The sequence below is a fragment of the Capricornis sumatraensis genome, chromosome 2 (genome assembly GCF_032405125.1).
Source record: "Capricornis sumatraensis isolate serow.1 chromosome 2, serow.2, whole genome shotgun sequence".
Classification (NCBI taxonomy): Eukaryota; Metazoa; Chordata; class Mammalia; order Artiodactyla; family Bovidae; genus Capricornis; species Capricornis sumatraensis.
Genome location: NC_091070.1, coordinates 149982610 through 150126788, shown reverse-complemented (window position 1 = coordinate 150126788; position 144179 = coordinate 149982610). Strand labels below are relative to the sequence as shown.

The 144179-nt window shown below is 39.1% G+C and overlaps 2 protein-coding genes across 5 annotated transcripts; one reads left to right on the top strand and one right to left on the bottom strand.

Moving 5' to 3' along the window:
* The first annotated feature begins 34382 nt into the window (after positions 1-34382).
* ABCD3 (ATP binding cassette subfamily D member 3) lies at positions 34383-113622 on the top strand. 3 transcript variants are annotated; one of them, XM_068963114.1, is made up of 23 exons: positions 34383-34507; positions 61349-61385; positions 68493-68591; positions 74049-74137; positions 81717-81786; positions 83140-83237; positions 83601-83724; positions 86175-86231; positions 88540-88682; positions 91601-91670; positions 93874-93943; positions 94034-94131; positions 94246-94337; positions 95949-96040; positions 96127-96190; positions 96319-96382; positions 101486-101563; positions 101668-101733; positions 101830-101919; positions 102400-102519; positions 107650-107754; positions 110133-110189; positions 112179-113622. In XM_068963114.1, the coding sequence occupies exons 1-23, from the start codon at positions 34398-34400 to the stop codon at positions 112254-112256; spliced, it is 1971 nt and encodes a 656-aa protein (XP_068819215.1). In that variant the 5' UTR covers positions 34383-34397; the 3' UTR covers positions 112257-113622. The 3 variants fall into 3 exon arrangements, with proteins under 3 accessions (XP_068819215.1, XP_068819220.1, XP_068819226.1); XM_068963119.1 differs by having other exon boundaries at positions 95949-96043; positions 96121-96190; XM_068963125.1 differs by having other exon boundaries at positions 95949-96043; positions 96121-96190; positions 107650-107758.
* An 18772-nt stretch (positions 113623-132394) lies between these two features.
* On the bottom strand, positions 132395-143385 carry F3 (coagulation factor III, tissue factor). 2 transcript variants are annotated; one of them, XM_068966137.1, is made up of 6 exons: positions 143152-143385; positions 141979-142090; positions 137844-138034; positions 135524-135702; positions 134605-134764; positions 132395-133283 (listed from the first exon to the last, which is right to left on the bottom strand). In XM_068966137.1, the coding sequence occupies exons 1-6, from the start codon at positions 143249-143251 to the stop codon at positions 133147-133149; spliced, it is 879 nt and encodes a 292-aa protein (XP_068822238.1). In that variant the 5' UTR covers positions 143252-143385; the 3' UTR covers positions 132395-133146. The 2 variants fall into 2 exon arrangements, with proteins under 2 accessions (XP_068822238.1, XP_068822239.1); XM_068966138.1 differs by lacking the exon at positions 134605-134764 and having other exon boundaries at positions 133257-133283.
* Positions 143386-144179: the final 794 nt, after the last annotated feature.

The window sequence follows — 144179 nt, the reverse complement described above, 5'->3', positions numbered from 1 at the left end:
CAGCTTTTCTTGATCACACACAATAAATTTATTCTAATATTTTTACCTCCTTGCATCACTGACATTTTCCCTCAATACTATGTCAAGGCAGTTTCAGCATCCCCATCTCGTTTATGTTAATAGTAAGCTCTTAGTGCACAAGCTTTAAAGAGTCATCTTAGCAGCACCATGTGAGATGGGCTCCTGGTGTCCTTGCCAGAACACTGAGCTCTAAGTATGGAGGAGTGCTCTCACGTCAACAAACTGTACTCCACCGAGCTTTATATCCCCACCAACCACCACCATCCCTGATCAAGTATCCTCAAGATCCTCATACCTGTGTCCTCCTGAAATACTCATATTCACCAGGTCCTGAAATTTCTTTGGCATGTAGGCTACTTCCTCCCAGAATAGGAACTGTATTTCTGCTCTGGGAGTATGCTGAGCACTTACCATAGTTACCAGTCTGAAGGCAATGAGGGAAATAGGTCAGATCTTGAGGAAAAAAAGTATAACCTTGGGAGGAATCTGCCTCAGTTGTGATTTTTTTTTCAAGTGTCTGCAGACAAGGGAATGTTAATTCCATCTACTAAGTTCAAGAACTAGTGAAGAGAGGGTTGGCCCCAGTTGCCACCAAGGAAAAAAGCAGTCTATCCCATTTACTATAGATCTGTGAGAAGTTGGTTCTGCTCCACAGTACACTGGGGCGTGGACATCTTATAATCCTGGTAAGATTTGTGCAATGTGGGAAGTTAAAAAAAAAAAAAAAGAATATAAGATTCCTTGATGGTCCAGTGGTTAAGAATTGTCCTGCCAACGCAGGAGACATGGGTTCAATCCCTGGTCCAGGAAGATTCCACCTGCCACAGGGGCAACTAGGCCCACGTGCCACAACCACTGAGCTCATGTGCCAGAGCCAGAGCTCTGCAGCAAGAGAAGCCGGCACACCTCAACTAGAGAGTAGCCCCTGATTGCCACAACTACAGAAAGCCCACACACGGCAACTGAGACCCTGCACAGCCAAAATAAGCAATAAAATAAATTTAAGAAAAGACTCCATTAAAAAAAAATAATATAAAATCTGAACATAACAGAGTCAATATATATAATCAAGCTTATTAAATACTGCACGAAAGAGAGGAAACTAAACTGGTAGGACTAAAAATATACCTTGCGGTGCGGTTGATGCTGGGCACACTATATTCAGACGTGGCATAGCCGGAAGTCAGGACACAGAGTCAGGGTAAGACCCTGGGTAAGCAGAAGAGTTTGACTGCATCTTCTACATTATGGTTAAAGACAGATTCTTGGAAGTGTACCTTCAGTGCTTTCCACTGAAATTATATTCAAAGTTTCTTTGTGTCCGACAGAGCACTGTTAGAAGCCATCCCTCTTAATACGCCCTCTAATCTATAGTAACTCCCAACCATGTGGGGAAGGCAATGTGATTGTGGATATCTATGTAAACAAGTGAGCAGCCATGAATAAAATTTAGTAAATTTAGAAATCTGTATATATGGTAATTTGCTTGAAGTCATTAAAAAATATCTAGCTTAAAGAAGAATTTGTATACACCATTTGTATTTTAACTGAAAGCATTCAGGCCCGAGGAATTTGCTGAATTTGCCTGAAAACATTCTTCTCAATATTTAGTTGTATTGCAAGCAGTTTAAGAAAAGCTTTTTGGACTTACTGTTTCAGGAACGTTTAATGCCCTCCACAGAAAAAAATTCAGTATTGTGATACTATTTTAAGCCTTTCCCCACTAGAAGGGAATCACTTCCCCACTGTGTGACACTGAGGTAGGGCTTACCCAGGTAATTCCATTTCTCACTTGGAGTAGGAATGGGGTGAAGTAAGCTTTAAGTTACTGAATTTGGAACAAAGAGGGGAGCCAAGACAGCACCTTGGACAAAGATAGGTTATGGTAAAGGTTTAGAACATTTATAGCCTAATAACTAACACGGACCTATCGGATAGCACGTGAAACTCTGCTCAACGTTGTATGCCAGCCTGGATGGGAGGGATGTTTGTGGGAGAGTGGATGCATGTGTGTGTATGACTGAGTCCCTTTGCTGTTCACCTGAAACCACTACAACATTGTCAATCGGCCATACCCCAAAAGAAAATAAAAAGTTTAAAATTTGTAAAGAAAAGAATCAAGGGAACATTTTGTGAGGCACCTCACGTCCCATAGCACAGAAATTTAGAACTCTTGTACCTCACATGATCTAAAGAATTTTGGAGCTCAGAGGGAATGAAAAGATCATCTTGATCAATATCTTCACCTGTCACACAAGTAAACAAGATCAGAGAGATTAAATGAACTGAACAAAATCACAAACAGGTTAACTGCAGGGTTAGGATTATAACCTTTGTCTACTTGTTTTTCTGGTCCTTTGTTCTGCTCTACTTTGTCAACTTTAATTATATAATATCCAGTTATTTTATCAGTACAAGGAAGTTTATTTGGGAACTGAAAGAGGAATTGCAATTTGGGATATGAAGACTATGGCAGATCATAGCAAATCCAGAGAGCAAGGAAGGGAAACTTGATTTTACAGGGAAAAGGGAGAAGCTGGGAAGGACTGTATAACCAGGGTCCACTAGAGGAAACTGAGAATAAAAAGTTAGATGCTTCTGATTCATTGGCCTGCTATAGTCTATGATTGACGGGCTGTTGTTGGGCAGAGAGACGTTTTCTTCTTCCTGCCGGGTAATAAAGTAGGCAACATTTTCCTGTCAGAGATGTAAATGTACATCTCTTCCTGATTGGAGTAATTTATGATGGCTGAGCATGACAGTTAAACCTGCAGGCCTGTTCCAACTCTAATTTTAACTGAAATTTCTTTAATTAATTCTATGTTCCCTCCTTTTGGTCAAGATCTTTCCTCTAAGGATTGCAGATCAAGTCAGGACCTCCACATGTACTGATTTGTCCCTCGGTGCCAGAAGGGACTTTGCCTGATTGCCATGCCCCGTATGAAAGAGAAAGTACACAAATCAGAAACCGCATGGAGCTGGAAAGTAGTAGGGAAAACTCTCATGCATTTTTTGGCTAAAAGTCCATTTAAAGTCAAGGTTGTAAGTGGTAGAAATAATCTCAAAGCGATGAGCTAGCACCTTCTTACATTAGGCAAGTCGTTTTTATAAAGGCCTGACAAGCAATAAATACAGAACTCAACAAGTATACAGAGCAGAATTTAAAACCACATAATAAACCCAGAGTGTAAGATGGGTCTATACCAGGAACCCAGACCTGAAGGTAGCCAGGTGAATAAACTAAAAGACAGTGGGTTGTCTGGTAAAAGTTGATGTGACCAGTGTGTTTGCTGGTCACAAGAGAGACTCAATTTTATGTAATTTAGTCTCTCCTATTTCAGAGGCTTTTATCCAAGTGAAGCAAGAGGTGTTTGCTATTGCACAGATCCCTCCTTGCTCAGCAGATAGGTAATCAAGGACGATGTGATTATCTAAAACCACTTTGGCCAGGGATTTAAGTGACTATTGCTGAGCTAAAACTCTGTCTACAGAATCAACTAACTTTCTAATGTCGGGAGAGTCTCCTGACCATTTGTTTATTTGCACTCCAAAGCTCTTCCTAGGGAGGCAAAACCAGAATTACATACACCTCCCAGAAGTTCTCGTTTAAGGTGGTTACAGAAGCTTGATTGGACAGATCAATGAGAGTCTTCTGTTCAGTTATGTAGGGAGAATAGGACAGTGAACACAACAAAGACACCCGGACCTTGTATTCTCTAGCTACCAAGGCAACGGATTGCTCAAGCATAGAGGCCATTTCTCAAACTTCCATATATGAAAATAAAACCAGCTGGTATACTTAAGGTGCCCACATAACGGATAGTATCTATGGATCTATTTGTTGGTGTAGAGACATTAGCATTATACTTAACAAAGCCTTAGACATTATATTGTTACACGCTGAGAGGTTACCTATGTGTATAGATATTCAACAAATTTATAAATAATCCAACTTGCATTTCTAACTCTGGAGAAACTTCCATAGAAATATTCAAAAGATCTTGTTTACCCATTCTAGGACTGGGTCCAGTTGAAGCAAGGAATAAATTTAGGCAGTCACTGACTCTATAAAATGGACCCACAGAAGAATCTAGGCAGACAACAGCCTCTGGAACCCCAGTGAAATTACTTCTAGGAAGAACCAAAAGGTCATTGCAGTCTTGGACAGACTCAGCCAAAGGCTCATTGCCATCTTGGATGAACCGAGGTTTTCAATGGCACATCCAGCAATTAGAGAGCTTTCCTTCTTTTGCAAGGAATTGGGGGATATGGACCAAGGCATTGTCCTTTCATGGAGGGATGAGAAAATAAGGTAAGAGACAGTACTGAAAGAAAAGTATACAGGCCTGGCACAGACATCTTGGGAAAGCTCCCAGCCTCAGATGTCTTCTGCATCAGATCATAGTGAGCTTTATCTTCAGGTTGCCATACAATATGCAGGTCCAGTTTGGGGTTTGGTGCCTCCTTAGGTACATCATGTGCAAATGCTAGGAGTCTACTCCCTGGCCTTTGGTGGCACAGGGGTTAGTCAATGGGACCTGATAGTTGCCCTTCAGGCTGGAGGAGTCCTGTTGGAGGTGCCTTTTCTAGTACACTAAATCTCCAGGTTGTAGCATGTGATGTCTGGAGTCTTTGTCTTCTAGGCGCATAATGAAAAAGAGTGCTGTACCAGAACAAGGCTGTTTTTAGTAGAAGTAGTTTAGGCCTTTACAGTGTAGACGTCTGTCTCCATTTATCAGCTGTGGATCAAAAGATGCAGTAACTGGGTGCGTTGGGCATTCCATTACAAGGAGAAGAGCCTGCCATCAAACCTACACAAATACTTCATTGTCATGAGAAAAAAGAATATTTAATAAGCATTTCAGAACACTTTGAGAGATCAAGTAGGGAGAAAAAAATAACTGTTTCAACCTTCGTTGTGAAGACATCATTTATTAAATTGCTGTAAGTTATAGGTAGCTTAGAGGAGCGGACGAAAGGTGATCCTTTACATCTGAAACATAAAACACTATGGCAATTAGTTTTCCACTGGAGTTTTAGAAATTCTTATCCAATTCAGTGCTATAATCTTAAACTTATTCAAAAAACCCTGTATTACGGAGTACCTATCAGAATCCTTTCCACAAAGTCTTTTGAAGATGAAACGCATTTTTCAAAAACACCAGAGTGAAGTAGTAACTTTCCATAAATGACAAAAAGACTTGAAGATGACCATTATTAAAGATCTGTTGAGATTTCATTATAATGAGATTGACAAGGGGATCTGCTTATTTCTGTGACATACATTTCAAAATATGGCCAGTAAAAGTGTATCAGGACAACTTAGAATTTTAGAGATTTCACACAACTTTGGAACACATATATTAATATGTACCTATACAAACAAAGGTAACATCCCCTGGAGAAGAAAATGGCAACCCACTGCAGTATTCTTGAATCCCATGGACAGAGGAGCCTGATGGGCTACGGTCCATGGGGTCAAAAAAGAGTCAGATACAACTTAGCAACTAAACAACAACCACCCTACATTATGTGAACTTGAAAAGCATTTGGGGTTAGTTTCTGTAACATTTCTTTACTTCATATAAGTGCTTGCTTGTTTTTAAGTCAACTAAATAGAGCTCTTTGCAAATAAATTTTAGAAATACCATCCAGAGATAAAGAATAGCACATATCAACAATACCTAGGTGTATATGAACGCATGTTCAGTTGTTTCAGTCGAGTCCAAATCTGCGAGTGTATGAACTGTATCAGAATCACATAACCTTATCAATGGATACAGCAGAAAAGCATTTGACAAAATCCAACACCATTCATGACTAAAAACTCAGTAAACGAAGAATAGAAGTGAATTTCCTCAACTTGTTTTTTTAAAAATATCTACCAAAACCTACAACTAATTAGTATAACTGTTAGTTCTCAGTCGTGCCCAACTCTGCGACCCCATGGACTGCAGCCTTCCAGTCCCCTTTGTCCATGAGATTTTCCAGGCAAGGATACTGGAGTGGGTTGCCATTTCCTTCTCCAGGGCATCTTTCCAACCCAGGGATAGAACCCGGGTCTCCTGCACTGCAGGCAGATTCTTTACCAACTGAGCTACAAGGGAAGCCCCTATATCTATAGCTAATATCACACCTAACAGGAAAAGTTTGAAGTTTTCCCATTAAGATCCCAAACAAGGCAAAATGTCTTTCCCAGCTCACCTCTGCTTCTCAGCATTATACTGGAAGTCTTAGCTAATACAAACAGGAAAGAAAAAATATATATGCAGATTGAAAAGGAAGAAGTAAATTTGTGTTAATTTGTAGACAATATGATTACGTATTAATAGAAAGTCCACTAGAATTTACAAAACCAAGCAAACAACTGGAACTAATGAAAGATACAGCAAAGTTGCAGAATACAAAGTTAATGCACAAAAGTCTATTGTCTTCCTATGTCAGCAGCAGCGAATAACTGCAATTTGAAATTAAAAGATGCTACCATTTACATTAGCACTAAATGAATGGACCTAAGATATGTATAAGACTTGAAGGAAAACAACAAAACAGGTGAAAGATAGTAAAGAAGGAATAAGTAAATGGAGCTGCACGTCCATGCTCGGGGACAGGGAGACTCGGTATCTAAGATGTCAGTTGATTATTACATTCAACTGGAGTCACAGATTCATAAGTTTAATTCATAAATTCAACACAATCCCAGTCAAAATCCCTGAAACTTATTTTATGGATACTGACAACTACTTCTCAAGTTTATATGAAGAGAAAGGCTCAGAACAGCCAACACAGTATGGAAGGAGAACAACAAAGTTGGAAGACTGACATGACCCCTGCCAGGCTCCTCTGTCCACTGCATTCTCCAGGCAAGAATACCGGAGTGGGTGGCCATGTCCTTCTCCAGGGGATCTTCCTGATCTGGGGATCGAACCTGCATCTGCCTGTGACTCTTGCATTGCAGTTGAATTCTTTACCCACTGAGCCACCTGGGAAGCCCATACATGTGTCTGTATACAGACAAACATAAGCATACAGACAGATGCAAACAGGAGCCTCATAGCTTTGTTTTAACTTTTAGTCATGTCTCAGATACAAACTCAAAAGAATAGTTGGATACAAGTTGTGTTTTTGGTAGATGGACTAAGTTTACTTGCCCAGGTGATCAAAGTTTTTGTTTGTTTTTGTATGCTGTAAGGATCCTTTTAGAGCTATTTTGGAATCAATTTGTCTGTCGGAAACTTGTGCATAAAAATTACAAAATGGATTTCATTGTCTCTTCTAAGTGTGCATCTTAAGTGGATTTATTTAAAACAAAGTTTCCCCCTTTGAAACAGAATGGGTAACTTATCAAAAGGCTTCAATAGACTGCCAGAACCAGAAAGCAAGTTCTCTCCCAGAAGTTCCGGAGTATATTTGTCTACTATGAAGAATCAAGGGCCATTGCAATTTTAATCTTTCCTTCTAGTTGTTTGCTTGCTCCAGTTAACTTAGAAACAGAATTGGGGGTTTTGGATTTGGATTCTTAGAGGGTCTGATTTGAAGGTGTCAAGTTTTCACAGAGACGGAGAGAGCAAGATGCTATCAGGCAGAGTTTGAGCACAAGATGCTTTCTGGAGAAGACACACAAGATGTCACCTGAAACAAAGAGGCTGGGGAAGAGGACCATGAGGAACATGAGGCTTTGAACATCATTTTGGTCTTCTTTAGCTTTTTAGTTGTTTTTCGCCAGTTTAGAAACTATCTCACCAGCAGGTATGAGAGCCCCAGACCACTTGCAGATAGCACTCTGTTGTGGTGAGAGTTCCCAGTCACTATCCAACCAGCCTCCACTCTGCCAAGTTCATGGCCCTTTCAGGATGGAACCAGATGGAAAGCTGGCCCTGGGAAGGGAGACAAGCTGCTTCAGAAGGTGTATGAGGTTACATGTGGTGATTCCAATTCCATTTCCTCTCTGAGTCTGAGATTTCTGTGTGTGTGTGTGTGTGTGTGCTTGTGTGTGTGTGTGTGTGTGTGTGTAAGGAGGTGGGGGAGAGCAGAAGTAAGTACTTTAATGTCTCTATGTCCATTGCCATTTCCTTATTTGTGCCAATGATAGGGCCTATACCTGGGAAACTCAGCAGCCTTTAGAAGTGAATCTCAGGTATTTGAGGCAAATACTAACCTCTCTCACATTATTCCTGCCTAGCCTTTCTTTGTTCTTGGTTCCTGTGTCTGCTCAGTTGCTACTCTTTTCATATTGTGGTTAAGAGCTCAAACTTTGAGGTCACATAAACTAAGTTCCAATTTGGCTTCCCCAGTTACCATGTGATATTTGGCAAATATTCTTAATGTCCCTAGGCTTTAGTTTCCTTAAAAGCAAATAAAATGAGCTATGTGCCTATAAGTGAAAGCTCCAATAATTGTTCAGTCTTTCTCTGATAGCTCATTTGGTAAAGAATCCACCTGCAATGCAGGAGTGGTTCGATTCCTGGGTAGGGAAGATCTGCTGGAAAAGGGATAGGCTATTGACCCCAGTATTCTTGGACTTTCCTTGTAGCTCAGTTGCTAAAGAATCCACATGCAATGTGGGAGACCTGGATTTGATTCCTGACTTGGGAAGATCCCCTGGAGAAGGGAAAGGCTGCCCACTTCAGTATTCTGGCCTAGAGAATTCCATGGACTGTATAGTTCATGGGGTCGCAAAGAGTCAGACACGACTGAGCGACTTTGACTTCACTCCCATTTTTAACTCTCAGACCTGACAACAGAATCTTGATGGTGGACTTTAACGGTCTTCCTTTACCAGGACATTGACTGCAGCTATTCTCAAGGGTTGCCTCCTCATGCAACCTCACTCTCTAGGGCACCACAAGAAGTTCAGCCATGAAGTCAGTGCCTGCCTTGGGGTAGCAGGCAGCTCCTCCTCCTCCCTCCTCCTCTCTCCTTTCCTTTTCTTTCTATATACTTCCTAGTGTGAACAGAAGTTTGTCTTTTTTTCTACCTTCTTCTACCTTTATAGTAGAACAGATTCATGTAAACTCTTCTTAATTTTATATGCACATAACGTTACACATTTCTATCTCTGAAAAAACAACAGCAACTGAAAATGGCATTAAATCACTTTGCACTAATGCTTATGTTTTTCTATGGGTCTATCGGTCTGGATAGGAATGAAATGATTCCCCAGCCTGGGACTTGATGGACTCCTGAGGTTCTTTTAGCGATATGAAAAGCAAGCAATGACAAAATAATGAATTCTATGATGTGTAAGGTATGTGCACAGGTTTTGTTGATGAGTCCGAGATGTAGTTGGCTGGTATTCCAAGGGGAAAAAAAGCTATAGTGGCCTTTATTTCTTTACATTTAATTTTTTTTTTCTAGGATTTTTAAAAATGCTAGTTTCTCTTTTGAGTTCTGGGTTCAACAATAGATACAGTACCTGATTAGATGTGCATATTTTTATATCAACACTGAATGCATTTTGTCATGGCATTTTTTTTAACTTTTAATTTTGAAACAATTTAGATTTAGAGATGTTACAAAGATAGTATAAAGATAAGGTACACAGTGCAGAGATAAGTTACAAAGACAGTACAGAGAATTCTTGCATGTTTTATCTATCTTCCCCTCCTGTTATTACATTTGTGTTGTATTTATCAAAGCCTGAGAAATCAACTTTTGCGCAGCATTATTAACAAAATCATAGATTGTGTTTGAGTCTCACCGCTTTCCTCACTTATGCTTTTTCTGCTCCTATGTTCAGTGGGATTCCACATTGCATTTAGTCACCATGTCTCCTTAGCCTCCTCCAACCTGCGATGAGTCTTTCCTTGTGTTTCATGAACTTGACACTTTTGAAGAGCACTGACCAGATGTTTTGTAGAAGGTTCCTCAATTTGAGTTTGTCTAATGTTTCCTCATGATTAGACTGAGGTTGTGGGTTAAGAATACCACACAATAAAGCACCCTTCTCATTGTATCATATCAAAGATTCATGATATCAACATGTACTAATCAACTTATTACTGGTGATCACTTGGTTACGTGGTATCTGCCGGGTTTCTGCACTGTCATTTTTCCTGTCTCCATGTTATATTCATCAGAAGTCAAAGTCCAGTTAACATTCAAGATCTGGGGAAATAAATGACATCTTCTGGAGGGAGGCATATTAAAGAATTTGTGGACATATTTTAAAACCATTAAATCATTTAATAAAATCTAGGGGGAAGATACATTGAGGCTTTGCAACTATTCTGTTTCTCCTTAAATCTTCGTTTACTAGTTTTTTAGCATACATCCTTGAATCTTGCCCACAGTAATTATTACTGTGGTGTTCAAATAGTGATTTTTCTATTGCCCTCATTCCTTCTACATGGATTTTTCTATAAGGAAGAGTTTTCTCTTCTCCATTTTTATCAATTATTTATATCAATATGGAACAGATATTTATTCTATTCTCTAAGTTATAGCCCAACAATATTCTTATTAATTTTATTGCTCAAATTCCTCCAAGTTTGGTCAATGAAGTTCTTTTTATTTCTGTATCATTTCTATCTACCTATCTATATGTATATAAGTTTATGCTGATATCTTTGACTCACCAAATTCCACAGGGTTCATTCTAGCCTTTCTTTCTTTGCTTATTTGTAACTTGCTTTCTCTGGCAATGATTTCCAGTTATCTGTAATTTACTTGGTTTTGTTTACCCCTAGTATACTTGAATCAGAATTGTATCAGAGCCAGTATCAGAATTGCTAAACTGTACTCCTGTGTGCCACACATTTACCAAGTAAAACACATCAGTGTTTTCATCAGTTCTTTTTGTCTTTAGTCTTACAGTTATCGGTAAAAACACTCTTTTCTCAAATCACTCAGGCCAGCTCTTCTCCTATCCCCATGCAGTTGTATAATGTATTTTTCATACATTCTTTCCCTCTGCCGTAACACCTTCTGGTAAAATGATGAACATTTTATACAATAAAGAATTTAGAAATCAAATTCTTTGATTTGATTTGGGACAAATTCTGGTCCAAAACTTCTCTATTTTATATATTTTTTTGTATTTTTATAATTTATAACACACACACATTTTTGTTTAATGGAAGAGAAAGTTGTAATGTGAAAAACAATTCTCCCCTAGTTGTTTGCATTTATGAACGTGTAAGATCCCGTTTACATCTGTAGTTCCTTTATCTCCATTGGTAGGTCCTTATTTGGCCCAGCAGGTTATGGTTCCAAGCCCCATCCTCAGAATTAACCTTTATTTCACATATGAGAAAGCTGAGAATCAGAGATTAAGGCCACACAAGTTTTGTTATGACATAACTTGAGATGGAACTCAGACTCAAAACTCCCAGATCATTTTTCTTCTTACTTCCTGGTGTTTTGTTCAAAGGCATGTGCTCAGATCAACCTGCAACCCAAATATGGGTGAGTATGAAATGGACAACAAGTAAAACAACGATGAGGTGTTAAGTAGAGCGTTTTGACCTCAGCTTCTGTAGCTGTAGATAAAGGGGCAGTCATGTGCTATAAGAGGGTGATTCTTATTTTCTGTTATATCATGGAGGGTTGTAAAAAATCTTTACATATGATTATAGCTGTGAGTGCTTGAAAAATGGTGTAGATATTTAACATTATGTCCATTTTGCAGTTTAGTTTTTGTGAACTAATCCCTTTAGTTATTTGAATAAAATGAACTCCTTCTTGTACAGCTTAAAGACAGATGCCTGGATTGGGTGGAACACAGCTAATGTGTAGTTGCAGCCTTGGTTGGTGCCAACCGTGGGCAAACCAAGAGAATATGCCCTAACAGGCCCCTATGAAGACATGCCACTCTTTATATGTACGAAAAAAAAAACCCAAGTGGCAAAATCAGGACATTCTCCCAAGTTTAGCAATATACACATTGTTTGAGGTTAACAAACTGGTTAGTTATGTTTTGAAATTAACCATAGATCCCACAGAGAATTCTTAAATATTCTTAAATATTCTAAAGGTTGTTTGAGGGAAGGTTAAGACAAATTATTTCCCTTCCATATTTTCAGATACCCTAGGTCTTCTTAAGATAATTATCTCCCTTTCCTATTTTTAGAAAAACCAGGTCTTTTTCAGTACATAATGCTCTTAATATTGGAACAAATTCCGGGGATATTTAACTTCTCTTTCAACCTGAAATTTACCTTAAGTTATCTTCCTTAAAAAAACAATAATTAATTTGTTTGCTTACTTATTCATATTTATTCACTTAATTGGAATTACAATTTACAGACCACAAAAGGCACAGATCTTAAGTGTTCAATTTGGTGAGTTTTGACATTTGTAAACACCCATGAAACCACCTCCCCAAACAAAATGAAGAATATGTTATCACCCCAGAAAGCCTCTTCATGCACCTTATTGTCGATTTTACTCCACTTCCAAACACAACCATGTTCTGACTTCTTTCATACATCTGTTTTTGTTATTGCTTTTGTTATTTTGCTTGTTATTGCACTCCACATTCACTGACTCAAGTAGCACGTGTGTGTGTGTGGATGTGTATGCGCGTGTATCTTCTTTCATCCAGCATTTTGGATATTCGTATCGCTGTGATTATCAGTAGTTCTTCCTTTTCCCTGCTGAGGTTCATGATTTGGCTATATTGCAGTCTATTTACTCATTCTCTTGTCGATGGGCACCGGGGGATTCCAGTTTTAGGATGTTATGAATAAGGTTTCTATGGATATTCTCAAATTATTCTTTGAATTTTCTCTTTTTAAAAACTTCTTTTAACAAACAATTTCAAACTTATCAATAGTGGCAAAAATTAAACTTGGTACTCAAATACTCAAAAAACAAAACACTCAAATACTCTTTATCCAGATTTGTCCATTGTAACTATATAAACGTTGCTTTTACATTTGTGTGTGTGTGTTTCCTGAGCCATTTGAAGGTCCTTTGCTTGAAAATTACTTTTACTCCTAAAAAGTTTAAGAATGTGGATATTCTCTAATATGGTCATAGTATAGTTACCAATTTCAGTGAACTTAACATCAATGTAATACTCTAATCTATCAACTGTATTCCAATTTTGTCAGTTATTGACTCAGTAATATCCTTAACTGAGCTGGACCATGGAGAAAGCTGAGTGCCAAAGAATTGATGCTTTTGAATTATGGTGTTGGAGAAGACTCTTCAGAGTCCCTTGGACTACAAGGAGATCCAACCAGTCCATCCTAAAGGAAATCAGTCCTGGATGTTCATTGGAAGGACTGATGCTGAAGCTGAAACTCCAATAATTTGGCCATCTGATGCGAAGAACTGACTCATTGGATAAGACCCTGATGCTGGGCAAGACTGAAGGAAGGAGGAGAAGGGGGTGGCTGAGGATGAGATGGTTGGATATCATCACCAATTCAATGGACATGAGTTGGAGCAGGCTCTGGGGGTTGGTGATGGACAGCGAAGCCTGGCGTGCTGCAGTCCATGGGGTTACAAAGAGTCAGACACGACTGAATGACTAAACTGAACTGAACTGAATGCCCTTAACAAAGTCCCCTATTTCCCCAATTTAAAAAAATCCCACTTAGGGTCAGCAATTGCTTTTCATTGTCACCTCTCATGAGGCTTCTTTAATCTGGAATATGTCTAAAGACTTTTTTTCCTAAAAGATTTTTCTGAAGTCTTTATGACACTATACATTTGACAAATTGGTACCTCTTCTCTTTTTAAAAACGTCTTCCTCATTTCAGGTTGTCCTGATATTTCCTGACAATTAGCTTCATGTTATGCAGACCAGAATACTGCATGGGAGATGCTATATCCTTCTCAGAGTAGCACAGCTAGAAGCATGAAGTGTCCATCTGTCCCGCATTGGCGATGTTAATTTGGATTTCCCAGTCAAGATGTTTCTAATTTATTTACTATAATACTACTGTTTTTCTCTGTTATAACTAATAGGTGGTCTATGGGGAGATAATTTAGAATCAAGAAAATATCCTGTTCCTTATGAAAGTCTCCTCCTAGATTTAGTATCATTGGTGATTCTTACCTGATACAATCTTTACTGTGATTACGGCAAAATGATCATTTTCCAACTTGCTAACTCCTCCACACTTACCAGTTGGTTCTCAATATTCAACTATAATCAAGAGCTCTTTCCTCTGCAATTTTATTTAGTTATTTATTTATTATAGGTACAAACTTATTAATTTCTATTTCCTCAATGGCTTACAATTCATTACTTACTTTGGCACACAAATTATTCCAGATTTGGCCAAGAGGAGTCTCTTCAAGATGGCTGTCGTTTTCTTGTGACATTCTTTCCTCCATGATTTTTGTAGTATCACTTCCTTATTTCTGGCATAACTAGATGTTTCAGGTTCATTTAATACCTACTTTGCTCCATCCCTGGTGTTAATCATTTCTTTGAGGAGCCCTGGTTCAGCTTAGCAAAGAATGATATTAAAGACCAAGATTTGGATATTAGGTATAATCATTGCTCCCAGTATCTTTGCTTCTTGGTCCGTGCAGTGGACAGAATTAAAAACATAAACTTACATACTTGAACACACACTTATGTATGCACACACCCCATATACATATTTTGTGTGTGTGCTCAGTCACTCAGTCATGTCTGACTCTTTGCAACCCCATGGACTGTAGCCCACCAGGCTCCTCTATTCATGGAGGTAACCACAGAGAAGGGATGCTTCTTCACATGCCTTCCACCCTATTTCCTCCCATTCTTGTGTGCTATCGCTTTCATTATTATCTGGTTTCTCCTTCAGTATTTCTTTTTGTAAAGATAAGCAAATATACGTATGTATCCTTAGTTTTCCTCTTTGGCACATAAAAGGTAATATCCTATATAAGCTGCTCTACATTTTAAAACTGTCATATCACCTAAAATTATGCTATTTCAATTCACAGAGATCTTTCCTATTATTATTTTTTACAGCTGCATAGAATTCATTGTGTGCCCATCCCAAAGATTCTTCAATCAACATCTGACATTTGAATCTTGGGTTCAGTTCAGTTCAGTCGCTCAGTCATGTCCGACTCTTTGCGACCCCATGAATCACAGCACGCCAGGCCTCCCTGTCCATCACCAACTCCCAGAGTTCACTCAGACTCACATCCATCGAGTGTCAGTGATGCCATCCAGCCATCTCATCCTCAGTCGTCCCCTTCTCCTCCTGCCCTCAATCCCGCCCAGCATCAGAGTCTTTACCAATGAGTCAACTCTTTGCATGAGGTGGCCAAAGTACTGGAGTTTCAGCTTTAGCATCGTTCCTTCCAAAGAACACCCAGGACTGATCTCCCTTAGAATGGACTGGTTGGATCTCCTTGCAGTCCAAGGGACTCTCAAGAAGTCTTCTTAGTTTCCATTATTTTGCAATTTCAAATAATGCTATAAGAAAGAATTTTGTGCGTATACAGTTTTGTATTTCTGGAAGTGGATCTATTTCCTCTGACATCTTAATCCCTAGAAGTAGGGCAAGAGGCAAATGCATGTATAATTATATGTGTGTATAATTATGCCAAACTTCTCTTATTTTTTTTCATTCCCATGGTGATGTATGAGGGACAAACATGTGAGAACATTTTCCTCATAGTATTGCCACAGGGTAACCTTGTTAAGCTTTTGAATTCTTGCCTCAGCATAACATTGCTGAGCTTTTGAATTCTTGCCAATGTTATGGGTAAGAAATGTACCCCAGCTAATTTCTTTTCAGTTCAGTCCAGTCACTCAGTCGTGTCTGATTCTTCATGACCCCGTGGACTGCAGCACGCCAGGCCTTCCTGTCCATCACCAACTCCCGGAGTTTACTCAAACTCATGCCCATTGAGTCGATGATGCCATCCAACCATCTCATCCTCTGTCTTCCCTTCTCCTCCTGCCTTCAATCTTTCCCAGCATCAGGGTCTTTTCAAACTAGTTAGCTCTTCACACCAGGTGGCCAAAGTACTGGAGTTTCAGCTTCAACATCAGTCCTTCCAATAAATATTCAAGACTGATTTCCTTTAGGATGGACTTGTTGGATCTCCTTGCAGTCCAAGGGACTCTCAAGAGTCTTCTCCAGAACCAAAGTTCAAGAGCATCCATTCTTTGGTGCTCAGCTTTCTTTATAGTCCAATTTCTCTTATTAAACATTTTTCAACATGTTCAAAGACCAGTTTTTATCTCTTTTTGTGAACTGTCTGGGTTTTGTCATTTGTTCATTTTTCCCTCAAGTTTTATACATACATTATTTATAAATTAGGAATATTATTAACTGGAATGTAGGTTGCAAATATTTTTATTTTTTTCTATCAATAGTTTATGACTGTCTTTTGACTTTACTTACGCTGTCTTTTGGACATATTGAAGTTTTAAACTTTTTATTACTTATATTTATCAATTGTTTTCCTTTCATTGCATTTGGATTTTTAGTCACAGTTAGAAACACTTTTCTGATACCTGGGTTAAAGAGAAATTAGTCTATGTTTTTTTGCAGTACTTGTGTAATTTATTTTTTACATTTGGAATATATTCTGGTGTATGATGTGGGAAATGGACTTAAGATGATGTTTTTTCAAATCATTATCCAGTTGTCTGAATATAATTTATTTTTAAAAAGTATATAATATTTGCCCAGTGATGAGAGATACTACTTGTATCAAATGCTAGATTGTTGTACACAGTTAGCTCCATTTCTGGATTTTCTATCTATTCCATTGGTCTATCTATTCATGTGTCAATGGCATCACTTTTAATTATAGATGCATTATAGTATGTTTTAATATTTGAAAAGGTTAAATCTTTTCTTCTCAGTTACTCTTGTGTGTTTATTTTCCCATATGAACTTTAGAATTAACTTATCCACTTTCATACAAAGCTCACTGGGCTTTTTCTTGAAATTGTACCATTTACTAAGGGAGAACTGACATACTGATGATGTTGAAACACCCTAACCAAGAAACAGGATGTCTTTCTATTTGTTCAAAGCTATGTTTGTGTCTTTTGGTGATGTTTTATAATTTTCTTCATATGGGTTTTGAATATTTTATTAATAAGTGTATTCTGAAAGAGTTTTTCTTTTTTATTGCTGTTGTTAATGGAATTTTCTCATCTATTATAGTTTCTAAACTGGTTGTTATTTGTATATATGAATGTTATTGATTTTTGCAAGACAAAGTTATATCTTGCTATTATAACTTTTTTATGGTTTGAGATAATTTTGTCATTGCTGCTTTAGCTCAGGGCAGGGCAAACATTTTATGCAAAGAACTGGAGAGTTAATATCTTCGACAGGAGGATCTCAAGGTCTCTAATGCAATGACTCAACCCTGTTGATGCAGTGCAAAAGCAGACATAGACAAGTCACAGATGAGTGGACATAGCTGTGTTTCATTCCATTGTTTTTCTCTATTGCTTGGCATTGCTCACTTAAAAAGGCTCTCTCGGCGGTTCTCTGAAACTGCATTCATTTGGGTGTATCTTTCCCTTTCTCCTTTGCCTTTCCAATAGAATGGGAAAGACTAGAGACCTATTCAAGAAAATTGGAGATACCAAGGGGACATTTCATGCAAAGATGGGCACAATGAACGATAGATACGGCAAGGAACTAACAAGAGCAGAAGATATTAAGAAGAAGTGGCAAGAATACAGAAGAACTATTTTAAAAAGATCTCAATGACCCAGATAATCAAGTTGGTGTGATCACTCACCTAGAGCTTCACATCCTGGAGTGTGAAGTCAAGTAGGCTTTAGGAAGCCTTACTACGAACAAAGCTAGCAGAGGTGATGGAATTACAGCTGAGCTATTTCAAATCCTAAAAGATGATGCTGTAAAAGTGCTGCACTCAATATGCAGGCAAATTTGGAAAACAGCAATGGCCACAGGACTAGAAAAGGTCAGTTTTCATTCCAATCCCCAAAAAAGGGAAATGCCAAAAAAGGTTCAAAAACTACCTTACAATTGCACTCATTTCACATGGCAGCAAGGTCATGCTCAAAATCATCCAATCTAGGCTTCAACAGTATGTGAACTGAAAACTCCCAGATGTACAAGTTGGATTTAGATAAGACAGAGGAACCAGAGATCAAATTGCCAACATCTGTTGGATCATAGAAAAAGCAAGAGAATTAAAAAAAAAATCGACTTCTCCTTCATTCACTACGCTAAAGCCTTTGACCGTGTGGATCAAAACAAACTGAGAAATTCTTAAAGAAATGGGAAAACCAGACCACCTCAACTGACTCTTGCAAAACCTGTATGCAGGTCAAGAAGCAACAGTTAGAACTGGACATGAAACAACAGACTGATTCCAGATTAGAAAAGGAGTACGTCAAGGCTGTATACTATCACCTGGTGCAGTCAGATAAATAAATATTTGTTAAAAAGAAAAACTATCCATCCATTATTGTAGCACAAATGAAACTGTGAACAAAGCTGCTATCAGGTATATTAGGAACAATTAAGACCAAGAGAATGAACAGACCAAAAGATGAACCTAGCCTTCCAAGCAGAAAATAAATAACAATTTTAAACAAAACAATCAAAACCTTCTTAATGATCAGTGATTGGTAGTCAAGTCAACTTTTTCTTATGTATAGTATTCTTTAAAATGATTTAATCAGCTATTTGTTGTTGTTTGTTTGCTAAGTTGTGTCCGACTCTGCGAACCCATGGACTGCAGCATACCATGCTCCTCTGTCCTCCACTGTCTCCTGGAGTTTATTCAAATTCATCTCCATTGAGTCAGTGATGCCATCCAACCGTCTAATCCTCGATTGCCTCCTTCTCCTCTTGTGCTCAATCTTAACCAGCATCAGAATCTTTTCCAGTGAGTCAGCTCTTCGTACCACATGGCCAAAGTTTTGGAGCTTCAGCATCATTAAAGAGTTACAGTTAATAGTTAATTAGCTATAACTGTTTAATTAACTATAACTATTTAATTAGCAATTTCTTAATTTGTTTAATGAATCTCATTATTAATTTTCTAATAATCCTGCTTTGATTATTAAAATCTCAAGTTAACAACTTTAAATAGAAATATCTGAATTCAAGTGTGTAGTAACATTAATACGCTACTTTGAAAGGGTCTGTCTTCTTAATACAACTGTATTAAAGAGGAAAGAAGTGAGAAAGGTATAGAAATTAAAAAAATGGAGCAGGGAAGATTATACCGATTCTGTCACTAATTAATCACAGAATATTGGCCAAGGTACTTCACTTCTCCTTAATTTAGTTCCTTCATCTATAAACAGGCCATGGGTCTAAATATAAAGGTCCATTCATCTGTTGCTGGACATTTAGGTTGCTTCAATGTCTTGCTATTGTAAATAGCAATGCAGTGAACATTGGGGTACTTTTGAATTATGGTGTTCTCCAGATATATGCCCAGGAGTGGGATTGCAAGATCATACGTAGCTCTATTTTCATTGTTTAAAAAACTTAATGTTGGGACTTGCCTGGTAGTTTAATGGTGAAGGCTCCATACTCCCCATGCATGGGAACTCAAGTTCACTCCTTGGTCAGGGAACTAGATTCTGCATGCTGCAGCTAAAGAGCCCACAGACTGCAGTGAAGATTGAAGATGCTGTATGCCACAACTAAGACCCTCACAGCTTAATGAAATATATACATTTTTTTAAAAATTAGATGTTTATTGACAGATGAATGGGTAAAGAAGATGTGTATATACATATATACACACATATATGTGTGTGCATGTGTTAAGTTGCTTCATTTGTGTCTGACTCTTTGTGACCCCATGGACTGTAGACTGCCTGCCTCCTCTGTCCATGGGATTCTCCAGGCAAGAATACTGGAGTAGGTTGTCATGCCCTTCTCCAGGGGATCTTCCCCATGCAGGGATCAAACATGAGTTTCCTGCAGTTTCTGCATTGCAGGCAGATTCTTTACTGCTGAGCCACTGTGGAATTATACAGATCCAATAGAATATTACTCTGCCATAAAAAGAATAAAATTATATCATTTGCAGCAACATAGCTGGACCTAGAGATTATCATACTAGATGAAATAAGCCAGACAGAGAAAGCCAAACATCATATGATATCACTTACATGTGGAATAAAAAAAAAAAAGATACAAATGAACTTATATACAAAACAAATAGGTCAATAGACATAGAAAACAAACTTAAGGTTACTAAAGGGGAAAGAGAAGGAAGGATAACTTAGAAGTGTGGGCTTAACATACTTCTATGTAGAAAGTATGGAGAAGGCAATGGCACCCCACTCCAGTACTCTTGCCTGGAGAATCCCAGGGACGGGGGAGGCTGGAAAGCTGCAGTCCATGGGGTAGCTGAGGGTCGGACACGACTGAGCGACTTCACTTTCACTTTTCAGTTTCATGCACTGGAGAAGGAAATGGCAACCCACTCCAGTGTTCTTGCCTGGAGAATCCCAGGGACGGGGGAGCCTGGCGGGCTGCTGTCTATGGAGTCGCACAGAGTCGGACACGACTGCTGCAGCATGTAGAAAATAAATAATCAACAAAGACCTACTATATAGCACAAGGAACTCTAGCCAATATTCTGTAATAGCTTATAAGGGAAAATAATCTAAAAAAAAATAGACATAGATATATGTGTCTTGCCATGACTTAGAACATAACATTGTATGTCAACTATACTTCAATTAGAAAAAAGCATCAGCATCAGCTTTAGAATCTGTTCGCGCTTACCTTTTTACAGCTTTCCCCCTCATAGCTATCATTATGATTTAAATAATCATCTTCTTGTAATTGTTTCACCAAGAAGGACCCAGATAAATATAAAATAAATACCAAGCATTAAAGTAAACAAAGTAAATCAGTCAGTTTGGATAGAATCAGGACTCACATTTTAGTTATGTTGATTACACATATTGTGATCCCTTATCAAACACTAATTTCCCCCATACTTGCTAATTTAAAGACCTATAAAATGAAGATATAGGTACTATATTTACTTTAAAAATTTGCATGAAAGTGGACCCATTCAGTTCAATCTCATGTTGTTCAAGGGTCAATTATATTCGTAAAACTGTACATTTTCAGCTGTTAAAAATTTATATAAATGAAAATAATAAAGAGTTCATTGGCCTTTTTATAGTTTTTTAATTTCAAAACTTTCTGGCTTTATTATTACACACCAAATTTTAGCAACTTCTTAAGTTTCCATTCTGGTGGGTAGCACACAGTGCTAGAGAATCCGGGAATCAGACAATCGTTGATCATCAAACAAAGAGGCTGTGGAGCAGGACCCTAGGCTGGGCAAGTAACTGCGCAAAGTTCTGTTTCTACACAGGAGGCCTGAGAAGACTCAGCACAGTGTCTAATCCGAGTTGGGGTCAGGGCAGCACGTCAGTCCTGAAAGAGGGGTAAACTGGTTTCTAGATAAGCAATGAGTCAAACAGCATTACGGAGGCCAGAACTGTGTCTCTTTGACTGGATCCCCTATACAGATGGATGACTGAGAATTTAGCCAGTCTGATAGGGCATCAAAACTTTAACTATGGACTTCCCGGGTGGTACAGTGGGGAAGAAACCACAGGCCAATGCAGGGGACATGAGTTCGATCCCTGGTTCAGGACTGTTTCACATGCTGCAGGGCAACTAAGTCTGTGCTCCACAACTACTGAAGCTCCAGTGCCTAGAGCCTATGCTCCACAGCAAGGGAAGCCGCTGCAATCAGAAGCCGCTGCACCACAACAAAGAGTAGTCCCTCCTGCTCACAGCTAGAGAAAGCCCTCATGCAGCAACAAAGACCCAGTGCAACCAAAAATAAATAAATTTTTAAAAAGACTAACTGCTATTTGAATCAAGGTTTGCTTAAAATGATCGGAACTGAGCATACGAGTGTGGGGCACAGAGTACCAGACGGAGAACTGAAGTGAGTGTAAATGCAAAATTAAAGTGTAGAAGTAAGTGTTATCAGAAACTTGGCTCCTTATAATTCCCTAGCCTGTATTTGTCCTTACGTTGTTCATTTCAAGAGGGTAGGGGCTATCTTACTTACTTTAGAATTTCTTGTAAGTAGGTTCCTAGTACATGTGTAGCAGGATAATTTCTTGAGGCATCAGTTTATGTTTCTCCCTATGATTTCCCCTTTCCCCTCCCCATTCACAGAAGAAACCCTCTGCTTCATTGCTTCATTTGGGCTTGGTAGGATGGCTTCATGACTTTTGATTGTCCAAGCTTACACTGAGATTGGAGTTTGAAGAAGAATAAAAAGATCATGCCCAAGACTGGAGGAGGAAGGGAGTTCTTAGCTGCATAGTGTATCAGGTCAGTTAAATACTAGGTCAGAAGACCCCAGCCTCATCCAAGAATTCCTAGCATGGAAGGAACTGTGCAGGCTGAGATGATGCTTCAATCACAGCTAGTACAGAGGACTGATACAGGAGGGTGCCTCTAAAACTCCTAAGTCATATAAGAGACCGCAAACCATTGACACTCCCCAAAGGAGGAACGCCTGAAAAGACTAAGTTTATCATTTGTTTCATACTTAAATTTCATTTCAAAAATATAATTGGTTCAAAAATAGTTCTAGGACAACTTAATGTTCACATGCAAAATAATAAAGAGCAAGATTAGACAGTTCCATACTAATGTGCAAAAATTAACTAAAGATTAATCAAAGGTCTAAATGTCAAAGCTAAAACTTATTCTATAAGATAAAACAGATAAATCTTCATGATCTTGGCAATGGATTCTTAGATATGTCACCAAAATCACAAGCAACAAAAGAAAAAATAGATAAACTGAACTTGATTAAAATTAAAAATGAATGTTTCTTAAGGGACATTATCAAGAAAGTGAAAAGACAACTTTAACAATGAGAGAAACTATTTGCAAAAAAAAATCTGATAAAGATTGAGTATCCATACCCATAATATGTAAAGAACTCTTACAACTCAATAAAAAGACAATTTTTGAAAGGACAGAGGACTTGAACAGACATTTCTTCAAAGAAGATACACAAATGGCCAACAAACACATGAAAAGATACTCACCACCATTAGTTCCTAGGAACATGCAAGTTATTACCACCATGAGTATTTGCACTCACTAGGGTGGCTATAATTAAAAAGCCAAAAAATAACAGGTGTTGGTGAAAATGTTGAGAAATTGGAACTTTCATTTACTGCTGGTGGAAACACAAAATGGTTCAGTTGCCGTGAAAATCAGTTTGGTGATTCCTCAAAAAATGTCAACAGAATTACCATACATGTGATTCATGGGGTTGCAAAGAGTCGGACACGACTGAGCGACTGGACTGAACTGAACTGAGCAATTCTACTCTGAGGTATACATCCAAGGAACTGAAAACAGGTACTCTAGCCAACACTTGTGCATGCGTGTTCATAACAGCACTATTCACGGTAGCCCAAAGGTAGAAACAATCCAAACTTCCGTTAGCTGATAAATAAAATGTGGCCTATCTATACAACGTAACATTATTCAGTCATAAAAAGGAATGCTACAAAGTGGATTAACCTGGAAAATAGTATGCTCTGCAGAAGAAGCCAGACACAAAATGTCACATATTGTATGATTTTGCTTATAGGAAATATCCAGGATAGATAAATCCATAGAGACAGAAGATTGGTGGTTGCCAGGAGCTGAGGGAGGGGAACAGTGAAGAGGAAACTGCTTAATGGGTACAAGGTTTTATTTTCAGGTAATGAAAATGATGATGATCTAGACAGAGGTTGTAGTTGTATAACATTGAAAACATACTAAATGCCACTGAATTGTTGATTTAAAAATAGGTAATATTATCTTATATGAATTTCATCTCATTGAATTTTTTTCTGAAATGTATTAGATGATATATTCACATGGTTAAAACATAAAAGGTACAAATTTATTCAGTGCAAATCTTTCTTCCTACTTCTCAATTCCATTCTACCCTTCCTGTAACTGACCAATATGATCAACTTTATGAGTATCCTTTTAAAGGTATTATATTTATCTATAAACACTTTTATGAATGGTAACATATTTTACAAATTATTCTACTCCTAGCTTTTTTCCCCCTGGTTACCATTATATTTTAATATCATTCCATCATAGTACATACAGAATTGCTTCTTTCTTTTAGTGCATGTATAATATTCCATTACATTATTAATAAGAATGACATTACAGGAATTATGTTACATTATAGAATTAAAGAATATTCCCATTCCTCGCTTTTGTAGAAAGATACATCCTATCTATGTGAGAGTAAATCTATGGAATCAATTATCTGAAATGAATTGCTCAGTCAGAAAGTATGTATATTTGGGACTATTTTAAAGCTTTCTGAGGTAGGAGATAGATGGGCCCTTGGACTGGACAGCTGGTATTTTTTAAGTGCAGTAAAATTGAAGCTCTGTTTTCAACCAGACACTCCGAGGACAAAGCTAGTGGCAAAAGCTAAGCTCTGCTAAAGTAAAGAGATAAGATGCCCACTTCTGATGTCAAGGTAAACTTCCCTGTCTGCACCTGCCCTGGAAGGCTTCTTGGAGGTCAAAAAGGGAAGAGGGTGCCACGCCCGTAATAAGTGTGGACATGCATCCATAGGCCTCTGCAGTGGGATCCATCTTAGCAAAGACTTGTACACACATATTTGGGGGGAGAGGTGGTCCTAGGACCAGGTGTGAAAAAAGAAACAAGCTAATTTGCCAAAGGTAAGCAAAATCTCAGAGGAACTGTCCTATATAAGTGATTTAAATTTCCTTTTTACTGTGCTCCTCATTCAGGACGCCCACACTCCTCTCTGGCTGTGTATTTCTGCCTTGCTTCTGACTTAAACTGTTTTTCTATGGGCTCTCCCACGTGTCATACTGTGTCTCTAATAATAAACTTTGAACCTGTTTTTACAGTTTTTGCCTCCTTGAAACAGCTTTGCTTTCAAGCAGGAGAAAGAGCCAAGGACACTTTCCTTCTGGCCTATAGCCTCTTGTGGTCTGGTGGGGAGGATTTCTGATTTTCATACAGGGTAGGTACCCAGGTTCAATCCCTGGACAGGCAGCTAAGATCTCTCTTCAGGACCGCTCATTGCTGTCTCTTTCAGATATTTTTGACCAGTTTTCTTACAGTTTGCTCTAATCTGCCTGGTCCTCAGAAATATTCATTAAAAAATGACATGAAGTGAAGTGGCTCAGTCGTGTCCAACTCTTTGTGACCCCATGGACTGTAGCCTACCAGGCTCCTCTGTTCATGGGATTTTTCCAGGCAATAGTACTGGAGTGGATTGCCATTTCCTTCTCCAGGGGATCTTCCTGACCTAGGGATCGAACCTGGGTCCCCCGCATTGTAGACAGATGCTTTACCGTCTGAGCCACCAGGGAAGTCCTGGAAAAAATGACATAGTATGTTTTAAAATTGGGGATCTTGGCCTATTTAGTGGGTGAAAATTGTGTTTTACTGTAGCTTTGTTTTGTGTCACATATCATGTGTGATAAAAGTTTTCAAATTTGACTTTTTTATTCTGTGAACTATTCATATTATTTACCCAGTTTTCCATTTAGCTGTGGCTTTTTTCTTACTGATTTGATGTACTTTTAGGAAAACGAACCTCTAGTGTAAGAAATAAAGTGAAGCTTTTTCCTACAGTTTTCTTTCTGCTTAGTTTATGGCGTGGGTTTTTTTTTTTTTTAATCAAGAAGACATTATTTTTAGTAGCCACTATCAATTATTTTCATCTACAGTTTCTGGATTTTAATACTTGTGGAGGTCTTCCTCATGTCAAGATTATAATTATTTCATGAGGAATTCTTTTTTCTTTCAGTGATTTTAATAGTTTCTTTTAATTTCTTTTTCTTTTTATTCACTCTTAGAGCAGTTTATAAATTATTCTGTTTCTTTTGTTTGCAGTATGAGGTATGGTTCCAATTTTTTTATTGAGGTGATGTGGGGTTACAGACAAATAAGGGGCTTCCCTGGTGGCTCAGTGGTAAAGAATCTGCCTGCAGTGTAGGAGACCAGGGTTCAATCCCTAGGTTGGGAAGATCTGGAGAAGGGCATGGCAACCCACCCCAATATTCTTGCCTGGAGAATCCCATGGACAGGGGAGCCTGGCGGGCTCCAGTCTGTGGGGTCACAGAGCATTAGACACGACTGAGCGACTGACACTTTCACTTTTTCCTGGTGGTCCAAGGGCTTCCCTAGTGGCTCAGACAGTAAACAACCCCCCTGCAATTTGGGAGACCTGGGTTTTAAAACTTCACTTTCAAAGCAGGGGGTACAGGTTTAATCCTTGATGGGAGAGCTAAGATCCCATATGCCTTGGGGCCAAAATATCAAAACATAAAACAGAGCAATATTGTGACAAATTCGATAAAGACTTAAAACTTGGTCCACATCAAAAAAGAATAAAAAGAAATGTAAGACTTGGTTCCTCCCCCTGCTACTTCCATTTACATGAATAAGCATTATAAAGGAGCTGTCACAAAAGTCAGAGCAGTGTGCTTTAGGGACACCAGAGAGAAGACAGGAGAGTCCAGGAAAAGCCAATAATCTGAATTAGCAATCCTATACCCTTCTGGAACTCTCTTTTATCTTGACTTTTCTGAGTATCATGCCTCTGTGTTCCTATACTAGCATATAAATTATTCTCACTGCTCTTTTTCCTTCCTTTATCCCTGAAATGTAGGTGTTTCATAAGATTATACTTCACTTCTCAACTGCCCCTTTTTCTTTTTAATTCTTATTCCGTTCCAAGAATTCATCTGTTTGTAAACAGAAGACTTCTAAATCCATGTCTGTGTGTGTGCTTAGTCGCTCAGTTATGTCCAATTCTTTGTGACCTTGTGGACCATATCCCACCAGGGGTTCTCCAGGCACGAATATTGGAGTGGGTTGCCATGCCCTCCTCCAGGGGATCTTCCTGACCCAGGAATCGAACCTATGTCTCTTTAAGTCTCCTGCATTGGCAGGCAGGTTCTTTACCACTAGCTCCACCGTGTATCTTTGCCAAACGTATACTTGAAACTCTTACTGTATTTGGATTTTATAATTATTTTATTTTTTGCTTACTATCTGTTCAGGGTGAGGACTATTCTGTTTTTCTCACCACTGGCCTCAGTTCCTGGCCCATGGTAAGTCATTAATAAATATTTTCCTATGAAAAAATGTTTGGCACTGATCTTTTCTCCTATGAACTAGATCTTAATTTTGTAATCACCTGCTGGGCATTTTCCACAGGACATTCCTGTTGACACTAGAAAATATTTGGTCAGTTTAACAAACATTTGCTATGTGTCCGTTATGTGCGAACAGTATACAGGGCTTAGGAATATACCTACTCTATAAAAAACAAAAAGCACAACTGTGCATGTAGGGGGGTGCTTCCCAGGTGGCACTAGTGGTAAAGAACCCATCTGCCAATTCAGGAGACATAAGAGATGCAGATTCGATCCCCGGATCAGGAAGATTCCCTGGAAGAGGACATGGCCACCCACTCCAGTATTCTTGCCTGGAGAATCCCGTGGACAGAGGAGTTTGGCAGGTTATGGTCCATGGGGTCATGGAGTCTGACACAACTGAGTATGCACACACATGTGTGTATGCTTTTAATCAGTTTGACCTGCTTCATCAGTTTGGGGTAATACTCACATATCACTTCACATCATTTATTTTTCCAGCTAATTGACCAATTGAGGTCCTTATTAGGAAACCCAGTACCTGATCTTTGAGACTGCCTTTCTCAGCCAATTCACCTCAGGTGCTAATTCAGCTCACAGAAGTTAGATCTCTGTCTCCACACAAGACAGGAAACTGTTACCAAAAATCTTTGGCTACTAGCTGGTGTCGCCATTGCGAGTTGGCTTTCCTCACCATCCTTGCTCCCCTGCCATGACATCCTGGGGGCACAGCTTGTAGAGCAGTTGAAGCATGGATCCCCAAGGTGTTTCTGTGTTTGGATACTGTTCCCAAAGAATGTGGGTATTCCTAGAGGACTGGATTTATTTAACATATATATATATATAATTATTATTTTAATTCAGATGGCTTTCATGGCTTAGCCGGGCGCCCCCAGGTGGCTCAGCGGTAGAGAATGTCTCCAATGCAGGAGATGTAGGTTCAATCCCTGAGTCAGGAAAGATCCCCTGGAGTAGGAAATGGAAAAATCTTGCTTGGAAAAATTCCATGGACAGAGGAGCCTGGCAGGCTACAGTCCATGGGGTTGCAAAGAGTTGGACACGATGGAGCGCATGGGCCATGCAAGGCTTTGCCAAGTACTGTGCTGGATACAGGTCTTGCGGCCATGAGACTCTGTTGTTGAATTGGTTCACCAGCCCAGGCTTCCTATTTCACCTGGGAGTTTGTCTTTAGGATCCTGAGCTGTGAGACAGGACTATCTCAGTCTATCAAAGTCTATCTCAGTCTTATTACAAAAGGTTGTAGTAATGTTGAACCTGGAAAGCAAAGAGGTTGACATCTCAATCTTTCTTCCCAAGAGGCAATCCCAGGCAAGCTTTCCCATTACCAACTTGGGCTAACTAGGATTATTCGGAGGAATGATCTTGTCCAGATATCCTGTTACATACTTTCCCCAGTGCAATGGGTGCAAAACACTCCTATAAATGTGTCAGTAAGAAGGGCCTTTCAAGTGTTTCTTTTCCAAACAAAGATGAACTGTTCCTGGTGACTTGAGGTTTACTTTGTCAGAGAAATGACTAGCAGTTTGTCTTAAAAGAAAGTTTTATGATCTGCTTCCCTGATAACTTACTATCAGTTCAGTTCAGTTCAGTCGCTCAGTTGTGTCCGTCTCTTTGCAACCCCACAGACTGCGGCAGCACGCCAGGCCTCCCTGTCCATTGCCAACTCCCAGAGTTTACTCAAACTCATGACCATTGAGTCGGTGATGCCATCCAACCATCTCATCCTCTGTCATCCCCTTCTCCTCCTGGCCTCAATCTTTCCCAGTATCAGGATCTTTTCAAGTGAGTCAGCTCTTCACATCAGGTGGCCAAAGTACTGGAGTTTCAGCTTTGGCATCAGTCCTTTCAGTGAATATTTAGGACCAATTTCCTTTAGGATGGACTGGTTGGATCTCCCTGCAGTCCAAGGGACTCTCAAGAGTCTTCTTCAACACCACAGTTCAAAAGCATCAATTCTTCGGCGCTAAGCTTTCTTTACAGTCCAACTCTCACATCCATACATGACTACCGGAAAAACCATAGCTCTGACTAGACCGGCCTTTGTTGGCAAAGTAATGTCTCTGGTTTTGAATGTGCTGTCTAGGTTGGTCGTGACTTTTCTTCCAAGGAGCGAGCGTCTTTTGATTTCATGGCCACTATACATTAGCCTGTCATACATTAATAGAATTACATATGAAACAGAAGTAGTACAAAGGAGGGAGTGGTTAACGTTGCTGGGAGTGGGGGTGGATCGTGGTGGGGAAGTGGTTTCAGAAAAGACAGTTTGGGGTAGGAGACCATCAAAGCTTCATTTTAAAGGATGTTAGGACAAAACTGGATTGGTATTTCAAGTAGAAGGAATAACATACTCAAGGGAAAACCACAGAGGGGAATAGGAATGTGCATTTGTCTCCTGGGTCAGGGGTAGACTATAGCTGCTGGGGGTGGGGCAGAGTGCAAAGTTAGGAATTCAGAGAGGTGGTGGTTTAGTTGCTAAGTTGTGTCCAACTCTTGCAAACTCGTGGACTGTAGCCTGCCAGGCTCCTCTGTCCATGGGATTTCCCAGGCAAGATTACTGGAGTGGGTTGCCATTTTCTTCTCCAGGGGATCTTCCCAATCCAGGGACTGAACTCCGGTCTCCTACACTGTAGACAGATTCTTTACCAACTGAGCTACCAGGGAATTCCCTTCAGAGAGGTAGACAGAGCTTATATAATTGCCTTTGAATAGGATGCTAAGAATCTTGGTGTTTATCTTGGTGATGAGGAACTAGTGAGGAATTCATTTATCTGCATCTCATTATCTTTCCTGACAAGCAGGTGCCATTTCTGTGCCTCTGCCTTCTGGTAAATATTATGGTCCTCTCAGGCACTCAACCTGGAAATATCAGAGTTAATCAAAAACTAACTAAATAATGATCCTACTAAACAACAATCTCACCCATCTCCATCCAATCTGAATCCACAAAGTGCTTTCCTTCCTGTTTGCTCTGTGCTGGTCTCACTCAGATGCCCACGACCTTTTATCTAGATTATTTCAAAAGTGTTCAAACTGGTCTCGCTACTTGATGTTTTCTCCTTCAATCCATCCTACACACTACCTTTCTTAAATGATAGCTGAGGCCCTGAAACCTGCAATACTCCCTTTTATACACAGAATAAAGTCCCAACTGGTTCCCTTGGTGTTTTAGACCTTCCATTAAACACTGCATCCTCGTCTGTCATTTCACACCCCTTCTTGAACCTCCGTCCACACCAGACTTAATCATCTTCCTGCTCTGTATCTTCTTGTCTTTTTCCTCCTAATATATCTTCTCCTAAAGTCCTTTTCCTCCATCCATTTTACAAGGGTTAGCCCTAATCACATCAGCTGCATAATACATTACTTCAAAATTCAGTAATTTAAAACACCGATCAGCATGTATTCTCTCTCATAGTTAGTGTCAGTTAGGAATTCCGGGGTATCTGGGTTTAGTGTTCCAGCTGGTGATGGCTGATGAGGCTGCAGTCATCTGAGACTTGACTGGAGATGAAAGATCTGCTTCCAGGGCTCAGTGACCTGGTGCTGGCTCTTGGCAGGAGTCCTCAATTCCTCTCCAGGGCTGTTTGTTCCTTGCAGCAGTTGGCTTCCCCAGCAGCAGCAATCTGAGGGACCAAGGCAGGAACGACACCACCTTTCATGATCTGATTTCAGAAGTCACATATCATCACCTTTGCCATAATCTTTTTTTTCACACATATCAGCCCTTGTATATGGGAGATTACACAAAGGTATGAATACCAGGAAGCAAGAATCATCTAGGAAAGTGTTGGAGGCTGTCTATCACTCTATCTCTTCAAGAAGTTTTCTAGATTCCTTAGCTCCATATACCCCTCTCTTCCCTATTCTCAATAGTTCAAATTCTTTAAAAATCAGAGCTCCTGGAGATTGCCCAATAAAGTCACATTAAAAAAATTACAAAGTATGAATCTGAAAACTTGCTTTGGTTAATTACTGAAGGATACAGTACCAAGGAAATGTCTCTAAAATCCTAGGTTGACAGAAACTTCATTGTTTGGAACTCCTATTAGTGAGGGGCTTCCCAGGTGGCACTAGTGGTAAAGAACCTGCCTGCCAATGCAGGAGACAAAAGAGACTCGGGTTTGATCCCTGGGTCAGGAAGATTCCCTGGAGGAGGAAAATGCAACCCACTCCAGTGTACTTGCCTGGGAAATCCCATAGACAGAGGAGCCTGGTGGGCTACTATCCATAGAGTGCAAAGAGTTGGACACGACTGAAGTGAACTTAGCACACACAAACCTATTCTACATTAATCTTACTTTTCAAGAAACAGATCAGGTCTGATATTAATTCCTTTACATATAGATCTGATTTTCTCTGAGGCTATTAAGTACTGTTTCATTTAGTCTACCTAAATTCTTTCTTTCCCCTAATATGATAACCATCCACTTTTCCTCCATTTTTTGGAGACATACCCATAATTCCTCTGTTTCCTCTGCTCTGTGGTTTCCTTTGCTGCTGCAAACTAGTAAACGTAACTTGATTGGGTTACAGATTTTTCCCTGGTGGTATTTATATGATGGGATAAAATTATTTGAGCTCATATTTAACTAATTTCATTTTTAAGAATCAGTTATGCTTCTTTTTAAAATTACTTATTTATTTTATTTTTTGGCTGTGTTGGATCATCTTTGCTTTCTCTAGTTGCAGTGTGGGGGCTACTCTTTTTTGATTAAAAAAAAATTATTATTTTTTTAACACCAAAAACATTTTCTGCTGGGGTATAACTGATTAACAATGTTGCTGTAGTTTCAAATATATAGGGAAGGGACTCAGCCATACATATACATGTATCCATTCTCCCCCAAACCCCTCTCCCATCCAGGCTGGCACATAACTTTGAGCAGAGTTCCATGTGCTATCAGTTCAGTTCAGTTCAGTCACTCAGTTGTGTCTGACTCTTTGTGACCCCATGAACCGCAGCACGCCAGGCCTCCCTATCCATCACCAACTCCCAGAGTTCACCCAAACTCATGTCCATTGAGTCGGTGATGCCATCCAACCATCTCATCCTCTGTCGTCCCCTTCTCCTCCTGCCCTCAATCTTTCCCAGCATCAGGGTCTTTTCAAATGAGCTAGCTCTTCACATCAGGTGGCCAAAGTATTGGAGTTTCAGCCTCAACATCAGTCCTTCCAATGAACATCCAGGACTGATCTCCTTTAGGATGGACTGGTTGGATCTCCCTGCAGTCCAAGGGACTCTCAAGAGTCTTCTCCAACACCACATTTCAAAAGAATCAATTCTTTGGTGGTCAGTTTTCTTTATAGTCCACCTCTCTCATCCATAGATGACTACTGGAAAAAGCATAGCCTTGACTAGACGGAACTTTGTTGACAAAGTAATGTCTTTACTTTTTAATATGCTGTCTAGGTTGGTCATAACTTTCCTTCCAAGGAGTAAGCGTCTTTTAACTTCATGGCTATACAGTAGGTCTTTGTTGGTTGTCCATTTTAAATACAGCAATGTGTACATGACCTTCCCAAAGTCCCTAACAATCCCTTCCGCCAGCGGGGGCTACTCTTGATGGCAGTGCATGGGCTTCTCATTGCCCTGGCTTCTCTTGTTGAGGAGCCCAGGATCTAGGCACGTGGGCTTCAGTAGTTGCAGCACCTGGGCTCAGAAGTTGTGGCTCATGGACTTAGTTGCTCCGAGGTATGTCTAATCTTCCCACACCAGGGATCTAACCTGTTTCCCCTGCGTTGGCAGGCAGACTCTCATCCACTGGGCCACCAGGGAAGTCCACTGATGCATCTTGAACAAGGGTATTTTTAGAATATCTTGCCCAATGAATCATTCATGTCTTTTCTCTGAACTATAGTCTACTTCCTAAATGTATCTTTTTTTTTTTTTAATAAAATCTATTTACTAACTAGACATATTTTGGATTAACCTTGAATGCCCTTTCTTCACTGCTAGGAGCTCCAAGATGATAATCACTTTCTCCCAAGTCCCTAACACTTTCACAATGCTATGCAATTTTTAAATGAACTAGTAATTTTCCCTTTTGCCTTCTTGAGTGATCCTTGTAATCTGTATCAAGAAATTGCCAATTTATATTGAGAAAACACCTTAGGAAATCACTGTTTTCTGGGCTACTTCAAATGGGCTACTTTAATATAGGAACTTGTTTTCTGATTGACACACTTGGTTTTTTCTCCTTTCCTCAGCTAAAGACAGGGACTCACTAGTCACTATACAAAGCTGTCTAAATGCTAAGGATTTCTGTATCACAGGCCCTAGATGAAGAATGCTGTAATCTCTAATGCCCTTCTGATTCCGGGAGTAAGGCCAACATGATCACAATGCACTCTTGTTATGGCTGAATGTCCCTCTGCAGAGAATAGTGTTTCTCAAATGTGTTTGATCAGAGCCACATTAAGAAATACATTTTGTTTCACTTCTCGGGGCACATAGATCCAAAAGACTGGTATAAACATTTCTTAGAACAACTCCATTACATGTAAAGCACCCTGAGATTGTTCTATTCTTCTATATTTCGTTTTTTTAAAAAAAAGTGATGGTCTCCATCTACCAAACCGATATATAATCCCCTAGAGGTGATAATTTATGGTTTAGAAAACACTGGCTTGGAAAAAGACTTTTGATTTGTAGTCAGTCTTTCCACATTTCCGTACACCTCTGAGAGTTTCCTACAGTTGTTTTCCTCTAAAGGATTACTGCGCCCTCTGTTTTGTGTAAAGGTTCTGTGATAGGGCCGGTCCCCTTCTTCCTGGCTCCTTTAAGAGGATGGTAACTGCCCAACAGTGGAGGCGGAGTGGTAAGTCTCGACAAGCCCCTGATGCAGCCCAGGCCCGCTTTTCCAGTTCTTGTTAAAGCCTTGTGTGTGTGCGCGCGCGGAGGTGGGGGTAAGGGTGAGACCGCGGGATACACAGAGGGATTGTTAAGAGCGAGCAGCGGCAAATAGAGCCTCAGGGGCGGCTCTGCGCTCGCGTGCCCGGCGAACCCAGGAGGGTAGGCGCGTGCGCAGAGCGAGTCTGTTCCGGCCCCTGTGGCGCCCGCGCGCGCTCCCGCCGAGCCAAAGTCTGAGGTGGGCTCCGGAGCGCGGCCGGCGCGGCGGCGCGCGCCAGGGGGCGGTCCTGAGCGGTCGGCACCGCCCTCCCTCCGCGCCCTCCTCTCCTCCCAGTCTCCCTCGCGCTTCCTGCACTACGGTAGTCGCTGCTGCGTCCGCCTCCCCGGTCCCTTCCCTGTCTCGCGCGTGCTGGCTGTGCCATGGCGGCCTTCAGCAAGTACCTGACCGTGCGAAACTCCTCGCTGGCGGGTGCCACGTTCCTGCTGCTTTGCCTGCTTCACAAGCGGCGCCGCGCCCTCGGCCTGCACAGGTAAGAAGGCCCGTGGCCGCGCCGCCTTCCCGGGCCCGAGCTGGAGCTCCCCGGGCGCTCTTCTTCGCCCGGCGGACGATCCCCTTTGCCCCGCGGGGTCAAGTGGAGCCGGGGCTGGCCGCGGGCGCTGCCAGGCTCCAATGTCAGGGTGTCCGGGTGTCCCGCGACGCGGGAGTTCTCCGTGCTCCCTGCGCTCCGCCTGCTTGTCCAGTTGCCTACTCTGTCCCCGGGGGTGTGAATCTTTTTCTTGCACCCGCTAGCAAACCTGTGCCTCTGACCCGAGGAGTCGCCCCCCATATCCTCCCCTTTTTACATCCACTCCACCACCTCCTTTTTTGCATCAACTTTCTGCGTGTGTTGCAGTTTTGCCATCTCATCTGATTGTCAGTGGGTTTGCTTTGTGGACGGTTATGTGTGATTTGAGGATGGGGATTGGACGCACAGGCTGGAGGCTGTTGTTTTAAGTCAGTGGGTGAGGTTTGGCATGAATCCTTAGTAGTTGCCATTGAAAGTCGCTAGGATGGTTCTTGTGAACTATCCCGGATCCACTTCAAAGTTGCTTTCTAAAGTGCTGTCTGTCCCCTTGGAGTTGGTCAGTGGACGCCCTGGCATTTCAGCCGAAAAGGCCGAAAGGGTTCCGAGGTATTTGGAGGGCAAGGTTCCCTTTCCTGATTCGCAGGTGGAAGGTGCAAGTGTGCTTTAGATAAGGGTTAGGAGCTCTTTTGATTATACGCCGTTGCTTCTCCTTCGAGAATTTTAATGTTTAAATTTAACTTTGGGAGATTATAAGATTAGAGAAGGAAGAGAGAATTGAGTTACTTGTTGTGGGGTTATAGATATAATTTATTTGCTTCAGCAAATGAATGAGAAAAGGCTATGTCAAGCATGCTTGCCTGGAAAGTATTGGATATTTCATATTGAATCTTGGCATAGTGTTTTCATACATTTTATCTCATTCATTTCTTTGGGCAGGTATTGTTGACTTCTCTTTTGATTTGCCTATTATGTCTGATTAGTAGTAGACGTTGGTTTAAAACATTGACAAGTGGGCTTCCTTCCCATGAAGTTCTTCCTAAACCTTCCCCTGTCCCTGATTTCTTTATCTTATTAAAGTCTGAAGTAGTGGCCTTTCTTTTCCTTTGTAAATCTGCTTAACAAAGTTGAAAATGATTGGCATCTTCGTCAGAACAGTACAGAGCTTTTTCTTCTATCCAGTTAGCTTTTAAAATGACTTATTCTGGAAAATATAAACAGAATTGTAGATGAGATTGTATGTTTTCTGAGCTCCCAGTTGCCAGTGGAAGTTATGCATTATCTGGGAATATGCCAGTAGAAAATATTGAATGTTGTAAAATAACTTTGAATTACACTCTTGTGGAGAAGTATTTCAGGGCATGAAACAGGTGTTTTATTATGGGAGAGGGGGATTTGAGGACTGCCCTAACAGCTCTGGCTTGCTTTTATGATTTTTTTAAAAAATAAAAACATTGTTTTATTGTAGAATTACATATTTGTAGAAAGTTACACGTTAGTGTAGGGCTCGAAGAATTTTCACAAATGAAACTCACTCATGTAATCATCACTCAGATCTGCACCCAGTTAAGAACATTGTTAGCATCCCAGAAACACTCTCCAGGTCTTTCAGGTCCCTTCCAGTCACAGCTAAAGTAGTTCCTGATTAATAAAGCCTTAGATAATTGAGTGAGGGAAAGTTTAAGCATAATCAGATGGGAAATAGTAGCAATAATAGCAAAACAGTACGGTATAGTCTGGCTTAGTAAATAATTTTGGATGTTTATTCATTATTAATGTAAAAGGCTGTATAGATCTCTTTTTGAGAAATTTTGTAAACTTTGGAGGGGATTAAACTATGCAGCAGTTAATTTACTAAACAAAAGATTCTTGTTAATTTTTTGTACTGGCGGTACAGTACTAAGGAATATCTGTATTTTACACATTAAATAGTTTGTGGGAGGGGAATGCAAATTATGAGCAGATAAGCTTGAATTTTAAATTACAGAAATAAAATGGTTGAATTATTTTAAAGTCATGAAGAATGGTGTCAAATCTATCTTTGTAGATAATATACTTCCAGAATCACTTGGATATCTTTCAGTTGCCGTCTTTGGCATCATAGTGTTGCAGCCACTCGTTCAGCAAACAAACTCACTCTTAAGGACAGTGCAAATAGTGGAGTGCAGTTGTTACACTGGTGGGCCCAAAGCAGAGTCTTCTCTTAGCCAAGGACTCCAACCAGTTTTTGTGAAAACCTTATATACTCTTCAGTGTACATGCCCAAACCCACCTCCCCAAATTCCCTGAAATTAGTCTGAACAAAGGAAAAGAAAGATACAGTCAAAGTTAATCCGGGATTCATTTGCCTTAAGCCTAGGTAATTAACAGTGGACAATTATCAATAGGCCTGTGGCCATACCCCAATAAGCATAATAAAATTTATGATTCTGTTTGGTTACACAGATAATTAGGATATTCTTTTAGGCTACGGAGAGTCTAGGTACGAGCCCTGGGCCTCTTACATCCCAGGGATCTGGTTTTCCAGTTGGTATGTCGTTTCCGTAGATACTGGGCATATAGCTCAGTCCACAGTCCAGCCCAAGATGGAGTCCTGCTTTCAAGATGGAGCTTGTTCTGTCTGTTTCCTCCTTCAATAGTTTGAAGATTAGAAAATTGTAACTTTATATTTTACTGGCTTTTTGGGTATCTTTGGTAACAGGGCTAATTAACTTTACTATCTAGTACCTAATTAAGGAAATTGTGATTGCTTGACCTTTATAGCTTATCTGTGCTATTGACAGATTTGTCTTAGAAGATATTCCTTAGAACCAGATAGGTAATAAAGATAGTAAAATCAAGATACAATGTTACATTATTCCAGACATTGGGAGAATGAGTAATTTAATCTTCTGAGTAGTTTTTTAGTTATATATGATTTGACTGGGAGAAATATACTTTTTATTACAGAAAATCTCACATGCATTCAAAGTAAGCAGAATAATTTTGTGGACCCCCATACACTCCACACAAAAAGTACTGTCAACATTCTACCATTCTTGTTTCATCTATAGCTCCTTGCTCCCTACCCTTATTTTTCTTAAAGATTTTTAGGTAAAATTTGTATATATTGAGCTATACACATCCTGTGTATTTTTAAAATAAATAGATGCAACAGTTTAACACATTCCTTTCGTAAAATTAGAATCTTTTCATCTCCCCAGAAAGTTCCCTTGTATTTGTTCTATATGACCACTGTACTAACTTTTTCACCCTAGTTTTGATTAGTCATACATCTTATTTATTATTTATATGGAGATTAGTGGAGTCATTTTATTCATGGATAAAGGAGACTTATGTATTCAGTTCAAAGGAATTATCTGTTTCATAATGTATTACCACACTAGGTGCTGTGGGATGGAGGTGTTTGCATGTATGTGTCACACATACATTCAAAAAATATATGACATCTTTAAGTGTGAATTAGTCAAAAAGGTAAGATGATGACAATGCAGTGTACAGATAGTCAGGCCTTAGAAATTTCTGAAAGAAGAGATTAATATGGTTGGGAAGAGTTAAGGAAGGCTTTATGAAGGATATGAGCTAAGCCTAGAATGAGGGTAGGAATGAACGACTGGAGATAATTGAATGTTAACAGAAGCCTTTATCAGATTTTTGTTGCATTTTATGAGGCATGGTCGTGCTCTTTCCGTCCATTGTCCACTGCCATGAGAGCTCTTTTTAAGAAACACAGATATGGTCGTGTTATTTCATCATTCAACTCTTTAAGTTCAGTTCAGTTCAGTCGCTCAGTCGTGTCCGACTCTGCGACCCCGTGAATCGCAGCATGCCAGGCCTCCCTGTCCATCACCATCTCCCGGAGTTTGCTCAGACTGACGTCCATCGAGTCAGTGATGCCATCCAGCCATCTCATCCTCGGTCGTGCCCTTCTGCTCCCGCCCCCAATCCCTCCCAGCATCAGAGTCTTTTCTAAAGAGTCTACTCTTCGCATGAGGTGGCCAAAGTACTGGAGCAACTCTTTCAGCTATTCTAAAATACAAAATTCTTAACATGAGAGAATGGTGTCGTGATCTGGTCCTCTGCTACTTACTCAGCCAGCCATATAAAATTAACAGTCTCTGAGTGGGATGGTCTCTGCCCAGCCGTTGCAGTCTAACTGTAATCATTCTCATCCCCACCACTTCTTCCCACCCTTTGATGTTTATTTGCCCTCATGACTCAGTTCAGTTAGCACTTTCTTTTAAATATTGTCTATCTTTTCCTGATCTCCAGACTGATGTTGTGCCCTCTCAGGCTGCACTAAGCATTCCTCTACTCTGTATTGTACCAGTTTATTTTCTTGGCTTCTGTCTGCATCAGGCTGTGAGTTTCTGGAGGCTCTGGACTGAGCTGTCTTTACATTCCTAGTTTGCATATGTCACAGGATAGACATTCAGAAGCATTTATAGGGTGGACAAGTGATACAGGATAGTTGAAGACTTTTTAAGGATAATTGACAGGCAGTTGGAGATGGGGTACTAGCACAAACATGAGTTAAAGGCATTATCTTCAGAGAGGTGATAGTTGTGTGCCTGAGATTATATAACAGGAGCTGGGGGTAGGGGAGGGTAGGAAATCAGTGGGCCAGTTTTAGAAGGCAAGGAAGGGACCAGTCAACATTGCTAAACTCTTTTATGATCTTAAAAAAAAAAAACAACAGAAGCAGAACAAAGCAGTTTTCTTTCTCTTCCCATGAATGCTTGTCAAAGTTCAGATTTCATCCTGGATTTCAGAATCTGCCTTTATCTGGTCTCACCTTACCTGGCTAATCTTTTATTCCATTACCTGTTCCAAATAGACCAGTCTCTGCACTGTTTTCTGAACAGGCCACACTGCTTCTTGGCTTTGGAGCCTTATTCATGATTTAGCTGTACCTGGAATATCTCTTCCTATATTCTCGGTTCTTCAACTCTTATCCTTTAAAGGTTAGGTCAGGGTCAACTTTTCCATGAAGTGTTTTTAAACAACTTTTAATCTGAATGATAAGCATCCCCCTTTAGTCTTATGAACTGTGTGTTTAGGTACTTTTTTTGTTTCATCTATTAATTGTTTGACTGAGTGTGATCTAGTTGTTGGCCATCAAAGTGTAGCCATGTTCACCAGCTTATGGGGTGGTCCTTCGTCTTTTTCAAAGCCCCAGTCTCTAGATGGTAGGAATAGCCAAATGTTTCTGAAGAGTTTCAGGAAGTTGTGTTTTTCTTAGTCATGCCTTGCTTCACTTCTGTGTTTCTGCTCTATTTTAGATTCCACTTATATCTTGTCTCTTGAGCCTGTCATTGAAGTAGTGGCAGGGATTATATCACAACATGTTGTTGTTTATTCACCCAGTTGTGTCCGACTCTTTTGTAGCCCCGTGCACGCTAGCCCACTAGGCTCCGCTGTCCATGGAATTTCCCAGGAAAGAATACTGGAGTGCTCTTCTCCAGGGGATCTTCCCAACCCAGGGATCGAACCCAGGTCACCTGCATTGCAGGAGGATTCTTTACTTCTGAGCCATCGGGGAAGCACCGTGTCACGACACAGAGAAGAGCTTAAAATGAAGTTCTTTTATTTACAGGTTTCTTGGACATTCCCATATGGGGGCAACCTCTATAACATCTACTCTCATGGTTCACCCTAAGGGTCTCATTCCCCCTGTTGGAAATTTGTTAGCTTCGTTGGATGCTATAGGGCTTGGCCCCATATGGATCCTCAGAATAAAAAGGAGATGCTTAAGTAGCTCTAGGTGAAGAAGCTCTCAAAGGATTTGCCAGGAAAAGCAGCTATGTGCAGAAACCAGCTGATGCAGTTCACTTTCTCAGAACTGTGTAGCTGCCTGTGGTATGCTTCAGGTAACTGGGTACAGACTGCTTAATAAATTACATGTCTCCATTTTTGGCACATTAGCATCACTGGCCAGGCAGTCTGTTCTAGGGCTTTTGCTATTGCCATTCCCCTGCCTGGAATTCTCTTTCCCCATTTATCACTACTGTTTTCTCTCCCATTTTTCAGTCTTTTAGCAGATGTCTTCTCAGTGAGACCCTTCACTGGCACTTAGTGTAAAATTGCGTCCTTCACATACATACTCACTGCCTGCTTTCTTGGCTCTATTTTTCTCCGTAGCACTTAGCAATATCAATTGCTTATTTAATTTACATATTAACTTACTTATTGTATCTCTGCTGCTGGAATGTAAGTTCCATGAGGGCAGGAAATTTTTGTTTGTTTTCTTCATTGTTGTAAGTACTGTTAGAGTACTGGAGTGGCAAGAGCTATGGCTGGCATATAGTAGGCACTCAAAAAAGTTTGTTAAATGACTACCTCTGAAATGCTCATTTTTTAGAGCTTTAGTTACTATTGTTTTAAATAACATTTTTTTTCTTGCTACAAATGTAAATGTAAATGTTGTCTCCTTAAGTATATTATGAACTCTTTAGGAGCTGGGTTGCTTTTATATGCATAAGTAGAGCATATCTTAGAAATTTATAAAAATAGTATCATTATTATCACATTTTATAACCTGCTTTTGATAGTTCGCAATAGAGTGTAAACATTAAAAACAGTTTAAAAAAATTGAAAATCATGTATAATGTCATCACCATAATATACATATTGTTTTATTTTTATTACCTTTATTATTTATATGCATAGATTTTTACATAGCTGTATGCATGTTTTGCTATTTTCGTTTTAAAGCATAGACATCGTTCTTGTGTTTTTGCATGAGCCTCTACTATATTTTAAAAGAAATATATAAATACTCCTTTGTGTGACTGTATCATAATTTATTTTACCCTTAAATATTGGATATCTAGATTGCTTCTGTAATTTTTATGGACAATACCATATATATTTGTGAGTGAACATTTCTCTCTCTGCTGAATTATTTCCTTGGAATAATTGTCAGAAATAGGATTAATGAAGGAAAGTTACAAGCTTTCCTTAGTGTAGTTTATACCTTAGTTTATACCTTTCCTTTTCCAGAAAAGGTGTAAACATTCTGGAGCTACACAAATTCTATATATTACTTTTTAAGAATTGTGCCATAGAATACTATGAATGAGTGCTAATTTCTCTAATCATCATTAAGGGATATTAGAAATTTTTTGGTAGGGAGACTATTTTAGAGGGGTAAAGTAATGTTGCAGACTTATTTTAATTGGCATGAATGCATATTTTTACTTGTGAACCTTACCTTTATTATGGAGACACTTGGTATAGTATAAACCATAGTCATTGGTGTTAGACAGAGGTTCAGGGTTTTATTCAACTGTCTGCTAGACCTGTGATCTTGGTCAATTACTCAACTTCTTTGAGCCTCAGTTTTCTTACCTGTAGAACACAAATAATAGTATTTACTTAACTCAGTAGTTTTGAGGATTAAATGAGAAAATGTCCTAACTCAGTAGCTGGAACAAAGCTCAGTAGATAAAGTGAAGTGGCCCAGTCGTGTCCGACTCTTTGCGACCCCGTGGACTGTCGCATCTGTTCATGGCTCCTCCGTCCATGGGATTTTCATGGCTAGAGTACTGGAGTGGGTTGCCATTTCCTTCTCCAGGGGATCTTCCCAACCCAGGGATCAAAGCCAGGTCTCCCGCATTGTAGGCAGGTGCTCTCACCGTCTGAGCCACCAGGGATAAAAGATAACTTTAACTTTCCCTTTGCTTGCTGACAGACAGCAAAAATCCCATTGTTAGGTTCTCAGTAATTATTGAGCCTTCCTAAGAATTTTCCTCACGAAAAAAATATACCCACAAAAATCTCCCTAAAGAAGCCTTTTGAATCAGAGTTGGAAAGTATTTAAGTTACTTTTATATGACATGGCTTCAGGCCTTTGTGTTTTTTCAGTTGTTGCTTCCTGAATATGATACTGTTTTTCTCAGCCTCTTAAAGAGGAGGTCTGAAACTGAATTAGTTATTCTAAGTGTGGTCTGATGGAGTGGAATAGGTTGTTACCTGCTTTGTAGATCCAAAGCTTTTGTTAAAATAGATGACGTTGCATTCATTATTGTGGCAGTAAGTATTCTTTACTCATATTTTAGCTTTCACAATCGTTTCCCTCCTTTCCCCTTCTCAACTTGCTGGTTTGATTGTTTTTTTTTTTTTTTAAACCTGAGTATGGGTATTTACAAGTTATCTTTGGGCATGTTACTTCCTCCAAAATTTTTTTTATCCTGCACATTTAATTAGTATTCCTTCTGTATATTTTGTCAGTAAATTAAGTTATTGGGTAGGACTAAGTATAGAACAATAGATTTGTAGCACTATAACCTTTCTTTTAATGATGGCCTTTGGGTGTTATATTGGTTCTCATCTTGGTTCCTTTTCACATGTGTTTGTCTGGTGATGATTTGGCCCTCTGACAACAGGGCTAGGCGTCGGGGCCAGTCAGAGTCCTTCCTACTCTGTGATGTTTCTGCTGGAGTCAGTGATGAAGGGTCTTTCTTTTTTTTGTCATGGATGATGAATATCACCACCTTCCACTCTGCTGCAATAAAATATAAACTGAAATTATAATTTTTGGCCACACCACATGGCCTGCGGGATCTTAGTCCCCTGACTGGGGATCAAACCTGTGCCCCCTGAAGTGGAAAGGCAGAATCCTAACCACTGGACCACCAGGGAATTCACTAAATTGGAATTGTGAAGAAGAGATAGGCACTCTTTGTAATTTTCTTTATAGAGTTATATATACCAAATTAAGTTTTATTCACAATGGGTGGTGTATTTCTCTATTGTTATTTTTTTGGAATGATTCTTTACAGAATGTTAGAGATGTTTAAAAATGACATTTGTAGTCATTTCTAGAAAAAATTAGGCATAAGGTCCTTGGTTAAGAATATGGCTATTATCATAACATTCTTTTAATGAGGAAATAACTTTTGTTTTAGGCATCTCTGTCAGGAATATAACCTTCCATAGCATTAGGATAAAATGCTCTGGATAATTGATTGGTTGTTCCCAATAGTTGTAGGGACTACTATGCATATTTAAGATAGTTTGAAGTCCTGCTAGGTGAAACTAGTAAGTGTGCTTAAAGGTGTTTTTGTTTTTTTTTTAAAAAAATTCATTTGTTGACCTTTGGATAATTAGCAGTCCTAAATGAATGCAGTTAAATTAATAAAGTATAAAATTGAAACTAAAGCTCATCAAAGCATTCGGCCATATTGATATCTGTGACTCATCACTATAATGATACTGTAATAATAGAAATAAACGTGGGTTATATGATTTATTCTCTGCTTAAGAAGTTAACTGTTGGCATTAAAAATAAATGAATTATGTGAAATGCATATACTATGCATATCTTCAACTTGTTTGTAAAAAGTGATTCATAATAATTTGCGTCAAACTCAGTCTTCTGACCCCAAACTCAGTGTCACTGTCATTGTCTCTTCATTGTATCCTAGAAGTGAACTTAGATTCTAGCAGAAGGAGGAACTGAGGTACAGGCAGATCTTTTCCTCATTTCAGAACAAGGACTGGAGGCCTAGGTTGGCGTGGGAATCAGTGAACCACTCAAAGGAACCCAAAGATCATGCACTAACTCATAAAACGTTGCATGCCTGCTACGTGTTAGATGCTGGGTTTATCAGTCCAGTCGCTCAGTTGTGTTCGACTCTCTGTGACCGCCTGGAGTGCAGCACACCAGGCCTCCCCGTCCATGACCAGCTCCTGGAGCTTACTCACACTCATGCCCATCAAGTCGGTGATGTCATCCAACCATCTCATCCTCTGTCAGCCTGGGTTAATAGAGATGAATAAAAGCTCCTGTTCTCAAGAGCTGGGGGTATGATACAAGTCTGTATCTTCGTTCAACACCTAGTGGTAGCTACTGAGGACACACAGTAGTAAATGAGGTAGGTCTGTTTCCTAGATGTATCCCATAGTGGGAGAAGACATTTCATTTTAGTTTTGTATTGGGCACTTGGGAAGATTAAAAATTGAATTAGAATTTTTGCTGTTAAGGAAACTCACAAACTATTCAAAGAATCCTGTGTCTTAACATTTCACACTGAATTTCTAGTTTAAAACATCTGGTATATTTTATTTAAAATATTATTTTTCCATTTACCTGTGAATACAGTTTTGTTGTATCAGGAAATGAGATTTAATTCAACATTTTAAACATTTGCTTTCCCCTTCAGTAATGCCCAAGATGTGTTGTTTAGGAAGCAAGTGTCAGAGAATCAATGAAATGATCCCCATTTTTAATAGATCAGATAATTTCCAGTTTAACTATTGATGGGTGAAAACATTTCTCTATGTATTTTATCATTGGCTCAACAAAATAGCTACTTCCCCATCACTGAAGAAAGTTTCAGTATTGGAGGAAATAAAACATTGATCCAGTACATTCTACTGAATGCTTGTTATATGTCACTAGGCTAGGTAAGTACTGAGATACCAAATTGATGAACATTATTTCTAACCTCAGTCTTATGGAAATGCAAATACATAGAAAAGTTTTATTGTACAAATCAATATCGTTAGATGTTTGGTCTAATAATAAATTCTGTGGAAGGGGGCTCTGAGCTGAGAATGTTTGATTGTTTTGGTTGTTACCTGGGGAGGTTTCACTCTTGTACGTGATCTTAATAGCCAGGACATGGAAGCAACCTAGATGTCCATCAGCAGATGAATGGATAAGAAAGCTGTCGTACATATACACAATGGAATATTACTCAGCCATTAAAAAGAATACATTTGAATCAGTTCTAACGAGGTGGATGAAACTGGAGCCGATTATTCAGAGTGAAGTAAGCCAGAAAGAAAAACACCAATACAGTATACTAACGCATATATACAGAGTTTAGAAAGATGGTAATGATAATCCTATATGCGAGACAGCAAAAGAGACACAGATGTATAGAACAGTCTTTTGGACTCTGTGGGAGAGGGAGAGGGTGGGATGATGTGGGAGAATGGCATTGAAACATGTATAATATCATATAAGAAACGAAGCGTCAGTCTAGGTTCGATGCAGGGTGCAGGATGCTTGGGGCTGGTGCACTGGGATGACCCGGAGGGATGGTGTGGGGGGGCGGGTAGGAGGGAGGTTTGGGATTGGGAACACCTGTGGTGGATTCATGTTTATGGGTGGCAAAACCAATACAATATTGTAAAGTAAAAAAATAATAGTAATAATTTTAAAAAAAAGTAGTAAAAGGCATTCCAGGTGGGGAAGGTAGCATGAGCAAAGGCATGGTGTTGGTGGAATTATAACTTGAGAAGAAGGAATTGCAAGACGTGAAACTGATAACGTTACTATTAACTGTTTATCGAGTACTTGTCATATTATAGGTTTAAATATTTTGCATTTATTTCTTCGACCCCGTGGGCTGTAACCTACTAGGCTTCTCGTCCATGGGATTCTCCAGGTAAGAATACTGGAGTGGATTGCCATTTCCTTCTCCAGGGGATCTTCCCGACCCAGGGATCGAACCCGGGTCTCCCGCATTGGAGGCAGACGCTTTAACCTCTGAGCCACCAGGGAAGCCCATTTATTCCTTACAACAGTCTTTTGAGATAGTTGTTTTTATTTTATTGGAGAGTAATCAGAAAGGTAAAAATGACCCCTGATGATAAGAGTTCTTATGGTTGAATTAGCCACGTAGAGGGTAAAGGATAGAGTAAAAATTGACTTAGATTTGTAACCAAGCAAGGCCTCAATGTGCCCATTGACACACAAAGCCAGACTCTTGACGGCAGGTGTTTTCAGCCAAGTAAGGGTGTATTGCAAGGGGCCAGGCTGGAGAGCGAGAGACTGTCCTCAGATCCGTCTTGTTTTTTGAGTTGGAGATTGTTTTAAAGGGGAAGAACAAAGAGGATGGGCCTAATCATCATCCGTGACATTTCTTAATCAGACCAGGTGGTCCATGGCGTGGGGGTCTGTTAGCTCATCTTGTCCTGGAGAAACAACCTGGGTTAGTATGTTAATGATGATACACAGACTAGTGATTTTAGTACATTAACGATGTTATCGACACCAGCAGTTTTAGTCATCTGACTGTGGTTGGTTAGTGTTCAGTTAGCACAGGATTGAGGTCAGAGGGGACAAAAAAAGGAGTAAAGAATTGTATAGAGAGATTAATTATAAACTCAGTAAGGGAGCTTAGATTCAAAAGAACAGCCAAGAATCATTGGGGGTGGGGTGGGGAGGGGAAAGAATTATTTAGGGGCTAAAAAGAAGTCTTATGTTGAATTCAAAGTGAAGTTAATTGTTACATTAACAGTTTTGTCTTAGTACTTTAGTATTGAAGTATTATAATCATTGGAGGAGGTGGTGGTAACCCACTCCAGTATTTTGCCAGGAAAATCCCATGGACAGAGAAGCCTGGTGAGCTACAGTCCATGGGGCTGCAAAAGAGTGGGACACAACTGAGCAACTGGGCACTGAACACATTGCAGTCATGGTGAAATACTGTTTAAGATCTTGAAAGCTTTTTTATTGTACATTATACAACAAAATGTTGGAGAAGGCAATGGCACCCCACTCCAGTACTCTTGCCTGGAAAATCCCACGGATGAAGGAGCCTGGTAGGCTGCAGTCCATGGGGTCGATAAGAGTCAGACATGACTGAGCGACTTCCCTTTCACTCTTCACTTTCATGCATTGGAGAAAGAAATGGCAACCCACTCCAGTGTTCTTGCCTGGAGAATCCCAGGGACGGGGGAGCCTGGTGGGCTGCCGTCAGGGTCTCACAGAGTCAGACATGACTGAAGCAACTTAGCAGCAGCAGCAGCAGCATACAACAAAATGTGGAAAAGTGTGTGAAATACATATATGAATTAATGTCTTTTTTTTTTGTAACTAGCACCCAAGTCAAGAAATACCTCTGCCATCCACCCAGAAGCCTTCCACTTGGCCCTTCCTAATCACAGCCCCTTCGCTCTATAGTCCTGACTTCTCTGGTAATAGCATCTTTGTATTTCTTGATAATTTTTATCATCCAAAGCTACACTCCTGAGCACTGTAATTTAATTGTGTTTGTGGGGTTTTTTTTTTGTTTGAATGTCTCTTAATCTGTGTGTCCCCATGCCCTTTCTCTTTCCCTTTTCTTTATTATAGTTTATTTGTTGAAGCCACCAGGTATTTTCACCTGTACAGGCTTGCTAATCTGGATCATGCCAGTTGTGTCATTTTCCCTCATTCTCTGTATTTCCTCTAAATTGGTAGTTGAATCGAAGGGCTTGATCGAGTTTAGATTTTGGTTTTTGGACAAGAATGCTTCCTAGGTGTTGATGTGGTATACTCCGTTGCAAGGTATATAATGTCTGGTTCTTTCTCTTCTGTAATTTGAGCAGCCATTGATATTTGATGCCTAGAACAATGAGCTTATTAGGACTTACAAAATGGTGCTATTTGAATTCTGTTATGACTTCATTTGTAAGGTGTAATGCTTCCATAAAAGGAAACTTCTTCGTCTGTTTGGTTATCCAGTGACACAGTTCAGTTAGGAAAGGCAGGATAGATATTTTCTTCTTTATTAGTTCCTTAAAATAATACAGTTGTATGGCAGAAACCAACACAACATGGTAAAGCAATTTTCCTCCAATTAAAAAAAATAATGTATTAGTTTCTTATTATTCTCCAAAGGTGATCAGTGAGTTTTTCCCAAGTATCATTATGAACTTATTGATTTACTCCTTGAAAAGAAGAATTTAATACTCTCTTTTAGATGCTTTGGAGGAACCTTTATGAATGCAGTGAATCTTACACATATATGAAGTGGGCCTCAGTTATCAACTCTTGCATTGGTATCATTTCTATTTAAATTTTAGAATCAGCATGTTGGGATATTGATGAGACTTTCGTCTCATTTATAGATTAATTTCTAATACTGTTATATTGCCCTTGCCTTTTTTTGATCAATCTTGCTATGATTGTAAAATGTGTCAGTTTTTTTTTTTAAATTGACTCTTAGTTTTGCTTTACCTTTTTTGTCTTTTGTTTCATTATTTGCTTTCATCTAAATCCTTTTATTTATATTTTCTTCCGTTAATTTTGTTCTTTGTTCTGAAATGCTCAGATAGATCATGAATTTTCAGACTTCTTTTCTCATGTATGCCTTTTAGGTTATTAAGTTCTCTAAGCACTGTTTTGTTACATCCCCCAGGTTTTTTGATATGTAAAGTCTTATTTTGTAAACATGTAGTTTGATGTATATGTCATTCATTTCAAATATTTAGAAAAATTTCTTAGACCCATGGCTTTTCACAAGAAAAAGTGAATCTCTTTATGTCAATTGTAACACACCATGCCAACAGTTACTTGTGAGTGGCTGCGTAGTTCCTTTGCTAGGTTTATCTAGCTTCCCGTATGCGCTGTATTCAGTAGAGGACTGGCTGTGCTTTGTGGTTCATATCTGGTAGTTGGTGCTGGCTGGTGACTGGGATGGCCCGGTTTTCATTTTAGTGACTTTGTATCTTTCAGTAGGCTCTACAGTTGCTCAAATGGTCGTCTCAGCTCAGCATTCCAAGAAGTCAAGGTGAGAGCAGAAAGGCTTCCACACATTCTCTTGACTGGAGCAAGTCACAAGCCTGGTCCAGATTCAAGGATGGGAGAAGATTCCTCCATTTTAGGAATTTGTCTCAGTATTTAATCTACCACAATTTCCCAGCATTTAGGGGTTTTTCTTGTATTTTTCTTTTGGCTGTTAATTACCAGCAAAATTGCTTTGTGGTTATAGAGTATTGATTTGTTTTTTCATCATTTTGTTTTTACCTCTTTTAGTTGTTTGGAAGTTATTCTCTATTTAAATTAAAAAAATTCTTTTACTGATTACCCTAGAAATTTTGACATTTGCTTACCTTTTCAAGTCTAAACATTAATCAATAAGAAATACTTCATCATCCTCCCAGGCAGTAAAAGGATTTCAGAGCAGTGACCCCATTAACTTTATCCCTGATTTAGATGCCATTTGTTGTTGTTGTTGTTTTTTAAGTACTATAAGACATTATGCTGTTGTTTTATATAATATTCACTTAGAGGAAATTATATATTTGCCATATTTGCTTTCCATTCCACCTTGCAGTCTGTGCCTTCCAGCGGTAATCAACCCTCCTCTTCCCCATAATATGTCCTTTAGAAATTTCTTTAGTACAAGTCTGCTCCTGATGAACCCTCTCCATGTTGTCAGGTAATGTCTTTATTTGCCTTCGTTCTTATAAGTGTCTTTTTTCCATAAATGTTTAAGTGTAGATTGGCAGTAATTTTCTTTCTGTACATGGAAGATTTGATTCCATCATCTTCTGGTTTCCTTTATTAATGTTGAGAAGTCACCTGTCAGTTTGTAACTATTGCTCCTTTGAAAGTAATTATTCTTTTTTTCTCCTGTAGCAGTTTTTAAGAATTTATATTTGTCTTTGGTTTTCTGAAGCTCACTATAATTTGGTTAAGTGTGGATTTATTTTTTATCTATCTTGCTTAGGATTCCCAGGCCTTTTAACTTTTGTGGATTGATGTCTTTCTTCCATTTTGGAATATTCTCAGCCTTTATCTGAGATCTATTGAACCAATTGATTAGATATTTAATTTTAATTGTTGTATTTTTTATTTTTAAGAATTCCATTTGGTTTTAAGTCTGTGTAGCTTTTTATTATTTTCTTGTCTTGGTAGATATCTTTATTTTATTTTATTTCCTTAAATACAGTCTGCATTGTCTTATAGGATATGTTTGGAAATTCAAGTATCCAAAATCTTTTTAGGTCTGCTTCTGTTTCCTCTGATTTCTGCTAGTTCTTGGTTATGGAGTTTAGTTTCCTGTGTGCTTGGTTATTTTTGATTATGATCTGGACATGTTATTTAAAATTATTTGTAGGAATAATTTTGAGGCTTATAGTAAACATACTCTCATTTTAAGAGGAATGTTTGCTTCTTAAAGTGCCTAGGAGCAGTTTTAGTTAGGGAACAACTTAAACCAAATTTCTTAAGAGAACATACTAAAATTTTTAATACAGTACATACTGAAATTTTTAATAAGCAGATGCAAGACTCACATTTCAGGTTTCATAGTTTTGTTTCGCAGAGGAGTTATATCATTATATATTCACATTATTGTCATGTTGTTGTTTAGTGGCTAAGTGGAGTCCATTGTCAGATTAATTCCTTTAAAATTAACATCTCTACTTTTGAACTTCAAATCTCAATTTAAAAATAATTATATTCTGGACAATTCCATATACTTATCTTATTGAAACTTGAAAATTAGCACATTGACATTATTATTTCCCTGAATGCTTCCTTGATTATCCTTTATTATGGTAAATAGAATCACTGTTCTCAGGTCACTCAAGGTGTAAACTATTTGTGAGGCAGGAGTTAAAATGATCTTTACCTTTCAGGGCAAAAGTTTGGGGCTAATACCTCCAGTATCTTTACATGGTTCTTTAAATCTTTGTTCTTCTTTCATTTCCATATTTAGTTAGGCCTTTATGGCACCCCACTCGAGTACTCTTGCCTGGAAAATGCCATGGACAGAGGAGCCTGGTGGGCTGCAGTCCACGGGGTCGCTAAGAGTCAGACACGACTGAGCGACTTCACTTTCACTTTTCACTTTTCATGCATTGGAGAAGGAAATGGCAACCCACTCCAGTGTTCTTGCCTGGAGAATCCCAGGGACAGGGGAGCCTGGTGGGCTGCCATCTATGGGGTTGCACAGAGTTGGACATGAGTGAAGCGACTTAGCAGCAGCAGTAGCAGTAGCTCTTATCTGTTCCCTCATCCTGTTATTTCTAGCAAATTTTTTTTTGCGTCTTTCTTTCCATTTTCTTAGCCACCACCTTTGTTCAGCTTGTCAGTATTTCTGGTCCCTGATTGACCTTGGTTGTGTGTGTGCATGTGTGCTTCCCCCACCCCCACCTTCCCCCGCCTTAAGTACACTGAGTGTTTGATATTCCTATGGAAGTGAAGTGGGAGAGAATAGAAATGACAAGAAAAATCCTTCTTAGAAAGCAGGTGGGAAAATTGTTAGTACATGAGAAATTTTGATAGCCTGATTGAAGTCAGGGCAATAGAGGAAGAGGAGAGCATGGAGAGAGATTGGATAAAAAGAGTATGCGAAAGGGAGATTATCTGAGAATAATTCTCAAGTTTGTGGCTGGGGCTGGGTAGAAAAAGGTACATTCACTGAGTTAGGATCCATTTCAGTCTGAGGAAATGGAAGAGTAGATATGGGGTGGAACAGTAAGTTCAGACATAAAAGTACATGGAAAGTTTAAAGTAGTTTCAGTAGATGCAAGTACAATTACCTTATTTAAAAAAATGGATATTCAAGTCGGGAGCTCAGGAAAGATGAGGGAACTAGAGGTTTGGGGAGTCTTTGGAGTACAGGTGATAGCTGATATCATGGTTTTGACTGAGGTGTTCTAGAGCAGTATCTCTAGGCTCTAATGGACCGAATGATTCTGATAATTTTTTAACTTTGTGTTTTCATTTTAGTGATGTTATAAATAAAAGAATATATACACCTTCTTGGTCATCTGAATCACTACTGTTGCAGATTTTTGTGTCTCTGTTTGTGTTTGAATGGCTGTTTAATTGTCTCCAAAGAGACCACATGTAAACAGTAAACAGACCTGCTGCATTAGAACCTGTATTAGGTTGACATGTCGTAATGTAAAACTAAGAAAATCATTTTCAACTTTTACATTCATGTTGTTCAGTTGCTAAGTTGTGTCCGACTCTTTGCCAGCCCATGCCCTGTAGCACATTAGACTCCCGTGTCCTCACTCTCTCCTGGACTTTGCTCAAATTCATGTCCATTGAGTCAGTGATACTATCTAACCACCTCATCGTCTGTTGGCTCCTTCTCCTGCCCTCAGGAGGTTCAGCATCAGGGTTTTTCCAATGAGTTGGCTCTTTGCATCAGGTGGCCCAAGTGTTGGAGCTTCAGTGTCAGCCCTTCCATTGAGTATTCAGGATTGATCTCCTTGCAGTCCAAGGGACTCTCACAAATCTTCTCTAGCACCACATTTTGAAACCATCAAGTCTATATTTGTACTGAATTTTTTTTGCTGTTAAACGTTTCTTTTGTAGTGATAATTACAGGTGAAACTTGTCTTCATAGAATTTCTAAGTAACTGAACTCTTATTATAATGAAGCTTTGGATTTAAATAATGAAAAAGACATAGAGCAACTGAGCAGTGTACTACTGTAATTGTCACAAACTGATAAAAGAACATAGGGCTTTCATGTAGATGATGTGTTGAGGGCAAGTGAAGGCTTCATGAGATGTTATGGTACACACTGAATAAGATATTCTATGAAAGCTTGGAGGGAGAAAAGTGATGGCAGAGCCGACTGAGCATGTGACCTGTGGTGGGTGTGTGTATGTATATGCTTGTGTGGGTGGATATATATATGTGTGTGTGCATATGTTTTATTTATGCAGAATTCTCTTTTTGTGAGCAGTTATATTACACGAATCCCTGTTTATCTCTATAAATACCAATTTGTAATATTTATTTGCAATAAGGCTTATGATATTTTCTCTTGAGTATTTTGATTTTTAGAATTTTGTTTGGGGATATACTAATAAATTGATTATCTCATCAGCATTAATAAAGCAGTGATTAAAACCAGTTTGTTGTTTACAAAGGAAAAATAATGAATATTATTTAAAACTCTCAGCTATTAACTAGCATATGGAACACATAAATAATTGCTTCTACTTTTTTATCCCAGCACTGGCTCACCTATCACTTTAAATAAACATTGATTCCATTTTTATTGTGGCTTTAAAGTTTTTGCTTGTTTTTAAGTGATACATTTTATTTTGTGAATGTAGAGGAGCTGTAAAGGAAAATAATATATTCAGCTGACTCTTGAACAGCATGGTTTTGAACTGCGAGAGTTTGCATACATGTGGATTTTTTTCACTAAATACTCACTTCAGTACTACACAATCCTTGGTTGAATCCAAGGATCTGGAACCTCAGATATGGAGGGCCTACTGTAGAGTTATAAGTGAATTTTCAACTTCATGGAGGATCAGTGCCCCTAAACCTCATGTCAAGGGTCAGTTGTACTTAATTTTATGCTTATACATATTTAAGGAAGAACCAATTTAAGGCAATGCTGGAGTCTGTAAGAATTTCTTTTCCTTCAGGAGAGGTTAATCCATTACCCCAAGTCTAGAAAACACTGGTCTAGGAGAAAAACTTAAGTGAGAAATTCTGTCAGAATTATTGTTCTGGATAACTAAACTGTGATTAAAGTTTTCAGAATTGTGTTCTTTTTTTGCTTAGTCTAGAAATCGTCTGAAAGCTTCTCTTCAATTTTTGTCAGTTTCTTTTTCGTAGTCTTATAGTTTGTTTTGGGGAAGTTTCTGCTTATTAATTTTACATATTTTGTTGACTTTATTAAAGAACAATTAACTCCTTCTCCTTCTCCCTCACCTTTTCAATAAAGAACAAACAAAATTTACTTTTATATTGTATTCTTAGGAAAATGTCTCTCCTAAATTTTGATCTTTTTCCTTTGCTGCTGCTGCTGAGTTGCTGCAGTCGTGTCCGACTCTGCGCGACCACATAGACGGCAGCCCACCAGGCTCCCCCGTCCCTGGGATTCTCCAGACAAGAACACTGGAGTGGGTTGCCATTTCCTTCTCCAATGCATCAAAGTGAAAAGTGAAAGTGAAGTCTCTCAGTAGTGTCCGACTCAGCGACCCTCTGGACTGCAGCCTACCAGGCTCCTCTGTCCATGGGATTTTCCAGGCAAGAGTACTCGAGCAGGTCATCTTTTCTTTTAGAGTTTTATTAAAGCTTTATTGATGCATAATAAACTGCTTATATTTAAAACACAACTTGGTAAGTTTTCACATGTAAGCATCAGTGAAACCAGTACTCCAATGAAGATAACAAACGTCTCCATCACTCCAAAGGCCCCCTTTCCCCCTCTGTGGTCAGTCTTCTCCCCTCCACCAGCCTAAAGGCACCACTGACCTGCTGTATAAAACTGTAGATGAGATTTGGCTGCTCTGGAATTGCATATAAGTGGAATCTAACTATGTACATTTTTGTCTAGCTGCTTTCAGTCAGCATCATGATTTCGAGATATATTCACATTTCATGCATCAATTTTTTTTGAATTGTTGAATACATTTTATGGAAATACTTTGATTTTTAAAATCCACTTGCTTGTTGTTGAACATTTGGGTGTTTCAAGGTTTTGACTATTAAAACTAGAGCTACTGTGAACCTTTGTGTAAGGTCTGTGTGTGGAAATACACTTTCATTTTCCTTGAGCAAATACTTAGTAGTGGAATGGCTGGGTTATATGGTAGGTATATGCTTAACTTTTTAAGAAACTTTTCCAAAGTGAGTGTTCCTTTTCATACTCCCATCAGCAGTATAAAAAAATTCCAGTTGCTCCACATATTGATAACCCTTGATATGATCGGTCTTTTTAATCTTAGTCATTCTAGTGGATGTATGTAGTGGTTTCTCATTGTGGTTTTAATTTGAATTTCCCTTAGAACCAATGATATGGAGCATGTTTCCTGTTTATTTTTCATCCATACATTTTCTTTGGCAACATATCTGTTTAAATCTTTAAATGAATTGCCTTCTTACTTGATTGTGAGAGTCTGTCATTTATTCTGAATACAGTTTTTTTCTTGGGTGTGTATTTTGCATATATTTTCTCCCACTTGGTGGCTTGCCTTTTACTTTTCTTAGCAGTATCTTTTGAGAAACAAACATTTAGGATTTTGATGAATTCTAATTTATTGATTTTTTTTTTTTCATGTGCAGTTTATTCTATTTAACGAATCTTTATCTTTATTTAACTCTCTGGAGAAGGAAACAGCAACCCCATCCAGTACTCTTGCCTGGAAAATCCCATGGATGGAGGAGCCTGGCAGGCTACAGTCCATAGGGTCACGAAGAGTAGGACACGACTGAGCGACTTCACTTTACTTATTTAGCTCAAGATTACTGAGATCTTCTGTTCTCTTCTAGAAACCTTGTAGTTTTAGCTCTTACATTTAGGTCTCTGTTTCACTGCAGGTTAATTTTTGTATGTGGTATGCAATGATGTTTGAGATTCCTTTTTTATCCCCCCGCATATGTCTGTCCAGTTGATCTAGTGCATGCGTGCGTGCTAAGTCCCTTGAGTTGTGTCCGACTCTTCTCAACCCCATGAACTGTACTCGCCAGGCTCCTCTGTCCGTGGGATCCTCTAGGCAAGAATGCTGGATTGGGTTGCCATTCTCTTCTCCAGGGCATCTTCCCAACCCAGGGATCAAACCTGAGTCTCCAGTGTCTCCTGCGTTGGCAGTAGGGTTCTTTACCACTAGGGCCACCTGGGAAGCCCAGTTGATCCAGTACCATTGGTTAAAAGATTATCCTTTCCTTAATGAGTTGCCTTTGCACCATATATGTATAGGTCTACTTTGGACTTTTTTATTTCTTTGACTTCTATTTATACCCAATATCAAACTCTCTTAATTAGTATAGCTTTATGATAAGCCTTGAAGTCAGGTGCAGTTCCTCTAACTTTGTTCTTTGTCAGAATTTATTGGTTATTCTAAGTCCTCTGCGTTTACAAATGGAGTTTAGATTCAATTTGTTACTCTTTACAGAAAAGTCTGGTAGGATTTTGATTGGGATTTCATTGAATTTCTAAATCAATTAGGGAAGAATTGACATTTTAATAATATTGACTCTTCTTGTCCTTGAGCATGATAGATCTCTCTAGTTGTCTTTGCAGGGTGTTGTATTTTTCAGCATGCAGGTCTTGTGCATCTTTTTTTGTTTTCTTTTTAATACTAAATATTTAATATTTTGATGCTTTTGAAAATGATATGTTTAAAATTTCAATTTCCAGTTGTTCTACACTCATATGTAGAATGCAGTTGATGTTTATGTATAGATGTTATATCCTAAAAACTAGTTGAACTTCCTTAGCTTTTTTGTAGATTCTTTAGGATTTTCTATATAGATATTAATAAGAGTCTGCAATAAAGATAGTTTTACTAATCCATTTTCATTCTATGTGCCTTTTGTTTCTTCTCCTTGCCTTATTGTAGTGTGTACTTCAGTAATGATATTGAATAAAAGTGCTGAGAGTTGGCACCTTTGGTGTATTCCAGATCTTACAGAGAGATTTAAGTCTTTTGTTATTTGGTACGGTGATAGTTGTAGGTGTTTGTTGATGTCCTTTGTTATATTGAGGAAGTTTCTTTTATTTCTAGTCTGAGAGTTTTTTAGGATGAGCAGGTGTTGGGTATTGTCATAAGGCCTTTTCTGTATCTGATACAGAACATATGATCATATGTTTATTCTTTTCTAAACTGTTAATAGGATGAATTGCATTGATTTTTCAAATGTTAACATGATCTTGGAAAGTTATGACCAACCTAGACAGCATATTGAAAAGCAGAGACATACTTTGTCAACAAAGGTCTGTCTAGTCAAGGTTATGGTTTTTCCAGTGGTCAAGTATGGATGTGAGAGTTGGACTCTAAAGAAAGCTGAGTGCCAAAGAGTTGATTCTTTTGAACTGTGGTGTTGGGAGAAGACTCTTGAGAGTCCCTTGGACTGCAAAGAGATCCAACCAGTCCATCCTAAAGGAAATCGGCCCTGAATATTCATTGGAAGGACTGATGTTGAGGCTGAAACTCCAATACTTTGGCCACCTGATGTGAAGAGCTAGCTCATTTGAAAAGACCCTGATGCTGGGAAAGATTGAGGGCAGGAGGAGAAGGGGATGACAGAGGATGAGATGGTTGGATGGCATCACCGACTCAATGGACATGGGTTTGGGTGAACTCTGGGAGTTGGTGATGGACAGGGAGGCCTGGCATGCTGCGGTCCATGGGGTCGCAAAGAGTCGGATACGACTGAGTGACTGAACTGAACTGAACCTGATCTTTCATTTCTTGGATAAAACCCTCATAAACTTTTTTATAAATAGTTGGTTACTATTGTCTTTCTTTTTTGTAATGTCTTTGGTAGAGAAAAAGGAGAAATATGCAAAAGTACTTCTTACAGTGTACTAAGTACAGAGGTTGTCTTCAGAGAAAGCACTGTTCAGTTATTTGAGTTGTGAACTGAACTAGCTACTTGGTGTGTGTGTGTGTGACATCATTTTTACTTGGAAGAAAGACTGAATAACTGTGTTTATTCAGCCTTGAATATTGCAGACATTTTCTTGTATTGCCTTCAAGGAGAAACAACTGGCAGTATTTGTTGCTAATGTTATAATTTAAGCTTTCAAGTGAAAAATCAGAATTTGAAAAAGTTGTTTGCTACCATGAGCTTGATAGCTTCCCAGTGTTTAAGGCCTTTCTGGTAAGATTGGCGGCAATATTAACAAGTGTAATTTTGAAAAATATTGTATAATAAAATGTATTGTATTTGGAAGGCCTGCAGTTGAACTCAGTGAAGCATTATTGTCCAAATGACTAATACATGATCTTAGAAAATCTAGAATGGGTAAAAATAGCCATTGAAAGTGGAATATAATGTAGATTAGTGAATTTTATTGTATCAAAGTAGAAGTTTATTGATACAATTTTCAGACTGCATTGCCACATTATAGTATCACGGAAGAATATCCACACTTACTAGAATACTCCTGTTTTGCAGCTACCTAGTATTCTTGCCTGGGAAATCCCATGGACAGAGGAACCCGGTGGGCTACAGTCCATGGAGTTGCAAGGAGTCAGACACGACTTTATCAACTAAACAGCAACAACAGATCTGTATTGCCGTAGATAGAATGGATACAGACTCAGATATGAGAATCCTCTTGTCCTCTGTTAAGCCAGACGTTAAGGACATTTATCAAAATATGAAACAATGGCACTTTTCTTACTAAATTGTTTTTTTTTTTTGGAAAATACAGCTCTTTTTAAATAAAAATTTTACTTGATGTGTAATGTGTTTATTATCTTTAAATGAGTAAATAAGTATTTTTTTAAAATTTCTGAGGTTGAAATTCTGTGTGATAAGTATTCATGTAACCCAAATAAATAGAAGTTCTTGAGGACCCTGAGACTGGAAGTTTTGAGAAGTGCTGATCTAGAACAGTCCTTAGCATGCAGTAAGCAGTTAGTAAAGGTCTCAATGATTCTTGACCATGTTACTTTATAATTTACCTGTCTTTTCAGTAACACATGCATTTGATAATGTATCTATTCTGTATGCCTCTGTTTCTTACTCTAGCAATCAGATTGTTTTTATACCTCTTATCCTGGTACCGTGATCCTCTTTTCCTTCCCTCTGCCCAGGCTGAGCTATTGGGAAGGCAAAGAAAAGGATTGATGCAGGACTGCCATCCCGTGTGCTGATTTATTGAGCAAGAAGAAAATAGATGAGCAGCTCCTGTCTGAACATAACATCGATTTTGATATAATAGACTGGTTTAAGGTCATGATTCACATAGTCACAAAATTAGATTTAAAAATAATTTCAGTCGGTTATTCCCTGAGATGTAACAAAACACCTGATATTTAGTGACTGCTCCAAATCAGATTACGGATACCTCACCCGGTGGCTCAGCTGGTAAAGAATCCGCCCGCAATGCAGGAGACCTGAGTTTGATCCCTGGGTTTGGAAGATCCCCTGAAGAAGGGAATGGCTACCCACTCCAGTATTCTGCCCTGGAGAATTCCATGGACTGTATTATCCATGGGGTCGCAAAGAGTCGGACATGACTGAGTGACTTTCACCATTTTGTGTTCATACTGGTAATATATTTTGAACATGTTGAATGCTTTTATTTCCATGAATTTAATTTAGCTGCTATATTTATTTTTTTTGGTAGTCAAAAGAAACATAGAAGAGTAGAAGACATGTCTGTTGTAGAGCCTTTCTAGTTTCATAGGATAAAAATCAAAAAAAGGAAAATACTGAATTTTTGTTAAACTTGAATCTGCCTACTAGTAGATCTTGTTTTTGGAAGTACATTAACTTCTCTCCACCCTTCAGACATATGAAGTAAAAAAAAAAATAATCTTTTTGACATATGAAGTTAAAAAAAATGTAATCCAATAAACAGGATTCTAATATACTGCTCTCATATATCCTAAGCAATTTATATGTATTTATATAGCTGGTAAGGACTTCCCTGGTAGCTCAGTCTAAAGAATCTGCCTGCAATGTGGGAGACCCAGGTTCGATTAGTGCATCAGGAAGATCCTTTGGAGAAGGAAATGGCAACCCACTCCAGTATTCTTGCCTGGAGAATCCCATGGACAGAGGAGCCTGGCAGGCTATAGTCCATGAGGTCGCAAGAGTTGGACACGACTTAGTGACTAAATCACATACAGCTGGTATCTTCAAAACTGAGGAAACTTTAAAGAATTCTTTAAAAAGAGGAATTTAGAAAGCCTTATAAAAGGGGCTCATAATTAACTGTGCACACTTGAACATGTATATATGTATAAAAGGCATCTTCTGAAATGGTTTTGTAGTCTCATGAAAATTTAAAAACAAATGAGCAATCCTGTAGTATAGTTGAAATTAGAAACAGTAATATGCCTAAGCATTTTGAAAATGATAGCATTTACCACGCTGTAGTTGTGTGTCTTTCTTGCCTTACTTAGTGACATGGTGTCCTGTAATGAAAATGTTCAATCTGCAGATCGCTGGGGCTCAACTAGGTATTGAGCATAGAGGATTGGGTAATATATGACCCTTGCAGTAGAAAAGGAGATGTGCTATCCAGATTCCCCTTCAAAGAAGGGCTTATTGTCCAGCTATGAGCAGTGCGAATCACCAGGTAACCCCTTCTGCACACGTCTTATGGTCTGCCTCAGCTGCAGAGCTACCTTCTCCAAGGTCATGATCTCGCTGGAGCGGGATAGATTTGCTTATTGAGTTAGGAAGAGGTTTAAAAAACCCTACCATTTCATCCCATCTCAGAGCACTGGGATGAACTTTTCTTGCTTCAGGGCTTCTCACCTGGTTGGCTGAAATTTTGTTGGTGTGTATCACAGTTTTGAGCTCTGCCTAGCTTTCCTTCTTTGCCTTTCTTTCACGGATGCTGATCTCTAGTAGACACTTTGTACTCTACTTTGGAGAGACCAACCTGCAGTAGCTCCTGATTTCATGCAACTAATTTACTGGGAGGAAATGTACATTAAACAAGAGATTTTAACTGTGATCAATATTATTTAGAATCATAGGGTGAGGTGGTAGTGTATATAAACAGAAGCCAAGTTTGGTTATTATACTGTTTAGGGGAGGAAGCCTGGGTTAGTAGTCAGATCTGGGTTCAAATGGTAGATAAACTACTTTGAGATGCTTGAACCTTGGTCATGCTACTGACTCTTCTAAGCCGGTTTTTTCATTTGTAACATGGAAATGACACATAGTCTCCCATCCTTTAGGCTACTGACTGGGATCGCTCACATGGCTGGGAAAGGATACCCACCAGCAAGAGAGTGAGCCTAGTACATGAATGTTTTCAGCCCCTTGTTTGTATCAGTTTGCTAATGTCATGGCCAAGCCTTGATTCAAGGATGGAAAGATAGATTCCATATCTTCATGGGAGAAATCACAGAATAAGTATATTTGTGTGTGTATGAAAAAATTACAATGTAATGCCTGACACATGATAGTGGTAGTTAACATTTATTGAGCATTTTCTGTGAATTATACTTAGTAAGAGGCAGTTGGACTATTGTATTTAATATATTCTGTCTCAGTATGACATGTAAAAAAAGAAACTCATTTGGAGAATTTGGTATATTCTTTTTATTTCTTAAAATAATTCTTTTATGATGGAGACAATTTGCAAATAAAGCTCTCTTGCTCTTTTTTCTTTTTCTCTGCAGTAAGAAAAATGGAAAACCACCATTACAGAACAATGAGGTAAAATTTATATCATTTACTCTTTGGGATTTCATGCATTTACTTCATTTGTTTCATTATGTATTTTTGAACTAGGATAAAGTCAGGGAATTTTAGGATTGGAAGGGAACTTAAGTATCATCCCAAACCCACTACATATTATAGAGATTATTCCTAAGATAGAAAGCCTTGATAGGTGACTTCTAGTATTTACTTGAATCTGTTCATTTGGTGGAAAGTACTACCTAGGAGATAGCTGTAACTTTGGTGCAATTAATCTTCTTTCTCTAAGATTCTATTTTGTCTTCTGTAGAGACACAGAACAAGTTTACTCTGCTTTCTCTAACAGACTCTGATGTTGTTTGAAGGTAGTTGTATTTTCTGAATCCTTTTTCTCCCCCCATGCTAAGCAGTTATTTCCTTCAAGTGTTTCTCAGGTAACATGGTTTCTGATTGTTCTTCAGTTATGTATACGCTCCTCTGGATCTGTACGAGTTAGTTCCTCCAGACACTATGTTTAGGATAAAATGTAGTTGTCCAGAAATGGTCTGACTAGCATGGAATGCGTCTGCACTATTACATCTCTTGGTATGAATACCATATTGCTAAAATTCAGCCTCAAGTTGCTTGTACTTTTTTAGCCGTTACTTCTGTTTACATTAAGTGGAGTTTGTGGTAAATTGTAAGCTTGAGGTATCTTTCTGATGAACAGCTCTTTTAACAGACACCTGTATTCATCAGTTATTTCTTTTTTTGGGTGACAGTTTTATTGAGATGTAATTCATATACCATAAAATCCATCCATTTAAGTATACAGTTTAGTGGTTTTAGTATGTTTACAGAGCTTTACAGCCATCACCACTATCTAATTTAAAAAAAACTTTCAATTCCTCATGAAGAAGTTCTGTGCCCATTAGTAATCATTCCTCTTTACCCTCTCCTCCTGTCCCTTGGTAACCACTGAGCCACTGGTCTCTGCTGATTTGCCTATTTTGGACATTTCATATAAATAGAATCATGTGGTAATATTTGGCATTTTGTGACTGGCTTCTTTTATTTAACATGATGTTTTTAGGGTTCTTATGTGTTGTTGAATGCATCTGTACTTCATTTTTTTTTTTTATTAATTGCTGAATTGTAATCCTCTGGAGAAGGAAATGGCAACCCATTCCAGTATTCTTCCCTGGAAAATCCCATGGACAGAGGAGCGTGGCAGGCTATAGTCCCTGGGGTCACAAAGAGTTGGACACAACTGAACGACTTCACTTCATTTCATTGTTTAGATATACCACATTTGCTTAACCATTAGTTGTGGGAAATTTAAGTGGTTTCCTCCTTTTTGATCATTTTGAATTATGCTGCTATGAACTTTCATGCATTCATGTACAGGTTTTCATATGGACATGTGGACATATGTTTTCATTTCTCTTGGGTATATACCTAGGAGTAAAATTTCTAGGTCATATGGGAACTCCGGTTGTTGGTTTTAGATAAACATTAAGTCAACCTGTAGGGTCTATGCCGCTGCTGCCGCTGCTGAGTTGCTTCAGTTGTGTCCGACTCTGTGCAACCCCATCCCTGAGATTCTCCAGGCAAGAACACTGGCGTGGGTTGCCATTTCCTTCTCCAATGCATGAAAGTGAAAAGTGAAAGTGAAGTCGCTCAGTCATGTCCGACTCTTAGCGACCCCATGGACTGCAGCGCACCAGGCTCCTCCATCCATGGGATTTTCCAGGCAAGACTACTGGAGCGGGTAGGGTCTGTACTACTAGACTATTCTATAATATATGTATTCTAGTACTGTAATTTTTTTTTCTTTTTGGCCACACTACGCGGCCTTCAGGATCTCAGTTCCCTGACCAGGATATAAACCAGGGCCATGGCAATGAAAGCCCAGAATCCTAACCACGAGGCCACCAGGGAACTCCTAGTATAATTTTGAATATAATTCTAACACCTAATGTGTTAGGTGGAAGGTATTATGTACGAATTTAATTTGTCTCCTCTTTCTCACAATTGCTGATAGTATTGTCTAGGTTAGGACAAGAAAATTTCTCTGTGGCGTCTCTTAATCTTTTGTTTTTTTTTTGTGATGGTTTATTTAGCTGTGACTATATCCAACTGTCACAAAATCTGGTCTTTATTTCTCCATTAAGGCCACGATAGTTTTATAAGAAATATCAAATTCTGTGATTAATTTATTAATTCATTTATTAAGTCAGTCTGTCACCATGTACTGTTTGAGCGCCTCATGTATGCCTGGCATTGTTCTGGTTTTGTGTGTATAGCAGTTACAAAAGTTCCTACCATCATGGAGCTTCTGTGACCTATGTCAGCTAATATACTAGTACGATCTTCTTGACAAGAACAAAATTAGAAGGGTTAGATATGCCTCATTCCTAGCAAACTTCTGCCGGCTCTTTGTGATTAGAGTCTCGTAGGTCTTCCTGAGCCCTCATATTAATGTCTATTCTCCGAATATCCTGGATATTGACATCAAATTGTTACTCTTTAGTTTCCATAGTCTAAAAAATGGGACATTTTATGCTTATCTTATTATTTCCATCTTCATAATCTCTCATATGTAAGTTATACCTGAGTCTTCAAAGCTCAGTTATCTTAGTTATATCACTATCTGTATACCACCATACCTGCAAGTTTTAGGACATGACTGAAACTAATTAGTACATCAGTATTCACACATTTTAAAATTCTGCTATTTTTTGTATATTCCAAAAACATCTACTTGTTTGCTACTCATATAGTATAAGCAAGATAAATTTAGTTTTTGAACAAATGGTTGGCAGAAAAAGGTTTAAGACAGTGTACATATTGGTACCACATTTGTAAAATTTAAAAGAAGTGCACACACAGACATATTGGTAAGATACGTGCCAAATGTTAATAGTTGACATCTCTAAATGGTAGGTATAGGCTCTCTCTTTGCTTGTCAGAATTTTCTAGTTTTTCTACAGTGAATGTGTCTCTTATGAGGGGACGCAATTAGAATTTTTTTTCATTGAAATTTTTAGTCTTTGGTAGGATGGGTTGGTAGGCTGCGGTCCATGGGGTCGCTGAGGGTTGGACACGACTGAGCGACTTCACTTTCACTTTTCACTTTCATGCATTGGAGAAGGAAATGGCAACCCACTCCAGTGTTCTTCCCTGGAGAATCCCAGGAACGGGGGAGCCTGCTGGGCTGCCGTCTATGGGGTCGCGCAGAGTCGGACACGACTGAAGTGACTTAGCAGCAGCAGCAGCAGGATGGGTTGAGGTGAGATAATTTTCATAAGACATGAGATTTAAGGAGAAAAAATTTTAGAGAAGAGTATAAAAAGAGTGTTGACTTTAAAATGTTAATTCTTTTAATTTTGATGTAATACATAGGATATAAAATTCAAAATATGTAAAGATTGTGCTGGGTTTAGCATTTAGCATTCCCATGCATATTTTTATCCTTTTGAAGTATGTGGATAGCTCCATAAACACTATGCGTAGAATTATTTTGCTTATTGGAAAATTTTATAAATCAAATCATTGTATTTATTGTTCTACTTTATTTCAGCATATTTTTTTTAAGATCCACCTATAGCTATAGGTTGATAGCTATAGACCTAGTTAATTTAACCACTCTGTAGTATTCTCTTGTATAAATATGAGCTGCTTCCTTTTCTGCAATTGTGTAGAATCTTCACTGCATAAATTTGCCATGATTTATATAGTATCTCATAATTGATGCACATTTAGGTTAATTTTATAATATTATAAAACAGTATATGAGTTTTTTCATTTATGTATTTAAGCACATGTGCAGGAATACCTCTAGGATAAGTTTCTGAAAGTAAATTTGCTGGATTGTTTTACCTATAACAGTGAGTATGCTTTGTACATTTTGATGTATACAACATAATAGTTATGTTGATTTACAGTTTCTCTAACAATATACAGAGGTGCTTACACTTTGTCAGCACCCGATGGATGACCTTTTATTTGCTGTTTCAAGCATCTGTCTTTTTTGGTCAACTCTAGTTCATGTCACCTTTCTAACTTGGCTGACACATCAATAGAATCTCATTTCCCTTTGGCATTGTTGCCTCCTGAATGTTAGGGACATATATATATATATATATTTTTTTTTTTTTTCTGAATGCTTTATTACTTTAGCTTCTTAAATGGTCTCTATCTAATGTTTTTTTTCCCCTATGATTTGCATGTCAGATTTATATCATCAAAGTGTTTTTAATATTTTAAAAAATCACTGGGAAGTTTATAGGTGGGGGAAGTCAACTGTGAATTTAAAATGGATTCTTAGAAGAGACTTGTAGTGTTTATGAGATGTGCTGTCTCTGTAGTTATTTGTGTTTAGATTGGTGTCAGGCATGAATTTTATGATGTGTCAGGAATGGTAGAGCACCTTGATACTTCTTCAGCCTTTCTGAGTAAGCCCTCCAGTCCAGGTGTCTGGTGTTTCCTCATTTTAGGAAGTATATAATTCCCTTCATGGATTCAAATTTAACAAAAATAATAAAGTCAGCTTTCAGACAGCGTAAGAAACAGGAACAGTGACAATAGGAACAGGAGGAAAAGAGGAGGGGAAGTTATATACCAGGTAAAGTGCTAATTATATACCAGGTGCTTCATTGTTACTTTCTTATAACTTTTTTTTTTAAACCTTCCTCATGGTTTGCCCTGCTGCTGCTACTGCTAAGCCGCTTCAGTCGTGTCCGACTCTGTGTGACCCCATAGACGGCAGCCCACCAGGCTCCCCCATCCCTGGGATTCTCCAGGCAAGAACACTGGAGTAGGTTGCCATTTCCTTCTCCAATGCATGAAAGTGAAAAGTCGAAGTGAAGTCGCTCAGTCGTGTCCAACTCTTAGCGACCCATGGACTGCAGCCTACCAGGCTCCTCCGTCCATGGGAGTTTCCGGGCAAGAGTACTGGAGTGGGGTGCCGTTGCCTTCTCCGCCCTAGATCCTTTCTTTAGAGCAGCTAGAAATAGTAGTTCTTTGTTTAAATCAGAGGTGGTCATTTTATCTTAAAATTATCCTAAGGCTCAAGCTAGAAATGGAGAAGGTATTGCCTACAGGTGGGATGAAGTGAGGTCAGGAGGCAGTTTAACTTTTTCTTGATAAGGTAGTTGATGTTATATTGCTTTCTCTTTATTCTTCCTATACTTAGTTTGGGTGGGGGTCAGTGAAAGGAGAGATTTAGGTTGAAGTTGTTAAGTTTGGCTTGAGGAGAATAGACTAGCTAGAGTGAATTGACTGTGAATAGGGCGTTTTAAGTTTTGTTCACTAGTGTATCCCTGTGATTTAGAACAATGCCTGGGACCAAGTAAATATTGAATGAATGAATGCATATACATGTGAATAGAGTAGACTTTCGCCTGTGACTCAGTAGGATGAGGTTTATAACCTTTATAAGTTTTGAAAGACCTGAACTTTGTTCCAGCAGGAATCAAAGGTACATGGTAAGTTGATTCTTATCCAGTTTTTTCTGTCTTAGTCTTTCTGACCTAACTCCGCACATTCAGTGCCTTCGTGTTTTAGACTACAATTCTGTAATCTATGCAGTGACTGTTTATTAGGATTACATATATAAAGCACTTAGTACAGTGTCTAACATGTGGATGGTAGCTTATTATTCTAATTCAGTTTACAGACTACTCACAAGGTTTAATAAGATATTAGTTTAATTAAAGCACATTTACAACAAAGTTTGTCTAATAGAATTTACTATACCATGGGCATAGTATCAAGAGCATAGTAGTTAGTAAATAAGTGAGCAGCGATTATGGGAGTTGGGGAAAGGAGCTAAATTGAGGATGAGGTCCTTCTGGAGAGGCTTGCCTGTTCTGAAAAGTTTCTTCTGCCCGTTCTTGCAGACAGCCCAGAAATAATAAGGTAAATAACGTCCACTATATCCAGTGCACATCACTTTTTTCTTATCCTTGCAAGTGGTTTGTATCTAGGTTTTCATGGACTAGCAGCAATGAAGAAATGTCTGAGAGTAGTCTCTGTTGCTCAGATGGTTAAGAATCTGCTTGCAATGCAGGAGACCTGGGTTCGATCCCTAGTTTGGGAGGATCCTCTGGAGAAGGGAATGGCAATCCACTCCAGTATTCTTGCCTGGAGAATCCCACGGACAGAGGAGCCTGGCAGCTACAGTCCGTGGGGTCGCAAAGAGTTGGACACGGCTGAGTGACTAACACTGCTAGTAGGGCGCCTTCCTGCTCTTGATTGTCTTCAGTGGTTTCCCTCTGCACTGACAGTGAACTCTGAATCCTGTCTGTGGCTTCAGGGCTCTGTTCTTCGGGGCCCTGCCCGCCCCTTCTCCCTCCTGTCTCCTCTGCTCGGTCATCTTGCGCTTCAGTGCGCACACCAGTTTTATTCCTGAACTGGGTTTTGTGCCTGGTGTTCCCCGTGCCTTACTACCCTCACCCAAAGAGATCTTTCTTCTCATACTTTTCTGAAGTCATTCTTTTCCTCTTGACCCTGCCTGGTCTATCTATAATAACTTGGTTATTGGTTTCTTTTTAATTTGTGTTTCCCCTGCTAGAATGTGCACTGAATGAGTGAGGGAACCTTGTCTGTCTTTGAATTCTTAAGGAAGAGAGTGCACATTAGAAATGCTAAATGATAAATCTAGGAATCCGAACATTTCCTATAATTGATAGAAGGAAACTTCCTGTTCAAGATTTTTTAAAAATTCTGTTGTTGATCAGGAAGTGGATAATGAACAGACAGTAAGTACTTGACCATTGCTTAGTTGTCCTCTGACCTCATCTTCTGCTGCTGTCTCTTGCTCACAGCTCCGGCCAGATTGGCCATTTTGTTGGTAAATGGGCTTTCACCTTGGCATTTGACACTTACTGTTCCTTCTGTTTGCAGTGTTCTTTTTCCATATATTTTCTGCAATTTCAGAACTTATCACCTCCTTTTTCAGTTTTTGGTAAAGTCTTATTTTCTTGAAAGCATGTTTGAATATGAAGAACACTATAGGACTGTGTTCTTCAAATACTGTATCCATCTTGATAGTTGTTTATATTGACTTAGATGAGACATGGTTTTAAAATCTTATTTGTTATAGCTATTTAAAAAGCTTTCTTTCTTTTTTTTTTAATGTAGAAAGAAGGGAAAAAAGAGCGAGCTGTGGTGGACAGGGTGTTTTTTTCAAGGCTCATGCGAATTCTGAAAATCATGGTACCTAAAACATTTTGTAAAGAGGTAAGTCTTAATGAAATTATTGCTTTATGAAACTGTTCACTGTTCACTGTTCACCTTTAATGGTTACATGAGGTCAAAACGACAGAATTATAAAGCCTTTGTTCTGCTACAAGTCAAATATCACTGTTGTTCAGTGACAGTTTTTAAATGATTTGCTATTGCTTGTGAAATATTTTATTATATTTTATGTGAAATACTGGAGTACTGAGATACAGCTATCCTAAATGATGTTGCTTTATTATACTGAAGACAAGATTAAATTTAGAAAGATCTTTTTATTACATTAAGATGTTAACAAGTAACATTGATACGAAGTATGTTTGAAGGTTGCTTTTTCATATTTGATTTAATGTTTTTAAGATACCTGAATTCTTTATTTTTAGGAAGTGAACTGGTTGTTGGAATAAAGTTTTATTATTCTTTCCTTTGCCCTTCTATCAAGATTATCTTTGTCACTATTTATTATTTTTAATGATTAAAAAATAAAATAATACTGTGTCCTCCATCTTTAATTACCTTAGTGGTCTCCTTTTGTACAACTGGAAATATTGTCACCTTTGACTCTTTCTCCTCCCCATACATACCTGTCATCCTTTTAGTCACTGGTATCTGCTAATTTTTCTTTCTGAATATTCTTACCTAGATACTGCAGTGTTTTTCAATTAGCCTCCTTTCAAAGAATCTCTCCTTTTAAAATCTTTTCTGCCAAATTCGTCTTCTTCAAACATAATTGTTTCCTACTCTTCACATTTTAAAAATCATCAGCCTTATAATCTAGTGACATCAAGAAAAAAGTAAGACACTGAAGCACTGATTCTCAGAGAAAAGACACATTCCTCCATATACTGGGCTTGCTCTCCTTCCCCTCACTTTAGCATCGTGTCTTGTTGACTCTACCCATAAGAAACTCTAAAAAGTAATTTAATAACATTTGTTTTTTCCTAACTAGATAGAGATAATGTGTGTTTAGATAGTATCACCAACTCAGTGGACATGCATTTGAGCAAATTCCAGAAGATAATGAAGGACAGGGAAGTTGGTGTGCTGCAATCCATGGGTCACAAAGAGATAGACACGACTTAGCGACTGAACAACACTATGTGTTTCGTGGAGGAAAGTTGGATATGCGCTTTTTAAATCTGCTTCATCCCTTATATTTTAAATGTTTTTTTTTCCCCCAAGTATCCTTGAGTTTCTCGTTGATTAGTCCCTTGCTTTCCTTTTATACTGTTATCCATTACTTGGATTATTATAATCTCTTAATTGGTCTTCTTTTTCGAACTAGTCTTTCTTTCTGAAACACTTACAAGGCCATTTGGCTTCTTTTACCTTGTAAATCACCACCTGACTTTGCTTTTCTTTTCAATATCATCTTCTTGTAAGATTCTTTGCTGTTTTATAGCCAGGCCCTGTGTTCTCATTTTTTAATGACACCATGTTTATGACAACACTCACAACAAAAAATATGTTTTGAAAACAGCTTAATGCTCATTATCTTCTTTGTGAAGGCGCCCCATGTATCTTCTGGGGACAGTTAATTGTTTGCTCCTTCTGCAACCTACCTGACTTTGAAGAATCTTTATTTAAAATATAAGCTTTGCTGGAAGGATTTGTGTTACACATCCCCCTCCCCCTCCATCACTTTATAGCTTAGTGTTCATTTAACCTTTTAGCAGGGGTTTGAAGGCAATGGCACCCCACTCCAGTACTCTTGCCTGGAAAATCCCATGGACGGAGGAGCCTGGTGGGCTGCAGTCCATGGGGTCGTGAAGAGTTGGACACGACTGAGCGACTTCACTTTGACTTTTCACTTTCATGCATTGGAGAAGGAAATGGCAGCCCACTCCAGTGTTCTTGCCTGGAGAATCCCAGGGATGGTGAGCCTGGTGGGCTGCTGTCTCTGGGGTCGTACAGAGTCGGACATGACTGAAGCGACTTAGCAGTAGCAGCAGCAGCTGAATATAAAATTAATATGATACTTTGGATAGATCTCTGGGAGTTAGTAAGTAGCCTGACAAGCCTAACTTGGCCAACCTTCCAGTTCTGTAAAGGTGTATCCATGCCACAGAGCCATTTTATGAATCATCTTTGAGAGACAGAAAAATCCAAGCTTAACCCCAGTTCAAGAAAGTAAAATAAACTCCAGTAGAAATCACAGATAATTAGACATAGAGATTATGGAATAAATAGAAATACTGCATATGAATATATGGAAGTTCATCTATATCATGAGGTGAGGGACTGCCTAAATCAGGGTGATCTTTAGTTTCTGACATATTCTGCAAACCCAGGAATGGAATTATGGTGATTCTAAGGACATCTTTTGCACAAAAATGCATTTCGGATGGTCAGTAGTCAAAAGTTTAGTAGATTTTGCTAAAGTGAGCCAAATAAACTTGGTAGTTATTTTAAGAATAAATTAAGCCAAGTACATAAAATAAAGGAAAATATAAGCTGTCTTTGTCTAATGTTACCTTTATTCCTCAAATGATTAATTTAGGATTGAGACTGTATATAAGGTCTGAACTAACAGTTAGCATTATAGTTAGAGTGTCATCTACAGATAGCATTTATTAAAAATCAATGGGTTCTTCTGTTGTCATTTTAATACCTAACTTTGAGATGGTGGGACAAGGTAGGAAGATGGTACCCTTCTAGCCAGCCAACTCTGGGAAACTTTGGGGGAGCAGCTGTCACAACTCAGTCCCATAGACTCTTTTTTGACGTTGTTTTCTTTCTTATGGATTCATTTATTACTTCTGTGTTTTTGACTCCCTGCCTTGTCTTTCACATTGTTAGTTATCTTCACCTGTTTTGAAAACAAGATTTGTTTGCAAAAGTTGCAGAAGTCATAGATGCATTTGCCCCTCAATTCTGTAAATTCAAAATCAAACACTTTATCCAGCAAACATTTCCCCTGCCATACCCCGCCTCTCTGACGTTAGCTTCTGTGTTGCTGTATATATTCTTCCAATTTAGAAAGATTAAGGTCAGCTTTGAGTGGGTGTGTGTGGGAGTTAGAGACTGGAATGTAGATTCTCGTCCCGCACACAAGACAGTTGACTCCTCACCAGCGATTCAGTCTCTCATCTCTCCTCAGTAATCTCTCTCTCCCAGCATTGCTTAAGTAATGTTCTTTAAACAACAGTTTTTAATATTTTGTTCTAGCCTAAAGTTTGCAGTAGCTTTTTAAGCTCTGATGGATATGATAATTCATGTGGTTTAAATCTATTTTTTATTCTCCATTAAATCTTTTTTTTTTTTTAACTCATAATCCTCATTCTCTTTTTGGTTTACTTGGTTTATCTGATGTATTTCTAATGTCATAACCCTCTTCTGTTACTTCACACCTTCCAATTTATCACTTATTACATGAAGTGATGCAAATATACTTTCTTATATTGGTCTATTTTCTTACTTGTTATGTGTAAATCTTGCCTTAATAACTAAATTGAAAGCCCTGCTAGGGCAGGGGCACTGCCTATTAAAGGTTTTTCTAACAAACTGAACCAAATTTATTCTACTTAAGCAAAATTTTAGGCTTCAGTATTTATTGATAACTGTATATTGGTAGTTGTCATTTTTCTTTATTAGAGTTGCATATTCAAAACATAGGACAATCACAATACATTGTAATTCAGGTAGTCTAGGTTATACTGCTGGTTTCTGTCATTGACAAGGCAAACCGTTGACCTGCCTAGGATTCACTTTTTAATGTGATTCTTGTTAATGGTGGCCTTCAAGAGGGTCTACACCGAAGGGACCATCCCATCCTAGTGCCCACATCCCTGTAGGGACCCCTCTGACCCATGCCTCCACAGGAAGCCCGCCCAGCACTAGCAGGGACTTGTGTTTCAATCTCCTGTGGGATCGCTGCTCCTTTCCTCTGAGTCTTCAGTTCAGTTCAGTTCAGTCGCTCAGTCGTGTCTGACTCTTTGCGACCCCATGGACTGCAGCACACCAGGCCTCCCTGTCCACCACCAACTCCCAGAGTTTACTCAAAGTGCTGTCCGTTGAGTCGGTGATGCCATCCAACCATCTCATCCTCTGTTGTCCGCTTTTATCACCTTCAACCTTTCCTAGCATCAGGGTCTTTTCAAATGAGCTAGCTCTTCACATCAGGTGGCCAAAGTATTGGAGTTTCAGCTTCAGCATCAGTCCTTCCAATGACCATTCAGGATTGATTTCCTTTAGGATGAACTGGTTGGATCTCCTTCCAGTCCAAGGGACTCTCAAGAGTCTTCTTCAACACCATAGTTCAAAAGCATCAATTCTTCGGTGCTCAGCTTTCTTTATAGTCCAACTCTCACATCCATAAGTGACTACTGGAAAAACCATAGCCTTGACTAGATGGACCTTTGTTGGCAAAGTAATGTCTCTTCTTTTTAATATGCTGTCTAGGTTGGTCATAACTTTTCTTTCAAGGAGTAAGTGTCTTTTAATTTCATGGCTGCAGTCACCATCCGCAGTGATTTTGGAGCCCAAGAAAGTAAAGTCTGAGACTGTTTCCACTGTTTCCCCATCTATTTGCCATGAAATGATGGGACCGGATGCCATGATCTTTGTTTTCTGAATGTTGAGCTTTAAGCCAACTTTTTCACTCTCCCCTTTCACTTTCATCAAGAGGCTCTGTAGTTCTTCGCTTTCTGCCATAAGGGTGGTGTCATCTGCATATCTGAGGTTATTGATATTTCTCCTGGCAATCTTGGTTCCAGCTTGTGCTGCATCCAGCCCAGCGTTTCTCATGATGGTCTCTGCACATAAGTCTTGGTGTGTGCAAAGTTTTGTTTGTGCCCTCCCAAGACTGGAATCTCTGTTTGCCCTAGTCCTATGGAAGTCTTATAATCAAATCCCACTGGCCATCAAGGTCTGATACCCTGGGGATTCCTAGTCCCTTTATCAGATCTGCAGGCTGGGAAGCCTGACGTGGGGTTCAGAACCTTTGCAACAGTGGGAGAACTTCTTTTGGTATTATTTTTCTCCAGTTTATGGGTCACCACTTGGCGGGTATGGGCTTTGATTTTATCATGATTGTGGTGCCCCTCCTACCATCTTGCTACAGTTTCTTCTTTGTCTTTGGATGTGGGGTGTCTCTTTTTGGTAGGTTCTAGCATCCTTCTGTCGATAGTTGTTCAACAGCTGCTTGTGACTTTGGTGTTCTCGCATGAGGGAGATGAGGGCACGTCCTTCTACTCCACCATCTTGAGCTGGAAGCGCTTTTTAATTCTGGATGAAAAAGTTAGATTAGCTGATCTACAAGGCCTTTTCCATTTGTAATATATATTTAAACTTCTTTCAAAATTATTTTTAAAACTTACCTATCAGTAAAATGTCAGCCAACTACAGTAAGCTAGAGCAAAGCTTTGAATTTAGAAACAAAAAATCTTTATCAGAGTAATGTTTCTTTTAACTTTCTGAAATGCATTTAATTAATTTACTATACCTGGTTTATTTTAGACAGGTTACTTGATACTTATTGCTGTTATGCTGGTGTCTCGAACATACTGTGATGTTTGGATGATTCAAAATGGGACACTCATTGAAAGGTACTTTTCATCTTCCTCCCTTTTGTATGAAATTAACCATTATATTAAGCAAGAAATAGATTCTAATTAGGCATAAATAACCTAAGTCAAATTATGTCTTTGTTCATTTATTTAGTAGATATTAATTGATTGTCTCCCTTGTGCCATAGGCAGAGATGAGGATGTACCTGTTAGTGAACAGGAGAGACCCTAGCAGAGCTGGCAGTTTATAGAGGGTCAGAGACAAGTAAATGGAAAATTATGGGACACCCTGGTGGTCCAGTGGTTAAGACTCTGTGCTTCCACTGCAGGGCCACTGATCTGATTCCTGGTTTGGAACCAAGATCCTATGTGCTGTGTGACGTGGCCAAAAAGAAAAAAAAAAAAAAGGAATGTGCTATATGGGAACTTAAGTCACCAAATTGGATGTCTGATATTAATGAGATAATTTGAGGAAAATATCAAAGCATTTTAGGGAATAATATTGAGAATGTTTATTAAACAAAAATTATAAGGCATTTTCTTCAATTTCTGAAGTTAGTGCTTTGTGTATATTTTTATAGTCTTTGTACATTTATTTTATTATTAATTGCTGTAATAGATGACTTTGAATTTAAAAACAAAAATAACAGTTGTGATATTAACTTTTATCTGTAAGTAAAGGATTTATTCCTTGTGATAATGCCAATTTAATGTCAGTAAAAATATTTTTCTTGAAATTTTCTTGGTATGTAGTATTTTATCAGAAAATTTCTTAAAAACATTTAAGATAACTTTTTAAATGACAGTACTTAAAATTTTTAAATGCTCAGAAATTTTGAAGGTTTTTTTTTTTTCTTTGACATCCTTGATTTCTGACAAGAGGGTTTGTAGGAGAGGAAGAATGTTTTATGCAGATATTTTCTGACTCTTGTCTCTAGGAAAACTAAGAAGGTTGTCTGCATGGGAGTAAGGCCTCAACCACAGATGTCTGAATATGTAAATTCCACATGCCTTAGAATACGTGAATGGGTGTCCCGGGGCTTTCCTAGTGGCTCAGATGGTAAAGAATCCACCAGCAGTGAGGGAGACTTCAGTTTGGAAGATCTCCTGGAAAAGAGAATGGGCTACCCACTCGAGTATTTTTGCCTGGAGAATTCCATGAACAGAGGAGCCTGGCAGGCTAGTCAATGGGGTATAGATCCAGTATTCAACTCAGGACTCCCTGAATCCTTTGGTTAGCCCCATGGCTTTTTATTTTAATCAAGATACTATATGGATAGCTTAAGAAGTAAAACATGAATGTAGTTTAATGTCAAATAACCTTACAGAACTTCATCACAAAACCATCAATCCTCTGTGATTCCTGGAGCCAACTGCCTTCTGTTTTTACTGTTTCATCTCTTACTTTGTCTGCATTTCATTGTAACATACTTACGTTGCTGTCTCTAGGTTTTTATTTTTAGCCACTATGTGTGTATCTCTTAGAAGATGAGAGTTGGCTCTTTTACAGTCCTATGCGTGTCCATACTCATTCTCTCAATGTTGTATCACAGTTTTTTGTTAAATCAAAATTTATTGTTTACATAATTTTGATTATTATTTATAGGTGAGCCGCATGCTCTTCTTTGGTAGTTTCTTTTACATACAACTTTTTGTTTTTCCTGGCATTTATAAACTACAGGTTTTTGTGTACATTAATGTTTTGCCTACTTACTAATTCAGCTCAAGTTTATTGTCAACACTTTAAAATCTCAATTTTGTAAACACAGCAGATAACTTATTGATTTTTATTTCTATTACCATCCCTCCCCATACCTCTTGTTAGTTTTCTGTCTTCCTGCTCTCATCAGGATTGATTGTGCTTTAGCTCCATTAAATACCAGTCATGTTTGGATTTACTTTTATCATGATCTTAGGAATTTTTTTCATCTTCCTCCCCTGCACTGAATAACTCGTGTCTTCTGGATCTTTGATTCTCCTCTTCCTCACTTTCCTTTGTCTTTTTGGCAGATGCAGTCTTCTGAAAAAAGGTTTCAAGGGAAGTAAAATTGTGAGGCCTTGTAGGTCTGATAGAGTCTTCTGTTCTCACACGTGATTGATAATTTAGCTTTATTTATGCGTTCTAAATTGGAAATCACTTTTTGTCAGAATGTGGAAAGCATCACCGTATTGTCTTCTATAGGGCTCTGTGGTTCTCAACCCTGGCTGCAGAATAATTAGACTCACCTGGGGAATTTTGAGAACTACTAATGCCTGGGCCTACCCCTCGGGATTCTGATTCAATTAGTTATTCCTTTTTTGAAGCATCCAGATGATCCTACTGTGTAGCCAGGGTTAGAAACTACTGATCCAGTTTCCACATTGGGTGTTAGGCCCATTCCTGTGCTGGTTGCCCACCCTTAGGAGCAGAGCTGCTTTTACCTCCTTTGGAAGCTTTATTATTTCTTTATTATCGATTCTGTATTGCTAGTGCTTAGGCATTTCACTGAATGTTAGTGTGAATTTTTTTTTGCATTCCTTGTCATTGTACTAGGCTCTTTCAGTCTCATTCCAAAGTAATTTCTTGTGTTTTTAAAAAAGTTCTTCCTCTCCATTGTTTTTCTTTACTTTTTCTGGAATTCTTACTAGTTGAGTGTTAGACTTCCTGGACTGATCATCTGCCTGTAATTTCTCTTCTGTTTACATCTCTGACATTTTATTGTATATTCTAGGAGCTCTCTTTTATCATGCAGTGAATTTTTGTCTTATTTCCAAGTACTGTCTTTTTGTGCAAATGTTCATTTTTGGTAGTAGTCATTCTTTCAAGTCTTTGACTGTCACTCTCCTTTGTTATTCTGATCTTTGTCATTCATGTTAGAGCTTTCCTCAAGCAGTCACTCTTGGCTATGTATTCATATTTAACTTGTCAGAAGCCAAGTTGTGGGATTGTTGATTGTCTGGTTTCCCTGAAGGGAATTTGTAGGGAGAGTCTGGCCGGTTTGTGTGTGTGTGTGTGTGTGTGTGTGTGTGTGTGTCCCAGTGAGAAATCTTCTAAAGAATCCTGAGAAGTAAAGCGTTACTATAATTGAAGTGTTTGTTTATTGCTGCTAGCACATCAACTTTAGCAAGGTCAGTTTCATTGCTAATTTCTCTTTCTGTGAGCTTTGTGCACAAGTAATTTGAGTCCTTTGTATAATTAACATAGAGAAGACTTTTATGTCCTTTTACAAACTATAGAATTTTATATATTTTTCCTTTGGCTTTACTTATTATTTAACTGCCATATCTGTTAATAAAAATAGGCTTCCTAAGTATAGCATTATTAATTACCTGTGGCAAAAATAACAGGTTACATCCACTGTGAACATTATATTAGATATGTATGTAGAATATGTCACATGATACCTATAAAGAACCCTGCACAATCATGGTATAGTATAGAAGATTATTTTTAAAAGGTTTTTCCCTTTTACTCAGATTTTGTGATTTCATGTTTTTGTAACCTAAAAGAATAATTTTTAATTTTCTAAACTAGGGATTTCCAACTTTAATTAAATAGATGTTTATTTTAATTTTCTCAAAGATTGAATGCTCTGGAGAAAATGCATTACTAAGAGTAGTTCAGTTCAGTCACTCAGTCGTCTCTGACTCTTTGTGACCCCATGAACTGCAGCACACCAGGCCTCCCTGTCCATCACCAACTCCCAGAGTTTACTCAAACTCATGTCCATTGAATCGGTGATGCCATCCAACCATCTCATCGTCTGTTGTCCCCTTCTCCTGCCCTCAATCTTTCCCAGCATCAGGGTCTTTTCCAGTGAGTCAGCTCTTTGCATCAGGTGGCCAAAGTATTGGAGTTTCAGCTTCAACATCAGTTCTTCCATTGAACACCCAGGACTGATCTTTAGGATGGACTGGTTGGATCTCCTTGCAGTCCAAGGGACTCTCAAGAGTCTTCTCCAACACCACAGTTCAGAAGCATCAATTCTTCGGCACTCAGCTTTCTTTATAGTCAAACTCTCACATCCATACATGACTACTGGAAAAATCATAGCCTTGACTAGACTAAGAGTAGGTGGTGGATGAATTGGTGATGATAGATAAGAGGAAATTATTGCGTAGCATGAGCCAGCTTATAATTCTGCCAGAGTAATCAACTTGTTGGGTACTCAGTTTTAAAATTTAGTTATAAGATGTAGAGAAAGTAAGAAAACAAAAAATTTTAAGAGTTTTAAGAAGCATATTATTTTGCTGTAATTTAAACTTGCTGAGATATTGCAAGAATAGTACGAGGATCTCCTTATCATGGACATAAAAAATTACTCACAACCTAAAAGTTGAGAGTTATGTTTTATTCGGTGGGAATTTTTAGGACTTCAGACCTGGGAGACAGCATCTCCAGTGACCCAGAGAGAACTAACTACTCCAAGGAGGCGAGGCGAGGAGCCAGGTTATATAGAAGTTTTGCAGCAAAGGGCAGGTAGTCTGAACATCAAGAGGTTATTGTTAGTTAAAGAAAACCAAATATCCCAAGTTAAGGAATTTAGTGCTTTTCTATGTATGGGAAAATGCAAGAGTATGGGCTCACAGAAATTCATCATTCCTTTAATATGCACCTCATCTATCTGGGGCCAGCGTTCTGTTTTTCACATCCTGAGCCTGCTTTCATCAGAGCTCGTTGTAGGAGCAGCTGCAGCCTGATGGCTGCTAGATGGCAGGTATTCTTTCCTTCCTGAGAACTGTCAGCTTAACCTTCTGTGGTGGCTTCAGTTGCTGATGACTGTGACATCCTTTGTTTACTGATATGACAGGAAATATTCCATTTCTCATTATATTCTTAACATACACTCATGGGTTCTAAAGCAGTTGTTTTAAAGTTAATTGTTGAGGTCAGGGGGTTTTGAGCACGAGCCACCCGTTCTTCTTGCTTGACCTTGCAATAAACTTTTCTCTGCTCTAAAAATTTAAAAAGTTAATTGTTAACTTTCTCCTGAATGTTTTTGAGCTTCTGCTGTGCATGAGATATTTGATATTTGGTCATACTTCAAGTTCTAAGATACTGTGAATTCGTAATATAAAACAATTTGATTTGAAAAAGTAACACTTTGTTTAACCTGCTACTAAAGCTACATAGTAAATTTGTTTTGACTCTTCCAAAGTGTGTTTAGATTCATATACACGTCTGCTAAAATAGAGTCTCAAAGAGACTTGTTATGATCCTTGATGTGCTTAATTTTAGTATGCTTTACATTTTTTAGGCTTACTTGTTAGCAGTGACTGATGTCTTTGGAATGGGGCAAATTTTAATAGGATAGGTAGAGGTTGACAGTTCTATGATATGGAAGGTAATCCTTCATATCTTGTTGCTGTTGCTAGAGAGGAAGAAATTTTCCTGTACTCTCCTGGATTCTTTTGGCTGATCTAAGAATTAAATTGACATGAGACAGATTAACAGGAGAAAATGAAACAAAATTTTAATAACATATATACATGGGAGAGACCCTGGAGAACTTAATAACTCTCCAAAATGGCCAAAGCCCTCATCTTAAAGACCATCTTCAGCTAAAAACAGATGAGGGTGTTAGGGGTAGTGGTTTGGAACTTTACAGGGGAGACAGGCAATTTATATGAAGATGGAAAAATAAATGTTTGGTAAACAAATGTTAGCTGGGCCTTGGGGCCCAGACTTAGAGTGGACTCAGAGTGGACTCTGATATCTGATTCCCTCAGCACATTTGGCCCATGTGCTTTGCAGATAAATGTGGTCATAGCTCTGTCCTAGGAGCAGGCCCTTTTTTCTAAATTCTTTAGGCAGCTAAAGGGAAGTCAAAAAAGAAAGGCTTCCTGACACTTCTGTTTCTTAAAAATAATCAGCCTAAAACTAGCCTGAGGCCAAAGAGATGTATTTTGGCAAATTGTGTTCCTCTATACTGCCATATGTAATCATAAATGTATATTTTATTTCCACCCACTTGGCTGTAAGTAGCATTTTAAAATTACCAAACTATCTTAATTCCTATATGTTTTAGAAGTAATTATGATTGGGACTACTATAAAGTTACTCTTTATTGATGATTATTTTTCTTTTGCAGCGGAATAATAAGCAGAAATAAAGCTTTATTCAAGAAACCATTTTTTAAATTTATAGCTGCTACTCCAATGGTAAACCATTGCTGAATGATGGCATGTGCTTTACCAATGTTTGATAATCTTGTGTGTTTCACAGCTTGGGCAGCACTAAAGCACTTTGATTTTATGTGAAGTTTGGTTCAGTTTTGATTTAAACCTCTAAACTTTTGTACTGTCTTAATTGCTTCTCATCTCTAATATTCTTATTGCTGTAGACAACGTTTTTGTGTGGTTCTATTTTAACTTTTTTCTAGTTCAGCTTAAATTTTTCTTCTTTTTAAATTTTTAGCAGCTATGTCAAGATTGGATCATTAATTTTTCTATTGGTCTAGAGTAACATTTCCCAAAATATGTTCTTTGGAATCTTAGCTATGGTGAAGGAAATGCTACAGTGCTACAAAACTATCTCAGAGAGTTTTACAATGTATAATATACTTGAGAGCTTTGGGAGGCTCTTTGGTAAAGAAATTTGTTAGCTTTAACTGAGGTTGTCCCAAATTTCTTTGACCGTGGAATTTTTTTGCCCTAAAAGATCAGTTCATGTTACTTGGCATTATTCACCTACTCCCTCATAAAAAGCAAATTATTTCTCTGTCAGTGTGTATCCCAGTCAATTGTGTGTGTGTGTGTGTGTGTGTGTGTGTGTGTGTAGCTAGGTTTGAATCATTTAGCACAATTGTTTTTAAAAATATATTTAATTTGCTTTGGGGAATATTAGTATTATTTGGAAAAAGAGTACATGATCAAATAAATTATATTTTTTTCACTAGTGCATTTGATAGTCAGAGATCCTTTACTTATAATGATATCATGGCTTTCTAGGTTAAAAGTAGCAGAATCCTTTAAATAAATTCTTAGTGGATTTTTAAAAACAGTAAATATTTTAAATAGATTAAAAACAGATAAAAGATCTTGTTTCATTGAAATCTCACTATCATCACAGTTAATTGCTTTCTTAGTTGTTTTTGCTCTCCAGTAGCAGAATTGAGTAGTTGCAGCAGAGACCTTATGGCCTGCAAAGCTTAAGACGGTTGCTCTTGGCCCTTTATAATAAGAAGGGTTTACTGATCTCTCATTAGTCTGTCTCCCTGCCATTAGTTCATACAAATGGCAATCAGTATGTTAAAATATTTAAAACAAACAAATACTAGTTTGTTTTATCCACAGTAATCCACTCCTGGGTCTGTAAAGTTTATTGTTTCACCATATAAAACCCCTTTTGTGACTGCTTAATTAAGCATGCTGTTTAATGATCATTTTTATGAGGGAAAGAACTAGCTGTCATTCTTATTTAATTTTGGCATTTATAGAGTGATTTCCAGGCAAGCTGTTTAAATGGTAAAATTTCAAAAGTTTAAGCTTTTGTTAGAAAATGATTTTAGCATCTTTTTTTTATTGATTCGATTCAATAAAATTTTCCAAAAATAATTTTAGAAATTTACAGAGGAATTTTTTTTGTGACAAATATTGCTTCTTTTGCAACTAATGCATTGCATGTGGTGGTTTGCAGTGGTATCATTGGTCGTAGCAGAAAAGATTTCAAGAAATACTTATTCAACTTCATCGCTGCTATGCCTCTCGTAAGTGTTATTTCTTGAAAAATTTTTACATAGAAAAAAATTGCATCTTACTAAAATCTTTTAAGGATTTTTACTTATTAAGTTCTTTAAAGATTTATATGCTAAATTTTTTCAAGTTTAGTTTTGTAACTTATAGGAAATGTATCAATGCAAACCTTTATACTAGATGGAAAAACTTAAAGGAATTATGCTTGGATCAGTTTTTTTGCATCATTTGTGGGTATGTACAACTGAAGATGTTTTCTGACCCTTAGGCCAGGGTTTCTCATAGTAACATCTCACTAGATGGAAGTAGTATCCCTCCCCAAGCTGTGACGACAAAAAATGTCTTCATTGTCTCCAAACATTGCCAGATGTCCTGTGAGGGCTAAGGTGAGGTTGTGGAGGCAGTGAGCTGAGGGCAGAAATCCTGGTTGAGAGTCATTGATGTGGGCTATAAACTGTTACTTGAACCACTAACGTGATTTAAGTTGAATTGGAATTTATTGCCTGGATTTACTAAAAATAAAGATAAGTGGTCCAAATCATAAGTAATTTTCTTAGCTTGAGTGTTTATTTTATTGGCACAATAAGAATTTTAGTATTGTTTGTGTAAGAGTAATAGGGAGGAGCTTGATTGTAAAATTTACTTGATTGTAAAATCTAATTATTAGAAAATATGTCAGATTTAATAAAGCTTGAAGATAGTCATACATGGAAAACCTTCTAAAAGAGAAAATTAAGCAGCATTGGTGTCAAAGACTAAGATTCAGCAGACCAGTGTTTTCTTGACAAAATTTTTATGCAAATGTGACTTTAGAACTATGGAAGAATTAATTTTAATACAGTGGTAGAAAAGAGTAAAGGTGACTCCAGAAATAATCTAGAAAATGGCATTAATTGGTGTAAAACTTGTAGTTTTTTTTTAACAGATGCAAATGTGGTGTGTATAGAATTCCATTAGCTTGGATTGTAGTGCTGGTAGTAGCAAAGAAGAGATATACTAAGCATAAATGTCAGTACTCCTGAAGCAAGTTGTTTACATTGAATAAAAAGGTGACAAATTTGGCCTTTTGTTTGTTTATACACAGCTTCCCCACCGCAAAAATTTGCAAGATTCTTTTCATAATTAATACTAATTTATTTCAAAATTAATTTTCAAGTAAAGGGTAATAGCAAATTGCATTTGATGTAGCATATTCTCTTTGTGTGTTTGGGAATGTTAAGTAAAACAGAACTGAAATATATCAATTCAGACTATCAGTTATTAAAAAATTATAGGATTTGGGGACAAAGCCAATGATAGGGAAATAAATTATGATTTCATAAGTAGAAATGAAGCAAAACTAAATAATTTGTGTTTGTTTGTTTTAGATTTCTCTGGTTAATAACTTCTTGAAGTTTGGGTTAAATGAGCTCAAACTGTGCTTCCGAGTAAGATTAACCAAGTACCTCTATGAGGAGTATCTCCAGTAAGTGATAACCTAATTTTATATTAAAAATACTTAAAAAATAACACTTACAATAATGAGATATAGAAGTGTTTCTTTTTTATTAGATATGTTTTTCAAGTGAATTGCTCTTGAACCAGAAGCATATATGGAAAGATCAACTATTTGGAATCTAATCCTTACTCTTCCATTAACTGCCAAACCATCCTTCTCTAGACTGGCATCTTCATCTCTAAAAGAAATTAGGACAATCTTTAAGTCCTCCTCTAGCTCCAAATTTTTTTGTTTCTACAAATTTGCACTGCATAGTATAACGTGATTTTGTTGTTGTTGTTGTTGTTTAGAATCATTTGTTTTAAAGTCGTCTTCTTCTTGTTATTTTAGAGCTTTCACATATTATAAAATGGGAAATCTGGACAACAGAATAGCTAATCCAGACCAGCTACTTACGCAAGATGTAGAAAAGTTCTGCAATAGTGTAGTTGATCTGTATTCAAATCTTAGTAAGGTAAGTTTGTCTGTTTTTGTTGTTAATTCGCTGAATTTTGAATCTAAGCAAATGTATATGATGAACATGACAGCAGCCTATAAGTATTTAATGCTTTTATAAAAATATTATAAAGTTCTTAATAATGATTTTAATTACAACTACTTAATTTTTTAAGTTACTATTGTGAGGTGCCTTGGCCAAGAACTGAGAATTTAGTGTCTCATAAAGATTTTATGAGAATTTTGCGGGCTGATTTCAGTAAAATAGCAGAAACTTGGATTTTTTGACTTTTGATCTGTGTACTTCTGGCAGTTGTTAAAGTTTAATGGTCAATTTATTTTTAATGCACAACCATAACCCTAGGCTTGGACATCTTCCTACTCATTTCTGTGCTTCAGTATTTCTAATTCTAATAGCTCATGTAAGTAATAGTCAAAAAAGTTTCATAAGATATTAGTATATTTCAGTTTTTCTAATTACTGTTTTTTCCCCTTTCCAGAATATTGCCAGAGCTTTTGACTCTGACCTTAACCAGTTTTCTTCATGCTGGTTGTATCAGCTCTTACTATTCTTATCTCACATCCTTACAGTTTTTGCTGTGATTTTCTCATTAAGCCATTTTCTTTGCCTTTACTTCCTGCATTAGCTGGGAGGTGCAGTGGTCATCTCGAAGACTGTCTGCCTAGCATTCCCCGCCCCCTTCCTCTCAGATGCCCCATCCCCCATCTGATCCACATGACTGCTCTTGGTCTGTGGTCGGAGCTTGTCTCAAAGTGGACCACTTATAGTATCTTGCCTTGGGCCACAGTTGGTCTGAGTATCCAGTCTTGAGACAGAAAACTGTATACAAGGGGCTGGGTCACAATGGAAGACTAGGAATACTCCCTCTTCAACCATGTGGATGAAGAAGGATAGGCAGGTCTTAGAAAAGTAATGTGTATTCACAAGAACTTTACCCCTCTTGACAGGCCTACTACTAAGATGCCTTTTCACTTCATACCAAACTTTGTCCTTTATTTAGCTCTCTTTAAGTCTTTACTGATCCAAACTCTAGAAACTGAGGTAGCAACAAATTGCTCGGTAATCCAGCTGCCTTTTTCCTCTGCCTTTTACCACATTTTAAAGTTTATTCTCCGTGTGTGTATGTGGTGGTTGGGAAGGAGAGGTGCTGTATATATTATTCTTGTAATTTTGTAGACCTTGTTGTGCATTCTTTATTACATCTTGGCACTTGAGTTAGTCCATAGCTCAGGACTTATCACATCTGCAATAAAGAAAAATGTTAACAAACTAATTGTAGTGGTGCTATATACTACAGCAGATTTACTTTATAAAATATGTAATTGTTTGAACTCTGTCTTAAATTGAATCATTATTTTTGTCAGTAATTTAAGTGCAGTTGAACTTTATATGTACAGGTAAGTATGCCTAACTTCTTGATAGTTCATAAGATAGGAAAGAAGAGGTTCATCTTAGTACAAGCCAGTTATGAACCAACCCACCTACCCTAGTAATGATGTAGATATTAGAAAAGGTGGCTGTGGACTTAAATGAACACAGCTTAGGTTTCTTGAAAAACACTTCAAAATATGTACAACTTTTACATCAATTAAATTGTCTCTATGTGAAGAGCAGTAAGTTAATGTTGTTTTAGTTTTAGGAGCTTCAGTTTTAGATCATAAAATTAGATTTATAAACTTACTCAACATATTTCAACATATAGATGTGATAAAGTCCAACATCAAGAGCAGAAAGAGTCCAACATCAAGAGCAGAAAGAGTCTCTCATTTTTCAGATGAAGATATATAGAAACCAGAAAAACAGGTAGTAGATTTGGGGTTATAACTCAGATCATTTTCTTGCATCTTTATACTACACTGAGAAATTGCTAAGTAAGAAATGATTAGTTGTCACAGTAGAGCAATCTTAGTTGATGGAAAGTGGTAAATATTTTCCCTAATTGATGGTCAGTATGGCAACCCACTCCAGCACTCTTGCCTGGCAAATCCCATGGATGGAGGAGCCTGGTAGGCTGCAGTCCATGGGGTCGCTAAGAGTCGAACATGACTGAGCGACTTCACTTTCACTTTTCACTTGCATGCATTGGAGAAGGAAATGGCAACCCACTCCAGTGTTCTTGCCTGGAGAATCCCAGGGACGGGTGAGCCTAGTGGGCTGCCATCTATGGGGTCGCACAGAGTCGGACACGACTGAAGTAACTTGGCAGCAGCAGCGGCAGACATTGGTCAGGCTGTCTCCATTTTGAGCTTCTTGAGAATGAGAATTGTGTCTTTTATGTATTCATCAAGCTACATACTGTACAGTACCTTATACATAGTGAGAACTCTACATGTTGACAATTATGTGTTGAATGTTGACTAGCATTGTGTATTTAACATGTTTATTAGCTATCAGTGTAGGCAGTTTTGTTCTTTTTAATTCTGTGCCTTCTGATTTTTATTTTACAGCCATTTTTAGACATAGTTTTGTATATCTTCAGGTTAACCAGTGCAATAGGAGCTCAGGTGAGTTTACTTTTTCTATCTTTTAAATTGCTATAATAGTGTGCTGTGAATAGCTGGATGGTTTGTTGGAATTTTTATGTATCTCAAAGAGTATAATTTTACAAGTGTAGCTAATAAAGTCTGGTTATAAAATAATACTCTACTAGAGATTTTTAAAGTTTTCTGATTCAGCTTTTCAGTTTTTCTTAAGCCAGACACTTGGCAAATTTTTGTGGTTTTAATAACCAGAAATGCTTAAACATTGAACACACCTGTATTTATTGTTGCAAGGTAATGCCTAAAAGGGGCTTCACTGGTAGCTCAGCTGGTAAAGAATCCATCTGTAATGTAGTAGATCCCGGTTTGATTACTGAGTTGGGAAGATACGCTAGAGAAGGGATAGGCTACCCACTCCAGTATTCCTGGGCTTACCTGGTGGCTCAGCTGATAAAGGATCTGCCTGCAATGTGGGAGACCTGGGTTCGATTGCTGGGTTGGGAAGATCCCCTGGAGAAGGTAAAGGCTACCCTCTCCAGTATTCTGGCCTGGAGAATTGCATGGACTGTATAGTCAATGGGGTCGCAAAGAGTCAGACACGACTGAGCGACTTTCACTTTCTTTTTTATTTCATGGCCTAAAAAGAGATTTGGAGACAGCTATTTTAATATGAAATATGTATGTTTAATTACATTTAGAATGACTATAACAGTTTCAATAGTATTTTATAATAATATAAATTGTTGACTGTCCCATGAGGTCATCTTATTAGGTCTCTCTGACATTTGTGTTGGTAAGATCTTTAAATGTTCTGAGTATTCTTATTGAAGTCTAACTTTAGTCATTTAATATGTAAGATTATTGTTATATATTTATAACAATCATGTAATAATGTGGTTGTTTTATGTATATATGAGCATATGTATGTATGTATTTTTATATATTTTTGTGGTTATTAATAAATAATTTATATAGTGATCTTTGTTCCATTTCAAAACATTGGGGAAAGTAGTGTTTTATTTTAATTTTCTTGTCTATCTTCCTAACCTTTTGATACCTCATAAGCTGGGTTAAATCATTTTTATAACTTGTTTTTACTATAAATAAGTAAATAGTCTTAAATGCCTCTTATTGGTATAATTTTTTATGATTTTTTTATATGTTTGTAACATTTAAGTATTATATTTATATTTTAAAATGTGTCCATATATTCTTATTTTCTGATTTTGTATTTCTTAGAGTTAGAAATCTCTTAGTTATCTCTTTTGTTATCTCTCTCTCTTTAGTTATCTCTTTTGTCCATACTTCTAGTAATTATTGAAATGCATTGAATCAGTCACATTGAATTTAAAACTAATACACACCATATTTCAATATAACACACGCTATATTCCATATACACTGTATGAATAAAAAGATGAGTAAGACACAGTTCCTACCGAAGAGGAGTTATGATCTGGTGGAAGGATAGATAGTCAAACAGTTGTAATGGACAGTGATAAGCCCAGTAGTGGAAGTGTGAATAATGTCTTTAGTGTCCAGAAGAATTGGAGGTGATATTGGAGCTGCTTTGAGGATGAGTCGGCCTTTTTTAGATATGTCAGGCTTGCTAGACAGAAGAACAACTTCATTGAGTAGCATGTTCAGGAAACAATGATTTCAGTATGGCAGAACATAAGGATATGTATGGGAATGCAGAGTGTGAAAAGGCAAGCTTGAAGCTTCTCTCTTGGAAGGGTCGATGCACATGGAGGTACTTTACCACATTAGAAAGTATGGCAGCTAGAAGCAAGACGCCGGAGAAGGGAAAGACAAATTGAGCTCATTTGAGGGAATTGAGCTTGAGGTTCTTCAGAGAAGTAAACTGAAGATGTACAGTAAATATTTGGAAACAGTATCTAGGAGTGATGGGATTAGAGATATAAATTTCGGAGACAAAGGGAGCAAGAAAAGGAAACCTCAGGCAATACTAACGATCAGTGAGGAGGTGAATGAAAAAGAGTTCTGCAGGTTATTGTGGGATCAAGAATATCAAGAAGAGCTCCGTCAGAAGAGTTTTTAGATGCTCCGTCAGAAGAGTGAGGACTGCAATTAGGAGTTTTTAAATGAGCAAATTTGGGAGAGCTGGGGGAGAGATGTATGGTGGGAGGAGAAGTAGATGAGTAGTAAAAACAAAGAGGCCCAGTGGGCATCTTCTTAGAAAAGAAACAAGGGGAAAAGTCAAAAGAGTGATTTCCTTCAGAGTCACTGGAGGTAATTATAAACTGTGCATGTTGCATTCAGTGACTTTATTATATCCTTGATCTTTGTATATCTTTCTCTCCTATATCAGGGCCCAGCAAGCATGATGGCCTACTTGCTTGTTTCTGGGCTATTCCTAACTCGAATTAGAAGACCCATTGGTAAGATGACAATAACTGAGCAAAAACTTGAAGGAGAGTATAGATACGTTAATTCTCGGCTCATCACAAACAGGTAAGGACAAATGTATTAAATGTATTTAACTGTACTAAAAATCCCTTTGTGTGGATATTGAAGTCATGTAAGCCAACTCCAAAAAATCTAGTAACACTGTTACTGAAATTATGTCCCTGCGTATTTACTTCTTTTGAAAATATACATTATGAAGGATATTGCTTTTATTAAGTAGTTATCTTAATAACTACATTTCTAACCCTTTTTCTTATTAACTATTTAGTATCCCTGATTGACCTCTTTGTGTCTTCTGTTGGCTAATTTTCTGTTAATTTCACATAAAGCAAAGTCAGAAATTTAAATTCAAATTTACTTCTTCAAAGAAAATTTTATCTCAGTTTATCCACAAGTGTTTTTTGTTTGAGTCTGTATTTGGAGCACTCAAAGTTAATGCAGTCTCTTTGCATGTGTCTCTGTCTATTTTCAGATAGTTTGAAAATCCAAAGTAGGGAGAAGTATTGGGCTTTAGAGCCAGCATCTACCTTCTCCACCTATCAATTATATAATATATGACTTTTGGAAAGTTATTTATAGTTTCACTTTTCTTATTTACACTAGGTAGCTAATTCAGGGTTGTCATGAGGATTAATATGATATATATAAAACTTCGAGCACTGTTTTTAATGTGTAGCAGGTACTCAATACATTTTCTCATGTATTGATGATCTGTCAACCTTAAGTCATTTTGAGGGTCCTAATATTTATTTACTACCCTGTTGGCATTACAAAATTATTTAGGAAATGGTCTTTTAAAAGTTCCCTCTTCCTTCATTTCCTTGGATTGATAAAACAGTACATACTGGTTTTAAAGAGGCTTTTTGTGTTGTAGGGAGGCAGAAGAATAGAAGGTTGTGTACAGAGGTGATTTGCCAAGTGAATGAAAGCGGTATTAGCTAGGATGTTTTCCAGTGCACGAAATGGAAAACCCTGACTCGGGTGGCTCCAACAACAAGGACATTTACTACTTCACATAAAAACTCTTAAGATGGGCCAGCTCCAGGCACAGCATGATCAGGGTGTCTGACTCTTCTCCTGACTCTGTCCTCTCTATATGTTCCCCTTTTCCTCTGGCTAATTCTTTTTCTGATGACAGGATGGCAAAAGCAGTTCTAACTCTAGATCCACCAGCCGTCGTCCCCTGCAAAAAGCCCAGAAACAAAAGCAGCCGCTTTTGCTGTCTCTTTAATAGTGGGAAGCCCCCACAACAGCTTTCTTTTCACATCTCATTGGCCAGAATTATCACTAAAGCAGTTACAGCAAAGTCACTGGCTTAGATCAGTTGGAACTCTTTCCGCTTTGGATTGGGGCTTGAGGCTTTTCCTCAACTATTTGGGTGCCTAGAAAAGGATACAAAACTTTAAGAAAATTGGGGTTCCCTTAGGAGGAGGGATATGAAAGAGAAAAGATGCTGAATAGGCAGCTGTTAGTATTTTGGAAGTTCTGAGCTTTCAGGTTTGAAATTTAGGGTAAAATGTTCAGGAATAGTAGAGTTTTCACCTTGTTTGAAAACAAGAGTTTTCTCCTTTCTCAGTGGACGTAATGTGCGGAGGAGGCAGAAGGAATTAAGAAATTTTAGGTACAGAATTGTGTTAAACTAGGATTCTGATACCCTGGGGCTCTCTGGTGCTGCTGCTGAGTCGCGTCAGTGGTGTCTGACTCTGTGCGACCACATAGATAGCAGCCCACCAGGCTCCCCTGTCCGTGGGATTCTCCAGGCAAGAACACTGGAGTGGGTTGCCATTTCCTTCTCCAATGCATGAAAGTGGAAAGTGAAAGTGAAGTTGCTCAGTCATGTCGGACTCTTAGCGACCCCATGGACTGGCAGCCTACCAGGCTCCTCCATCCATGGGATTTTCCAGGCAAGAGAACTGGAGTGGGGTGCCATTGCCTTCTCCCTGGGGCTATTATTGTATAAAGGAAACTGGGAAAGGCTGGTCAAACATGATGCAACTATATGGAAAGTTAATTTACTTAAAGGTGTTGAGGTAAGGGCTACCTTGTTTTTATGATGCAAAAAAAATACAGGTACATTTTAGACTAGAATATAATGTTCACATAAATTTTTGAGGTGGGGGAAGAGACTTTTAAGAAATATTGTGGTTTAACTCTGCCTTCTAGACTCGTACGTAAATCTTTCCTTTCCTCTGCTGTAAGAGGTACTTTGCTGGGACAGTTTGCATCAGTCTGGGTAGAGCAGAAAACTAGATGTTAGGGTCAGATACAAGTTATAGTCTCAGCTGTTTAACTTGTCAGCTGCATGACCTCTGCAAATTAACTACGCTGAACCTTTCTTCGCTCATAAAATGCCCTTTTTTTTCCTAGTTAAGATCATTGTGGCCCCTGTGTACCCATTCAGATCAGCTCAAGGAAAGAGGAATTGTTGTGAGGATATGGTGGGGTTCCAAGAGTAAGGGCAGCTGTGCAGCTAGGCCTCCTGGGAGCTGGCAACTGTCAGGCGGGCAGGAATTAGTCTTTCTGTCCTTTAAAGGCTATGTGTCATGCATCACTGCCTGTTTTTTCCCTAACTCTTGTTGTCTCCTTTCCCTTCTGGCTGGATCGTTACCCAATTTGTAGCCTCAGATGGCTGTCCCAGTCCTGCCTTCCTATATCATGGCATCTTCCTTCTTGTTTCTTCATTCACTTTCTGAGAACTAGCTGAGCACATCTTTTCCAGCCAGGCTGCAGGTGGGATATGCAACTTGTGTCACTAGTGCCGCCGGTGTTGCCGTCAGGTGTATATTCCTGTGCTCTGATCAGTTGAGCTATGTACAGATCATGGCTTGAGAAGTACCCAGTAAACTATTAGTCACAGAGTGTCCATTTATATACAAATACTTAGTCAGTAAATATGGTAATTTAAAATATTTTCTAGGCTTAAGTAGCATTAAAACTAATTGCTAAATTATTTTCCTTAATAGTGAAGAAGTTGCCTTTTACAATGGGAATAAAAGAGAAAAGCAGACAATCCACTCAGTCTTCCAAAAACTGGTAAGATAACATGTTGGAGGCTCATGTATGTATGGAAAAAAAAAATGTTGACCTGTGCCAGGATACGTATATACCTTTAATCTTTCAAACATTTATTTTTAAATACCTATAAAGAATTTTTATGCTGTGTTTTCCTAAAAACTATCAAACCAATATGTTAAGCTGCTCAGTTATAAAAATGGGTAGATTTGTTAAAATAATTATCAGTGTATTTTTGAAGTGGTTACTTAGGAGTCTTATTTAATGATAAATTTAGTGATAATTACAGAAAGAATTCGTTCCTGGGAATACTGTGAGCACAGTTCAGCAAACGTTTTCTGTAGTGGGCAAGGTAAGTACCACGTATGGCTTAGGCTTTTCAGGCCCTGTGGTCTCTCTTGCAACTATTCAACCCTCTCCTTCAAAGTAGCCGTATGTAAATGAATGGATGTGGTGTGTTCTAATAAAACTTTATTTACTAAAGTAAGTGGCAGGCTGCCTATGAACTGTGGATCATAGTTTGCTGACCCTTTACTTAGAATATAAACATTGTTTCTTATGTAAACTGTATGCAAACTATGCTTCGGTTTTTATCTACTTGCCACGTGGAAGATTTGAATTTAGTTAATTTTGTTGATTATTCATTCAGAAGATACGGAGCACCATCTAAAGGTGTCTTGCTTGTCCAGGTGACAGTGGTGTGTAATGGACCAAATCCTGCCTTTAAGGAGCTTACATTTTAGTGGAAAGTTTTGAAATCAAATACATATTTGAGGTGATTTTTAAAGGTTAAAGAAGTTGTTATTTTAAATTATTTAAATTAAGGTTAAAGAAATTGAATTTTTGTCTTTTTTATGTTTAACATGACTGAAATTTGATAGCATTCACTGATAAAATGCATTTACGGTAATTGTCTAAGGGACTGCTGTTAACTAGGTCACTCTTCACGTAGCTTGCCCATGATTTTGCATTAGAGTTCAGCCCCAAAGTTAACACCTTTGGGGGCCATGTCTTCTTTGATTAATCCGTCTAAAAATGACCTTTACCAGTTACTTCCCATTTTAATGATCTGTTTTTCTTAAAAGCATTCATTACAATTTCTAATTATCTTGTTTTTTTTTTACTGGTTGTCTTCTTCATTAGAATGTAAATTCCATGAGCTCAGGAACCTTGTCTTATTATTCATTGTTGCATCTTCATCACTGAGCTCAATATATAACATCTGACATTCACTGAATAATTGTTCCAGCCATTGTTCTTTTGCAGAAGATATTAAGAGCAAGCTGCCTTGTACTCAGGAAGCCCACATTTTAGTGGGGGAGATATAAACAAGTAAACAAATATTTTATATGCTTTCAGGTCATAGTGAGTTCTGTGACCAAAAATAAAATGGGATAAAGTGGTAGAGGGTGATAGGGGCTATTGCCAAGCAATTTAGGATGACAAGAAAGTCTCTCTCGAAGGTGGCAATTATATCTAGGAAATCAGTAATCCTGACAGAGGAAACAAGGCAGGCAAAGGCCTGAGGCAAAAGCATGTTTGAGGAACCAGAATTTCTGGAGCTCAGTGAGAAAGAGCAAAGTAGAAGCAGATGAGGTTGAAGATAGAGCCCAGTGGCAGATCATGCAGGGCCTGAGTAATCTGATAGATGAAAAAGTCAAGAACATTAAAAATGCAGAATAAAATACATTTTTGGATTTGCAAATTTGGGATAATGCGTGCTGAGATTAAAACTACAGACTCAAGCTATGCGGCGTTACATTAGCACTTGGGTCAAATTGAATGTAATACAAGTCTTAGAGAAAGACCAGGTGCTTCCAACTAAAGCAAAGCATTGAATGCTATTTCCAGACAGCTAGTTTCACCTAAATTATCTTTCTGTTTCTGTTTTTGTTTGTTTTATCAATTTTTGCATAAATGTATCTGACAGTATTATGAATACAGTATCATTGTACTATTTCATGCAAGGGACACCACACACATATTCTTTATGTTTTCCACTCTGTTTGCATAAAAATGGATTCATGAAGGCTTTGTTTGGCACCTGTTCTGTGATCAGCATTGTGCTCAATGAAATGTGATGTATACTATAATCAGAAATTATAGGTACTCAGTAAATATTTGTTGAATACATAAATTATACAGTTTCTTTCATCCTCATGGTAGATTAATTTTCCTTAATACATGGGAAGTGTATATATATTTTGTGTTTGCTTTCTGTCAGGTGGAGCACCTGCATAATTTCATTTTGTTTCGGTTCTCTATGGGCTTCATTGACAGCATAATTGCCAAATGTAAGTATGCTTTAAAAGAGATGGTAGAATGGGATTTGTGGGGAAAGTGAGGTGTTGTTATGGTTTTCAACCTTAACTGTTTGGTTTCAGATCTTGCCACTGTGGTTGGATACCTAGTCGTCAGTCGTCCTTTCTTAGACTTGTCTCATCCTCGACATCTTAAGAGCTCACATTCGGAACTTCTGGAGGTAAAGTGGTAATGGTAGTCAGACTCAATTGAAATCTTAAAAATAAAAAATGTGAAAAAAGCTAGTTTTAATCTTCGAAATACAACTGAAAACTAATATTTCTTTCTATTTCAGGATTACTACCAGAGTGGAAGAATGCTTTTGCGAATGTCTCAGGCTCTGGGTCGAATAGTTTTGGCTGGCCGTGAAATGACTCGATTGGCTGGGTAAGTTAAGATTTGTAATACTGAGCAACTGCAGAGAATCTTTTTTTTTTTTTTTTAGATGTTATCCTTAATGATTGTGACCAGTTGAGGTTGAGATAAGGAGCAGCTGAATCCTCATATTTCCTACTCTTGGAAGTTGGTTTTGATAGAAAATGAGGAAGAGTTTTTTCTGATAGTGTACTTTTCATGTTTCCTTAAGATAGCTGTTTTAGGTAGCTAGGTTAGTTGTTCTCAAGCTGTCTGCTCTGTGAATACTGGTATTCAATAAGATGGGAAATGTTGAATCATGGCAGACTTTCCTTAATTTACAGAAAATTAAGTTAGTGAATAAAATTTTTTCATTTGGACTTTTTTGTCCTCTACCAGACTTTTCTTCCCCTTTGCTCTTTGGTACTGGTAATGCATAAGCAAGGATGAAGTTTATTTTAATGGAAAAAAAAAAAAAGAAAAAGTTACCTTGTGGTAGCTCTAAGTCCAGTTGTAAACCTGTCAGGGTGTCTGGTAAAATTATTCTTAGACCATCAAATGGAATTAAATATTTCAAAATTTCAAAGTCTAGTATAAAGGGCTTGGTATGGTGTTTAAGACAACACATAATGTAAAAAAACCCCTTAAGTTTCAGGTTATCTGAAGAAGTTGAATGACTTTGGCTCTTTTCCAGGCCTGTGATTAATTTGCATATCCCTTCTTCTCTACTCCTTTAGCAGTTAAGGTCTTTATGACAAGATAAAAGAAGCTGTAACTCCTGTGAGGAGTCTTTCTTGAGAATGCTGACTTTCTTCCAACTTGTTAATAACTTCCTCATGCCTTTACATTTCCTGGCATAGAGGATGCTTCCATTCCTTTAGGAAGTTTCTGCTTGTTATTCACAGAACAATTCTGTTTGCTTCTCTGGTTAGAATGCTTTCTCCTCAACCATCATGCCATTCATACTTTTCAACTTCTTGTCAGTAGTTTTGATTTCTCTCATCACCACAGTGATTTCTCTCTAATATTAAGAACACTTCATCTTTCCCCCTCTTCAGAGGAAGGAGGAGAAGGATCTCCCCAATTCTTCCCTGTTTGCAGGAAAGTAGTGTGCATATGGCATACTTAGAATAAATGATGTCCTCAGAGAAAAGGCCAGCTTTATCCAAGGATGTGTAGCTCACCCCAGCAGGGACCCAGGGTTCGTGCTTCATCGACCTAAGAAATGCCACTAGTGTGTGTCCTTTTTTAGTATTTACTGGAAAATTCCTTAAAGTTCTGGTGGCAGACAACCTTCTTGACTTGCCTATTAATAAAGTCAGTATCTATTGCGGTGGGATCCTATGAGACCTCTTTTCTTAGCCCCATCTTCCTGCTCTCCTACTAAACCATAATAGTAAAATGTGTATAGTATCACTAATACTTGTATAATATCATTAATGTTGGTGAGAATTCTTTTAAGTGATTTCATTGAAACTACATAATAAGTTTAGAAACTTAAGTCAGGTTTGTATAAAATAAAGTAAAAGAACTTGATGTTACATGTCAATTATATTCAAGTAAATAATAAACAATAAAAGGTATGATAGCCTTTGGAGTTTTGCTTATGGCTTTCTTCGTTTCTTTTTCTTTTTTTAATTCCAGCTTTACTGCTCGGATTACAGAATTAATGCAAGTACTAAAGGATTTAAATCAGGGCAAATATGAACGCACTATGGTCTCACAACAGGAAAAGGGTAAATATGAAGGCACTCAGTCACATACGTTTTTGCTGACATGACTTGATGCTTTAATGCTTATTTTTCCATTTAATGTGTTGAAGGAGCACAAGACATTCCCTTGATACCTGGAATTGGAGAAATCATCAATACAGATAACATTATAAAGTATGTACAGAAAAGGGTTCTTTAGCACCATAAACATTTGTTAAACTACACAGTAGCCTTTCTCTTTCAGCTACATCTACTTAGTGTTTAATGTCAAACTATTCTCTTTTTATTAATTTCCTCTATAGATTTGATCATGTTCCTTTAGCAACGCCAAATGGAGATATCTTGATTCGAGACCTTAATTTTGAAGTAAGTTTTTACATGGTTATATAAAAGCTTAAATCATCTTCAAAATGTGAACTGAGAAACTGTTGTCTGAATGTTTAAAAGAATTTTAAGGCTTCACTTAGTCTCTGAATCCACAAAATTGCTTTGAAAAGTAAGCCTTTGTAAAGGAGGACTGCCTTGGAGTAAGGTATTTTAAATTTCCAGTTACAGGATAAATCAGTACTAGGGATGTAATATATAACATGATAAATATAAAAACAATACTGGATGTTGTATGTGAAAGTTGTTAAGAGTGGAAAACCCAAGAGTTCTCATCACACACATACTTTTTTTTTCTGTTTCTTTAATCTGGCATCTGTATGAGATGGTCACTGAACTTACTATGATAATCATTTCATGGTGAATGGGCATCAAATCACTGTGCTGTATACCTTAAACAGTACTGCACGTCAGTGAGATCTCAGTATAATTGGAATAAAAAGTAAAAAGTCTTTGAAACAGAAATCTATTTTTATTTGACAGGACTTTAAAGTTTCAAATACTGCTATCAAAAAACCTTTTTGCAAATAAAGTCCCTTTCAAAAAAGCCATAGAAGGTATAGATAATTGGAATCTTCACTGTAAGATGAATATTTAACCTTGCATATATAACATTAGTCTCTTTAAATTAAAATAATTTATGAGTTGGTATTTTTGTTTTGATGGTACAGGAAGATCTATACCTATAAAAACAAAATATAGTTTTCTATATTACTGATGAAAACCATGCGAGACCAGCACAGTAGCACTGCAGATTGCCCTTCACCCGAGATACAAGGCAGCTCGAGCCAAGTGAACTGTGATGCTGATTCAGAAGTCTGTTAACCAAAAGAGCAGGCCAAATTAAAAAGCAAAAGCAAAACATGAGAATTATTGTATGATTTTATACGATTCTCACAGACACAGGGGTTATTATTTTGTTTTATCTATTGTGACTTTATGAATAGTTCACATCTGAAAATCTTGAAGATAGTAGTCAATGTCTATTGCATGTGCTGTCTCTCGAGTTCCAGATGGCATGACTCTGGAATAACACTATCCAATAGAACTTTCTGAGATGCGGAAATGGTCTGTATCTGCATTGTCCAGTATAGTAGCCACATGTGGCTATTGCACTCTTGAAATGTGGCTAGTACAGTTGAGGAACTGAATTTTAAATTTTTCTTAATTTTAATAAATTTGCCCTTAAATAGCCACATGTGACTAGTGGCTATTGTATTGGAAAGCACAACTCCAGAATTCTTCTCCACATTCTCTATGTTCATGGCCCTCTGTAATTTGTGTTGTATATAGAGATTATTTCCAGTTGCTTACATTGAAGAATGTTGTCTGATAGCTTGTAAGATAAAAGTAGAGTTATTATTTTCAAAGTGTTATTAGGTAAGTCTTCAGTTTCTCTACTTTTAGCGTGTATATTTATTACATACATCTCCACTTTTTAAAAAACTATAAAACTGTAAAGTGTTAGTTTTGTAAAGTACTTGAGACTTACTCCGTATTGAATATTATATATTGTCATGTTTGTTTTAAAGCCAGGAAACACAAAGGGAAGTACCAAAAATGTGAATATGGTTGATAAATGTTTAATGGCACAAGTATTACAGAAGTGTGTTTTTCATTTAGCCCTGGGTGCTACAGTCAAGTAGGCTCCGTTGACAGAGTACGTGGCCACCGACAGGGCTTGGTAGCAGGAATAAACAGAGCTCAAAACCCCATCTTTGATAGATTTCCAGTAGCCCCTTTATTGTTATCACCCAGGCATAGAAAGAGCCATGAGATTTTCTCCATTGAAGAATGCTCTGGGCCCTTTCTCCTACTTTGCCTTACTTCTGTCTTTATGCAGCAGAGAGTACACCAGCAGCACAGATGCAGACATGTCTTGTGCCTGGTGAGGAGAGATTTGGGTCTGTGTGTACAGATACAGGAGAAAGTAGATCATGGTTTTGGTCTGCTCACTTTGTCATAAGGCGACCACTCTACTGCTGTCCTTTTCATTCTAGTCCAAAGCCCTTCCCTTTAAAACCCTTATACTTGAATTTTAGTATACTTCTGGCCAGTCCTGGTAACTTCACTTTTTTAGCCTCAGAGAGGCCCTTACTTTTTTGCTTTTATTTTGGTTTCATTTTGGAAAGTCTTATTTTACAGTCCTGCTTGTGTAAGTTTTTTTAACTCTGTGATCGTATTCTATACCACTCTGACCTGTTCTATGATTCTCGTATTGTGTTTCTCCACTGGGAGCTTTCTTTGGCATCTGTCCTTTTGGTCCACTGTTAAAAGCTTTTCTTCTGTCTGTTTCTGACTTAAGATATTTTGTTAGATTTGCCTTTTTCTCATTTATTTTGTCTTTCCCAACATTTGTTTAACGTAATTTTTAAAAAATTCAACAAACATCTTTTTTTTTTTTTTTAGCATCTGATTGTTTTCTCCCCATCTGGCTTGCTGGAAAATAAAGAAAAATATGTAGTTCAAAGCATTTGTTGCCCTAGTAAAGCAATCCAGGATCCTCAGTAATAGAGTGTTCTTAAGAACTTGGTTTTCAGTGAAAGTTTATCCTTGGCTTTTAGTCGTAATTCATTCCGGGGCGGGGGCGGGGAAATACGGTCCTATAACTCTTTAATTTGGAAAAATTATCACTGGCTTACCATGGCTGATGGCATAATTGGAAGTTTTGTCCAACATTATTATTACCGTAGAGTAAAGAAAAGTTAATGCTGAGTCTTAAGACATATGTGCATAAGAGTATCTAAGGATTTCAGTAACTCTAGCTATTATTTATACACATCATTACAAACTTGGTTTCTAGGTTTCCTGGCATGTTGCGCCAGATAATGTGGAGAGCTATAGGATGGCAGTGAAAACCACAACAAGTAGTTAGGTGCAGGAAAAAATATTTACGGCTAACATTATCTAGATAAATCAGGGTGATAGGGATCCATTTAATTAATAGTTCTCTGAACTTCAGGCACTCCTCAAGGCACCCCTATTATAATAGAGTACAGTTATTATATATAATGTATTATTAGGAATATTCACTATTTTCAGTTGTATAGAAGTAAGAAGTATGTATTTAGAAGTCCATCAAAATGACTCTCTAGTTTCTCAGAAAAAGAGACCGCTCCTCATTTGGAAAAGTAATTCACAATAGCTCCTTCTATAATATTGATATGCATAAGTTGTGGCATTTTGTTAGAGATCAACTGTGGTAAAATGCACACAACATAAAATTTACCATTTTAACTGTTTTTACGTATACAGTTAAGTGGCAGTAAGTACATTTAGTGTATGGTCCAGCCGTCACCACTGTCTTCGCAGCAAACAGAAACCACCCATTAAACAATAGCTCCTTTTTCTCCCCACCCCTCAGTCCTGCGTAACCCCTGTTCTACTTTGTGTCTCAATGAATTTGCCTATTCTGAGGACCTCATGAGAGTGGAGTCATCATATTTGTCCTTTTGTGTCTGGCAGTTTTTGCATAACATCATGTCTTCAGGTTCATTCATGTGGCACATACAGAATCTCATTCCTTTTAAGGCTCAATGGTAATATTCCATTGTCTGTATATGCCACGCTTTGTTGCTTCCACCTTTTGACTGGTGTGACTGATGCGCGTGGCTGGGTGTATTGCATCAGGAGAAGCTCCTTCAGTGGCTTACAGCGCCCTGTAGGATTTGCCTGCTACTGCCCTGCCACCCCGTCTCCCCTCTGAGCTCAGTTCTCCCGTTCTCTCCGGCTCTTACTTCTTTAGCTCTTACTTCTTTTAAAAAACCTCTCTGATTTTTGAACAGGACAGGTGCATTCCTGCTCAGCTGTTGTAGCTCCTCTTTGTGGGCGGAAACTATAATGATCTTCCTCCAGATAAACTTCTAGTTTACTTCTTTCAAAAGTTTTGCCCAGTTGTCATTTTCAGTGAGGCCTGGCCTGACCAGCTTAAAAATGCAGCACCCCCCAACCCCTAGTTTTTTTTTTTTTACCTTGATCTATTTTTTCCCCATTGTACTTATTTTCTAACGTATTGTTTAATTTACTTATTTATTATGCATGTTCCTCATTGCCTGTGTCTCCCACTAGAATGTATACTGGTAAGGGTAAGGATTTTGGTGTGTTGTTGTTGTTTGGGGGTTTTTTTTGGTCTCTTTTACTCACTAATGTATTTGTATTGCCTTAGAACAGAGCCTGACACATAGTATTCAATACATATTCATTGAGTTAAGTAATGGGAACCTAAGACTCAACAGTTTTTAAAAAGACAGGTTCCACAGCTAGGGTAATTCATCTCTCTCTGACGTGTTTCCTGCTATGCTGCATTGCTGTGAAGGCTGGAATTATGATCCAGGGTTTTTGATTCATCACAGGTTTGATTAACTCACATTATATTACCTTAGAACTCAATCCCTCTTGACATTTTTGCATTTAACTTCCATCTTTACATTCTTGCAGAGCAGTTTGGTGAACTTATAAATATTTATAATATACTTTGATGCAACTTAATTTCTAAGAATCTGATCTATAGAAATAGTTCTCACTAGTGTATCAATTTGCTTGCTGACTTGGAGTTTCATTGCAGTATTATTAAAAAGCAAGCAAAATGCAGATGACCTAAATAATTCACAAAAGGAGAGTATTTAGATAAATTTTGACACATCCTTACTATGGAATACAGTGCAGGCATTAAGAAAAGAATGGGGAGAATCTGAATATACTGACCTAAAAGAACATCTGTGATATATTGTTAAATAATAACAAGTTATAGAGTGGTATATATAGAACAACTGCATTAAAAAAAAATAGATTGTGTATCTACATAATTGCTGTTTTCAAGAATTCAAGCTTTAGCTCTTTGTATTCTGATTGAGATTTAAGTTGATATCAATCAATAGTGGTTTTTAATGAGGAAAAGAAGTGACTGAGTAAAAATGGAAAGTAAACAAAAATAAAAGGCCTCTTCATCCATACCGTCCACTGCCTCTATCTAAAATCACATCTGTAGACAAAATGGAAAGCTTATCATTAGCTTATTTGACTCTAAGGAAATGTTCATTGTGTGTATATTCTATGTAATTAATTCATAGACTGATTTTTTTTCAGGTTCGATCTGGGGCCAACGTTCTAATCTGTGGTCCAAACGGCTGTGGAAAGAGTTCACTTTTCCGTGTTCTTGGTGAAGTAAGTAAAAGCTGGCCTTAGGGTTTTGCAGCCTTACTTTGCCGTGTCATCTGTACCACATTGTGAAGTTTACAACTGTTCCTCTTCCTCCTGTGCCTTTATAGTTATGGCCTCTCTTTGGAGGACGTCTAACTAAACCTGAGAGAGGAAAGTTATTTTATGTTCCTCAGGTAAGACCTTGCTTGAGCTATTTTATAATCTTTGGTTTAAAGCTCTTTTGTTTTTAATAAATTTGCTTCTAATGATTTTTGCTCTTTTACTATCAGAGACCTTATATGACCCTTGGAACACTTCGAGACCAAGTAATATATCCAGATGGAAAGGAAGATCAGAAAAAGAAGGGGATTTCTGACCTTGTAAGGGAGCGTTTATATACTAGACTTACTGAAAACACTCCATTTCAGAGTCTTTATCTTAATCAATTAAGTATTTTAGATGCCAGGAGGTTAATCCTAACCTTTTGTAAAGAACTTCTAAAACCTTATCATTAATTATAACTTTTCAGGTTGTGGTAAGATGTTAACCATTTTGCTTAAATATGACTGTTGAATGTTTAATGTCATCTTTACACTATTATTTGTTTCCTCATTGTCCTCATCCCTTAATTGTGCACAATAATGTTATTCTTTTTAAGCTGCTAGATTTTTTTGTCAAAATTACTATAAATAGGCAATAAAAGAGTTTTTGGTTTACCTTTCACATTCTTTGGTGAAATGTACCTTTTTATAGTGACATTAGCAATAGAATTACAGCAATTGTAGTTTCAAAAATAAAGCAAGACAGATAATGTTGGTTTATATTAAATACAGTTTCATCTTTAATCATTTTGCTAAAAGGTGCTGAAGGAGTACTTAGATAATGTCCAGTTGAGTCATATCCTTGAACGTGAAGGTGGCTGGGACAGTGTTCAGGACTGGATGGATGTGCTAAGTGGTGGAGAGAAGCAAAGAATGGCGGTAAGTGTGCTCTGAAGATACTGCACAGCAATGCAGCTGGTTGCATGAAGTCCACTCTTAGAATCCAGCATTTTGGTAATCAAGGTATACAGTTTTATTAATCTTTTTATTTATCAATATTATAGTATAGTTTCTATGATAATAAAAGAATAATTTGCATGTAAATTTAGAATTCTAAAAAATTCATAAATATTCCCTTGAAAGGAAAAGATGCAGATCCAGTTATATACCATTAATCTGTTTTTCTAAAAGTTAGGGGAACTTTGTAGCACATTGGTCCTGGTTGGGTTGTGAGATCCCTTTTAGTACTTTTTCCCCTGTAGACATCTCTCCGTCTTCCTCAGGCTGTTCTCTCTAAAGTAGCTGAAGGTGTTAGAGATATTAATTTTATTTTTATTCTTTGTTCTGTTCTTGCCCTTTCCCTCTATCATTATATGTATTCTTGTTTCAGAGCTCAATATTTACTGCTTAAAGTTACTTAGAATTTCAAAAATTTCCTAATATAAAGAAACATTTGAAAGGAATTGTTTTAGTTTTTCTATAATTGACTAAACTTACCCCAATCCAACATGGCTATAAAACACAGCATATTAAGGGTGATTCGTGGAGTACTCTGTCAAGAGGGATAACGTTTAAAGAGTCATTTTCTAACTAGTACCATAACTTGAGTAGATCCGGAGGAATTTTGGAGGGAGATAGTGTAGACTTTGTGTAAATTAGAGAAAACCATAGCCAAGGAAACATAGCAAAAGAGTTGGCGTATTGCTGAATTGCTTCCTCTCTGTCTTCAGGTTATACCCAGCCTCAGGGTTGCCTCCCACTCTGAGGAACACGTTTTGCATGCTGTTTTCCCCCAATTCATACCCATTCTTTATGAACTTAATATCAACCTGATGTTGTGATTCATTTGGCTAGTGCTATAAGGTGGAATTAATCTAGAGTGATGAATAAGTCATAAACAGAAGAGATACATCAGCCATTCTCAAAGTGGATATTGGGCTGGAGGAGTGAGAATTTGAAGTGATTGGGCATTATGTTGAGTGATTGGGTGACATGTTTTTTTCCTTCGTTACACTCATTTGGGTCCAGCACCATCAGCCAGGGTTGCTCCAGATAATATTATAGATTGGCTTGCTTTATTTCTTTGACTCATAGTCATCTTTTCTGCTCCACTATTCTTTCTTTAATATTTATTTGGCTACATGAGGTCTGAGTTGCAGCAAACAGAACCTTTAGTCACAGCATGAAAGATCTTTTTTTTAAGTTGCTGCATGCTAACTCTTAGTTGTGTTGTCTGGGGGTCTAGTTCCCTGCTCAGGGATAGAACCTGAGCCCCCTGCATTTGGGAACGTGAAGTCTTAGCCACTGGAACACCAGGGAAGTCCCTCTGCTCCACTATTCCTTCTTCTTCCTCTTTAGTGATATATATATATATATTTTAAATGAAAAAGTATATATGATGGAAAAGTTAAAATATTTACAAAAGTATGAAGAAAGGCCCAAAGCCTCTTACCAGAGATTCCACTGTCATAAGATTTTGAGTGTTTTTTTTAAGTCCGTTTTGTAATTATTTCTTTTACCTTATTGGCAGTTGTTCCCGTTCCTCAAAGTCACTGAGATCTCTCTAATATTGACCCATTCCTTTTCTACAATTTATCAGGTCCCTTTTGACTCTGCCTTCTTTCCTATCCAGCACAGACTTACTAATCCAGACCCTGGCACATAAGAGGTACAGAGGAGATATTTCTTAGATGAACAAGTGATCTCTTCCCCTTAACTTCCTTTCTCACTTTTTGTTTTCTCATATTACTTGAATACTGACCCCAAGAGCAGCTGTTTGCCTTGACGTTTCTGTACATGGGCTTCTGAGCACCACTGGAAAAAAAGTCAGAGAAAGATGGATTGCTGCCACCGCACTCCCATGGTTTCCAGTCTTTCAGGCACTCGCAGCATGTCTTGGCAGTCATTTTACTGATTTTTGTCCCTCTGTCTCATTTTTCATGATAATCATATGAAAACTGCCAGTTTCAGGCCTTCTACCCCATTATTACCCCACCACCCTCAGCAGAATAACTCACCTCCTATTCCTTAAAGAAAAAAGAGAAGCTGTTATTTCAGTTAAATGACAGCTAATTTTTATTGAGTGCTCCATAGGTGATAGGCAGCATGCCAGGCACTTTACGCAGGTTATCTCACTTCATTCTCTCAGCAGTCCTGTGAGTGAGAGCTACGAGAATCCCATTCCACAGAGGGAACAGAACTGTAGAACAGTCAAGTGGCTTGCCAGGCAAAGATATCTAGTAAATGCTAAAGCTGGTAGAAGGCTGTGGGTGGCTTGTCAAGCTCAGGCAGCAGTATGACTGCAATGTTCATACTCTTCAAAATCTCCTTGCATTGCAATGCCAAGTGGCTAACCACATAGTAGGAGAGAGAAAGACACATGATGAGAAAATTTCCATATAGTGTGGTAAGTGTGGAGACAAAGGAATGCAAAGCATTCCTTGGGAACACAGAGGAGGGGCATTTGAATGCTTTCAAATAACCGCTCCTCTTAATAACCTTGCACTGGGCTGTCCTGAACTCTTGTTTCTTCTGTTTGTGGAGGATATATCATCCTTCCTCTTGAGAAAGCCTAATTAGGCTAACTGTTTCCATCTGTGTTTTTGGACCCTCCCTCCTCCAACTTGATCACATCCCTTTCCTTCAGTTCTGCAACACCCTGACACACACACACACACACACACACACACACCTATATTTAATTTCTTCTAGTCCTCTTTCCAGAGAAGGCAGTGGCACCCCACTCCAGTACTTTTGCCTGGAAAATCCCATGGACAGAGAAATCTGGTAGGCTGCAGTCCCTGGGGTCGCTGCAAGTCGGACACGACTGAGCGACTTCACTTTCACTTTTTACTTTCATGCACTGGAAAAGGAAATGGCAACCCACTCCAGTGTTCTTGCCTGGAGAATCCCAGGGATGGGGGAGCCTGGTGGGGTGCCGTCTATGGGGTCGCACAGAGTTGGACATGATTGAAGTGACTTAGCAGTAGCAGCAGCAGTCCTCTTTCAGAAAGATATTTTCAGGTCTCCGTGATCTAAAAGCCAAACTCTCCCTTAACCAAAGTTCCCAGGTTGTCTACACCTTTCGTTCTCTGCACAGCTGAACTTCTTGATAGTGTGTGCTTGCTGTTTCCCCTTCCTCACCCTTTATAAATAAAATGTAAACTCCAAGAAAGCTGTTGTGGTTATTCATTGATCAAATATTTGAATGTCTGCTATGCTATACAGGCGTTAGGTATGCAGGAGTGATTAAAACGGTGTCTTGGTTTTTGTGAGTATTACAGCCTAAGGGATAGACAAAGAAACAGACAATGTAGTTTATGCTGTGTGAAGAGCTACAGAGATGTTACAAAAGGGACCCCCTTGGGTTGGGAGGGATCAGGTAGGTTTGTCTGAGAAGGTGACGTTAAGCAGAAATTTGAATGATGCAGGGAACAGAGTGAGGCGTTTGAGACAGGAGGAAAGTGACATGTACTAAGCCTCTAAGGCCTATGACACCTTGTCTCCTGGTTGTTGAGAGGAGGTGATGGTGCTGGAATGTAGAGAGTGAGTAGGAATAAGGTTGTGCAGCATCTTGTAGGTCATGGTAAGGAGTTTGGATTTTATTCTAAGCCAAATGGGAAGTCATTGAAGGGTTTTAAGTAGAAGAATGAAATTCTCACATTTCTGGAAGATCCTCTCTGATTACATGGAGAATTAAAGAGGCACAAAGGAGGAAGCAGGAAGCTATTTGTGGTTATCCAGGCAGGAGAAGATTGTGCTCTGGGCTGAGGACATGATTGTAAGCTGGGGGAAAGTGAGTAGATGTCACAGGGCTGACTTGGACTAAAGATCGGGGTAGGGGAGGAGAAAACCAGGCAGGACTCACAGCTTTCTAGCTTGAGCAGCTGCTCTGAAGTGTTCAGTATGGGGTGGAGGAAATGATGAATGGATTCAAGGGGGATATCTAGGAAATCCATTCAGTTTTAGATGTTTAAAGTCTGTGAGTCCTGTAAGATTCCAAATAGAAAGTTTAAATAGGAATTTTTATGTCAACCTGGGAATTAGAACAGAAGTATGGGTGGGAGAGATATTTGGGGGAGTTTACAAATGTAAATAATATTTGAAATCATGAGACGTGAAAAGATCACTCAGAGAAACAAAATAGGAAAACCAGAAGAGGGCCTAGAAATGAACCCTCAGGGACCCCAACATTGAATGGTCCAGCAAAAGAGAAAACACTGAAAAAGAAACTTGAGAAAACAGCTTAAGATACTTGAAACGCCATGGTCTCACTCTCACTTTCTCAAGGAGGGAATGGGCACCTGAGTTCAGTGTTGCAGAGAAGACAAATTGGGCAAGGATAGAAAGTGCCCACTTATATCATCGAGATTGGTGTTAGGAGGCAGATGACAATTTGGAATATCTGTTAGACAAAGGGTCAGGATAAATAATTCCTGGAAAATAAAATACATATGGAAAATAAACAGCAACAGGTTCAGTATTCCTGCTAATCAAAGAAATGTTAAGCTGTAACAGTCTTGATGTTAATTTTGACTTATAAAATTTACATAGACTTTTCAAAATGAACATGCCCAATATTGACCACAGGGATATATACAACATGTGCACTCAGACATTATTGGTAGGAATATACATTCGCAACTTAATATTAGTTGGCATTACTTAAGCAACAGACTGTTTAAAAATAGTTTTTGCATTGAGTTATCTATAGTCTGAATTCTAAGAGTTCATTAAAATGTGTATCCTCTAATCTTGTTTAGAGAATTTTTTAATATTAATTTAAAACTCGACTTCATCTCATATCAGTCAAGAGCTTTTGCTTTACTCTTAACAGTATTTCCCATATGTTACATTTTTCCCTTTGCTTGGGAAGACAATGAAAGCAATCAAGTTTCTTTATGTTGTTTTTGTTTCTGAGAAGTAAATTTTTTGAGTTAGAATATATTTCCTTCTTTGTTTACAAGAATATAAGTGTATATTTCATTTAAAGTAAATCTGTTTTAGCTTACTAATTTTATTCAGTAGTGTGATATTTGATTATACAGAGTATTTCCTTTCATGCTTCAGATGGCAAGATTATTTTATCATAAGCCCCAGTTTGCTATTTTGGATGAATGTACAAGTGCCGTTAGTGTGGATGTGGAAGACTACATTTACAGTCATTGTCGAAAGGTAAGTGTGATAAATTCTCATTCCCTGCTCCCAGTTTACTCTGTGTCCAGCCAAACATCTATCCAAAGAGAAGATTCCAAGTTATGAAGTGACAAAATTGCTATCAAAGGAAGGTATCTTGCCTTCATAAAGATTTTAAACTGATAAATAGATACGACTAAAAGAGAAAATTGTCAGTGAGTTCTGTATATAATTCTTTCTAGCCATGTGTTAGATATAAAATAAATATTAAAAATTTTCCCCTTTTATCTCATTCCCTATCCTCAGTGTTAATAAACTGATATTTTCTTAATTTGTTCTATTAGCTTTACCTAAATATCGTTTGTTTTTTTAATAAAGAAAAATTTAAAAAATTTTTAATTAAAAAAATTGGCTAATTATTTGGCAACTTTTAATGTATCTTTTTTTTTTGTCTGGCCTGGTCAATATTTTACTAAGGCTTCTTTTAGTATAGTAGTCTTTTTTTTTTTTTAATCCATTTGTCTATACAATTTTCAGATTGGAATGTATTAAGAGGTGTTTGTGGAATTCTCTTATACATAAAACAGTGTAGTCTCTATTTGATTAGTGACTTAGAAGCTCCATGCAATTTCCTCTTATATCTAGCTGTAGGCTGCAAGTCTGCATAAAATATACAATTCTCCTGTGTATAGATTCCATTTAAAAGAAAAAATTCCTGTGGGGCCCCCAGTTGATAAATTGTATTACTTAAATGGCACTTGAAAATGGATAAACATGAAATGAGGTATGAACTTAAAACTCCTTTACAGCTACAAAACCAGTACAAACTTACAAATTAAGTACAGAAGAAATTTTAAAACAGTTTCAAAATGCAGCATTAGAAAGACATTTGATACTATTTTGCTGAAACTAAACTACTGGTTTGGATTTAATGTGAGGTCCAAATATAATATGAAGAGGTCCAGATCTTGTTTTGAATTTTGCTTATGTATTTTGACTTAAATAATTCTGTAATAAAGAATGCCTTCATTCAGTTGAGATCTGATCTAATTATTTTAGTATTATAAGAGAAATAATATCTGAAGTAAGCTTTCAAAAATCACATCTGTGTTGCACCATTGAAATATATGTTTTATTAATAACTGCCAGTATACTTGTCATGCAGTTTCTGACCTGTCTGATAACCTTTCCTTTGGCACCCGAACTTATTACACATTAAAAGTTGTAAACAATACCAGTAGTCATCACATGGTACCAGCAGAAGTGTATACAGGAACCTAGGTACTTAAATTTCATGATAGAAGTGATAAGAAGAATATACTTACCCAAATTCTTTTTAATTCTCAAAATGAAAATAAGATTTGGAACTCATGGTGGAGATGTCCTGGTTACCCTAGCCTGTTTCTCAGCCTCGAGAGACCCATGTTGAGAAACCGTGATCCTAGAGCAGCGTTGCTCGGTCTCAGCACTATTGACGTTTTGGGTGGATTATTCTTAGTTGTGGGAGGCTGTCCTCTGCTTTGTGGGATGTTTGGCAACATTTTTTATCTCAACTCATTAGATGTCTCTAGCACTGTTAGTTTTGACAGTCAGAAGACCTTGAAATGTGTCCCCTACGGGGCGAAATATCCTGCCTCTTCTCCCCGGTTGAGAGTCACTGATCCAGAGCAACTAGCTACATCTCTTGATGTTGTTTTGAAAATCTGAAGAATGGTCCATAAACCCTAATTCACAGTCTAAAATCCAGTAAGCTTTTAAAACTGAAAAAGGTTTTTCATTGTTTTGTGGCAAGCTTACTGGGTAACCAGACCTGGCCTGAACTAACAGAAGATTTTTAAGCCCTTCTATTGATATTTATCTTACCGAATGTCCATGTCCATATGTGTTGCTGCAGAAACATTGATATGTCAATTTAAGAATTCTACCGCAGAACCCTCTGGGAGTGGTAAATGCTGCTTTTCCAAAATCTGAATTCTACGACATGTTCCAAAATAAGGAGTTCTAGTAAAGATTATACTGTATTTGAAAAAACAGATTTATTGTAGGCAATACTATATTGATTTAATTTTCCTGATTTTGACCTTTTGCTATTTTTACCATCTTTATGCTCTTTTCATATATTTTTCACAATAAAATAGAAAATATGCTAGGATATATATTTTGTGCCTGAAACAAAATAATACACTTAATTAAGCTAGTAACTGTTAGTTTTTTTCTTTCTTAGACTCTATGATACTTGTTAGTTTTTATTATGTAGTTGAAGGCCTATACTTTGTGTTACTTTAAACATTTGGTGTCAGTTGATTTTTAACTATAGCTACTGAAGCCAGTCATCTTAACAGCTTAAATTATATAAACTAATTTAATTTGTAACTCTGTGTTATTGATGTAAACCTAAATCATTTTCCTTGTATTAGGTTGGCATTACCCTCTTCACTGTGTCACATAGAAAGTCTCTTTGGAAACACCATGAGGTTTGTATTTCTTATATTAAATGGTGTAGTGAGAGTTTGTTTTATTTTCAAATATGAATTTAGGTGATTATGACTTTAGATTTCTTGGTGTGTGTTCCATTATAGATATATAATTTAAGGGGGAAAGGTGATTCTAATTCATTGTTATAAAATAGCATTTTTAGAAATATTATTGTAGTTGTCAATTTTGAGAGCTATAATATATATTAACATGGATAGTCTCTAGTTGTATAGGAAAGGTATTAGAGAACCAGTTAATGATTGTCCAGTTTTATAAATCACTGTTACATAGTGAACTGACTAAAATGTACATAATCTGATCACAGCCTTTTCTTACCATTCTCTATTGACCAAAAGGAAGGAGAGTCTTAAGAAGGATCAGATGGCAAAAAGTTTAGGGACAGCTTTAGCAGAAATCAGGACTACAAGGAGGAAACTATAATGTTAGCTGTTTATCATCACACACTATAATAAAATAGAATTCATTAAGTGGTCACTCTAATTTACAAAGATACTACAGTGAGTTTTACAGCAGTTCAGGTTCTCCAGCAGTGTCATAGTGCCATTCTCTTTCCTAATGTAAAATGATCAGCCCTGAAGAATAAACCCAGCTTAGTTCATTTTTTCTCTTTCCTTTTTTTCTTTCTTTCTCCCTGCTTACTTTCTCTCGCTCTTTTTCTTTCTTCCTCCCTCCTTCTCTTTTTTTCTCTCTTTCTTTCCTTCCTCCTTTCCTTCCTAAATGATAAAGAATTTCAGGTGAAAGAAAGGGTGTGAGGTAAGGCTATCTTGTCCCATAAAATACACCTTTTTTAAAAAAAGTCAAATACTGGGGTAAGTGTTATGAGGGATGTAGAGTACTGTCTTTGGTCTCAGGAATATTATGGTCCAAATGATAGTGTACAGATGGTTAAATGAAGACCATGGAATTTGAAGTCAGAATACCTGGGTTTAGGCAACACTGTTTCTGACACTGTTTCCTCTGTATAATAGAGTTACTGATCCTTGCCTAGCTGTCTCATAGGTTACCATGAGGATCAGATGTAGTCTGTATGAAAGCTCTTAATAAACTTTAATGAAATTGTGTATAGCTGTTGACTTTTAAAGACAGTTTTATAATGGCACATTATAATTTTCCCATTTTTGTTAATTGAATGGAAGACTAACTGGATATCAAGGCAGTTTAAAGTATATCCAAGCCTTTGTGTTTTCACAGAAGTTCATAAACATTACAACCATAGGATGCTGAAAGGACTTGGCTTTCCCCTTTCCTCTTCTCCTGGAGGTGTAGACAAGTAGCAGAGTAACCATCGGATCATTGACCATGTGATGGAGGGGGTGACACAAAGAACTGCAGTGTTGAATCCAAAATAGCTTAAACTAACAATATAGAAAACTGGAAAAAAGAAGATCTTTTCAGTAAACAAAAAAACCACTAAATCAAACAGAAGGCTTTGTAGCTGCTATCCTAAGCATCTTTGTAGGATGGAATTATATGGGCTCTTTTCCTCCTTTGCCAAGTCAACAAATGAACAAAAAGCCTTAAGTTAGAGGATCTGAACTGATCTGGGAAGCCAGCTAAAGTAAATGTTTTAGAGGCTGTCCTATCTGATGGGCTTGCACGTAGTGCAGTTGCACCTCTGTTGACCAGGTCCTTGGTTGTGGAGCGACAGAAGCATTCTAATTTGTGGGATGCTTACAGATTTGGTTCCTTTAAAATGAATAAGGAAGTCTGGTATTTTAGTTCTCATAATGGAAAGTGCTATATCCACTACAAGCAGAGGTGTTTTGTGACTATTTTTAAAAAGAGCAGACTTTGTCATTTAGTTTTTCCTTGGAAAATGGTATGCATTTCTGAGTATAAACTTCTGAAAGTTTTAGTGGCTTAAAATGCTTGTTACCAGTCATTTTCTTGTATGATAACCTCTACATAAATTCCTGACTGAAAGAAGATTCTCATGTATTGATTTCTTTCTCCCTTCTTTCCTGTAGTACTACCTGCATATGGATGGCAGAGGCAATTATGAATTCAAACAGATAACAGAAGATACAGTTGAATTTGGCTCCTAGAACCCAGAGAACTGTATTGTACCAGCTTCAATGAAATAATTACACAATACAATTAGAAATACAAAGTACATTGTAAAATAAAGTTGAGCTTGTTTTTTAAAACAAAGCAACAAATTAGGTACCAAATAATCAAGAACAAGTTATTGAAACATTTAATATTATATAGGATATTGCTAATTGTGTATATGTTGGTTTAATTATTAATATGTACTAAGAATGTCCTTATTCTTGTGGTTAAAAACCTGCCTAAATTAAATTGGGCTTAAATCAGTGTAACCTGATTCATCCTGGGATGTAAACCATTTGAAGTCAGCTACTTTGACTTTTATGGCTCTATGTTTTCCTTCAATGAAGAACCCTATTTAAAACTGGGGTCATCACTTGTCCTGTTCTAACCAGAGTCTTGAGTTTCATTTTCTCGTGTCCCATGATAGCGGGAAACGAATCACAGTGTTTTATCAAAATGTGCATCTTGGCATAATGGCATTTATGACACCGTGGCAGAGTTCTTGGGCTGCCACAGTTATCCTCATTCCTTGCATATGTCTTGGGGTACCCTGGACTCCAGGAAAGCCATTTGAATTTTCTTTGCCTAAGTAATAAATATGCCCCTCACAGTCTTCAGTATTGAGTTGTCTTGGGGGTTCTTTGTGATGATGCAACGAAAGTACATGTGCATTCTTGCTTACAGGGCAGGGTTACCGTGTTTCCACCTAGTCTTCTCAGTGATTGGGATATTAAGACACAAAATCCTTACATGTCAAGCTCAAAGTCTTCTCAGATTTTTAGAATTTTTAATGAATTAAGTGGATTTGTGTATGTTAGAAGCCCATTCATTAGATGCATGGTGGTTACATGGTGTTAAACTCCAGATGAGCCTTAAGAATGCACTACATGAAGTGAAGCACTGAGTATGCGACGTTATCACTGTCTTTGACCGTGACTGTGTGTTTAAGAAGTATGTTATAAAATTATGCACGTGGGTGAATTATGTTTCCTGAGGCACTGGTATATCTCTGTGAATCTTTAATAACTTTTTTATATTTGGGTTATTATATTGAACTGTACCCTAAGAGAAATCAATTTTATCTCAGCAAACCACCATTAATGACTATGTGTATTATCTGCACAGGGAGCACTGCACTTGAGTATTATCAATAAGCTAGATATGAAGTCAGGTTTATCAAACCGGGATTCAGAAAGGGGCTTTTTATATTCTTGTTTTTGCATAACTGGTTTTGGTTTTTTTGCAGAATTAATTCTAAGAATCACCAACTACCGAAGTAAAACTTGTACTGATTCCATAATACATGACATTCAGTTTTTACAACTTCTGTTTAGCAAACTTGTATACTTATTTTCTGTTCAGATTAAAAAAGAATCAGATATCCTATACAATCTTTGCTCATTCTTTTTATTCTGGTATATAACTCCTAGATAGTTCATACAGAGTTCATACAGTCTTGACTTGAAAAATATAAAAATAAAAATTCAGAGGGCCTTTTTGGCACCCAGTGTCTCATTTTTAAAAAGTTTTATCAAATGTGGTTTTATTGAAATGAATTCCTTTTCAGAAAAGTCATGAAAAAACCTTAGGTGTACTTCACAAATGCTACCAAATAGTCAGGGGATCTTGAAAGATCATATCAGCCCTAGGGAAGATTTTATGACATGGGGAAAGTTTCAGATTATCAGATTTCTAAGTTACCCTAAACCTACTAATAGAAATATTTTCCTAACTGCCCCGTTATTCCTCTCGCAATCAAAAAAAAGTTTCTCCTTGATTGTTTCTTCCCTATAAATTAAAAATTGCCTCACCATTTGAGGTGTGAAAGAAGATCCCTTCCCTGGAGAATCACCATGTACATTAACTTGATAGTTCTAGCTACTACTGCTAAGTCACCTCAGTCATGTCCGACTCTGTGCGACCCCATAGACGGCAGCCCACCAGGCTCCCCCGTCCCTGGGACTCTCCAGGCAAGAACACTGGAGTGGGTTGCCATTTCCTTCTCCAATGCATGAAAGTGAAAAGTGAAAGTGAAGTCGCTCAGTCATGTCCGACTCTTAGCAACCCCATGCACTGCAGCCTACCAGGCTCCTCCATCCATGGGATTTTCCAGGCAAGAGTACTGGAGTGGGGTGCCATCACCTTCTCCATGATAGTTCTAGGAAGACTTACAATAAAGGAATCCAGTGTTTCCAGGATGTGATTGACCATGGGACATCTTTTTCCACATAATTCCTGTTAGCGTCATCCATAGACTGCAGTGGGAAATAAATGGCAGTTTAATCTGCAAATAGATGGGGAAACAGTGAAATACTTTATTTTTTGAGGCTGCAAAATCGCTGAAGATGGTGACTGCAGCCATGAAATTAAAAGATGCTTACTCCTTGGAAGAAAAGTTATGACCAACCTAGACAGCATATTAAAGAGCAGAGACATTACTTTGCCAACAAAGGTCCATCTAGTCAAAGCTATGGTTTTTCTAGTACATGTATGGATATGAGAGTTGGACTATAAAGAAAGCTGAGTGCCAAAGAATTGATGCTTTTGAACTGTGGTGTTGGAGAAGACTCTTGAGAGTCCCTTGGACTGCAAGGAGATCCAGTCAGTCCATCCTAAAGGAAATCAGTCCTGATTATTCATTGGAAGGACTGATGCTGCAGCTGAAACTGCAGTACTTTGGCCACCTGGTGCAAAGAGCTGACTCATTTGAAAAGTCCCTGATGCTGGGAAAGACTGAAGGCAGGAGAAGGGGACGACAAGAGGATGAGATGGTTGGGTGGCATCACCGACTCAATGGACATGAGTTTGGTAAACTCCGGGAGTTGGTGATGGACAGGGAGGCCTGGCGTGCTGCAGTCCATGGTCGCAAAGAGTTGGACACGACTGAGCGACTGAACTGAACTAACTGAAGCTAAAGATAAGAGCATTCATCCATGAGCAACACTGCATATCAAGTTTATCACTTGGTTCTTGTAGCAAGCTGCTACTTTTATATGAGAAAACAGGGATGTAAACAACTAGCATTGTATGCTGTGCACTAACAGAATAGCAGGTGCCTGGGATTTGCCTCTATAGGGGAGGTAAAATTTTATTTCTACCCTCTTAGAGGTAAAATTCAGGTTTTATGGGAGCCCTTGAAAGGAAGCCCCAAAGTGGTGGCAAAATTAAAGCCGATGATGCTGCAAAGAGAGGTGACTGTGGAAAAGTAACTGTGGAGAGCCTAGAGGAAAGTAACCATTATTTTAATAAGGTTTGTATAGAATTCTGTCAGCCTCAACATCCTGTCCTTGGAAAGAGAGTTATTTTCCTTCTGGTGTAGGAAGGACATCTTGTCTATGGGGGTTTTACTTCCTGTTTTTAGGAAGAAAGGGGGAAGAGTCAGAGTGACCTTCCTGCACCAGCTGTTTTAAGTGCCTTTAACTCAAACTAGTCCTTATTGCAAAGTGGGTATTTTGGGGTGACAAATCCTGCCACCCTTCACCTCCACCCTACTTAACGATTAGCATTTGACTTAAAACTGTGGTGATGTTATAACATCTGTCATTTCCTTATATAATTTCTTAACTTTTAAATTTAATGTGTAAAACCATAATTTGCCTGAAAACAGAATGAATTTTCTTCTAGTGGATGGACTTCAGCATTGTTAACTGTAGGAAACGGTTTACATTTTTCCCTATGTCAGTTATTTTTCCTTTGAGAAGAATTGAAATGCTCTAACCTGTAAAATTCTAGGACCAGAAATTAGTGAATAACAGCCCCTCCCCATGCCCTGAGGGCAACCATTTTTAACTTCTAATTGTTTTGTGGTTGTTTTTATTTTTTAGATAGTGTGTTACATAACTTTTTAAATTTATCAGTTTTAGGCGTTCCCTACTGCCTGTATTCCTGTCACACCCACCACATATAGTTAAATCATTTAAAAAAATTTGGAAACACTTTATTGCAATGTAATATGTAAACAGAAAAGCCCATAAATCTTAGGCTCATTGAATTTTTAGAACGTGTTCATGCTCATTACCATCCCCACCCAGATCAAGAAATAGGACATTGTCACACTTCAAGGCCACCTTCATGTCTTCATTCAATCATGACTGTAAAAACCATTTTATTTAGACTTATAAACTTGGTACCTATTTTCACGCTTCATATTGTAATTAAATACCCTTTGTGTGTGTTTTCTTTCCGTCAACCTTGTGGAAATGACTGGTACATTTTAGATGTGGCAGTAGTGCCTTCACTTTTATTTGCTGTATAATATTATATGAATACATGACACTTCATGAATCTTACCGTCAGTGGGCATTGTGCTTTCTCTTCGGAGCTATTACAAATAGTTCCTATAAACCTTATGTATGTGTTTTGGTGCACATATGTATTCATTTTTGGAATGTAATGTATTCAACTTGGGTACGTACACCACCACCAAACTGTTCACTGAAGTGCCATTTTGACGCTGCCACTGTAAGTGTATGAGAATCTGTTTTCCTAGTCCTTGGTATTATGAATGCTTTTTTATTTATGCACTTTCAGCCATCAACAGTAAATCATCATGGTTTCATTTTGCATTTCCCTGACCAGTAACAAGATTGAACTCATTTCATGTTTCCATTTGGATAGCGTCCTTTTTGAAGGGGCCATTTAAATCTTTGGGCCTCCTTTTATGAATTGTCCTATTGATGTTAGAGATTTATATATATTCTGAACATGAGTCCTTTATTAGATGAATGTCTAAATATCAAAGTAGACTCTTAAAGCCAGATCTACATGTTTATTGTTTATTTGACAACTATACTATAAGATGGTTATAATGATCCCCAGAAAGGTAAGTTAAGACTCATAGCACTAAGTAAATTATTCAGCTTATATAAAAAGTAAATGGCAGACCAACAATTTGAGTTCTGAATTGTCTGATTACAAAACAAGCTGGTCCTTCTTAATTTTCTATTTTATACATAGTAGTGTGTATATGTTAATCCCAAATTCCTGATTTATCCCTCTCCCTGCAGCCTGCCCTTTTGGGTAACCATAAGTTTGTTTTATATGTTTGTGAGTCTGTCTAGGTTTTGTAAATAATTTCATTTGTATCATTTTTTTAGATTTCACATATTAATCATATATATTTGTCTTTCTCTGACTGACTTCACTTAGTTTGATGATCTCTGTGTTGTAACAAATGGTGTTATTTCATTCTTTATGTCTGCGTAATATTCTGTGGTATATATGTACCACATTTTATTTATCCTTTCCTCTGTCCATGGGCGTTTAGGTAGCTTCCCTGTCTTGGCTATTGTAAATAATGCTGCAGTGAACATTGAGATGCATGTATATTTTCAAATTATGGTATATATTCTTTGGAAAAATGTCTGTTTGGATCTTCTGCCCACTTTTTGGATTGTTTGTTTTGATACTGAGCTGCATGAACTGTTTGTATATTTTGGAGATTAATCCCTTGTTGGTCACATGGCTTGCACCTATTTTCTCCCATTCTATAGTTTATCTTTTCATTTTGTGTGTGGTTTCCTTTGCTTTGTAAAAACTTTTAAGTTGAATTAGGACCCATTAGTTTATGTTTGCCTTTATTTTCGTTACTCTTAGAAGTGAATCCAAAAAGATATTTCTGCAATTTATGTCAGAGTGTCCTGCCTATGTTTCCTCTAAGTATTTTATAGTATCCAGTCTTACATTTTGGTCTTTAATCTATTCTGAGTTTATTTTTGTATATAGTGTTAGAGAATGTTCTAATTTCATTCTTTTACATATAGTTGTCCAGTTTTTCCAGTACCACTTATTGAAGAGAATATCTTTTCTCCACTGTACATCCCTGCCTCCTTTGTTTTAGATTAATTGAGCATAGGTGCTTAGGTTTATGATTGTATTGCTAGTGTCTTAATTTCAAAGGCATTTCCATTTGTACTCTCCTCACAGTGCCGAAGAATTGATGCTTTTAAACTTTGGTATTGGAGTAGACTCGAGAGTCCCTTGGACTGCAAGGAGATCCAGCCAGTCCATTCTGAAGGAGATCAGTCCTGGGTGTTCTTTCGAAGGACTGATGCTAAAGCTGAAACTCCAATACTTTAGCCACCTCATGTGAAGAGTTGACTCATTGGGAAAGACCCTGATGCTGAGAGGGATTGGGGGCAGGAGGACAAGGGGACGATACAGGATGAGATGGCTGGATGGCATCACCGACTCGATGGACATCAGTCTGAGTGAACTCCGGGAGTTGGTGATGGACAGGGAGGCCTGGTGTTCTGCGGTTCATGGGGTCGCAAAGAGTCAGACACAACTGAGCAACTGAACTGAACTGAACACAGTTTTTATATCACACTTGTGTGTGGATGATTCCTGCTTTTACTGTATGTTTGCCTTTACTAGTGAGCTTTCCCATTCATAATTTTCTTGTTTGTAGCTGTGGTCTTGTCTTTTCTACTTAGGAAAGTTCTTTTAGCATTTGTTGGGAAGCTGATTTGGTGGTGCTGAATTCGCTTAGATTTTTCCTGTTTGTAAAGCTTTCAATTTCTCTGTTGAATCTGAATGAGAACCTTCCTGGGTAGAGTATTCTTGGTTGTAGGTCTTCTCCTTTTGTCAGTATAAAAAATATTGTGCCACTTCTTGGTAGGCTGCAGTTTCTGCGGCAAAATCAGCTGATAACCTTACGGGGATTCCCTTATATATTATTTGTTGCTTTTGCCTGTTGCTTTTAATGTTTTTTCTTTAACTTTTGTTGTTTAATTTCTTTAATGTTGTCTTTGATTTTTGTCAAGTTGATTATTATGTGTCTCGGCATGTTCTTCTTTTGGATTTATCGTGTATGGGGCTCTCTGTGCTTCTTGAACTTGGGTGGCTGTTTCCTTTCCCACGCTAGGGAAGTTTTCAGCTACTATGTGTTTGGGTATTTTTTTCAGGCTCTTTTTCTCTTTTCCTTTGGGACCTCTATTATGTGAATGTTGGTGCATTTAAGTGTGTCCCAGAGGTCTCTTAAACTGTCCTCGTTGGTTTTCATTCTGTTTTCTTTATTCTGTTCCACAGCAGTAATTTCCATCATTCTGTCTTCCAGCTCACTTATCCATGGTTCTGCCTCATTTATTCTGCTATCGACTCCTTTTTGTATATTTTTCATTTCAATTATTGTATTGTTCAACTGTTCTTTATATCTTCTAGCTCTTTGTTAAGTGTTGCTTCTGTCTTTTCAGTCTGTGCCCCCATTCTTTCTCCAAAATCTCGGATCATCTTTACACTCATTACTCTTGAGTTCTTTTTCAGGTAATTACTTATCTCTGCTTCACTTCATTATTCTTCTGGGGTTTTGTCTTGTTCCTTCATCTGGAACATATTCCCCTGCTGTCTCATTTTGTCTGACTTTCTGTGTGTGTGACCTCCCGTCCTGGGAATGCAGGGTTGTAGGTCCTTTTGCTTCTGGTGTCTGCCTCTTGGTGGGTGAGGCTGATCTAGAAACTTGTGTAGGCTTCTTAGTGGGAAGGACTAGTGCCTGCCCACTGGTGGGTGGAGCTGAGTCTTGTCTGTCTCTCCAGTGCGCAGTGCTGTGTCAACAGGTGTGTTTGCAGGTGGCTGTGGACTCAGGAAGATTTTAGGCAGCCTGTCCCCTGTCTCACCCTATTTGTTATCTGCCTGAAGCGTCCCAGCACTGGCACCTGTGGGCTGTTGGGGGTGCCTCCGCCACTGGTGTCCTTGTCCCCACAATGAGCCATAGCTGCATCCTACCCCTACATCTCCCAGAGTCCTTCCAAGACCACGAGGTGCTTCTGGCCTAGGCTCCTAGGAAGTCGCTGCTTTCCCCCTGGGTCCCATGCACATGAGATCTGTGTGTACCCTCCAAGAGTGGATTTTCTGTTTCCCCTTGTCCTGTAAAGTTCCTTTCATCAAGCCCCTCTGGCCTTCCAAACCAGATGCTCTGAGGGCTCCTCTACCTGATGCCAGACCCCCAGCCTGGGAAGCCTGATGGGGGCTCAGAACTCTAACTCCTGTGAGAGAAGCTCTGTGATAAAAGTATTTTCCAGCTTGTGGGTCGCCCACCTGGGAGGTATGGGATTTGATTAGGTCCCAGATCTCTCCTGCTGTCTCACTGTGGCTGCTGCTTTGTCTCTGGATGTAAAGTATCTTTTTTGCGTAGGTTCCAGTCTTTTTTGTTAATCTGTGTGTTTGTCTCTTTCTTTAGCAGATAGTTGTGATTTTGGTGTTTTTGTGAGAGGAGGTGAGCTCGAATCCTTCTACTCCATCGTTTTGTCTCAGAACCCAAAGTATACTTTTAAGACAATGAGCATTTCTAAACATTAAAAAGGATATTTCATAATGATAAAGGCTTCATCAACCAACAACAAAACAAAACCCCACATATATATTGAACACAGCTAACCACCTTGACCTAATTAAAATTAGCAGCTGCAAAATTCCTGAACATGATAGATTCCTCTGTTTAAGACTTTTTCAATTCCTGTGAACTCCTTATTGCCAAATTCAGACTTAAATTGAAGAAAGTAGGGAAAACCACTAGACCATTCAGATATGACCTAAATACAGTGGAAGTGACAAATAGATTAAAGGGACTGAAGATCTATGGATGGAGGTTTATAACATTGTACAGAAGGCTGTGATCAAAACCATCCTGAAGAGAAAGAAATGCAAAAAGGCAAAAATTTGGTTGTCTGAGAAGGCCTTACAAATAGCTGAGAAAAGAAGAGAAGCAAAACGCAAAGGAGAAGAGGAAAGATTTACCCATCTGAATGCAGAGTTCCAAAGAACAGCAAGGAGAGAGAAGAAAGCCCTCCTCAGTGTTCAATACAAATAAACAGAGGAAAACAATAGAATGGGAAAGACTAGCGATCTCTTCAAGAAAATTAGAGATACCAAGGGAACATTTCATGCAAAGATGGGTACAGTTGGATACAATAAAAGACAAAAACAGGTGGACCTAACAGAAGTAGAAGATATTAAGAAGAGGTGGCAGGAATACACAGAAGAACTGTACAAAAAAGATCTTAGTGACCCAGATAACCATGATGGTGTGATCACTCACCTAAAGCCAGATACCCTGGAGTGTGAGGTCAAGTGGGCCTTAGGAAGCATCACTACAAACAAAGCTAGTGGAGGTGATGGAATTCCAGTTGAGCTATTTCAAGTTGTAAAAGATGATGCTGTGCAAGTGCTGCACTCAATATGCCAACAAATTTGGAAAACTCAGCAGCAGCTGCAGGATTGGAAAAGGTCAGTTTTCATTCCCATCCCAAAGAAAAGCAATGCCAAAGAATGTTCACACTACTGCACAATTACCCTCATCTCACATGCTATCAAAGGAAGGTTCAAAGTTCTCCAAGCTGGGCTTCAACAGTATGTGAACTGAGGATTTCCAGATGTTCAAGCTGGATTTAGAAAAGGCAGAGGAACCAGAAATGAAATCGCCAACATCCGTTGGATCATAGAAAACAAGAGAATTCCAGAAAAATATCTACTGCTTTATTGAGTACTCCAAAACCTTTTACTGTGTGGATCACAACGAACTGTGGAAAATTCTTAAACAGATGGGAATACCAGACTACCTGACCTGCCTCCTGAGAAATTTGTATGCAGGTCAAGAAGCAACAGTTAGAACTGGGCATATAACAACAAACTGGCTCCAAATTGGGAAAGGAGTACGTCAAGGCTGTATATTGTCACCCTGCTTCTTTTACTTTATGCAGAGTACATCATGCAAAATGCCGAGCTGGATGAAGCACAAACTGGGATCAAGATTGCTGGGAGAAATATCAATAACCTCAGATATGCAGATGACACCACCCTTATGAAAGAAAGTGAAGAGGAAATGAAGAGCCTCTTGATGAAAGTGAAAGAAGAGAGTGAAAAAGCTGGCTTAAAACTGAACATTCAGAAAATGAAGATCATGGCATCCGGTCCCATCACTTCATGGCAAATAGATGGGGAAACAATGGAAACAATGACAGACTTATTTTCTTGGGCTCCAAAATCACTGCAGATGGTGACTGAAGCCATGAAATTAAAAAGATGCTCCTTGGAAGGAAAGCTATGATCAACCTAGACAGCATATTAAAAAGCAGAGACGTTACTTTCCAACAAAGTTTCGTTTAGTCAAAGATAGTTTTTTCTGTGTTGTCTATGGATGTAAGAGTTGGACTATAAAGAAAGCTGAGCACCGAAGAATTGATGCTTTTGAACTGTAGTGTTGGAGAAGACGAGAGTCCCTTGAACTGCAAGGAGATCAGTCAATCCTAAAGGAAATCAGTCCTGAATATTCATTGGAAGGACTGATGCTGAAGCTGGAGCTCCAATACTTTGGCCGCCTGATGTGAAAAGACCCTGATGCTGGGAAAGATTGAGGGCAGGAGAAGGGGACGACAGAGGATGAGATGGTTGGATGGCATCACCGACTCGATGGACATGAGTTTGGGCAAGCTCCGGGAGTTGGTAACGGACAGAGAACCCTGGCAGGCTGCAGTCCATGGGGTCTCAAAGAGTCGGACACGACTGAGCAACTGAACTGAATGTTTTGTTTTTTTCAGTGTAGAGGTATTACATATTTTCATTAGCTTTATTGCTAGGCATTTGATGTTTGTTGATTCTACTTTATTTTCTGATTCTTGTATCTGTCTTATTTCCTAGTCATTAACTTTTTATAAACGTGCCTTTGTGACAGATAGTGTCTTCCAAGAATGGTCCCACCTCACATGTTCTGTGCAGTGTGGGATCAACATACTGCATCGGGAAGTGAGGTCTCTGTTCCCTCCCCTTGGGCCTGTAAACCTTTGTAACTTCTGGTGGGAAGCTCGGGGGCTTGGGAGTTGATCAAGGAGACAGGATCGTGGGAGGCAGTAACACATAAACTTTATTTGGGCAGCGCTTGGACAGGATTGCATGAGAGAGGAAGCCCTTCCACATGTGAAAACTGACAGAACTAAGAAACACTTAGTTCCAGAGATGGTGGCGTGTGACCACCACCTATAAGACAGTAGGACAGGGGACTCCCAGGGGGATCGTGGAAATCAGAGAAGGGCTCACATGTCTAGGTGATGTCCCTCAGCAGCAACTGCTCTGTGACAACAGTGGTTTGGGGTCTTACCGGATTATCTTATCTATGGTCGGCAGACGTTCAATACAATTTCATGGGATATGTAAAGTAGGCAGGCTCTGATCGGCTAAAACTACGGTTTGGGACTATGTTTAAAGCAGTCGATGTGTGAGGGTTTGACTTTGTCACAGGTGGGCTTTTAGCTAATCATCCTAACTTCCTGTGAAGAAATAAGCAGCACAGGAGCCATTGTAGGTGATTACTGAAGAGCTGTCTCTGGCTCATTTATAGAATACTTCTGCAATTGATAGAATACAGCAGAAGTTCCAGTTAAATTATTTAAAATTAATGATCCGTGTTTGTTTTTTTCCCAGTGTTTTTCTCTAGTGAATCTGTAATTCTGTTTACTGCAGAACCAAACAGAGAACTATGTCCCTTTCTTACTGTCTTTCCCCTCTAGTTTCTGATTGCTTTCCTTAAAAAAAAAAATTTGCCCCATCTGCTGTAATTGTCATACAACAATCTTCAGTTATTCCCAGCTGTGCCACCATGTCAATGTTCTATTACTTGCCAGAGATAGTCTCCCTGGGGTCCTCGGTCCCTCTTCACTGTGGTTCTGTAGGCCCACCGAGCTATCAGCCTGACACTGAGCTCTCTTGCATTGCATCCCACATCTTCCTCTGTTTGGGATTTACTCACTTGTTCAGTGGAACGTGTCCTACAGCAGCATCCTGGGAAAGAAAGCATGGAAGGAAAATTCTGTGAAGTCCCTTATGTGTGAAAATATCCTTGTTCTGTTACACTTGGTGGGAAGTTCAGCTATAATAACTGAACTTAAGCTTAAGATCATTTTCCCCTAAATATTTTTTATAGCCACTGTCCTTCCATTTATAGTCACTGAATATAGTCTCAGGAATATCCTCTGCCATATCTGGCAAGTCGGAGTGTCTGAGCCTCTTGAGAACTCTGTGAAGGCAAATTAATTTTCCTCTCCTCCTTTCCTCCTCTGCACACAATAGGGTATGACTCCCCTTTCTGTGTATAAGCTTTTTCTATGTCTCAGTGCATTATTAACTGAGTCCATTAATTTCCTCTCTCTTTTTTTCTTTGTCTCTATAGATTATAACCTTTTAAGATTACTTAGTATCATGGTAGTGGGGTCTTAGGAAGGAGAAGAGAAGCATGTTTCATCTTTGGAAGTCCATAAAGACTTTTAAAAGACATTATATTCATTTTTTTTCACAAAAGTTTGCTTATTTTAGCAATAAAGAGGATACTACATTTAAGAAAACTCAAAATGAAAAATCAGGCCATGATTCTGAGGTGTTCTTTAGAGTATCATATTTCCAGTGATTATGTAGAGCAGACCCATCATGTATAATCTTTTTAGAATGTTCCACTGACTCAAATAAAGCTCTTTTTGCTAGTTCTTAGAATGAAAGAGCAAGCTCTGTGACCTGGTCATTCTGGTTCTCTGAAAATGCTTCTTAAAGTATTAATGATGATCCTAAATTAAAAAAAAATAGAGCTCAGTTCAGTTCAGTTCAGTCGCTCAGTCGTGTCCGACTCTTTGCAACCCCATGAATCGCAGCACACCAGGCCTCCCTGTCCATCACCAACTCCCGGAGTTCACTCAGACTTGCATCCATCGAGTTCAGTGATGCCATCCAGCCATCTCATCCTCTGTTGTCCCTTTCTCCTCCTGCCCCCAATCCCTCCCAGCATCAAAGTCTAATCCAATGAGTCAACTCTTCGCATGAGGTGGCCAAAGTACTGGAGTTTCAGCTTTAGCATCATTCCTTCCAAAGAAATCCCAGGGTTGATCTCCTTCAGAATGGACTAGTTGGATCTCCTTGCAGTCCAAGGGACTCTCAAGAGTCTTCTCCAACACCACAGTCCAAAAGCATCAATTCTTTGGCTCTCAGCCTTCTTCACAGTCCAACTCTCCCATCCATACATGACCACTGGAAAAACCGTAGCCTTGACTAGACGGACCTTAGTTGGCAAAGTAATGTCTCTGCTTTTGAATATACTATCTAGGTTGGTCATAACTTTTCTTCCAATGAGTGAGCGTCTTTTAATTTCTTGGCTGCAGTCACCATCTACAGTGATTTTGGAGCCCCCCAAAATAAAGTCTGACACTGTTTCCACTGTTTCCCCATCTATTTCCCATGAAGTGATGGGACCAGATGCCATGATCTTTTTCTGAATGTTGAGCTTTAAGCCAACCTTTTCACTCTCCTCTTTTACTTTCATCAAGAGGCTTTATAGCTCCTCTTCACTCTCTGCCATAAGGGTGGTGTCATCTGCATATCTGAGGTTATTGATATTTCTCCCGGCAATCTTGATTGCAGCTTGTGTTTCTTCCAGTCCAGCGTTTCTCATGATGTACTTTGCATATAAGTTAAATAAGGAGGGTGACAATATACAGCCTTGACGTACTCCTTTTCCTATTTGGAACCAGTCTGTTGTTCCATATCCAGTTCTAACTGTTGCTTCCTGGCCTGCATACAGATTTCTCAAGAGGCAGGTCAGGTGGTCTGGTATTCCCCATCTGTTTCAGAACTTTCCACAGTTTCTTGTGATCCACACAGTCAAAGGCTTTGGCATAGTCAAGAAAGCAGAAATAGATGTTTTTCTGGAACTCTCTTGCTTTTTCCATGATCCAATGGGGATGTTGGCAATTTGATCTCTGGTTCCTCTGCCTTTTCTAAAACCAGCTTGAACATCAGGAAGTTCACAGTTCACATATTGCTGAAGTCTGGCTTGGAGAATTTTGAGCATTACTTTACTAGCGTGTGAGATGAGTGCAATTGTGTGGTAGTTTGAGCATTCTTTGGCATTGCCTTTCTTTGGGATTGGAATGAAAACTGACCTTTTCCAGTCCTGTGGCCACTGTTGAGTTTTCCAAATTTGTTGGCATATTGTGTGCAGCACTTTCACAGCATCTTTCAGGATTTGAAATAGCTCTACTGGAATTCCATCACCTCCACTTGCTTTGTTCCTAGTGATGCTTTCTAAGGCCCACTTGACTTCACATAGAGCTAGTACTTTCTAAAAAATTTTTTAAAGAAAGATACACTTGTAGTTTTTAGTTGATAAAGGTCTCTTTGTTGTTTTCAACCTAGATAATAGTCTTCTAATTGGAGACTGTGGGGAATGCGGAAGCTCTGTTGCAGCTAAGTAAGAATTGACCACACCCTGTAATGATGCTCTTCTAAACGGGAGGAGACTCCTAATCAGTGCTACTTCTGCACCTGCTCGGTTGAAGAAATCGCTTCTGTGTACTGCATGACAATTATTTACCATCATATCTGTCTCCCATGTCAGACTATGAAGTCCTAGAGGACAGAGGCTGTGTATTCTTTTTAAATTTTTATTGGAGTATAGTTGCTTTACAATATTGTGTTAGTTTTTGCTATACAGCAATGTGAATCAGTTACACATATACATATATCCCCTAGAAAGATAAATTTTAAACATAAATTAATTGGCCCGACTCTCAAGTTAGCCAAAGATATTTAGCCAAATGGCTTTGACTTTGGGATGCTGAAGGCAATATAAAACTCCAGATTTTGTCAAACACGCATTTATTTTTGGCATTTTCCTATGTTCAAGTTACTGTTTGTGATCAAGCCTTCCCTCTTCTGGAGCCCTTCTCATGCTTCCTCCTCTCCCTTTCCTCCATCCAATTGGTTAACTCTGTCCTTCAGCTGATATTTTTAGATACCCTTCCAAGTCCAGGTTAGAGGGCCCCACCTGAGTTCCCCAAAGCACCCTAGACTTCCCTTATCATAATGTTTATGTTCTCTTGCCATTACCTATTTGTCATTTTACCCCACAAACACATGAGCTCCACAAGAGCTGAGATTGTACCGTTTATATTTTACCAAATAGTAGGTGCTTAATATTAGAATGCAGGAGACGCAAGAGATGTGGGTTTGATCCTGGGTCAGGAAGATACCCTGGAAAAGTAAATGACAACGCACTCCAGTATTCTTGCCTGGAAAATCCCGTGGACAGAGGAGCCTGGTGGGCTACAGTCCATGGGGCTGCAAAAGAGTCAGACACGACTGCGTACACACAATATTAGAATAAATGAATGAATTCAAATGCATAAGCATGGTTCTTGCCGGAAAAAATTACCATCTAGAAAGGGGCCATGGCAAGTAAATATCTATTCTGTACAACATTACAGGTGGGAAGAAAGACCTGTGAGAGTGCAGGAAGGAGGTAGGAAGAGTACCCTGGGCATCTGGGAGAGGAAGGCACCTGAGAGATCAGGAATTATTATCCACAGTCTTGGAGGCTGGGTAGGTAGAAGCAGGGCACATGAATCTGAGAAATCGAGGCAGGAAAGCTTTTGGTGTTCAGAAACTTGTGAATTAAAGCAGAGGTCCTCAAAATACTATCCTAGTGAAATGTGTAGTATTTGAGTATGATCATGTCTCTGCTTTTAGTTTTGGCGTGGATTAATAACTTGCTGATATTTAAGGTTACTAAATGGCATCTTCTTGTCAGGGCTGTGCACTTCTATCCATTGCTGAAGTGTCTCTCTCCTTTCTCCACCTTACTTCCCCTACCCTGCCTTTGTGAAATCAGAAGAGTGGGCTAAATGACTGGGGAAATCACAGAGCTTCCCAGACTTCAGTGTGCATACAAAGTGCCTGGAAAATGCAGATTCTGGTAGGACAGGGGTAGGATCCGAAAATTTCTATCTCAAAAGAACTACCTCTCAAATGATGTCCCAAGGCCACACTTTGTATTGCAAGCAGATTCTGGAGTGGAGCTCTCCAGCTTTGGACTAAAGAAACCATCACAGGTAGACTTGTAGCACCTTGGAGAAGGTTCTCTGGTCCAGTGATTCTGACCACTCCAACCCCCATGTTCCTTCATTCTTAATCATTTATGGGTGTTCTGGGTTTTATTTACTGTGTATGTGTGAAAGTCGCTCAGTCGTATCTGATTCTTTGCGACCCCACGGACTATACAGTCCATGGAATTCTCCGGGCCAGAATACTGGAGTGGGTAGCTGTTCCCTTCTCCAGGGGATCTTCCCATCCTAGGGATTGAACCCATGTCTCCCACATTGCAGGCAGACACTTTACCCCTTAGTCACCAGGGAAGCCCAGTTTATGAATTCTAGTCAAGTTGCAATCTTTCTCAGCAACCGAAGATGGCGCCACAATCTTGGTCTTAAAGGGTACTTCCCAACCAGACGCTGTTATGCAAAGGAAAAGCATCTTCCTGCCCCTCTGAAAGTTTCTTGTTCTCTGACCTTGTAAACTTAGAGAAGACATGTTGCTTCGCAGATGGAGCATAGATTTCCAGTGATTTTTGAAATTCAGGCTGCATTATGTCAAAAACCTTTCTTAAAGCTTTTTTAGAACCCCGTTCTAAATGTTTGTTGGATTTCGTGTGTTCAAGGTGGATTGCAATTTCTGTTACAAAACTCCTGGATTGTTATAAAGTATTTCCATTTCTGCCAGGGGTACTGTTATCTTTCAGTTGGTAATTATTTGTGTTGTATCTAATAACACATAATCATGGAATTTAAGCTAAAAAGTATTGAAGAACTTTCGAGCAATTAGCTAACTTGACAAAAAGAGAGAATAGGCTTCCCAATTTTGCTTAAGTTCTCCTGAGTTTCGGCACCTTGCAACAGGAAAAGTCCTAACAGACCACGTGTGATAGACCTTCCAGTGCAGCAGCTGCAGACCGAGGATCTTATCTAGGCTCTGTGTATTCTTCCTTTGATTTAGGCTTCACAGCAGACTGAGTTCGGACCTCTCTCGGCTCAGAAATGTCCCGTTTGAGAATAGAACTATTCCTAGTCTCTCATGGCAGTAAATTAGAGATTAAGCCAATGGTTCTGAAACTTTACTGAGCATTAGATCACTTGAAAGACTTCTTGTTAAAATATAGATTTCTAAGTCAGTAAGTCTGAGGTCAGGGTTATGAATTTACTTCTCTAATAAGTTCTCAAATGATGCTCACTCTTATTCCATCACGTGCGATAGGGACCACACTTTGAGGACCATTGGATTAAGCTAACATTGTGGCTAACACATTTCTTCATTATGTTCAGCAAGAGAGAGAGCATCCTGACATTCCCAGAAAGAGCCCCGAGAGTCACCCTTCTTAGAACATGTTAGCACATGTGCCAATTTCTGCAGACACAAGGAAGGAATGTGCTGAATGGCAAAGCCAGAATCACCTCTGTCTGCAGCTGAAAAGCAGGGGTGTGAGAAAGAACTAGCGTCCATTGAATGCGTGTGGTATGAATGAAAGTCACAATGCTTCTCAGGTAACTACTGGAGGAAAATCACACATGCTAAATACACACGTTTTAGAACAGGTGAAAACTACATTTGGAAATGAGTTTATTTACTATGTGGTTGAATTTTTTCCTTTGTTTATTTGAGACAAGTCCTTAGGTTACTGGCTGTCAGCTGTAACTAAGGTAAAATATCTTTGGATTTCACAAAGATATTCATGTCTCTTATATGTAAGTCAAACTTGGTTAATGATTTAAGATCGTAAAAACCTGTCTTCAAAGCACGAACGTTTAGTTTACTAGCAGTTAGCTTTTCGGGACACTTTAAGGGGCCAGAATAAATAACGAAGTATGATTTGGCCCACTAGAGGGCAGCAAATCCTGGAGAACAGTCAAAAGTTTATTCTTCTGCCCCAGCACTAACTACGATGTTGATGATGTTCGATGTTGATGATGTTCAGAGTAGCTCTTTTGTCTCAGCAATAAGAAGGGTGTGGAAACCTGAGTCGTGGTTAGAATTTGCAGTGTTGAAGCGTCCCAATCATTGCACTGTAGCCTTGTTTGGATCTATAATGAATTCCTTGCCTGTGAACAGCCAGACACCTCATTCCTACCCAGACTAGCTTTCAGTCTACCAGTGCTTTCTTTAGTGGGACCATTCACATTCCTTAGATTATGAGGCCACGGGATTGCATAACGCGGTACTAATTCCTGGCAGGGAGAGAGCAGCCAGATGCCGTCTCTGGGAGCTTGTTCTACCCTCGTGCACTAAGCTCTTTGCCCCAGTTAGCCCCATGGGAGCAGGAATTCAAGATAACAGCCAGCGCACACTTCTTTCAGGACATGCCTCCATGCCAACCCCTCTCTGCTGCAAATGCACACCCTCCTTCTCTGGTGTGAATGCCACTCCGGCACTGACACAGACTGACTATGGCAAACAACCCAACCCAACCAGCCCAATAAACCAACCACTGGTCCGCTTCCCTTAATTTCTCCAAAATATCTACCTTTTTTCCCCCTTTCTTTCAGGCTGCCATCTTTATGAAGACATGAAAGGTTTGTTTGGCCTGTGCTTCCTTAGAATATGCTGTTATATTTAGCATTTCATGTTTAGAATTTTACTGACAATGCTTAGAGTTCTTTAGAGCAAAGGAACAAAATGCACTTAAAATTCGTGAACAGGTGGGCAGTGAGCTGGGTGTTTGCCGAGGGTCTCCTCTGTGGGACCACGTACAGGTGGGGGTGCCCTCTGAGACCTTACCTAGGCAGCACTACCCCCACCCGCCCCTCCCACACCCCCTCTCCCCCCATCCCCCACCCCACCCCCCTCCCGCTCCTCCCCACCCTCCCCCACCCCCCTCCCGCTCCTCCCCACCCTCCCCCACCCCCTCCCCCCCACCCCCCTCCTGCTCCTCCCCCACCCCCTCCCCCTTCTCCCTCCCATCCCCCACACTGTGCAGGAAGCAAACAAGACTGTGGCTCAACGGTGTGCCAGGAGTCTCATTTTCATCTCTACTTAGAATCCTCTTTCAATCAGTTAGATTTTATTTGCATTTAAATGGAGGACTCACTTTCTACATTCCAGACAGAGGTAGTGAAGTCAGTGGCCCATTGGCAAGGCCACTGTCAAGGAGCAGCCCTTGACATCACAAAGGGCTCTCAACTGTGTGCATGCGCGTGCGCTCAGTCATGTCTGACTCTTTGTGACCCCCATGGACTGTAGCCCCCCAGGCTCCTCTGTCCATGGAATCTTCCAGGCAAGAATAATGGAGTGGGTTGCCATTTTCTGCTTCAGGGGATCTTCCCAACTCAGGATCAAAACCATGTCTCCCGTGTCTCCTGCATTGGCAGGGGAGTTCTTTACCAACTGTGCCACCTGGGATGCCCCTCAATCTAGTTTGCTTTTAATTAAGTCTAGAAACTCCACTCCACTTCCCTCTCTTCCTATCTTACATTGTCCTTTTATCCAGTTTTCTTTGAACAATCCAAAAAATTTTTCTTCTGTTCTCCTCTCCAACCTTCATGGGCAACTCAAACTAATGCCCATGGGAAGAACTCTCTCCCGCTAAGTCGGTGGTAGATGGAAGGCAATTTCCTCCCTTCCCTGGAAACTATGCATCCCTGCCCATTGCCGTGTGACCTGCGGTGCCTCCCACAGGGTAATATCAGGCTTTGTCATATGTCCTGCCTGGGCCAATGGTACGTAAGCAGAAGTGACATATTGCCACTCTGGAGCAGAAGTTTTAGGAGGCAGCTTAAGTCTCCTGCGTTGGCAGGTGGGCTCTTTACCACTAGCACCACCTGGGAAGCCCTAGAAGGCAGCTTAAAGCCTGAAGACATGGCTGCCTGTTCTACCCGTTTTTCCTTTGCCCTCTATGAGAAGGAAACGGCCACCCACTCCAGTATTCTGGCCTGGAGAATTCCATGGACTGCATAGTCCACGGGGTCGCAAAGAGTCGGACACGACTAAGCCACATTCATTTCACTGTCCTGATCCTAAGAGGGGTTTCACCTTTGATTTGGGTCCTAGAATGAATGAGAAGACATTAAGAAGAGCTGCAGTCAGTCCACAGCCTCCAAACCATAAGGGTAACATAAAGATACCATTGTCATAAGCCATTAAAAATTTCAGGGTCACTTGCTACTGCAGTAGAATCAACCAATACAAAGGCCAAACCATAAATAATAACTGGAACATGTAATAGTCACATTTCCCAGTCACCTTTATTTATATAAAAGTATATTAAATAAATTATCTCAAAATATACAAACAAAAATATTACCTCTATAAATAGAAAATCCCCATATATAAAACCTCTTTTCAAATTATATAAATACATACAATTTGGACCATAAAGTTTGAAGTACCTTAAATCTTAAACTCTATATAATTTGTTGGTAGAGTAGTCTTATAAAAACATAGTTAGCTGTCAAGTGTTTCATCAACAGCATTTGTCAGTTAAAGTGCTAAACTGTAATGCATATTAAGAATGTGCCCCAAATACAAGTCTTCTGCTTTTAACACATTCATATAAACGTTTGCTAATTGTTCAAACCTCCGAAAGCACTCAAAAAAAAAAAAAAAAAAAGACCTTAAACACCATATTACAAAAAGACAGACAGACATTATATCGTTATAAAGTCCACCCAGTTTCCACCTTACTTGCCCACATGGTTTGATGTCAGCCTCTCAAAAGTTCTCCAAAAGTCCACGCAGGAATTTTTAAGGCATTTGTTCATTTGTTTTCCCTTAGATAATCTGGCTTCAACTTGAATGTAAAAAATATACAGTATGAAAGCATATGTGCAAAAGGTGCCTTAGTGTTAAAACAGCAATTTTAAAAACTTGGAGTTGGTTGTACCGCTCGTTACATTCCAAAGTGTCTTAATGCTGACGTTGAAACCAAGATGCTAACCACAAGCAGAGGTCAGATAAGAACTTTCTTTGAGCCCCAGGGCCTGTAGGCTCCAGCCACTTGTGTTTCCATGTGCTCTGCTGCCTTAAGAGCTCCTGGTCACAGGGCAGCACGAGCTCTGCAGTTGGCAGAAAGATCCAAGAGCAGGATCTTCATGCAGCATTGAGGGGCATGTTCTCCTTCCCACTTTGCCCTGCTCTCACCTTCCTGCACTTGTGCAGAGTCACAGACAGGATGACGATGAAGATGATGATCACAAGCATCACTGCTCCAATGATGAAGAAAAGTTCTGAAAAATAAAAGGTACCAAGTCAACTCAGAGAGAGAGCCTGAATCTCATTTTTCAGTGGGCAGAACCCAGGGCATAACCCCAAATTATACCATCCAGCTTTTGTGTAACTTGAAATCTCTTTTCTCCACCATACATTTCTGTTAGGAAAGAATCTCTCAAACCCTAGATGTTTGCAGGCAATTGACAACAATGAAAAAGCATTTAACAAACTAGTTAATGCTCACAGTCTAGAAAGATACATGTAGATGGAAGCAAGAATAGCTGTTAGAAACAAGTGGCTAAAGATGATGCTGAGTTGGGTAGCAGTGACTATAGAAGATGAACTATCAGTGCAAAGAGAGATACAGAGTGCTACCCAGATTCACATAAAGAAGACATAACTGGTTGGGGCAATGAGAAGGCTTCCTGGTAGAGGCGGCACATGAAACGATTCTCAGAGGACACATTTCAGCAGAGAGAGAAGAGGCAGGGGAAGCAGTGATCTAGGTGTGCGCGAAGACAGCGAGGCAGGGGAACTCAAGCTGGCTTTAGGAAGATGGATGTGAGGGCTGCGGGTGTGATGGCCCAAACGGTGCAGGACCTGGGAGGAGGAGAGCCCTTTCCTTCTGTCATTGTCAGTTAACAGGAGAGAATTTTTAAAGTGACTTTAAAATATTTAAACTACCTCTCAGCAAGGCACTAGGTCGTTATTACTATCCTCTCACTCTTCTGTTCCCTTACTCAGAGCACAATCCCAATCAAGCCTGGAGGCAGATTCCTGGGCTCTCAGCCTTGTGCACATGTCTGAGCCTCCATGGCACCTCCAGATAAGATCCACTCCTCACCTGGTGTCTGTGCTGTGGTGTGGCACATGTGTGCACATGTGTGCCAGTGAGGCACACACATGTACACATGTATCTGCTAGCCCCAATCCCTTTGCTTCATGGGTTATGACCCTGGGCTAACAGCCCATGATAGGTGCTCACAAACGTCTACGGGGTGTTGCTATACCCAGTTCCCCAGGTGAGCTCACCACAAACCAGAAGTATGAAAAAATGCCCAGAGAAATCTGTGATTTGATACTAAATCCTAAACATCTACCATGGGCCCAGGGCTCGCTCAGCAGAGAGCTTAGTGCATGCTAGGTGCTAGGAAAAAAAAAAACTAAAAAACACCTGTTAATACAAGGGAATGACACAGAAACTAAACGTCTAAAATCATGAGTACCCTCCCCCTGCCCCAACCGCAAGAAACCCTGAAGATAGTATGTCTAGTCCTGAGGGTGTAGCTGGTCCCGCGGAAGGCAGCCCTGCCTCCCAGACCACGGGCAGAGCCTCACCTGTGGACAGACCTTTCTCGTGGCTAGTGCACACGATGAGACTTTCTGGACTCTTCTGGTTAGCTCTTCGTGATAGAATCACTGCTTGAACGTGGAAACAATAGTTTTCGCCTTTATCCACATCAATCAAAAACCCATTAGTGTTTGTCGTGGCCTTTTTCTGTTAAAAGATAAGAGTTCTTTATTTATCCAGGCTCAGAGTGAATTCTGTTGCCTTTACTAAGTCCGTGTGGTAGTAAAATGAAAGTGTTAGTCACTCAGTTGTGTCTGACTCTGCAACCCCATGGACTGTAGCCCGCCAGGCTCCTCAGTCCATGGAATTCTCCAGTCAAGAATACTGGAGTGGGTAGCCATTCCCTTTCCCAGGGGATCTTTCCAGCTCAGGGATAGAACCTGGGTCTCCTGCATTGCAGGCAGATTCTTTATGGCCTGAGCCACCAGGGAAGCCCAGCCTACGTGGACACATCTGACATAAAGATTGGAAGTCAGTTGGCTCATCAAGCTCCCCCTGATAACTGCTAAGGATTTTTTCCCCCAAGGATGAAGACATCCACTTTGGATACAGTCAACCCAATATTTAGCCCCATTAGAAGATATCTGCAAGAAAGGAAAAAAGGAAAGAAGTACTAATTGTTGAATGAAAAACAAATTCTGTCTCTGGGATCCTCAATAGAAGAAGAAATGTGGGAGCTAGTGGGAACCTTAGAGATGACTGGTCCTGCCCCTTGGCTGGGAATCTGGGTACCCGAGGCGGGCCAGTCCAAAGCAGCTGAAGTCACAGGCAGAACCAAGACAGCAGTCTGCTTCCCACTCCACAACACTGCCCTGTCAACCACTTGCTTTGATGTTTGACTTGGAGAAGAAGTGAAATCAAGGATTTGAAATTTTTAAAAAGTCATAAAAACAAAAGAATGCTCACCTTTCCTGTACTGGAAGCTTTCCAGTAATAAAGTGTATAATTCAAGTCCTTGCCAAAAACATCCCGGAGGCTTAGAAATTTGCCGTCCGCTCTGACTAACGTACGTGCATCTTGTATGGTCACATTCAGTTTTGTCCCAACTTGTTCAAAACTCCGAATTGTTGGCTGTCCAAGGTTTGCTAAAACACAGAAAATGAGCTTCGTTGGGACTAAAGAGTTCTATACAAAGTAGAACCCCATTGAGTTATTATGGTTAATAACCACCTAGTCATCCCTCACGAAATACCTCAAAGAACCAGCTCCCTGGCACCAGAGCTGAACCAAGAGACATTCTACAGCAGTGCTGTCTAGCGGAAATGTACTGGGAGCCACAGATGTCACTTTAAATCTATCTCCTTGTGGTCTCATTAGAAAAAGTAAAAAGGTGAGTGAAGTTAATCTATTTCATTTAACCCAATATGGCTAAAATATTATAACTTTAACATTCAATCAATATGAAAACTTTGAGATCTTTCTCAAAATCCAGTGTATATTTTACACATATGGCATTAGCTGACATTTCAAGCGCTCAACAGCCACATGTGGTTAACCAAACAGCTGCAAAAGATTCCATATTTTAGATACAATAGAGACTGTGGGAAAGCCCACGAAATGTCCTTGGTATCTCAAAAAATCACTTTTAACCACCAGGTCTCTTTGATGGCTCAATTATCTCATGTGCTTCGGTTGAATAATAGTGAAACAAATCCTCATAATTCAATAGGAATTATAGGCAAAGATGTGTGTGTATGAGCACACAGAAATATAAACTATTTTCTCTCTTGCACCAAAAAAGGATTTGAAGTAGCTTACAAAAAGCTCAAGAACGGGGCTTCCCTGTTGGCTCAGTGTTAAAGAATCTGCCGGCCAATGCAGGGGACAGGGACTCGATCCCTGATCTGGTTAGATCCCACATGCCTCAGAGCAACTACGCCCTTGTGCCGCAACTACTGAGCCTGTGCTCCAGAGCCCAGAAACCACAGTCACTGAGGGTATGCACCCTAGAGCCGGTCTCCACAAGAGAAGCCATCGAAACGAGAAGCCTGTGCACCGCAGCTAGAGAGGGGCCCATGCAGCAAGGAGGGCCCAGCCAAAAATAAAAATAAACGAAAATTACTTTAAAAGATCCTCAAGAACTATAAAAGAAATTGTGAGGATGCTGCCCAAGGAGGGAGACTAAATATCAATGAACCTGTAGTAACTGTCGGTGGTCATGGGTGGGGTCTAAGCTTAGAACCGGGAGAGGCACACAGCTAAAAGCACCAAGGAGTCTGAAGACAGGCTCTGGCAGACAGAGGCTCAGAGCAGGTCATCCGATTCACCTGGGGTGAGGCTGCCCCCTGTTTCCACCCTCAGAGTAGACACTAAGGGGAAAGGGGCTGCCTGTTCCTCTGGCCCATTCCCTCCACCCCTGCCTGGAGAAACTCCTCATGGGGTATCAGCGGGGTAAACATAAAAACACCAATAACACAACACTTTCATTCTAAATCTTCTACCAGAGCCGCCGATTTCACTCTTCTCAGTGTGCTACATGTGTGTTTATTTAAAACACTTAGTTCAGAACCATAGCCATGATCAAAAATCTGCATCTCCTACTTGGCAGGAATCCTTTGTACTCCCTTAGCAAAGGCTGGGGAGAAAAGCATTCTGTGTTTTCAAGAGCAGCATGAAGGAAGCAGGATGGGAGCTGGCCTGGCAAGCGCCAGCACATCACAGGACTCAAATCCTGGTCAAGCGAGGAAAAAGGTCAGCAAGTCCAACGACGGGATGGGAGGGAAACCGAACTTTCCCAGTGGATTTGTAACCTTCTGTGAAAAACCCTAATTGGGACTTCTGGTCTGATGATGGGACACAAAATTCAGAAGATATATAAAAGCTCCTAAATATTGGGTCAGTCAAAAATTTCATTTGGGCTTTTCCATAAGATCTTATGGAACTTTTTGATGACCAATCTATATGGGGAAATATTGGAACTGCCAGCCTCTTGTGAATTTCCTACTCTCTGCCCCCTATCCAGCCAGTTACTGGTAGGGTCTGGAGACAGACTGGTGGAGAAAGCTACTTGATGACATTTTTATCAACTCCAAAGTTCACATCCCATGAGCCTCCTACCGCATCCAGAATGAGCGAAGAGGGCTGTGGCGCTTACTACTTTCTGAGAAGATGTGTTTATGGATAAACATTTTTTTAATGTAATCATCCCTAAGGGTCACAAGCTCACAGAATATTTAGAAATTTATGAAAATAAGAATGAAAGGTTACTACAAATTGAGCTACTTACTCTCTAGGTAGGGTGTGAACTCCGGGGAGTTGGCAAACGGAGGCTCCACAGTGGAAATGCTGGTGTGCTCCGGGTAGGAAAGGACCCTCGCCAAATACGTCGCGTTCACATTTTTCACAATCTCATCAGTGACGTCGCACTCCGTGTTTGTTGTGTGAAAGCATTTGTTTTTCCAGTTTCCTAATCTAGGGCTGAGGAAAGGAAGGAAGAGAAATGGAGCATTATGATTTGCATCCAACAAGGTAACTGTTTTCTGGCTGGGCTGCTGTGTTCCTACACTGACTTCCACAGCAATCCTGAGGAGGCCTTTGCTACGCTGAGCACTTCAGGTCCTCTCAGCAACCTTTGGTGGGGGCGAGGGGGCGCTCTGAAATTGCCTTTGTTCTTACAGATAAGGCCACTCACTGAGGCAAAGGGAGGTTGGGTGACCAGTGCAAAGTCACACAGCTGGGTTTCTGAGCCAGACAGGAGTTTGACTACTGGGTCTGTGCTCTGAATCATTTCGTTAAATACCCTTCTTAAAATGTGGATGATTTGTCATGACTCTGTGGGAGAAGGGACAATTTTCCATCAAGACTCAATTATTTATTAGTCTACTTATTATATGATTATATTCTGTTTATCACATTCTGTATTCTATGTAGAATATAGTCAATGCAGTCATACAGTCTATATAATAATACATTCTATTCTATCACATTCTATTGTGACCATTATTGGTGTGGTTACTTAACAGTTATTAAAACTACCATAAGCCAGGTGCTCTACTGGACCCTTAAACATGTTACTTCGTTTGGTATTAATCCTTTCAAGAAAGTACTGGCTCTTTCTCACATATGAGGATACTGAAGCTCAGAGCTGCTACATAACTTGTATAAGGTCTTACAGCTAATGAGATGACAGCTGGGTCTGTTCTTCTCACTATACGATCAATACTTGCCTCCCTCACTTTCACAGGATGAGCCATCAAAAATTACAGAGTAACAATACAGGTAGTGTCTGTCAAAGTCTGAGACTAAGAGACAGATCTGAGTCTGTCTCTTAAGACAGAATTTTCTTTTGTAAGATATCATCGAAGAGAAAATGATTTAAAGAAGCACTAAAAATGAAATTATCCTGAAATGATATAAAGAACTTCTATGAAAAACGTGAAACTATTCTGCAGATCTGAAACAATTCCTAGAAAAATGTCAGTGCCACTCGAGGCACTGACAAGTGTCCCACGCGAGCTGACAGCTGCCCTGTTGTTCCCCATCGTCAACCCCCAGAGTGTCCTGCCCGTCATTCCAGGCCACACTCCAGTCCCACCTTCTACAGGAAACTCCAGATCTCCTTGCTCAGAACTGATCTCTCCCTTCCCTGGCCCCAGCACGGATATCTCATTAAAGCACTTAAGTGAGCCTGGTACTTCCAGCCCTGTGCTCCTCCAACAGTGGGGCTTTAGGGCTTGCACATGGCCAGGATTTGTGGAGCATTAGATGGTTTACATTTAGAGGCTGAACTGGGGAGGAAACAAGCTGCCATATGGATTTAACTGTCTAAATCCAGTCATAAGAATCATAAATAAGAATCTTTTAAAAGTCTGAACTAAATAACCAGGCTAAGAGGGTGTGGACAAACATACTCTTGGTCCATAAATTCACAAACTAAGATTAAGACAGAAATATGTGTACATACTCTTGAATTTCTCTAATTTTCTGTGATAAAAGTAGAGATGCAGCCTTAATTCCAGAATGACCAGAATGCATTTTTAAAAACGGCATCATTTCTATTTTTAAAAGTGAACAAGAACCTGATGATTCTTCTCCACTGCTATGGCAAACAAGTTGTTCAGATAACAGGAGAAACACTTCTGGGTGCTGTGGCTACATTCCATCTGAGAGATAGCATTTGCGGTTCCTTCAGCTCACAGGAGGAACCACAGACCTCTGGAAAAACTTAGCACAGGTAATAATCACCAGAAGTTATAGAGCTTTTAAGTACTGCAAACTGGTTGGGAAGGGGCAATTCTGCAGTCAGTTCCTCTTGACTGCTATTATCAGCATTAACACTATAAACGCCTCCGAGGTTCCTCTGGGTATTGCAAAATCTCCTGATTTGGAAATAATAAAAGTCCCGCCTGAACTTCTAAAAAATCCCAACAGAATTCAGACCCACCAATTAAGGAGCAGGTTATTTTCTACAAGCTCTGGAAGTTCCAATTTAGAATTTGTGGAACCAGTATTTCAGGGGATGGTTGGGTGGCAAGGCTTGAGCCAGTAACACTTGGCGACTGAAAACTGCTTCCAAAAGGGAAAAATGCAGTTGGAGCTCCAGGCACAGCTGTGGCGCCCTGTGTCTGGGGACAGGCTGGTGGTGGGGCGGCTGGCTCTGGAGGAGCGGCGGGTCAAGATGCTTTCTCTAGGGAAGACGACCGGGAGGGAGAAAGGTGCACTGAGGGGACCAGGGGGAACGGCTCTCTTTCCTCCTCCGAGCTCTGGAGTCTCACACAAGACTCACGCAGACCCACTGAAAGGTGGGGGTGCGCGCTGCTCCGTAGGCCTTGCTTCCTGACCCTGCTGTGAGCACACCAAGGTAAATCCCTTACCTTTCCAGGGCGGCTTCCTCGTCTATAAAATGACTACTATGGTCCCTTTACCTAGGAATCCCATTTACCCGTGGGCTGGTAACGGAAGGGTGCGAGTCTCCGGCAGGGGCTTGGGACCTCTCACAGTTCCTTCAGCACACGGATAGATGGCCCGCTGGGCGGGACCCAACACAGGGCCCGCGGGCGCCCCCAAGCTGCAGCTCTGCGCTAGGTTGTTTGCACACGGGGGCCATGTCCGCTTAAATAATAGCAGCCTTGCAGTTGAGAACTTAAGACTTGACACGCTTACCTAACAGTAGCCTTGCAGTCTGACAACTCAGAATTGACAAAGTCTAAATGTTTAAAAATCTGGTAAATCAGAAATATGTTTTCTCACGTTCCTCAAACTTAAGATTCAATATATTTAAGAGGTAAGCATCCTTCCTAAAATCTTTTCACTACTCAGAAACAAAGTGTCTACTAAGGTAAAGTTCAGCCCTGCCTGCATTTGTGGAATTAGTAACTTTCATCAAGTGGAATCTGATTTGACAAGTTTGGCCATAATTGTAATTATTACCTCGACTTTTAAATTCCTCTAAATCTTTCTTTGTGTATATACAGGCATGTATGCATGCACACACAAATTTTCTTCCCTGTTGGCTTGGCAATAGTTGTCATGAAGTTGATGTTGGAAAAAAAAAAAAAGAACATCCGCCTAAAAGACCCGCTCCATACTTAAGAGCTGCATTTCAAATGCTATAAAAGACTTGGTACAAGTTAAACAAAACAGCAAAAAAAACCTTTAATTTTAGTCAGCGACATGTCTGTGCCTTCTACAAGGAGTCTTAGTTTCCATAGCTGCTGTCCTCTACTTAATAAGATCTCTACCAAGCATCCTAGAACCTTTCAGAAACCAAAAACTTGCTAAAACCAAAAACTTGATGGTGTATTCCTTCCCTGCTCAGTGAATCACGGATTTGACCTCCTCCAAGGTCATGTATGCAACGGAATTTTGAATCATGAATCCAAAGAGTAATGAATCAAACACTGCTTAAGGGCAATGTATATGTCCAAACTCCTCCCTACCTCTTCTCTAACATGTTAGATCCAGCTGGCAGTCTAGACAGCACGGAAAAGGCTGTGTGTACTCAGAGAAATGAGTTATCAGTGATCCACGACCACATCTATCAGTGCCACCACGGCTTGCTCAAGAAAGTTCACATCTCCACAGCTTATACTCACAAATTTCCCCAATCATCTCCAGAAACCAAACATTCTATCAGTTTCAGGTCAGTGTTACAGACTCCGGCCAGCACATTACCATGAATGCCCTCTTATTCTCTGTTATCTGTTAAGTGATTTCATCCGTCAATCAGCTTTGGGAACACATGTAAGAATTAAAGATTTTAAAATTTAATAAAAAAAAAAAAAGAAAAATATATGCAAATAAAAGTCCACAAATAAAAAAAAAATAAATAAAAAAAAAAAAAAAATAAAGACATCCGTATTCAGCACAGGAAAGTGGAAACAACAAAAATCTTATTTTTCTTTTTTTGGTACCTAGCTTACCTTATCTGAACAGTGTAGACATAATTGATGGGTCTGGGTTCCCACTCCAAAATGGTCTTGAAATTAGTTGACTTCCAAGTTATATTATATGCTACCACTACATCTGTAGTGCCTTTAAACAACAGAGAAACAGTTTAATGTTTACATGAACTTCTCAGCACACAATTTTATGTTGATGGTATAAAACATTCCCACTCTGTACCATCATCATAAACCTCACATTAATATTTTCCTAACCACAAAAGCTTTAACTGAATTATCATAAGAAAAAAATCGGCAATATTTTCCTAAACCCAGAGGTTCCTCATGGCAAGACGACCTGGTGATCTAAGGAAACACACAATGATCTTGAAGTCCTTGTTTGAGATTATTCGCGGGGAAAGCCCTGTGATAACGACCTGGAAGCACAGCTCAGGAGCCTTCAGGGGCCCAGGGTATCCACGGACCAACTGGAGAAGGGGGAAGGGCAGAATTCCAGGTTTAATTTAGCAAGGAAAACCGGCTAGGATGGGTTTCTGCAATCCATGTTAAAGGGCAAAGCCCACATATGTCGGAAGAGTTAGGACTGCATCCAATAAAAAACAAATCTTGACTTTTTCCACTTTTATCTAACCCCATGAATAATTTCAGTCACTATTTCAGAAACTTCCACAGACACCCCGGCAGACAATAAGCCTGTACACTGTCGGCTGTATTCGGTTAGCATGCCTTATTGTTAAGGTCTTCTTTGCCAGTTCTCAGAAGGTTAGTCTCTGCCTGCGTCTCACACGGAACAGGCTTACAGGGCCTGCTCCAATCCAAGCGACATTTTGGAAGGACTGACTAACCCAATCTAAAACACTGACGATCAAGAGAAGACCGAGAGCCGTTTCTCATTAAGGAAAGTCCACATACAATGAAGGATAACATTCAAACATTGCCTGTCGACCCCTGCAGGTGCGGAGCCTTGTCCCATCATTTTCAAGGTGTCGGCTCACTGGGAAACTAAAGCGAGAGCCCCAAAGGCACTTAGGCAACAATGGATGCCCAGGGCAAGCATCTCGAGCAGAAGGGGCGGCGGGTCCCGGGCGAGCCGCACCTCGGGGCGGCCAGGGAGAGCCCGCGGTCAGCCAGACCCGTCCTCCCTCCTCCCGGTGGCTCACCCCAGGGCTCTTCGAGGCGGGTGCCACTCACCGGCGACTCCGGCCACCTGGATGAGGACTAAGCCGAACAGAAGAGCCCGAGCGACGGCGGCCTGGGGGCAGGGCGCCCGGAGCCCGTTGGGGGTCGCCATGTCCCCGCGCTGACGGCGAGGTCTCAAAGATTCTGCTGAGCCCCGGAGGCTGGAGAAGTGAGGATGCTGCGGAGGCTGGGCTGGAGGCACCTGGGGCTGCAGGATGAACCGGGAGGGACGCGGAGAGCCCAGAGTTTGTGGGAGCCCGTCCCCGCCGCGCTTTAAAGAGCTGGGCGCACATTCGCGCCTCCGCCCGTGCGGAGTCCGCCTCCGCCCGTGCGGAGTCCGCCCCCGCCTCTCCTCCCGACTCCCCGCCCCCGGCCCGCCTTCGTCGCCTCGGTGGGCGGCCCCCGGCGAGTCCACACCCCGCCCCGCCTCCTCCCAGTAGGAAACTCCGGGACCCTGCAAGGACTGATTCACCCGTGATTCAACCCGCCGCCGAGCGCGAGTGTCCTTCGGCTGCTGGCCGGTCCAGGTGCTGAGGGCAACCGGGGTCCCCAGCCGCTCAGATCCCGTGACGCCCCAGCTTCCTGGCCCCGGGATCACCTATCCAGATGTCCCGCCTGAGTGGGCGGCAGGTCTGTGGGGAAGGAATACAGGGCGGATGGAAGGAGTTTGGGGAGGAAGAGAGGGATTCCCTCCCTTCCATTTGGCGATGCAATGTCCAGGCCAGCGGGAGCGCAGCACCTACCAAGGTTAATAGAAAGTACTGGCCGCGGGCTCCTCTCTGGCCCCAGAGAGCATTTCTGGGGCGCTATGCCCACGTCGGGCGAGCTTAGAATCTGCAGCCAAGTAACAGCATGACGAGGAGCAGAGCCTTCTGCCAGCATCTGCAATTTCGTCGTTCGCACCCAAGGCAATGATACCTGGCCTGCCCACCTCCGGGGGCCCTTAGCCTAGGTGTCTTGTATGAGGTGGTGCCAATGCAAGTGTTGCGACCGGTCCGAAGGTCAGTCAGTCCAGGCACAACGCAGACCAATTCGTGTTA

Excerpts from the sequence above, each read along its gene's own strand:
- ABCD3 (XM_068963119.1), top strand. The coding sequence starts at position 34,398 with ATGGCGGCCTTCAGCAAGTACCTGACCGTGCGAAACTCCTCGCTGGCG. Across the intron at positions 61,386-68,492 it reads CACCATTACAGAACAATGAG|AAAGAAGGGAAAAAAGAGCG; the intron begins GTAAAATTTATA and ends TTTTTAATGTAG. Across the intron at positions 91,671-93,873 it reads ACTCAGTCTTCCAAAAACTG|GTGGAGCACCTGCATAATTT; the intron begins GTAAGATAACAT and ends GCTTTCTGTCAG.
- F3 (XM_068966137.1), bottom strand. The coding sequence starts at position 143,251 with ATGGCGACCCCCAACGGGCTCCGGGCGCCCTGCCCCCAGGCCGCCGTC. Across the intron at positions 134,765-135,523 it reads AAGCTTCCAGTACAGGAAAG|AAAAAGGCCACGACAAACAC; the intron begins GTGAGCATTCTT and ends ATCTTTTAACAG. Across the intron at positions 133,284-134,604 it reads CGAGAAAGGTCTGTCCACAG|AACTTTTCTTCATCATTGGA; the intron begins GTGAGGCTCTGC and ends TTTATTTTTCAG.